At 44.3% G+C, this 141,447-nt stretch overlaps 1 protein-coding gene across 1 annotated transcript; it reads right to left on the reverse strand.

Annotated features, from left to right (window-relative positions):
- Positions 1–419: 419 nt before the first annotated feature.
- Positions 420–87,437, reverse strand: LOC120931500 (cholesterol side-chain cleavage enzyme, mitochondrial). The gene is made up of 9 exons (XM_040343017.1): positions 87,141–87,437; positions 80,260–80,415; positions 40,933–41,132; positions 33,336–33,539; positions 23,970–24,124; positions 6,558–6,724; positions 6,397–6,475; positions 6,117–6,308; positions 420–717 (listed from the first exon to the last, which is right to left on the reverse strand). Exons 1-9 carry the CDS (start codon positions 87,386–87,388, stop codon positions 601–603), a joined length of 1,518 nt encoding a protein of 505 aa, XP_040198951.1. The 5' UTR covers positions 87,389–87,437; the 3' UTR covers positions 420–600.
- Between the last annotated feature and the right edge of the window lie 54,010 nt (positions 87,438–141,447).

The following is a 141,447-nucleotide window of genomic DNA, read 5'->3' on the forward strand; positions in this document are numbered from 1 at the left end:
CCTCCAGCGTTTTGTAGCTTCAGGCTTTAACCATAAAAAACGCTCAGGTGTGAATGGGGTCTAAGCATTATTAAAATTGCTGCTCCTGAAAAACTGTTGTTTTAAAAAAAAAAAAATTGCATTGTTAAATCCATACACTTTTTATGGCAATAACTTGCATATAAGCCTTTAAAATTAGCCTTTTGATTTTCCATGTTTGCATCCTATAGACTTTAATAGGGTTCGCATGTTCGCTCAAACTTTTTGCCTGTTCGCATGTTCTGGGGGGTGTACCGGGGGATGTTCGGCTCATCCCTACTGTGAGTGTTCCACTGTCATTGTCATTTCTTTTAAACAGAAACATGGGATAAAAATGAAATTCATATATAAAATATTTTTATTAACCACATACAATTATCAGAATACAATATTTTTTACACTGTTGTTAAAAAAAAAAAATATGTGCATACTGGTTTTGATAGTCTAGGATTATATACATTTTTGCATCATATGGGTCATATTTCATTGACCACATACATCTCCTGTAGTGGAATATACTGTATGTATCTGTTCCATCATTAGTGGTTATGGCTATCCAGTCTTGATGCATGTTGCAGTATTTCAGTGATCCAGAGGCCGTAGAGTTAAGTGTATTGGTTTGGATGGGAAAAGAATGAGTTTAAAGGTTGTTCCCACCTCAGTCATACGGTTTGTTTCAATCCTAAAGTGCTCAAGAATCTGAAAAATAAGAGAAATAAGTTCACTCACAATCTAAGCAGTGTTAAAAGAGTCATTACTTTTATCCTTTTTAGGGCACTTTAAAGATGTGCTTTGGGTAGTGGGTAGTGGGTCCACTGGTGCCTACTAAGTGTTCTGTCCTTCCTTCCTGTGGCTCCTATTAAAGCACCAGTGAAAGCTCAGGTATTACCTATCACTGCCACACGCCTTGTGCCTCTCTGCCCATGCCAGCAAGTAAGTATACAACTCTGTTTATCTTACTCTCTGCTAATCTCCCTATGTTGCTATTGCTAATTGACCTCAATCTTCCCCTTATAGCTTCTGTTATTGACCGTGCTTCCCATACAGACAATTCCATTAAAAGTAAAGATATAGGCGAGTAGGTTAGCTGCACAAAACACTTGGACCCTGGGCAAAAAAAAATTTGGACCCCCCCCCCCTCCACGATACATACAGTAATTAGCAGCTAGACTCATAATGATTTTTCTGCAGCAGATGAGATCATTGCAATTGGCTGCCAGGGGTTAAAACATATCATTACCACCCATTGACTGCTTCCTAGAGGTTATAGTACATCATTACCGCTCAATAATTAGTTGCTAGAGGTTACAGCACATCAATTCTGCTTGCTGGTTGGTTGCTAGAAGTTACAACACATCATTACCGGTATCTTTCACTGATTGATTTCTAGAGATTACTGCAAATCATTATTGCTCATTGATTGGTTGCTAGAGGTTACTATACATCATTACCTCTGCATGAAATTGTGGGTGTGGCCAAACTGCACTAAGATTGAGGGGTGCCCTACTGTATGTACAGAGTGCAGGGTTGAGGGGAACACTACATACAGAATGCATAGTTAAAAAGGTTTTTACATACAGAGTACATAGTTAAAAGGTGCGCTACGTACGGATTGCAGGGTTGAGCGGTACGCTATGTACAGAGTGCAGTACAGAGTTCTAACCCCCCTACCTTCCTCAAGTACAAGGCTCTCCTCCCACCCACCATTCCAGTCCAGAGCTCTCCTAATACCCCCCCCCCCCATCCCAGTACCGAGTTCCACTCCCCTCTTCCTTCCAAGAATAAGTCTCTCTTCCCACCCCATTCCTGAGTCCAGTACACACTTTTCCTCTGTCACAAATCATACTCACAGAGAGCATGTCCGATGTCCGTGCAGCCTGCATGTTTCTTTTCTGAAGCAGCTTCCCTTGTGCAGATTCCCCGCCCCCCTCCTCTTCTGCTCTCTCAGCGATTGGTGTGTGTACCTGAGAGATCTGAGCTGCCACCGGGAGAGGAGCACTGCCACTTGCAAATACAGAAGGAGCGTTCCTGTATTTACAATTGACAGTAGGCGTGCAACAAGCACCGAAGGCGGATGAACTCTGGCGGGCAACGCGGGGCTCAAGGGGGAGAAACTTACAATGTTTCTGTTTATGGAATATCTAAAAGGTAATAACTCAAGAATAGTGGAAGTGAATAGAGGAGAAAAAGTAAACTCAGTTTTTTATTTTCTTCTTTTTTCTTACCTGCAAAGTTAAGGCATAATGTGCTACTTACCTGCAAACAAAGCCTTTGTCGTCCCCGCTGGAGGCCACATTCATCTTTGCCCATCTTCCTTCTGGGTCTGCAGACCAGCTGTGTGACTTGCCGGAGTCGCAAGACATCACTTCCGCGCAGGCATATGGGAGCCGCCAGTCACGGCACACAGCTTTGAAGAAGCAGCATGGCGGCTGTTCCTTCAGAGCGCATGCGCCGATTACGTCATCAGCGCAGTATAGAGTAAATATCTCCTAAGTGGTGAAAGTTTAGGAGATATTTACAGTGCCTATAGGCAAGCCTTTTTATAGGCTTACCTATAGGTACAAAGAATAGGGGAAAATTTACTTCCTCTTAACCCCTGAGCGGTATTCCCGAGTCAGGCTCTGGGTGGAATTTCAGCACCAACAGCGGTAACCCTGAGCCAGACTCGGGATCGCCTCGCAGTGTCCACAGGCAGAGGTTACTTACCTTGTCCCTGGATCCTGAGATGCCTCCCCGCTGTGTGATCGAGATGTGTCTCCTCGCTTGATTCACACATTTCCCGAGTGCCGCCGAGCTCCGTTCCCTGCGACGTTACGACACGCGAGGGCGGAGATTGGCGACAAATTCAAAAAAGGAAATACACACAATACTTATAGATTACAGTACTGTATGAAATAAATGCACACCCACTTTGTCCCTAGTGGTCTGTCCAGTGTCCTACATGCACTTTATATTATAAATGCTGTTCTTTCTGCCTGGAAACTGGAGATTGTCCATAGCAACCAAAAAGTGTCCCTTTATGTCAAAAGTGGTTTTAGAGCAGCTAGAAAACAGCGATAATAAATTAGAATCACTTGCAGAATTGAGCGATAGCGATTTGTGGGGAAATTCATAATCAAACAATAAAAGTAATGACAGCGACAATTCTGTAACTGAGCAAATTTCAGTGTTTTTGATTTGATTACATTATTGAATCATTTGTATTATAATTACATTATTATTTGTTATAATTATTTATAGTTATTTATTATATTATAATTTATGATTTTGTTTTTCAAACTTTATCATACCCGAGATGTCTACTAGACTCTTGTTTGGACAGATTTAAGTGAGTTATTCCTAAGAATTACAGGCCTACAATGTAAAACGCCAAATTTCCTTGCAAAATAATGGTACCGCTTTCAACACCTAAAATCTGACATAATCATACCGCCAGGGAGGTTAAAGAGGTTCTAAAATGTAAATGTTTTTTACTTAATACATTCCCTACATTAAAGTGGAGTTCCACCCATAAATATAACATTACATCAGTAGTTTTAAAAAAAATTCATTAGTCCTTTAAGAAAACATTTTTTTTTAGATGCCTTCAAAGGCAGAATAGTTAATCTTCCCTCTTCCTGCACCTAGGTGCTTAACCTACACCGCACAGACTCCTGGGAATGTAGTGGGTGTAACTTTCCAGGAGTCTGTGCACTTCCCAGTCTCGAAGAATCATGTGACTTGGACAGTACAGGTGCTGAAACCTGATCTGAAACCTATTACACTGCTTGTGCAGCACTGAGCATGTGCGAGATCTGCAAGGCTGAAATCCAGGAAGTCATGATGCCCACACTTAAGATGGCCCCAGTCAATTTCTATTTTATAAAGTGTCTAAATGCTGTAAAAACCTAAAAAAACGGACCTTAGTTTACAGACTAACTTTACTAGAATACATTAAGCTTGTGTATTACAGGGATATTTATATTTAAAAAGTGAAATTGTGGCCGGAACTCCGCTTTAAGGTAAAAAAAAAGTTTTAGCATTTGCTGTGGATCTCCTTCCCTAAACACTTACCAGAGTCGCTGTGTCTAGCTGCATCTGATCTCTCCTCTATATTGGCTCCTACTGCTGTCAATCAAATCCTGTAAGCGGAGAGCAGGGGCAGGGCCAAGCCACGCTGTGTGTGTCTAGGGATGCACACAGCCTGGCTTTGGAGCATGCCCTCACATTTACACAAATGGCTTGCTATGGGGGCAGACACAGAAGAGGAGCAAAGAGCACCACTGGAGGACCCCAGAAGAGGAGGTTCAGGCCACTCTGTGCAATACTATTTCAGAGAGCAGGTTAGTATAACATAAAAATGGACTGTCCAAGCTCTGTCTCATCAAGGAAGAATACTCCATCTCCCTCTCTACTTTATCTCTCATTAATGCATCATTGAGACCAGAACGCCACATGATACAGAAGACTACTCTTTGGTCCTACTGGGTTTCAGTGTTGCCAACCTACCAGATTGAAATTTACTGGCACGACACCCGAAATTTACTGGCACAGCCACGTTTTTACTGGCATTTCACAAAAGTTACTGAATTAAAATTTTAGGTGCACATTTCAGTATTTAGGCTACAAACAAGTACGCTAGGCAAATAGCAACGTGATTTAAGGTAAATATTTAGGTAAAAAAACATATTTTTGTTATTTTCGATATAATAAGAGCAAATTATTTAGTCACATCACCCCCTGCCTCCATCCCCCTCTGCCACCAACACCCCCTGCCTCCACCCCCCTCTGCCACCAACACCCCCTGCCTTCACCCCCCTCTGTGGTGCCACAATCTCCCCCTGCCTCCAATCTCCCCCAGGCCCCCTGCCTCCAATCACCCCCTGCCTCCATCCCCCTCTGCGGTGCCACCAACAACCCCTTGTCTCCATCCCCACCCTCTGCGATGCCACCACCCCCCTCTGCGGTTCCTCCAATCACCCCCTGCCTCCAATCACCCCCTGCCACTAACACCCCCTGCCTCCAATCTCCCCCAGGCCCCCTGTCTCCAATCACCCCCTGCCGCCATCGTCCCCTGCCTCCACCCCCCTCTGCAGTGCCACCAACAACCCCTGTCTCCATCCCCCCACCCTCTGCGGTGCCACCATCCCCCTCTGCGGTGCCACCAACACCCCGTGCCTCTAATCACCCCCTGCCACTTACACCCCCTTCCTCCAATCTCCCCCTGCCTCCATTGCCCCTGCCTCCATCCCCCTCTGCGGTGCCATCGCAGCCACCATCACCCCCTGCGTCCAATCACCCCCTGCCTCCAATCTCCATGCGCAGTTCCAAGCCGAAACGATATCGGCTTTTTTTACTGGCACATTCCCGCAACTACGAACATTTACGAAACGGGGGAACAAAGTGTCAGTTTTTACGGACTGTCCGTAAAAATACGGACGGTTGGCAACACTGCTGGGTTTCATTACACAACATGGATGCACAAGGGGGGGGACTTGAGAGCACGCAAGGGGGGGCTGCCTGATAGTATACTTGGGGCAGCAGAAAGAAGCTGGATAGGAGGAACGGCTGCATATAGAATAATTAATCTCTCCATTTTCCTCCTAAAGCCTTTGAATGCCTGTGGGAAGGAGAAGAGAATTGAGCATTCTATATGCAGCAACCTCGCGGCTGCTCCTATCCAGGATCACGGAAGCCATACTCACTTTCTCTCTGGTCTGGTGTCTCCTCCAGGTCCCCCTGACCATGTGAGTGGTGCGGGCTCAAGAAAAAGTCCAGCTGCCTTGGGTCCCAGCCCACTGTACCCTATAGCCAGTTCGGACCTGCATGATGCAGTATATATTCTGCTGTATGTTTTATACTCTGCAGTTTTCTTGCGTATACTATATAATCTGTCGTCCCCTCTTCAGCCTCACCAGATAACGGACAGCATTCACAGACACATCTGTACCCTAATGGGCACACTTTGCTGATTCAATGCAAAGCAATAGAGCTCATTTTGATCTATGAATAAAAAGGGAATACTGAGCAGGCATTTCTTCGTGCTGCAAATCATCGCTTTCTTTTTCTGTTATGTTTGTAGCATTCTTGTACTGACCAGAATAATTCTTTATACATACATGAATCAAAAAAAGGTGCATCTCCATTTCTGCTATTCTTCGCCCAAGACATTGTCGAGGTCCAAATCCAAAGCCAAGATTCCGAAAGTGTGTTGATTCTCCCCCCAACCAGCGCTCTGGGAAGAACTTCTCCGGGGAAGGAAATATATCTGGATTTCGACCCATGGCATACAGTCCAACTTGTACCAGGGTCTGAAATTCAAAAGTAAAGCTTTTAAGTAAAATGGTAGCACGTGGAGATAAACTTTTTTAGAGTTTAAGCTGCTTTATTCCTCCTTACCCCACGAGGAATCATGTAGTTTCTGATAACTGTATCACGTTGCGTGTATCGCTGCAATGAGATGGCCACAGGATGCAACCTGCAATAAAAAAATATAAAGGTCAGCAGGTTTGTTTCCATATGTGTGACTCAAAACAAAATGGAAATGCCCTCTGTCTTACCTGAGCGTTTCTTTCAAAGCTGCTTTGAGCAATGGAATTATTTTCAACAATGCATTAAGGTCATTTCCAGCAGCCTTTCTGGCAGCTTTAATTTCTGACCTGAGCTTCTCCTGCACACTAGGGGCACGGGCCAGCTCATACATAGCCCATTGGAGAGTCATTGAGGTCTGTGATGAGATGTAAAAAAAATGCTAAATTATTTACTAACAGTTAGCTCTTTTTAAAATAAGGCAAATCATTTCACTTGTATTTTGAACAGTAGTTGTCAATTTACTAGATATAGGAAGCTTCAAGTGCTGCCCCTAAAATCACCAAAGGGCTGCCAATAATATTAATTGTAGGTAATGCTACGAAAAAACTGTCAGACTGCAGTCATACTAGACTATAGTATATACAGAAACTTTAGACATCAGACAGTAGACATTTAGACATAAGAATACTTTAACCACTTAAGGACCGGAAGGATTTGCCCCCTTAATGACAGGCCATTTTTTTGCGATACGGCACTGCGTCACTTTAATTGACAATTGCGCGGTTGTGCGACATTGCACCCAAACAAAATGTATGTCCTTTTTTTCCCACAAATAGAGCTTTCTTTTCATGGTATTTGATCACCTCTGTGGTTTTTATTTTTTGTGCTATAAACAAAAAAATACTTTGAATTTGACTTTTGAAAAAAAAATATATATATTTTTGACTTTAATAAATATCCCTAATTTTTTTTAAAGAACAAAACAAGAATTTCTTCCTCAGTTTAGGCCGATATATATATATATTTATATACATATTTATAGATATCTATATCTATACATACATATCTGTGACGGTATCGGTATGATATCCCCGTCAACGTTCCCTTCTTCCCATAACGAAAATCACCCCAATATTCCACGAGGAGGGATATCCCTGGAATCGCCCAGAAAGCCACACATGCCAAGCTTACTGCTAGAACAAGACACTTTAATGACACAAAAACTCAGCTTATATGTGGTTACAGCCTGTTAGGAACGCCCCCCTCACACAGTGGGGTTTCCCATACAGATTATAGGAGACAAGTCGGAGCCGACCATGCAGACACGTTTCTTTAGATAAAGACATTAGTGGAGTTAATTAATACACTGAAGCAATCAGAATAATTAACCTACTACTTCTCTAATCATTTAGCCTGATGATACAATACACATCTTTTAAGGGTAAACACAGATCTTCTTCACACAACACAATAGATCAATTAACGTTTAGAATAGTGAGGGGACATTAGCACGTCAATAACCTGTCAGAGGAATGAATCACACATGAAATTCCTTTCTACCTCTACCCATATGGCTAGCAGGGAGCAGTAAACTGAGACATATAGGCAAATGTATCACAATGGCCCCCCTTTTGCTCCCTGCTCCGGAAACCCGGTTGGACCTTCCCTGGTCCAGTAGGGTTGACGGGTTCAGAGCTTTTAGTCCGAGGTTAACTCCCTTGACAACTGCTTCAGACTCAGGTATGTCACCGGGTCGTCAGATCACACGCCGGTCAGTCCAAGTCTGTGTGTGATCTGAAAAGTCACCAGAAGTCAGTGTGAAGACAGCGAATGGGTCTGTGCGCCGCCGTCTAGGTGTCCCGCTATGGGAGGGGGCAGGTTATGGCTCTGAAGTGACAATCACAGGAGATTCATAAAAAGAAAAAGTTATATTTGTTGAAATGCTGTAGCACTGGTGCTCAGAGTTCGGGGGGGAGGGGAATCAGAGCCCCATAAGATCAGCCACCCCCTGCTCCCTCCGCAGCCGCCGGTTCTCCTCTTGGAGCTTCTCCAGCTCCATCTCCAGTTCATGGAGCCTGGGGGGGTCAGCCTGCTGTGACCTCAGGTGGTTGTTCTCCTCCTCCATGCGGCTTATGCATTCCTCCAGCTCTATGTACTCACGGATCAGCTCCTGCTTGCTCATGTCCTGCAGGCTCTCCACGTGGTCCTTCATCATCAAAAGCTTTAAAAGCGCTAAACGGAATCTTCCTTGCATCTGCTGTGCTGTACTCACTGTTCGGAGAAGGTGCGGCTGCTTGTTGGACTGCTGCCAGTTTTAACTGTAGCTCTGTGTCTCTTATTTGTTTAGCCTCCTGTAGTTCTGCATCTCTTATTTGTTTGTCTCTTATTTCTTTAGCCTCCTGTAGCTCCATCACTCTCAGCACCACATCCGGCGTTGGGTTCGGGCCGAACCACGCTAGCTTCTCTCTCATTAGCTTGTTGGTTGGTGACTCCTCCTCCTGAATCACTGGTGTCTCCATCTCTTGTACTGCTGGCGTTGCTGCAATCACGTTCTCCTGGTCTAGCTCCATTAATTCTGCTATGATGACCCGCTTGGTTTTGTTGCTAGCAATCCTTCCACGAACTTCCAGTAGTTCTTTCAGTGTATTTCTTTTAAGCAGGGTGTAGCAGCCTTCCATTCACTGTTCCCAGTGTCTGCTTGGAATCCTGGTGTAAGGGAGAGTAGAAGGGAAGATCCCACTGCTGCCACCAATTTGTGACGGTATCGGTATGATATCCCCGTCAACGTTCCCTTCTTCCCATAACGAAAATCACCCCAATATTCCACGAGGAGGGATATCCCTGGAATCGCCCAGAAAGCCACACATGCCAAGCTTACTGCTAGAACAAGACACTTTAATGACACAAAAACTCAGCTTATATGTGGTTACAGCCTGTTAGGAACGCCCCCCTCACACAGTGGGGTTTCCCATACAGATTATAGGAGACAAGTCGGAGCCGACCATGCAGACACGTTTCTTTAGATAAAGACATCAGTGGAGTTAATTAATACACTGAAGCAATCAGAATAATTAACCTACTACTTCTCTAATCATTTAGCCTGATGATACAATACACATCTTTTAAGGGTAAACACAGATCTTCTTCACACAACACAATAGATCAATTAACGTTTAGAATAGTGAGGGGACATTAGCACGTCAATAACCTGTCAGAGGAATGAATCACACATGAAATTCCTTTCTACCTCTACCCATATGGCTAGCAGGGAGCAGTAAACTGAGACATATAGGCAAATGTATCACAATACCTATCTATCGATATATATATATATCTATATCTATACTGTATATATAGATATATATTTATTTGTTTCTCTTTTTTTTCTTCTACATATTTTTGGTAAAAATAAAAATCGCAAAAAGCATATATTACTATACAAAATAAGGGATAGATTTATTACATTTTTATTATATTTTTTTAACTAGTAATGGTGGCGATCAGCGTTTTTTAGCGAGACTACGACATTGCGGCGGACAGATCAGACGCTTTTGACACTTTTTTGGGGCCATTGACATTCATACAACGATCAAAGCTAAAAAAAACACTGATTACTGTATAAATGTCATTATCAGGGAAGGGATTAACACTAGGGGGCGGTCAAGAGGTTAAATGTGTGTCCTAGGGAGTGTTTCTAACTGTGGGGGTATTGCACTGCCTGAAGGAGGAGACCGTTCGCTGTTCCTAATCAGTAGGAACAACAGATCTGTCTCCTCTCTCTTGACAGAACAGAGATCTGTCTGTTTACATTGACAGACCTCCGTTCTGTCTCTCTCAGGAAGAGCAATTGAGGGTGCCTGGCGGACATCGTGGCTAGGGAGCACAGGCGTCGTCACGCCGCGGGCACCAACCCCCTAGAGTTCTTAAAGCGGCCGTCGTACCATGATGGCGATTCATGCAGGGGACCCAACCTGCCGCAGTACAGCTGTGGCAGCTGGTCCTTAAGCGGTTAAAGATCACTAAAGGAAAACAAATTTTTTGCTGAAATGACTGTTTACAGGGTATAGAGAAATAATAGTTAACCGATTCCTTTTAAAAACGATTAAAAATAGATAAAAATCAATCATATAATGTGCCTCTTAGATGCAAAAACAAAACTAAAACTAGTTTAGTCTTTGCATGTTATTTTATGCCTCTGTGCTGGACAGTGCCATAGAGAGTCATAGCTAGGAAAACGAAACTAAAATCTCCCATGACTTTTTTCATCAGGAGCCAGACAACCAGGAAGTGTCCAGAACAGAGCAGAATTACAGCAACATCAGAGCAAAAACGAGCAATGAGAACATGAAACCAGGACTGCAGTAAGGTAAAGGAAGCTATTTAGCTAAAAAAAAAAAATTCCTTTAGTGACCCTTTAACCACTTAAGGACCGCCTCATGTAAATACACGTCAGCAGAATGGCACGGACAGGCACATGCACGTACCTGTACGTCCTCTGCTTGACGTGGGTCGGGGGTCCGATCGGGACCCCCCCCGGTACATGCGGCGGTCGGTAAGCCTCTGGGAGCGATCCGGGACGACGGCACGGCTATTCGTTTATAGCCGCCCCGTCGCGATCGCTCCCTGGAGCTGAAGAACGGGGAGAGCCGTATGTAAACACGGCTTCCCCGTGCTTCACTGTGGCGGCGCATCGATCGAGTGATCCCTTTTATTAGGGAGACTCGATCGATGATGTCAGTCCTACAGCCACACCCCCCTACAGTTGTAAACACACACAAAGTGAACCCTAAATGTTACAGCGCCCCCTGTGTTTAACTCCCAAACTGCAACTGTAATTTTCACAATAAAGAATGCAATTTAAATGCATTTTTTGCTGTGAAAATGACAATGGTCCCAAAAATGTGTCAAAATTGTCCGAAGTGTCCGCCATAATGTCGCAGTCACGAAAAAAATCGCTGATCGCCGCCATTAGTAGTAAAAAAAATAAAAAAGCAATAAAACTCTCCCCTATTTTGTAAACGCTATAAATTTTGCGCAAACCAACCGATAAACGATTATTGCGATTTTTTTACCAAAAATAGGTAGAAGAATACGTATCGGCCTAAACTGAGGAAAATTTTTTTTTTTTATATATATGTTTTTGGGGGATATTTATTATAGCAAAACGTAAAAAATATTGCATTTTTTTCAAAATTGTCGCTCTATTTTTGTTTATAGCGCAAAAAATTAAAACCGCAGAGGTGATCAAATACCACCAAAAGAAAGCTCTATTTGTGGGGAAAAAAAGGACGCCAATTTTGTTTGGGAGCCACGTCGCACGACCGCGCAATTGTCTGTTAAAGCGACGCAGTCCCGAACTGTAAAAACCCCTTGGGTCTTTAGGCAGCATATTGGTCCGGGGCTTAAGTGGTTAAGTAATACTAATGCTTATTTTTTTCACTTTCTTTCTAAAATAACAAACATGTTATACTTAGCTGCTCTGTGCAATAATTTTGCTCAGAGCAACCCGGATTCTCCTTATCTCGGGTGCCCTGCTTGGCGCTCCTGGCCCTCCCTTCTGCTGAGTACCCTCAAAGCATGTTATAGGGACACCCAAGCCGAGATGCTGTTCTGTGTGTCCACTCAGATATGGAGCCGCAGATTGGCCCTGCCCCTCCGTTTCCTAATTGGCTCCCGCTGCTGCCAAAAGCCAATCAGGAGTGTGGGTCCCCAGAGAGCCAAAGTTCTCGTGGACATTGCTGGATCAAGAGAGAGGGCTCAGGTAAGTATTAGTGGGAGGGGGGGCTGCTGCACACAGAAGACAGATAGAATGCATGAAGTTAAAAATCATTGTGCCATTACATAAGCTTGTAAAATGGAGCAGCGCTAAATCAAAATACACTGATGTACATATGCATATCAAATAACATGAATTCAAATATTGTGAAAAGGTATAAAGGTATTTTAGAAATATAAACATATATACAAGTGAAAATATATTACCATACAACTGCTCATAAATGCCTGGCAGAATCTTCTATGAATTGTAGCCTATTATTGACTAATTTTCCCATTTTTTATTATTTTTTATTCCCATAACAACCTCTCCTGTCATTGGCGCCAAACTTGTTTTTGTTGTTTACAACATAGAAAAGGCCAACTCCCAACAAAATATGATATGGAAAAGATATTTAAAGGTTCTGGAGATATCATTGAAGAGTCTAGAAAGCTCGCTAAAAAAAGAAATAGCCATATTTCATAACGATGTGGGACATTTACCGTATTTATCGGCGTATACGGCAAAATCGTGAGTGCGCGGTATACACCGATACCTGCTGTCCCGCGCCGAGTTTGAATACTGCAACGACATATACCGAGCGCAGTACACTCGGGTATAGTCGGGCAGTCTCGGCTCCTTCCGCGCTCACGTCCTGGACGTACAGGACGTCAGCGCGAGAGTTGCCGAGCCTGCCCGACAATACACGAGTGTACTGCGCTCTGTATATGTTGGCGCAGTATTCAAACTCGGCGCGGGAAACGAGCGGGGAGGACGCCGCAGAAGGACGCCGGACCCGACGAAGAGGACACCCGAAGCCGCAGACGGACGCCGGACCCGACGAGGCCGCCGATGGACGCCGCACAAGACACCAAAACTGTAAGTACAAAAAACTTTTTTCCACAGGAATCCGCTGCAACTTTAGGGGTGCGATATACCCCAATAAATACGGTACTTACGAGAGTGGAAAAAGTTGAAAATAAAGTAGACATACATACAACTACAATAAAGGAGCTAAAAGGAGAAATAAGATCTTTAAGAACAGAACAGCGAGAACAAGCATATAGAATGGAAGAACAAGAAAATAAGAATAGGAGAAAGAACCTGCGAATAAGAGGACTCCCTGAAAATTCCCAGAGAGAAGATCTGGTAGAAATAATGGAGAAAATATTTAACCCACTATTGGGAAATTCAGAAACAAACGCTATAAAAATAGAAGGAGCCTATAGATTAAGGAGACCCATGGGAATCCCAGTAGAAAGTCCACGGGACATAATAGTAAGGTTCGAGAAACTAGAGGAAAAAAATCAAGTATGGAGAAATATGAAGGGGAAGCCCCCATTAAAGTATGAAAAAAACTATTACAAATCTTCCCGGATTTATCGCAAAGACACTTTAGGAAGAAGGTGAACGCTAAAACCTCTGTTGAAAACCCTAAAAGAACATGAGATTCCATATAATTGGGGGTTCCCTGCATGCCTGATTGGTAAGAAAAATGGACATACAGTAAAACTCAGGTTTGTGGAAGAAGTTCAGGAGTTCTGTGGAAAATTGGAAATCCCAGTGCCAGAGGCTTTAAGGGGAAGAAATATGAGACAAGAAGAGGAAACGCAGGACGAGGAACCATGGCACTTGGTCCCCAGGAGGAAGACATAATGTGGGAAAAGTAAAAGTGTTTTTTCTTTTTTTTAAGAGGAGTAACGGGGGCAGGAGGTAGGGAGAATAGAATAGAAATAGATAAAAGGGGTGGGAGACCTAGACTTTCATTAGGATATAGGGGGGAATAATGGGGAAGAAGAAAAATGGTTTGTCCAAAAGAGAAGAAAAGCAGAGAATTTCCGGTCAATCTGCTGTCCCCAGAGTTGTGGGGCGGGAGAGACCCCCGGTGCAAAACGGGGCCTGGGGTTTCTTCATCCCTGTACAAATGGAAGAAGGGAAGAAAAGCGGAAAAGAAAAAAGAATGGATTCGATAAAGGATAGGCAGATTCCTGTTCCTGAGAGGAACTATATCAGGCATAAAATACACCTTGGCAAATGTATACTGTCCCAATTAGCATCCTAAAAAATATTTGCTAGAGATCTTAAAGGAACTAGGTGAATTTAAAAAAGGCTACTTAATATTGGCTGGAGATTTAAACTTTACTCTGGACAGCAAAGTAGATTCCACTTCTGGGGCTGTAGATAAAAAAAGAAGTATTAATAAGAAAAAAAGGAAAACTATTTGAACATCAATTAGTAGACGTCTGGAGGATTCAGCATCCTAGTATAAAAGACTTTACATACCACTCAACGATACACGGAATGTACTCCAGACTGGACTACATACTGATCGAACATAGCGCATTGGAGGTAGTAAAGGAAACATCAATAGAAATAGCCACAATATCAGATCATGCCCCAGTGACAATGAAGTTAAAATTAAAAAGGGAAATCATAGGGAGAGAAGCCTGGAGAATAAACAAAGATATAATTGAAGATCAAGAAGTAGAGAAGATAATAGAAACAGAAATTGACCAGTATTTCCTGACCAATGATGCACCAGAATTGAGTAAAGCAATTATTTGGGAAGCGCACAAGGCCGTTATAAGGGGCCAATTGATAGCTATTGGGGGCCAGAAAAAAAGAAAGAAAGAGAAACTAATATGCGAAAAATCTTAAAATAAATATATGACTTGGAACAAAGACATAAGAGAAATGTTGAAAAGGAAACCCAACGTGCCTTAATACTAAAAAGGGAATCATTGAAAGATCTAATGGAGCAGGAAACAAGAAAGGAGTTCAACAAAATCAGAAAGGACAGATACAAAGGAGGAAACAAGCCTGGAAAATACTTTGCAAAAATGTTAAGGCGCAATAAGTCACTAAACTATATAGAGAAGATAAAGAATGGAAGAGGAGAAATGGTGAATAAAACAGCTGATATTGCAACAGTATTCCAAACATACTATAGTACATTATACGCAATTAGAAAGGAAGATACATATAAGGGGAAAGAGAAGAGGAAAGAAAAAACATAAGAATATTTAAAGAATGCAAAATTACCAAAAATACACGAAGAACGCCTGACAGCTTTGGAAGCAGGGATTACACAGGAAGAAATTATAAGAGCATTAAAAGAACACCTACTGGAAAAAGTCCCGGACCAGATGGGTTCACCATCAAATATTATAAAAAATGTCAGAGCCAACTGATCCCGAGACTATGTGATTACTTTAACCAAATAGGGGAAAAAGAGGAAATGCGACACAAATCTTTATTGGCCCACATCACTATAATACCAAAACCTGTGAAAGATAAGACATTATGTTCTAGTTATAGGCCTATAGCATTACTAAATGTTGACACAAAACTATACGCAAAAATTCTAGCCACTCGACTTAAGGACCTAATGCCAGATTGGGTTGATCCAGACCAGACCAGGTTTATACCCGGAAGAGAAGGTAGGGATAACAGTCTAAAAACTATATTACTACTGCAGGAAAACAAGAGCGTAAAATCCCCAGTCTTACTCCTGTCAATAGATGCAGAGAAAGCATTTGACAGGGTAGACTGGGGATTTATGATGGATACGCTCCAACATCTGGGGATGGGACCTAAAATTAGACACTGGATACAAAATGTGTACAGTAGCCCAATGGCAATGGTCAAGCTTAATGGTAAACTGTCATCTCCCTTTGAAATGTATAATGGGACTAGACAAGGGTGCCCGCTCTCGCCACTTCTATATGTACTAACGCTGGAACCTTTTTTGGCAACTCTGACAAATAATCCAAAAATAGAGGGGGCAAGAATAGGCGAAGAAAAACACAAAATAGCGGCATATGCCGACAATATCTTAATGTTTATAAATAACCCAAGGGTGACCCTGCCAAATATAGCTAAGGAAATAAAAAAGTACGGAGAACTTTCGAACTTCAAAATAAATCCTATAAAAACAGAAATTCTAAATATAGGAGTGGAGAAAAAAGAAGAACTTGCGTTGCAAAAACAATATTCATACACATGGGTGAGAGGAGAGCTAACTTATCTGGGGGTTAAGTTGACATCTACAGTAGATGGTCTGTATCTTGCCAACTTTATCCCTCAAAAGAAACTCTTTGTATTCCTTTTTGTTAAACTCCAGAATGTGACACATAATCTGAGTACAGATCCAAAAAAAAGATAATGCACTTAACCATGACTACATTTCGACACCAATAGGATTTTATCTGCCATTTTCCAGTGATGTCACAAAATTATGGCTAAAAAATAAAATAAAAAAAGTGCCACACCCAGAGGCGTATCTAGTGAAAATAGCGCCTATGGCAAGCACAGAAACTGCGCCCCTGTCAAAACATTTGAAACCCATCTTTCAGATAACCTTAACAAAAAAAACAGCTGACAAAACTAGTGATAATTATCATCCCTTGGGTAGTGACATTTCCTCTTTATGGATAAATCTGGGGTTTATTAGACCCCTGATCCCTCCTCTGACCTCCAAGGCCAGGTAAATGCAGAACCAATACTGGAAGTGATGAAATCTTCATCACTTAAGACCTCAGTTTTCACAGAGGAGAGGAAGAAACTGATGCTCCTCCTTTTTTGTGCGCTGCCAATCCGACCAGATGGAATGGGAGAGCCTGGGAGAACAGGGGAGGGCTGTGGCTGAATGCAGCAAGGAATGCAAAAGGTGCTGAAAAGGAGATCCTGCCTATGCTCGGGAGGAGGGAAGAAGAGACCCTCAGACCCTGGTAAGTGCCTTGCTGCCCAGCCACTCAACAGCGCCCCCTTCATATGGCGCCCATGGCTGCCATACCCTAGATACGCCACTGGCCACACCACTGCTAAGAGGTCCAAGTAGCCCCTTATTCCGATAAAAGTCAGGGGGATAATTTGAAAACCAGCCAACGTATTTCAGGGGTCTAAGAGCATCTTCTTCATCATCTTTTTTCCAGTAAAATAATAAGCACAGCCTTGTCAGAAGCTGGTTGCTGCCAAATAAAATTGTATCTGGACCTTTTTGCAGTGGTGTGGCTCTTCAGTAAAATGTTTTGCTGCATTATACTACAAGACAAGTAGACCTTGTAGATCAGTGTTTCCACACCAGGGTTTTGCCACAAATCAACATTGTGGCGAATGTATACCGCCCAATGTTTCCAGTGGTGTTCTCAATGCATGCTGACAATCAGTATTGTCAGTGTGCATTGATTTCCGATTTGTGAGCCACAACAGCATTTGTCATCTTTGCTCCAGTTTTTTTTTTAATCGACTTTTACGTACGGTACATAAACAGCCTCATTTAGCTCCATGGATTCCAGAAATCTACAATCTCCACACTGCTATGTTGCCATATGCCTGGTGAATCAACTCATTTGAACTTATTTCCTTGAACAACAAAAGCAATATGGGATATATTGGCATAAAATTACATTTTCGTACACATCTCAGACTATGCTTCCTTATTATGCAGCTTGGCCTACTGAAAAGCAGCATGAGCACCAATACTGAAAAAAACACATATTTCTTGGCTTTTTGTTCTCTAGCCTGCTTCCATAGTAACCAAGGAAATACATATTGGGTAAATGCCATTATATTGAAAGAAACTTTTTTTTCAGCTTAAAACCTGAAATTTTAAATTGTAAAATGTCTGTAAAGTAGGAAATCTTGGTGCAGTTATGCCTGAGTTTAGAACAAAAAAAAATTTAATCTGTGATACGTATGACTGCCCATTAATTTTGCATTGTTTTTTTAAAGGAATTTCATCTCTGTATTATTAATTCATTTATTTTGAAATACGATTTTCTTTCCTGCAACTACGGGTTGCAGAAAACAAAATTGCTTGATTACCCACCAAAAAACACTGACTGAGTGCCTTCTTGTGTTATCCCAGTGGGGTCGGTGTGGAGAGCCACCCCTGCCAGCAGAATACAAAGATTATTGCTAGCCGCTAGAGCATACAATTTTCCTTCCAGCAACTATGGTTTGCAGAAAAAAATAAATGCTCGATTTCCCCATCAACACTGACTAATTGAATGCCTCCCACAGAACTATTGTGTTCTCCCAATGGGGGCGTGGAGAGCCATCCCTATCAGGATAATACAGGGACTGCTGGCAATAAGGATTTTTTATTTTATTTTTAATAACTAGCATATTATACTTACCTGCTCTGTGCAATGGTTTTGCAGATAGCAGCCCAGATTCTCCTCTTCTTGGGTCCCCCGCTGACTGTCTGGGCTCATCAACCCCTGCTAAGTGCCCCCACAGAAATCACTTTGCTTTTGTCATTGACACAGAACGGGGCTCAGCCTAGCCCCCCGGCTCCCTCCTCACTGGCTGTGATTGACAACAGTGGAAGACAATGCTGCTGTGTCTGAACCAATGAGGAGGAAGAGAGCAGCACTGAATCTAGATCGGGCTCAGGTAAGTATAAGGGGGGCGAGCTGCACACAGGTTTACTTTACTGCATAGAATGCTTTAAAACCACTTTAATCTTCCATCTTTGACATCTTACTTTTTTTCCTTGGCATTGGTGTGTTTCATCAGGAAATATGTGCGCAATCTGGTTGATTTATTGACCGCTTTCAGACCACCCCACGTACATTTACTGGGGCAGGGCAGCCCGGGTGTGCAAAATCAGGTACCTGTACGTGCTTTTGTGCACACGGTTTAGGGGGGCGCCGCTCCCGCTGTGCTTGGATACAGCAGGAGCCAATCAGCGGGTCTGACAGCTGCGATCCGCCGATAGTTCACAGGAGAGACAGAGCAGCGGTGTGTCAGTGTAAACAAAGCACACTGCTGATCTGTCAGGGAGGAAAAGTGAGAGATCGTGTTTCAGCTGAGCTGAATCACGATCCCTTTTCCACCAGTGAATCCACTCCTCCCCACAGTTAGAAACACCTCCCAGGGAACACATGTAACCCCTTGATTGCCCCCTAGTGTTAACCCCTTCCCTGCCAGTGTCATTTATACAGGGATCAGTGCATTTTTTTTAGAACTGATCACTGTATTGGTGTCACTGGTCCCCAAAGAGTGTCACTTATGCCGCGTACACATGACTGTTTTTCGGGTTGTAAAAAATAACATTTTTAATGGTCTAGAAAAAACGAAATTTTTTCAACCCGATCCTTAAAATGGCCTTACCTACACACGATCGTGAAAAAAAAAGCGCTCTAGCAAAGCGCGGTGACATACAACACGTACGACGGCACTATAAAGGGGAAGTTCCATTCTGATGGCGCCACCCTTTGGGCTGCTTTTGCTGATTTTGCGTTAGTAAAAGACGATTCGCACTTTTCAGTCTGTTACAGCGTGATGAATGTGCTTACTCCATTACAAATGCTAGTTTTACCAGAACGAGCGCTCCCGTCTCATAACTTGCTTCTGAGCATGTGCGGTTTGCCCACACACGACCATTTTTTACGACGTTAAAAACATTGTGAAATATTAGAGCACGTTCGAAATTATTACTAAAAAAAATGATATATGCTTATTGGGTTTTTGTTATACCAAAAATATGTAGAAAAATACATATTGGCCTAAATCAGGGGTCTTCAAACTATGGCCCTTCAGTTGTTCAGGGACTACAATTCCCATCATGCCTAGTCATGTCTGTGAATGTCAGATTTTTACAATGCCTCATGGGAAGTAGTTCCACCACAGCTGGAGGGCCGCAGTTTGAAGATCCATGGCCTAAATTAAAAAAAAATTGTTTTTTTTTATATGTACTATAGCAGAAAGTAAAAAAATAAATTCTTTCAAAAAAAAAAGTTGTTGTTTATAGCACAAAAAAAAAAAAAAAAAAAAAAAGAGGTGATCAAATTCCACCAAAAGAAAGCTCTATTTGTGAAAGAAAAAAAAAGAGACAACTATTTTATTTGAGTACAGCATCACACGACCGCGCAATTGTCAGTTAAAGCGAAGAAGTGCAGTATTGCAATAAATGGCCTGGTCAGGAAGGGGGTAAAACCTTCTGGGGCCGAAGTGGTTGAAGTAGAGGATGTTCACTTCCTATAAAAAAGCGGTGTTCAATTTGAATATCTAGTAAGGTATAGAAGAATTACAACATAGGATTTTACCTTGCACATGACTTGGTTATTGAAGGAAATAGAGCTTTAATTCGCGAAATCAGCTGTTCTACACCCTTATTAACCACTTAAGCCCCGGACCTTTAGGCAGCTAAATGCCCAGGCCAGGTTTTGCGATTCGGCACTGCGTCGCTTTAACAGACAATTGCGCGGTCGTGCGACGTAGCTCCCAAACAAAATTGGAGTCCTTTTTTCCCCAAAAATAGAGCTTTCTTTTGGTGGTATTTGATCACCTCTGCGGTTTTTATTTTTTGCGCTATAAACAAAAATAGAGCGACAATTTTGAAAAAAATGCAATATTTTTTACTTTTTGCTATAATAAATATCCCCCAAAAACATATATAAAACATTTTTTTTTTCCTCAGTTTAGGCCGATACGTATTCTTCTACCTATTTTTGGTAAAAAAAACCCGCAATAAGCGTTTATCGATTGGTTTGCGCAAAATTTATAGCGTTTACAAAATAGGGGATAGTTTTATTGCATTTTTATAAAAAAAAATTTTTTACTACTATTGGCGGCGATCAGCGATTTTTTTCGTGACTGCGACATTATGGCAGACACTTCGGACAATTTTGACACATTTTTGGAACCATTGTCATTTTCACAGCAAAAAAATCATTTAAATTGCATTGTTTATTGTAAAAATGACAGTTGCAGTTTGGGAGTTAACCACAGGGGGCGCTGTAGGAGTTAGGGTTCACCTAGTGTGTGTTTACAACTGTAGGGGGGTGTGGCTGTAGGACTGACGTCATCGATCGAGTCGCCCTTATAAAAAGGATCACTCGATCGATACGCCGCCACAGTGAAGCACGGGGAAGCCGTGTTTACATACGGCTCTCCCCGTTCTTCAGTTCCGGGGAGCGATCGTGACGGAGCGGCTATAAACGAATAGCCGCGCCGTCGTCCCGGATCGCTCCCCGAGGGAATCCGCCCACCGCACGCAGCGGAGGGGGTCCCGATCGGACCCCCCACCCGCTAGAAGGCAAGGACGTATATATACGTCCTTTTGCCTGTACGTGCCATTCTGTGGACGTAAATATTCGTGCGACGGGCGTTAAGGGGTTAACCGTATTCCCACATATTTTATCTAGCAGAAAACACACAGGTGTTAATCAAGCCTAATGCCCCGTACACACGATAGGAATTTCTGATGAAAAAAGTCTGATGGATTTTTTTCATCAGAAATTCCTATCGTGGGTGGGCCCCATAGGATTCTTTGGAAATATAACTCGTTTTATTTTTTTCTGATGGAAAAAATCCTATGGGAAATTCCGATCGTCTGTGTGGAACTCCAACGGAGAAAAAACCCACGCATGCTCATGTAACAGGCGCTCCGCACGCCTGTTCCCTTTACTAATACAGGCGCTTTCAGCGCCGTAATGTGTTCCATGATGGAACGCATACGGCGCCGCTCTGCGTTCAAGCGTGGAACGCAGAAGTGTGCCAATCACGGCGCCCTGTTTGAATTCAGTGCAATGCACTGCAGCTGATCTCCTGCCTATAAAGGCATTCAATGGAGATACAGCTAGTGTTCTATTATTGTCAGCCATAGCTCGGCCTACGGTACAGACATGGATGCCTTTACTCCCCATGCCGGAACAATGCTCCAGCCTCAACTACTACTTTGAATACCATTTACAGATGCTGCAACTTGGAGCCATTGCTGGGGATAACTCCACAGACTGCCATATTGAACATCCTTCACAACAGGATCCCTAGTACCTATACTGAAGTCTGCAAAACGGATAAGTTACATTTCTGTTACTTGTAGTGCTATAGCAATACCTGCTACATATATACCAGCTATACAATTGCTGTTCCGTATCATATCTTCTACTGCTCAACATCTAGAATACTGTTGTGTATAGGACTGTCTGCTAAGCAATATGTTAAAGGCATATCTGTACTCAAATACCCTGAGCTATATTCACCTCTCATGTATAACTAATAGTTATTACTATAGCTCCTAATTACCATATGTACTCTCAAAGTACCTGAGCTATATTACCTCTCATATGCAATTAATACTTGTTACTACAAATACTATATGTACTCTCAAAGTACATGAGCTATATTACCTCTCATATGCAATTAATACTTGTTACTCCAAATACGATATGTACCCTCAAAGTACCTGAGCTATATTGCCTCTCACATGCAATTAATAGTTGTTACTACAAATACAATTTACTACGTGCTTGACAGAAGTATAAAATACTTATAGGCCTTGTCCTAATTGTTGAACATGTTCGCTCTAACTTTTCTATGCTAGGGGTTGATGCTATTTCATAGCATCTCCCCTAGTGGCATAAATACATCTCTACATGTTAAGGTTGATATGATGTAGAGAACCCCCAAACTCCTGTTGCTAGGAGTGACGCCTGGGGTCCCTTACTGATAATCACTTGCATGTAGTGCTGTATTGGGCCTAGTACACACGAGAGGATTTATCCGCGGATAAATCCTCTCGAGGATTTCAGCGGATTTGGATCCGATGGAGTGTACTCACCATAGGATCGAAATCCGTGCCGAAATCCCCTCGCGATGACGTGTTGCGCCGTCGCCGCGATGATGACGCGGCAACGAGCGCAACGCTGTCATATAAGGAATTCCACGCATGGGTCGAATCATTACGACGCATGCGGGGGATCCCTTCGGACGGATTGATCCGGTGAGTCTGTACAGACCAGCGGATCAATCCGTTGGGATCGATTCAAGTGGATAGATTTGTAGACATGTCTACAAATTTTTATCTGCTGGAATCGTGAAATTCCCGCGGATAAATATCCGCAGGAATGTACACACCATAGAATCTATCCGCTGAAACCGATCCGCTGAGATTTTTCAGCGGATGGATTCTATGGTGTGTACGGGGCCTTGGGATATTGTCCTTGAACTATAATTTTAAACGCTAAGCCTTGGTCGCATGTAGAAATGCGCCCATGCTTAGTAGCTTAACGCCTTTCTTTATGTGACACAGAGATGATGTATAGATCCCCCAAACTCCTGTTGCGAGGAGTGACGCCTGGGGCCTAGTACTGAGTTGTCGCATAGAGAATTGCATTGAAATCCTTGGTAACCGCAGTTGTGGTTCACTCCATTTACCAGTGCTGTTACAGCTCAGAATCAAGTCAACGCATGCTCGGAAGCATTGAACTTCATTTTTCTCGGCTCGTCGTAGTGTTTTACGTCACCGCGTTTAGAACGATCGGAATTTAGTCTGAGGGCACCGTACACACGACCGAGTTTCTCAGGAGAATTCAGCCAGAAACTCGATCGGAGCTGGATTCTGCCGAGAAACTCGGTCGTGTGTACACTTTTCAGCGAGGAAGCCGACGAGGAACTCGTCGGGCCAAATAGAGAACATGTTCTCTATTTCCTCGTTGTTCAATGAGGAAAGTCGGCCCGCCGAGATCCTCAGCGGCTTCAACACTGAACTCGACGAGGAACTCGATGTGTTTGGTACGTCGAGTTCCTCGGACGTGTGTACGGGGCCTGACAGTGTGTATGCAATCTACTGATGGAAGACAGCTTGAAAGGAATTCTGACAGAAAATTCCATCAGATTTTAGCATATTCCCATTGTGTGTACAGGGCTTAAGGGTAACTTTACACAATTGCTTGTTACCACTACGTGTGACAATGCACCTTATACACATTGGTGTATTCTTATTCAGGGTAAATGGTACTCCAATGCACCACCACAAACCACCCATTTGCAGTGCAAGGCAACACATGGTAATGCACCGTGTATTGTTGAGTGTGAAATAGATTTGTGATTTACAACAATGCTAAATTGAAGTGAACAATTTTTTCTTCATGACAAGTATTCTACCACTTACCGTATCCACACCTCCAGCCATCAGCTCTGTAATGCTGGCTTTAATGTCCTCTAAGGGTAGCTGATGCTGAAGAAGCAGACTAGAAAGAACTCCAGAATAAGTATTATCTGACCGCTGCCTTAGTGAACTGTATATCCCCTGTATACAGAGATCAGCTGTAGAAAGAGACAGATATGCAAGTTTATTTACATAACTTTCAATATTCTCCATGCAAAGCACTTGCCTACTGCTTTGTACAGTTAAGCCCATTTTTGACTTGTGTTGAAGGACTCTTGCTAGGTCAGAAGCACCTCTCGATGTTTAAAAAGTGTCAGGAAGGTGTGTAGATCAGTGCTTCTAAACTTTTTTCCGTTGTAAATGTTAGTTATCAATAGGAATCCTGAGCCTGGGACAATGCAGACAACCACCTTGATGAAATTAACTTCACATCAGAAGCTCCCCTTGACATCAGAGGTCACCCCTTGACATCAGAGTCCCCATTTAATGTCAGAAGCCACCATCATATTAGTGGCCCCCCTTCACGTCAGGGACCCCCCCCCCCCATCACATTAGACCAGGGGTCTCAAACTCAAATTACCTGAGGGCCACAAGACAAGTTTCCATATCCCATGGGGGGCCGCATGCAAACTTTCAAACTTCAAAAACAGTACTGGTGTCAGCGAACGCATTATTAACCCTGACCACTACACTGCACACTGACCACTACACTACACACTGACCACTCACCATCAAGGTACAGCACATCAGGGCACAGGGCACAGCACATATGAGTGCACAGTGCACATCAGGGTACAAAGCCCAGCACATCAGGGTACAGGACACATCAGAGCACAGCACATAGGGGTACAGCACAACAGGCCACATCAGGGTGCACGGCACATCAGGGCAGGGCATATCAGGACAGGGCACAGTGCAGGACATGGCACATCAGGGCACAGAACATCAGGACAGGGCACATGGCACATCATGGTACAGGGCACATGAAACAGCAAATCAGGGTACAAAGCCCAGCACATCAGGGTACATGGGGCACATCAGGGTATATGGGGCACATCAGGGTACATGGGGCACAATCAGAGCACATCAGGGCACATGGGGCACATGAGAGCATATCAGGGCACAATCAGGGAACATGGGGCACACCAGGGAACATGGGGCACATGAGAGCATATCAGGGCACAATCAGGGAACATGGGGCACACCAGGGAACATGGGGCACATGAGAGCACATCAGGGCACAGCACATCAGGACAGGGCACATGGCACATCAGGGTACAGGGCACATGAAACAGCACATCAGGGTACAAAGCCCAACACATCAGGGTACCCCATGTACCCTGATGTGCTGGGCTTTGTACCCTGATGTGCTGTTTCATGTCCCCTGTAGCCTGATGTGCCATGTGCCCTGATGTGCTGGGCTTTGTACCCTGATGTGCTGTTTCATGTGCCCTGTACCCTGATGTGCCATGTGCCCTGTCCTGATGTGCTGTGCCCTGATGTGCCATGTCCTGTACCCTGATGTGCCATGTGCCCTGTCCTGATGTGCTGTGCCCCATGTGCCCTGGTGTGCCCCATGTTCCCTGGTGTGCCCCATGTTCCCTGATTGTGCCCTGATGTGCTCTCATGTGCCCCATGGCACATCAGGGTACATGGGCCACATCAGGGCACACCATAGCACAATCAGGGCACATGGGGCACATCAGGGCACAATCAGGGAACATGGGGCACATGAGAGCACATCAGGGCACATGGGGCACAGCACATCAGGACAGGGCACATGGCACATCAGGGTACAGGGTACCCTGATGTACAGAGCCCAGCACATCAGGGTACATGAGGCACATGAGGGTACATGGGGCACATGAGGGCACATGGCACATTGGGGCACATGAGGGTACAATCAGGGCACATGAGAGCACATCAGGGCACATAAGAGCACATCAGGGCACAATCAGGGCACACCAGGGTACATGAGAGCACATCAAGGCACAATCAGGGCACATGAGAGCATATCAGGGCACATGGGTGCACATCAGGGCACATGGGAGCACATCAGGGCACATGAGAGCACATCAGGGCACATGAGAGCACATCAGGGCACAATCAGGGCACGGGAAAGCTCATCAGGGCACATGAGAGCACATCAGGACACAATCAGGGCACATGAAAGCACATCAGGGCACATGAGAGCACATTAAGGCACAATCAGGGCACATGAGAGCACATCAGGGCACATGAGAGCACATCAGGGCACATGAGAGCACACCAGGGCACAGGTCAGCATTTACTTGTTGTTTTTTTCAAAGGCAGAGTAGCGCAGGAAGCATCTGTCATAAGTTCACTTGTCTCTCATGTCACGCTGCTACTCCCCGGCAGCCCCCCCTCTCTTCTCGTCCATCTCAGATAATGTCACAAGCAAATGGGGATGGACGAGAAGAGAGGAGGGGCCGCCGGGCAGTAGCAGCGTGACATGAGAGACAAGTAAACTTATGACAGACGCTTCCTGTGCTACTTTTCATGCACCTCAATCTACACTTCCGCGGCACCCGCCCTGCCTGCGGGCCATTTAAAACCGCTCCGCTGGCCGCAAATGGCCCGCAGGCAGGTACTTTGAGACCCCTGCATTAGACTCTCCTCATAACATCACAGTCCCCCACCACCACAGAGATTGGTCTTCCATCTCTGATACAGTGCGAACTGGGTCACCTGCTTGCAGCACCCGAGAGGAGCCCAAATGGCACCCCAGGTGCCGCATTACCCTGGTTAAGAAACACTGGTCTAGACTCTAAGGCCGCGTACACACGGTCGGACAAAACCGATGAGAATGGACCGAGGTTCAGTTTCATTGGTCCAAACCGACGGTGTGTATAGCCCATCGGTCTGTTTTCCTTCGGTCCAAAATTTTAAAACATGCTTCAAAATCGAACCGATGGACCGCTGACCGATCGGTCCAAACGGATGGTTAGTACAGAAAAGCATCGGTTCAAAACCCGCGCATGCTCAGAATCAAGTCGACATATGCTTAGAAGCATTGAACTTCGTTTTATTCAGCACGTCGTGTGTTTGACGTCACCGCGTTCTGACCCGATCGGTTTTTGGAACGATGGTGTGTACGCACATCAGACCATCAGGCCACTTCATCGGTAAACTGATGGAAATGGCCCGTCGGACCATTCTCATCGGTTTGGAACGACCGTGTGTACGTGGCCTAAGCTGTGGTCAGGATTTTTTTTGAGGCATAGGCACTAACTGGCTGTCTATGCATGAGCAGCCAATGGATATCTTAGTTTTCACCCCTGAACAAGGCTTAAACCCTGAAGTATCAGATAAATAGCCAAAAAAAGCTGGATATGGATAGAAGTAAGTAATTTGAGGCAGGAGTGGTGATGTATGTTGCTGGTGGAGGTACAATAAAAAAATTCAATATGTTGCGATAGGTTCAGCATGGGCTAGGACAACTTGCATTGATGGAAAGTACCATGAAGTGAACTGATAGGTAGATTCATTAAGAGTTAGGCCGGCTTATCAGTAGATAAGCCGACCTAACTCAGAATCTACGCCGACTTATGTTTAAGCGTATGCTCAAACAGAGATACGCTTAAACATATCTAAGATAAGACGGCTTGCGCCGTCCTATCTTAGATTGCAATTTTTCGGATGGCCGCTAGGTGGCGCTTCCATTGCGGTCGGCGTAGAATATGTAAATGAGTTGATACGCCGATTCACGAACGTACGCCCGGCCGACGCATCACTTTTATGCCGTTTACGTTAGGCATTATCAGGCCTAAAGTTATTCCATCTATTAGATGGAATAACAATGTTAAAGTATGGCCGCCGTTCCCGCTTCGAGATTCAAAATTTTTACGTTGTTTGTGTAAGTCGTCCGTGAATAGCAATTTACGTAGTTTACGTCCACGTCAAAATCAATAGGCCCGTGCGGCGGACGTTGCCGCAATGCACACTGGGAAATGAAGGTCCCCAGCGCATGCGCAGTAAAAAAAACCCGTCAAAAACGTAAGGTCAAGCCTTATTAACATAAAACACGCCCCCCTTACACACATTTAAATTCGGCGCCCTTACGCCCGCCCTCTTTAGGCTACGCCGCCGTAAGTTAGTAGGCAAGTACATTGTGAATCATGTACTTGCCTCGCTAACTTACGGCGGCGTAGCTTAAATTCCTTAAGCTACACCGCCGCAAAGTTAGGCATAGGTACCTGAATCTACCTATAAATGTTCCATTGGTGTCTTCCCCAGCTGGGAATCCTTTTGAGAACGTTAATAAGCATAATTTGTTTTACTTTGTGTAACTTGCTAATGGTCTTCCTTTACTAAATGTTTAAAAACCCACTGCACACTTTGCTCTTTTTGTCCAGTGGAGATGCAACAGTTTGTAACCTTTAGATCCATTTTAAGAAAATAACTATTTTGTTTCTTCTATTTGTGCTACTCCTTTTCCTCATATGCATATATCAGAAAATATATACTCTAAATATCTATAACCCTGTAAAATCTAATAGAAAATGTGCAAAAAGAGATTATAGTGGCTAAACACAGAAGATTGAAGGCCTCTTGAGCCCCCTTAGGGAAAGAGAGCCTTGACTGATGGGGGCGTGGCCAGGTGCAGGACAAGAGTGGTCACCAAGGATTGGTTGTTTATGGGGGATGGGCTGGGCCTGACCTCAGAAAAAGTATTGCCCCAGGGAATTCTGGGTCTTTCTAGGAACGTGGTTGGAAGAGCTGAACAACTTTCCCGCCCCTTTTTTCCATGGTATGACGCAGCTTGCTGCGGTTTCTTGACCTTGCCAGCATAAAATGGTTGTAATGGGCTATGCCCTTGATGGAAATTGGAAGTAAGCGGCCTGTCCTGCACCTCAGCAGTCAGGATAACTGGAGATACATGTTACGTTGACCGATAAAATAATAACACTCCTCTCTACACAGTGATGAGCTAATTTCTCTGTCACCCTGTTTTCTCCTTCTATCAGCAGGTTTGTTATATGAACTGATTGATTGCCTGTGCTGCCTTTCATGCTCCAGCTCTACTGTACAAGGACTGCATAAGATTAATACCAGGGCAAATTCAGGTATGTACACTGCTTATATTTAAAGCCTAAGTGCAGTACAATAAAAATAAAAATAAATCAGCACAAGGGACATAACACAGTCAGTAAGATGTCCTTTGTGCCGATTCGGCTCCTTTTAGTTGAAATCCTCTTTTGTCCATGCCCCCCACCATCTTAATCTTCGGTGGGGGTTAATACAACTAAGGCTGTCTCAGGCTCATCAAGAGAGCCCAACCATACCTGTCCTTTCCACCCCCCCCCCCCCATCTTCTCCATTCATAGAAGCCGTACTACAGCTTCTATGAATGAAACAGGATCTATAAATGGAGGACAGGTGGATGATTGATAGGTCTTCTCACTCCATTCGTACACACAATACTAAAATCGTATGAAAAAATTCATACGACAAGCTGTCTGATGATTTTTGGATCGTTAGTACGTACTTTCAACAGCTGATTTCGCTTTTTCGGCAGACAAAATTGGATGAACTGACTATAATTTTTGTCGGATGTGAACTCAACATCCGATTTTTGTTATATTTGTAGTGTGTTCGTATGAAAAAAATCGTAAGAGCAAGACTACGCATGCTCAGAAACGAAAGAATACATTCAAAACTATTTAACACATTACGTCACTTCTGACGTTGTATTCCGTCGTACGAAAATGTTCCTATTGTGAGTAACCTGTTCACTTTGGACTTAAGACTAGCATGCCCCAAAAACGGACGTTCAGTCGTCCGAAAATCAGGATTACGAGGATTTAGTGATATCCTTTGTGCTGATTTTTATGTTTTTTTGGCTTGCACTATAAAGATGTATAAATTCATTGGACCGCAATAATCTGTAGCCTTTATCTTTGCCTAGAGTTAAGCTATAATCACTTATTTTACCTTTGTGACTACACTGAAGCAGGATGGTATTAAGGGGGTATTGTAGAGTTTGCTTTAATATGTGCATTCATAGGCCATTTACCCAGTAGAAAGATAATTTTAAGAAAAATTAAGCAATCACTATTCACCGTAATTAGCCGTAATTAATTATCCTCTTATTTTGTCTAATATGTCTTATGATTGTCAGCTCCATTATGTGGTATTTACCCGATTGGGGTATTTCAGGAAAATACTGTATTATGGCCACTAGATGGAGCGGATAATGATAGGAAGTAAGTATATATTAGAAAAAACAGGGAAAATTAGCTAAATTTGTTCAGCATTTATTTTTATTTTTATAAAACAGACCCCTCCACAAAAGCCAGGATACAACTGACTGGATTATTTCAATTAGGCTGTACAATTGCGTCAGTCTTCTTATAAAGTCAGTTAACCACTTTAAGACCGGCATTATTTTTCAAACTTGTTGTTTACATGGTAAAATAATGATTTTTTTTGCTCGAAAATTCCTTAGAACCCCAAACATATCTTTTTTTTCCCCTAACACCCTAGAGAAAAAAATAGCGGTCGTTGCAATACTTTTTGCCACACCGTATTTGCACAGATGTCTTTTTTTAATTAAAAAATAAACAGTAAAGTTAGCCTTTTTTTTTTATATTGTGAAAGATGATGCTACGCCGAGTAAATTGATACCCAACATGTCACGCTTCAAAGTTGCGCCTGTTCGTGGAATGGCGACAAGCTTTTAACCTTAAAAATCTCCATATGCGACATTTCAAATATTCTACAGGTTGCATGTTTTGAGTTACAGAGGAGGTCCAAGGCTAGAATTATTGCTCTTGCTCTACGATCGCTGCGAAACCTCACATGTGTGGTTTGAACACCGTTTTCATATGTGGGCGCTACTCATGAGCTCGGTGGGACGGGGCGCATTTAAATTTTATTTAAATTTTTTCTTATTTATTTTACCTTTTATTTTTATTTTTATACTGTCCTTTTAAAAAATAAAATAAAAAAAAGTGTCACTTGTATTCCTATTCTATCCCTTGTAATAGAAAAAAAGCATGACAGGACCTCCTAAATATGAGATCTGGAGTCAAAAAGACCCCAGATCTCATATTTACACTAAAATGCAATAAAAAAATCAAAAAATGTAAATGTCATTTGAATTTTTTTATATATACAGTATATATATATATATATATATATATATACAGTGAGGAAAATAAGTATTTGAACACCCTGCTATTTTGCAAGTTCTCCCACTTGGAAATCATGGAGGGGTCTGAAATTGTTATCGTAGGTGCATGTCCACTGTGAGAGACATAATCAAAAAAAAAAAATCCAGAAATCACAATGTATGATTTTTTTAACTATTTATTTGTATGATACAGCTGCAAATAAGTATTTGAACACCTGAGAAAATCAATGTTAATATTTGGTACAGTAGCCTTTGTTTGCAATTACAGAGGTCAAACAGTTCTTGTAGTTTTTCACCAGGTTTGCATACACTGGAGGAGGGATTTTGGCCCACTCCTCCACACAGATTTTCTCTAGATCAGTCAGGTTTCTGGGCTGTCGCTGAGAAACACGGAGTTTGAGCTCCCTCCAAAGATTCTCTATTGGGTTTAGGTCTGGAGACTGGCTAGGCCACGCCAGAACCTTGATATGCTTCTTACAGAGCCACTCCTTGGTTATCCTGGCTGTGTGCTTCGGGTCATTGTCATGTTGGAAGACCCAGCCTCGACCCATCTTCAAAGCTCTAACTGAGGGAAGGAGGTTGTTGCCCAAAATCTCGCAATACATGGCCCCGGTCATCCTCTCCTTAATACAGTACAGTCGCCCTGTCCCATGTGCAGAAAAACACCCCCAAAGCATGATGCTACCACCCCCATGCTTCACAGTAGGGATGGTGTTCTTGGGGTGGTACTCATCATTCTTCTTCCTCCAAACACGGTTAGTGGAATTATGACCAAAAAGTTCTATTTTGGTCTCATCTGACCACATGACTTTCTCCCATGACTCCTCTGGATCATCCAAATGGTCATTGGCAAACTTAAGACGGGCCTTGACATGTGCTGGTTTAAGCAGGGGAACCTTCCGTGCCATGCATGATTTCAAACCATGACGTCTTAGTGTATTACCAACAGTAACCTTGGAAACGGTGGTCCCAGCTCTTTTCAGGTCATTGACCAGCTCCTCCCGTGTAGTCCTGGGCTGATTTCTCACCTTTCTTAGGATCATTGAGACCCCACGAGGTGAGATTTTGCATGGAGCCCCAGTCCGAGGGAGATTGACAGTCATATTTAGCTTCTTCCATTTTCTAATGATTGCTCCAACAGTGGACCTTTTTCCCCGTAGCCCTTTCCAGCCTTGTGGAGGTGTACAATTTTGTCTCTAGTGTCTTTGGACAGCTCTTTGGTCTTGGCCATGTTAGTAGTTGGATTCTTACTGATTGTATGGGGTGGACAGGTGTCTTTATGCAGCTAATGACCTCAAACAGGTGCATCTAATTTAGCATAATAAATGGAGTGGAGGTGGACATTTTAAAGGCAGACTAACAGGTCTTTGAGGGTCAGAATTCTAGCTGATAGACAGGTGTTCAAATACTTATTTGCAGCTGTATCATACAAATAAATAGTTAAAAAATCATAAATTGTGATTTCTGGAATTTTTTTTTTTGATTATGTCTCTCACAGTTGACATGCACCTACGATGACAATTTCAGACCCCTCCATGATTTCCAAGTGGGAGAACTTGCAAAATAGCAGGGTGTTCAAATACTTATTTTCCTCACTGTATATATATATATATATATATATTTTGCTTTAAGAGCATTTGGCGGAAGTGAAGTTTTGATGTCGCTTCCTACCTGTAATGGTATGGAGACGGATGGTGGCCTTTTCCACACCTAACAGGGAGAAGTACACGATTGCCTCCATTGCGGCTCTCGTCAGCGGCGGAGAGTGGCAGGGACTGAGAGCACCGGAGAGTGGCGGGAGGGGGGCCCCCCTTTCCGGCCACCGATAAAAGTGATCTTGTGGGGAATCCGCCGCAGAGACCACTTTTATCTGAAAGCGGACTGCCTTCTGAAGAAGAGGATACCGGGGTTTTGGTAGCTAGCTGTTGCCATTATGATATCCCTCTTCAAACAGCCGCTGTATAATGACGGCAGGCGGTCTGTAAGTGGTAAAGACCACCTGATCTCAGCTGACATGATAATTTTTAGAATGTTTAGCTATCTGAACACTGAACATGGGGAGGTGCTAGTAGTCTACTTTAGATGAAAAGCCCCAGGCTGCTTTCCAAAGTGGCCCTCTCGTGACATGCTACTCTATGTACAGGGGTTAGATCATTTATGCATGCAACATGTAAACACTTGATAACACTCTTCTGACACTACTGTACACTTACCATGGTTGAAGATGGCATCCCAGGACTTAACATGGTTCCTCCATGTTGAATGATTTAGGAGTCTGAATACACGGGGAGGGATGTATAGCATGGGGCTGGTCGTGTGAAACATTAGATTTATTGAGTCTATGAACTCCTGAGATTCGGGGTTTATATAATCTTGCAGGAGACCAAGCCTCTGCCCATACAGGACATTACAAACAGCTGTGAAAAGATCAGAATTATAAGTTAGAACATTTATACACATTATAGTTATCATGGGACAATCATATAATATAGAACATCTCATGATGTAAGCCATAGGTGTGCGCAGCCTATTGCATTAGGGTGTGCACCCTAAAGCTCAAAAACGCATGTGCGTATATATATATATATATATATATATATATATATATATATATATATATATATACACACACACACACACACATATATATATATATATGGCCATGGCATATTCATCTCCCTGCCAACACAGTGAAAGAGAAGTGCACAAGCACTTTTCTTATGGCAGAGCCGGTAAGAGGGAAATCTTTCCTATCTTCCCACTGACACACAAAGCGATAATGCTAATGTACATGGGTTAATTAGGCCCCATGCACACGAGAAGCAATTACACCTCTAAACTCACGTTTTCAAAGGCAAAAACCGGCGTTTAAACCGCCCGTTTTTGCCGCGAATTGCGCGGCATTTTGCCGCGATTCGCAGCGTTTTACCACGATTGCGGCTGTCAGGCCTTATCTCAAAGACATTGTAGACCCTCCCAAAGTTTAAAACGCAAAAATAAAACGCTTCTGAACCCAAAATTTTGCGTCTGAAAAAACGGACATAAACCCAACTGCTTTAAAACGCCCAAAAACGTGATTGTGTGCATGGACACATAGGATAACATTAAATGTGTTCAGGGGCAGTTGAAAAAAATGCCCAAATGCCTCTGAACTCGAGTTTAGCAGCGTCTCGTGTGCATGGGGCCTTAGTGTGTGCCCAGGCCAGGGGTGGACTGGGACAAAAATTTGGCCCTGGACTTCATCCAGACCGGCCCACTTAATTTTTGAAAACACACACACAAACACAGTAAACTATACGCAATTTTCGGCGGTAAAAATAGCGGCGTTTTACCGCCGAGGCTAGGGCGCGATCTCTGGAGCAGTCTCAATAGTGAGACTTCAGGGGTCCGTTTAGACCCCTGATATCTCACTAAAGAAACCAAAAGGGGGACGGAGTGTATGGAGGTGGGAGGTATGTACATGAGAGGGGTGCGGAGTGTATAAAGTGGGTGGTATGTACACGAGAGGGGGTGCGGAGTGTATGAAGTGGGTGGTATGTACATGAGAGGGGGTGCGGAGTGTATGGGGTGGGTGGTATGTACATGAGAGGGGGTGCGGAGTGTATGGGGTAGGTGGCATGTACAGGAGAGGGGTGTGGAGTGCATGGGGTGGGTGGTATGTACAGGAGAGGGGTGCGGAGTGAATGGGGTGGGTGGTATGTACAGGAGAGGGGTGCGGAGTGTATGGCGGTGGGTGGTATGTACAGGAGAGGGGTGCGGAGTGTATGGCAGTGGGTGGTATGTACAGGAGAGGGGTGCGGAGTGTATGGCAGTGGGTGGTATGTACAGGAGAGGAGTGCGGAGTGTATGGGGTGGGTGGTATGTACAGGAGAGGGGTGCGGAGTGAATGGGGTGGGTGGTATGTACAGGAGAGGGGTGCGGAGTGAATGGGGTGGGTGGTATGTACAGGAGAGGGGTGCGGAGTGAATGGGGTGGGTGGTATGTACAGGAGAGGGGTGCGGAGTGAATGGGGTGGGTGGTATGTACAGGAGAGGGGTGCGGAGTGTATGGGGTGGGTGGTATGTACAGGAGAGGAGTGCGGAGTGTATGGGGTGGGTGGTATGTACAGGAGAGGGGTGCGGAGTGAATGGGGTGGGTGGTATGTACAGGAGAGGGGTGCGGAGTGAATGGGGTGGGTGGTATGTACAGGAGAGGGGTGCGGAGTGAATGGGGTGGGTGGTATGTACAGGAGAGGGGTGCGGAGTGAATGGAGGTGGGTGGTATGTACAGGAGAGGGTGCGGAGTGTATGGGGTGGGTAGTATCAAATACACCACTGGTCACTGATGCATTGGTGACCAGTGGCAGTCAATTAACCCCTTTTTCCTGCATTAGTGACACCAGTGTCAGTGTTCATCAACCCTTTCATGCTGCACCATATAGGGGTTAATTAACACTGACACTGGTGTCAATAATGCAGCACAAAGGGGTTAATTAACTGCCACTGGTCACCAATGCATCAGTGACCAGTGGCAGTACATTAACCCCCTCCATGCTGCATATTAAAATTACCATTGTAAATTAACCCCCCCCCCCCCCCCCCCAAAGAGTTAATCAAAGTCACTGTGACAACAGTGAAAGGTCTGTAGCCTCTAAAAATGTACTTGCAGTTTTGCATGAGGCTTCACTGGCTCCTCGGGCTTGCAGGTCTTTTGCAGCAGCACTCACCTCTGCTCTTTCATCTCGCCTCCCGGCCTGCCGCTCGGACACTTCTTCTCTCCTACCATCGGCTCCATACAGCGTTCGTGGGGCCTCCTCCGCGGTACCTTCCTCTACCCCTCCACGGCATGCCAGATTCCTCCTCCTGGTGTGTGGGGACTGATTCGCTGAGCACTCCAGCGGTGGGGGCGAAGGCTGGGGGGGGGGCGCGATCTTCGGAGCAGCGGGAATTGTGCTTTGGCTGCTGGAATCTCCTCCCCTTCTTCTCCCCCGGACTGCACAGCGCTGGCCCCGCCTCCTCCTTAACACTCAGCCATGCTCCGACCCCTCTCTCCACTGCCTGGCCGTGGAGTTTACAGGCATGCTAACCCGCACAACACCGGAGCTTAACGCCGCGGCGACATTGTTGTCAGCAGAGGCGGCTCTTCAATTAGGCGATCGCCTTATTTGCCTAATTAGAGAGCCGCCTCTGCCCGCATATTGGCCCCGCCCATCCCCGACATCAGTGCGACGCCCGTGAGTGACAACTGGCCCACTGAGCCATCGGCCCACCGGGAAACTCCCGGTAGTCCCGATGGCCAGTCCAACCCTGGCCCAGGCACACCCAGCACACCCTGTGCGCACGCCTATGATGTAAGCACACAATAGTATACACACTTGTCATTTCCCTGGACAAAGCAGAACTTATAAGAACCCAATAGAAACACTGATGTTGGTTTGCTGTAAAACTGACCGGCCATCATTAAATATTATTCTTTATTGACTGTTCTGTTTCCTGAACTGAAGTGACCTCTATATAACTGCATAGTGAGAACGGCATTTGGAGCCAGTGCAGACGCCGCCAATTCATTTTGTTCCCTAGTCACCAAATAGATCTGAGCAGCAGAGTTAGCAAGAAATATAAGATGCTCAGAGCAGGAACTCTACTGTACACCAAGCATACTGTATAGCTTTTATTGCTAGCTTGTAACCACTTTTCCTCTAGAAGATTTACCCCCTTTCATCACCAGGCCATTTTTTGCTTTTTTGGCACTCCGTTTCTTTAACTGATACTTGCGCTGTCAAAACGCTGCACACAAATTAAATTTAGATCATTTTTTCCCCACAAATAGAGCTTTCTTTTGATGGTATTTGACCACCACTGGGGTTTAACGAAAAATACCCAAAATTTTGAAATACAACCCCCCAAATTATCTACTTTCTGCTCTAAAACTTTATTTTTTATTGGAGATCACATCTCTTCATAAATTTAGGCTAATATGTATTCAACTACATATTTTTGGTATAAAAATCCCAATAAGCGTATGATTGGTTTACATGAACGTTATAACATCTACAAACTATGGTACTTATAACGAAATTCTTTCATAGTAATAATGGTGGCGATCAGTGACTTATAGCGGGTCTGTCTGGCTGAGACTGACACTTAATGAGTAACCAGTGACAATAATGCCTTGTACACACGGTCGGACTTTTGTCCATGCAAAAGTCCACCGTGAGTCCGTTGGAAGTCCGACGGAAAGATAGAGAACAGGTTCTCTATCTAAGGTCCGTCGGACTTCTGACAAAAAAAGTCAGATGGAGGCTACACACGGCCGGACTTTCAGGGAAAAAAAGCCTGTCTGACTTTTTTTCTCAGAAAGTCCGAACGTGTGTACGAGGCATAACACAGTGATCAGTGCTACAAATATGCACTGCCACTGTACCAATAACACTAGGCTGGGCAGGGGTTAATATCTAGGGCGATCAAAGAGTTAAATGTGTGCCTGGTGTGTTTACTGTGAGGTGTTTTTACTATGGGATGTGCCAGTTTTTATTCCCTGCTGGGAAAAAAACTTGCACATTCCCACTCACAGGACAGAGCTCTGTATTGTTTACATTGACAGAGCTCTGTCTTCCTCCTCACTGATCAGTGCGGTCATTGGCTGGCACCCTCTGATCGGCAGTGTGAGGTGACCAGTCGGGTCGCCAGGAGAGCCCGTTGTTCCAGGACATTCGTTTGGGCCTTGACCGCAGGTTATTCTTAGGTTTTTGAATCCCTTGGGAGCAGCCTGAATGTAGTATTGAGCTACATTGCTCATAACCTCAGCTAGTGCTCTCCCATTGCATTCCTTGAATCCCTATGAGCCGAACACCCCCCCCCCCATTCGGTTCGCACCAGAACCTTCGACTGGACCGAACGTTCGCGCAAACTTTAATTTTAATTTAATTTTTTTAATATATTTTATTTTATTTTTTATTAAAGGGCCGATTTTTTTTAGAGGTTTTTTTTCAAAGGGACAATTTTTTTATGGGTTCACAGGGGCCAGGAGGCACCCAGGGCCCCAGACGGCAACCCCCCCTTTTTTATTTATTTTTAAATAAAAAAAATATATTTTTTTAATATATTTTATTTTATTTTTTATTAAAGGGCCAATTTTTTTAGAGGTTTTGGGGTCCCCAGGGGCCCATAGTTCCCCAGGGCCCTGGATGACAACCCCCCTTTTTTTATAAAAAAAATCTTTTTTTATATATTTCTTTATTTCTTTTATTTTGTATATATATATATATTATTATATATATATAATATATTATTATTATTATTATTATTATTATTATTATTATTATTATTAATAAAGGTTTCAGAGGTCCCCAGGGCCCCCGGATGGCAACCCCCCTTTTTGTATAATTTTTTTCATATTATTTTATTTCTTTTTTTTCTTTTTATTTCTTTCTTATATATTTTATTAAAGGGCTCAGAGGTCCCCAGTGCCCCATGTGGCAAACACCCTTTTTTATTTTTTTTATAATTTTTTTTTTTTTTTTTTTTTTTGTTTATATATATATTTTTTTTTTTTATTATTAAAGGGCCCAGAGGTCCCCAGGGCCCTGGATGGCAACCCCCTCCCCCTTTTTTTTATAAATGTTTCTTTTTTATATATATATATATTTTTTATTTTTTATTAAAGGGCCCAGAGGTCCCGGATGGCAACCCCCTTTTTTTGTAATTTATTTTTATAAAAAAAAATTATTAAAGGGCCCAGAGGTCCCCAGGGCCCCAGATGGCAACCCCCTTTTTAAAAAAAAAAATATATATATATTTTATTTATATTTTTTATTTCTTTTTTTTTTTTTATTAAAGGGCTCAGAGGTCCCCAGGGCCCCGGATGGCTACACCCCTTTTTTTTATATATATTTTACTTTATTTTTTTTATTTTTTTTTGTAAAGGGCCCTCCGCTTCTAAATTCGCGGCAGCCCCCCCCCCTGCTTCTCAATTTCAGGTGGCAGCACCCCCCCCCCGGTTCTCTGCTCCAGGGGGCCCATGCCTGAAGCTGTGTAAGTGACCCCATAATTCCTGATCCCTGCCGCCCGTTAAGCCCCTGTGCTGCCCACAAATCAGGCTGAAAATCATCAGCGGCACGCAGCCAGTGACAGTACTGCTTCCCTTCCCAGTGTTTTAAAATGTACAGCACCCCTGGCTTCCCTTTAGAATGTGATTTTATAACATCCCCAGTTTGCTCTTCCCGAGGCTGACTTCTTCATGTCCTGCTCCTCAAGGTATGTCACTGTTTGCTAATCTATATTGTAAATAGAAGTTTTCTGTAGAGTGTGCCCAAAGTCTTTATAATATTTGATGATTCACTGCAGGTCTGGTCAGTGTTTTAAAAAGTTCCTCTATTTTACACATGGCATGGCATGGGGGTTACAGCACCGTATGTCCATTCTGCTTTAGCACCATGGGACCCCATGCCATGCCATGTGTAAAATTGAGGAACTCTTTAAATCACAGACCAGACCTGCAGTCCAGGCTGAGTAAGGCCTCAGAGGACATGGCATTACTGTCTGTATTTAACTGCTTGATGGGCTTATTTTGGGCCTGGCTGGTTCACATGTATGTGTTTTGGCGGCCCACATTTGCGCAGGCACAGCAGCCCATTCATTTGAATGGGCCGCCATGCCTGTGTTTCCTGCAAAGAAAAGCGCATGCCTCATGTAATAGGCTGCGCACACGGCATGCCTATGCCCATCAAGCACTGAAACACAGCACTGTCTGTCCATTCTGCTGTCTGCTGTGACTTATCTGCAGTTCCCGCACTGTCAAACTTGCTGCATTTTTAGACGTTTAGGTCACGCTTTTAAAAACACAGTGCGTTTGTGTGTGTGCAAGAACTGCAGGTAAGTAGCATGGTGCAAAAGCAGAATGGATTTCAAGGCAACTGTATTTTTAAAATGCTGAATGTACCTTCTGCAGGAAACAAAAGCATGGCAGCCCATTCAAATCAATGGGCTGCTGTACCTTCACAAATGAGGACCGCCAAAACATACATGTGAACCAGCCAGGCCCAAAATAAGCTGGAGGGGGGCCCCAAAAAAATGTTTGCCCAGGGCCCAAACCATATTAAAGACGGCCCTGATGTCCCTAGATACAGCCTTGTGTACCCTAAGAAAAAGCCATTCTGTTTCAATGACAAATGATTTTTTGAAAATGAACACAGTGAGGTATAGACACAGTGAGGCATGGGCACAGTGAGGCATGGGCACAGTGAGGCATGGGCACAGTAAGGTATGGGCACAGTAAGGTATGGGCACAGTAAGGTATGGGCACAGTGAGACATGGTCACAGTGAGGCATGGACACAGTGAGGCATGGACACAGTGAGGCAAAGTGAGGCACAGTGGGGCATGCAGATGGACACCCTAGGCTTATACTCGAGTCAATACGTTTTCCCAGTTTTTTGTGGTAAAATTAGGTGCCTCGGCTTATATTCGGGTCAGCTTATACTTATACTTATACTTCCAATTAAGGACATGGCACCGTAGATTACTTTTTTTGCATCCACAGTGCTACCCTGTGGTGACGCTCCTCTTTGAAATATAACTATTCTGTACATATACTTTAACTCTACGGTGGTTTTATTCCCTTGCCTCACAGCTAAACATTTTACCAAGTATACTGTAGCGGTTTCAGAATTACAAGTATAGGTGTAACTATTGGTAGAGGAGGTGGCGCTATTCCACACTTCTATTTTATTAATATGGATAAGTTATGTGACATCTCTGGCCAATGCAATGCTTCAATTGGTATCTACCAATAATAAATATCAACACAGATTATTTAATTTTTTTATACTTACATTCCAGTGCAAATCTAAAGAGCTCATCACTCAAATCAGCTGTCCATTTTCCCCGACCACTCCTCTCCACTTGAGTGTAAGCCCTGCTAACAAAGTCTTTCCCAACACTGTCCAGAAGAGGCAAGAAACGATTCATTCCCGCCACTGACAAGACTTCTCGATTCAGTGTGAGCCGCTGACAGCGCCAATCCTCTCCACTCCTGAAAGTCCATGAGAAGTAGGTTAAAAGGAATTGTGAGTATAAAATGCTCATGCCATTTGTACGGTGCTATGGTAGAGCAAAAAGGCTTTGACTCGCTTGAAAAAACATTTCATCTTTTAAAACATTCTATACAGTCAGGCTGCATACCAAATAAAGAATAGAATATGGCCCTATTTTTTATTAATTTTTTCCTGTGTTTGTGCTTTAATTTTTTTTTTTTTTAATACCTACTGCTGCAGACTCATAACTTAGTAAGATCTTGGATTCTTACTCTTTTAAACAGACAAATGTGATGTTGTTCAGTGCACGTGCCAGATAAACAGCATGATATCATGCGCTCCATTTCACAATAGACCTATATTATGAGTAAGTGAACCCTAGAAAATATCAAAATGTTGGCATGGGGGGAGGGGGGGCAGGGCTCAAGTCCTTCGGGAACGCGTGGGAACAGAGTTCCTGCACTTTTTTAACAGCAGGAACGCAGTTCCCTTTGTAGGACTAGAGCAGCCGAGCCGCCCAAGCCAATCCTTCACTAAGCGGCGATGCCCAGCTCGAGTCACTGTCAGGGGCAGGCGAACCTTAGTAATCCTTTATGTTACTGGCCGCTTCCTGTATATGGATTCATCAGGTGTGCAGGTATTCCGTCACTTCCTCGATGCAATGTCTCCTGGGAGCTTTTGTCATTGTTCCCAGGAGACATTGCGGAGGTCTGCCGCGAGTTATCCCGGGATTTAGAAAGAACTTGCGGTATAGTAATTATGCATATGAGCGTATCATTTCTTTTTTTTTGGTGGGGGAGTGGATCTTGGATGGGAGTTCCCACACTTTTTTTCCCAGGACTTGACCCCTGGGGGGGGGGGGCGATGTCACGGTCTAGCCTGCAGTCTTCCGCTTGTAAAATTCTTACCTCCTTGCTGCAGTGGTTCTGCTAGATCTGTTATTCCATACACATGTTGCTACTGGCTTCTGTGTGTACCTATGGGCGTCGTCTACTCAAATGTAGATTTATACCACTATCCCTTCTTTCCTGGCCTGCCCCCCAGTGTGTGTGTATATATATATATATATATATATATATATATATATATATATATATATATCCATTTTTTTCCCCCTTAAACAATAGTTGCTGGAACTTAACCACGGCCCCACAAAACCCCTCCCCTACACACACCCTCCAAATCACATCAAATAGTGGGTGTGTTCAGTCAAATTTCTTGAAAACCGTAGGAGGGTCTTAAAGGGGCATCAATCACCAGGATTGCAATACATACAGAGTGCAGAGCTGTAAACGCAGAAACCAGACTTCTGTGTTTACAAGTGATCGTGGTGAGCAGGCACCAAAGGGTCTGAGCCAGAGGTGGTGGAAATGAGTTCCACCAAGTCCCCCCTGAAAAAAAGCCCTGTATATATCTATATACACACATACATACAGACACACACTGTAAAAAGTCTACACACCCCTGTTAAAAATGTCAGGTTTCTGTGATGCAAAAAAAATGGTGACAAGGATAAATCATTTCAGAATTTCCACCTTTAATGTGACCTTTAACTGTACAACTCAATAGAACAAACTGAAATCTTTTAGGTGGAGAGAAGTAAAAATAAAAAATGGTTGCATAAGTGTGCACAACCATAAACTAATACTTTGTTGTGTTGAAGCACCTTTTGATTTTATTACAGCACTCAGTCTTTTTGGGTATGAGTCTATCAGCATGACGCCTCTTGACTTGGCAATATTTGCCCGCTCTTTGCAAAACATTCCAAATCCGTCAGATTTCAAGGGCATCTCCTGTGCACAGCCCTCTTTAGATCTACACACAGATTTTCAATCAGATTCAGGTCTGGGCTCTGGCTGGGCCATTCCAAAACTTTAATCTTCTTCTGGTGAAGCCATTCCTTTGTTGATTTGGATGTATGCTTTGGGTCATTGTCATTCTGAAAGATGAAGTTCCTCTTCACGTTCATCTTTCTAGCAGAAGCCTGAAGGTTTTGTGCCAATATTGACTGGTATTTGGAATAGTTCATAATTCCCTCTACCTTGACTAAGGCCTCTGTTCCAGCTGAAGAAAAACAGCCCCAAAGCATGATGCTGCCACCACCATGCTTCACACAAATGTGAATATATATATATATATATATATATATATATATATATATATACATACATACACACATACATACACAAATACATACAGTTGTGCTCATAAGTTTACATACCCTGGCAGAATTTATGATTTCTTGGCTATTTTTCAGAGAATTTGAATGATAACACAAAACCTTTTCTTTCACTGATGGTTAGTGTTAGGCTGAAGGCATTTATTATCAACCAACTGTGTTTATTTTTTTAAAATCAGAATCACAACAGAAACTACCCAAATGACCCTAATCAAAAGTTTACATACCCTGGTGATTTTGGCCTGATAACATGTACACAGTTGACACAAAGGGGCTTGAATGGCTATTAAAAGGTAACCAGCCTCACCTGTGATCTGTTTGCTTGTAATTCGTGTGTGTGTATAAAAGGTCAATGAGTTTCCGGACTCCTGACAGACCCTTGCATCTTTAATCCAGTGCTGCACTGATGTTTCTGGATTCTGAGTAATGGGGAAGCAAAAGAAGTGTCAAAGGATCTGTGGGAAAAGGTAGTTGAACTGTATAAAACAGGAAAGGGATATAAAAAGATATCCAAGGAATTGAGAATGCCAATCAGCAGTGTTCAAACTCTAATCAAAAAGTGGAAAATGAGGGGTTCTGTTGAAACCAAACTACGGTCAGGTAGACCAACTAAAATTTCAGCCACAACTACCAGTAAAATTGTTTGGGATGCAAAGAAAAACCCACAAATAACTTCAGGTGAAATACAGGACGCTGTGAAAACATATGGTGTGTTTTTTTCAAGATGTTTTTCAAAATTAGCGGTCTTTTTTTGTTTATAAACGCAAAAAATAAAAACTGCAGTAGTGATCAAATACCACCAAAAAAAAGCTCTATTTGTGTGTGCATGTGTGTTTGGGTACAACATCGCAATTGTCAGTTAAAGCAGTGGTCATCAACCCTGACCTCAGGGCCCACTAACAGGCCAGGTTTTATGTATTATGTATTACCTTGGGGAGATGCAGACTAGAAAACTGCAATCACTGAGCAGCAAATTATATCACCTGTGATGTATTTCAGTTATCTTGCAAACCTGATAATAAATAACAGATAAATAAATAACTTTAAAACAGAAGTCCCAAAGTTCAATAAATAGCTGTAGCAGCGCTGCTTTCAGACCAACGTCTGAAACACTTCTATATGTCCAAATCCATATAGGAAATCAGATGACAGTGCAAGTGGATGAATAAAGAGAAAGATCCTTAATTAGTGCTCCTTTCACCAGAGGGGGCGTTCACCACGTGGGGGGAATATGACTCCCCTTATGGGGATGCACTCACCACAAATATGGAAATATAAAGCCTTGGATAGATATCTCTGTATGTCTCCTGGATGCTGCACTCTCCACCAGCCAATGTGTATTATGTCCAATCAAACCATCGTCACATATAATGAAAGGAACTCATATAGTGTGATATTGCTTTTTAAAACACAGGTTTATTGAGCCCCCAAACACATCCCCCAATACAATATGCGTACTATAATGTTAAAAGTGACAAGCAAATAAGTAAAGTGCCAGTACTGTGCCTGTATCCCTCCTGGCCGAACAGTGCAGCTATTGTAAAAAGCCTCCTCTCCTGTTCCTGGTCCTGGGGGCCGTACAGTCTGTTTGGTCACTGGATTAGCGTCACGCCCTGACGCGTTTCGTCATTGGATGACTGCTTCAGAGGGCGTGACTAGGCTAATCCATGACCAATTATTTATGTTCGCCCGTGGAGCGCAAGAAATGCGCTCATTGGCCGGATCCGGTCACGTGAGCGCGTCATGCCGCGCATGCGCACCCACGGCCGGATCGAAAGAAATGCGCTCATTGGCCGGATCCGGTCACGTGAGCGCGTCATGCCGCGCATGCGCACCCACGGCCGGATCGAATGTGGTAGGCGTAGGGAGGAAGACCCAACTGAGTCACACAGGCGCAATAGCGTCCGTGAGGTCACTGCCACATGACTGGCAGAGACACTTCCGCGTTCCAAAGGTGAGAACCTTCTTGGAACGCACGCTTCCTCTCAATTGGCCGGTACCAGTCACGTGTAAGCACAAGGCAATACACAGACAATGGTCCGTCACTATGCCTATTGTAACCTGGTGGGAGAAACAATAAATGCCGGTAATATCAGTATTTAAAACCCCAGCAACAAGGCGGATACATCTATACCCAAGCACACATGCTGGTTATATTATACTGTACCAGCAAATACAAAATGAAAAATAAATAAAAATATACATAATTAAAACACATATTAAAATCAGTGCTCTACTAGAAAATGCATATTAGAGAGTACATAATACAACCAACTCTGCAATTTTTAAAAAAAGATAAATAAGGTGATTTAAAATTATTAGTGAACAATTCCAAATACCCATAATCTAATATATGACCGAAAGGATGCGTGTCCCCAAGGTGATTGGTCTGCATATAAGTAAATAATCATAGCCCTGGTTTAGATTGTATTACAAACATTTAAACTAATTGGCCCAGCAATACACCGTGCAATCACCAACTATTACCGGTTGTATGCAATGTGCCAAATGGCTATATTTTAAATATGCATATAAAATGAATGTAAATTGATAAAATCGCATGACGAATGCATCCTTAATATTGCAGAGATGGTTTGATTTTATATATAAACAAACTCATATGTGTGAGTAAGGAAAAAAACCTTATGAATGGATAAGGAAAAAACCTTATATGATCCATACAAGGTTAAAAAATAATAATAATATATATAATTATATCTGTATATATAAAAACACGCATGAAAAACACAATTAAAACACACTTAAAGCGGGGGTTCACCCTTTTTTTTTTTTTTACCTTTAAATCAGGCATTGTAGCGCGAGCTACAGTATGCCTGTCCCAAATTTTTTCCCCCCATACTCACCTTGTAGTCGTCCATCGAAGATACCGGGGAATGGGCGTGCCTCTGGAGACGGAGGATGATTGACGGCCGGCTCTGGCGCGTCACGCTTCTCCGGAAATAGCCGAAATAGGCTTGGTCTTCACGACGCGTGCGCATAGCCTGTGCGCAGGCGCCGTGAAGAGCCGAGACCTACTCCGGCTGTCTTCGGGGAGAGTGACGTGCCAGGGCCGGCCGTCAATCATCCTCCCTCTCCATAGGCACGCCCATTCCCCGCGGGAGCCGAAATCTACGATGGACGACTACAAGGTGAGTAGGGGGTTAAAAAAATCGGGACAGGCATACTGTAGCTCGCGCTACAATGCCTGTCTCGATGGTAAAATCATGGGATTGTGGGTGAACTACCGCTTTAAAAGGGTAAGAATAAGCCAGATAAAATTAGGTATCACTAATAAAACAATTAATATCCAGTTCAATGTTAAGGCCTTTAGGGGTTAAAACGTCAGTAATAAAAATCCATCGGGTTTCGCGTTTGGAAAGTTCGCGTACCCTATGGGAGCCTCTCCAGTTTTTTTCAAGGTGCTCCACTCCCCAAAACTGTAACTCAGAAGGATCCTGATTGTGTTTTAATTTGAAGTGCCATGACACATTATGGTCTTAAAAGCCCGAACGGATATTGTTAATGTGTTCTAAAATACGTACTTTCAGCTTCCTTTTAGTGCGACCAATGTAAAGAAGGTCGCATGGGCACTTCAAGGCATATACCACGTAATCTGTATTGCAAGTCATAAATTGTTCAATTTTGAATTCTTGACTGTTGGATGGAGATGTAAATCTGTCTATTCCCCTTGATGGTCTTGTTACAGATTGGCATGCTTTGCACTTTCTGCATGCATAAAAGCCAGTTTGGTCCCAGAATGTTGTTGGTCTAACGGGGGGGTCAAGTACTTTTTTGACTATCCGGTCCCCGTAGTTACTTGCTTTCCAGTAGATGAATTGTGGAGCAGGGGGGAGCACAGGCCCCAATTTCTTGTCCAACTTCAAAATATGCCAATGTTTAGTAAAAATCGCCTCCACTTCTTTGTACTGTGTATGGTATTGTGATATGAACCCCCATTCCTTATTGTTTGTGCCCACATTTTCAGGGATGGGTTTTGTTTGTAAACAAGCCATTCTCGGAATAGCCTTTATTTCTTCTACTAATTTCTCCATAGCCAGCGGGTTGTAACCCCTGGCTTCGAACCTATCGGTGAGGATTTTTGATTGTACGAGAAAGTTAGATTCCTCAGAACAGTTTCTTCTTACTCTCATAATCTGACCCTTGGGGATGTTGCGAATCCATGAGGGATGATGTCCGCTTGTAATGGGCAGGTAACTGTTTCTGTCGGTTGGCTTAAAGTAGACTTTAGTTTCTAACTTCATATTTTGGCGATATATAGTGACATCCAAGAAGTTGATCTCCGTCTCGCTCGATTCGGAGGTCAATTTAATATTATTCGTATTGTTATTTAAAACCGTTAAAAATTCTTCCAGAGAGTTTGTGGATCCAGTCCAGATAAAAAATAGGTCATCTATAAAAAGTTTGTAAAATAGTAGCTCTGCTCTTTTATCATTAAAAATCACTTTATCTTCCCATTCCCGCCATAAAAAGATTGGCAATGCTTGGTGCGAATCTTGCTCCCATGGCTACGCCTCTTTTTTGGGAATAAAATTTGCTATCATACCAGAAATAGTTATGCGATAAGCAAAAATTTAATGCGTGGCCTAGGAATACTTTCTGGTTATGTGGTAAGTCATCTCTTCTACTTAATGCCCAATTAAGGGCTAGAACCGCATGGTCGTGCTGAATAATTGAATATAAAGATGACACATCAGCTGTAACTAGTAGAATGGGTTGATCGGCTGTCAGTACAATATCTTCGAGACAAATCAAGAGATCCTTTGTATCCTTAAGATATGATTTGGTCATTCTGACACTTCTCTGCAAAAATGTGTCTAAGTATTGTCCTAGTCTCGACGAGATCGAGTCAATACTATTGACTATTGGTCTTGCCGGGGGGTTCATGGGATCCTTATGGATTTTCGGCAAGGTATATATGGTCGGTACCTTGCTGCTAGCAGGTATTAAATAATTGCGTTCTTTTGTAGTTAATACACCCGATCTTGAGCCGATTCTGATCACTATCTCCAATTGTGCTTTATACGCAACAGATGGATCTTGATTCAATAGTGCATATGTATTTTCATCTGCTAACATTTCGGTGATTTGGTTATGGTAAAATTATTTTGTTAAGATTACCACTCCTCCTCCTTTATCAGCTGGTCTGATGATAATATCATTGCGTTCTTCCAACATTTCGATCCCTTCTTTGATGTGTTTGAAGTTCACATTTTTTAAGGGCTTCAAACCATCCAAGTCTTGCAACACTAAGCTTTTGAACACCTCCACTTGATGGTTTGGATTGTTAAGCGGGTTGAACAGGGATTTGTTCTTTAAACCACTGTTCTGTACAGCTCCTATTTCAGGTGGTCTGTTGCTTGTGTGCGCACTGTTCCCCACAAAATATTTTTTGATATTGAGCTTCCGAATATATTTATGGATGTCTATAAAGACATCAAACTTATTCACAGGCCTCTTCATTCCACATTTTAAACCTAGATTAAGGATATTGATTTCTTTATGTGTCAATTCCACTGGACTTAAATTAAAAATCCCCCCTATTCTTGTTGCCTTCTTCTTTTTCTGAGCCCTCCTTCCGGCCCTGCATCCTCTGGATCTTCGTACCTTTGGTGAGCTACTTGATCTCTCTCCCATTGGTTGGGTGGTGGCGGACCCCTCGGATTTTGGTCTCTGTACTGGGGTATGGGATACTGTTGGGGTTTCCCCCTGCGTGGTGGGTATCCCCTCCCCCTCCTTGGTGCTCTCCCTCCTCCCCGCCCTAAAAAAGGGCCTGTTAGTGGGTCCTGAGGACAGGGTTGATGACCACTGAGTTATAGGACCGCAGTGCTGTATCGCAAACAATGGCCTGGTTATTAAGGGGGTAAATCCTTCCGGGGCTGAAATGGTTAAATAGGAGTCAGAACACACCTGCTATCATTTAAAGTGCCTTGGATTAACCCCAAATAAGTTCAGCTGTTCTAGTAGGTCTTTCCTGGCATTCTAGAGCAAACGCCATGGTCCACAGACAGCTTCCAAAGCATCAGAGGGATCTCATTGTTAAAAGGTATCAGTCAGGAGAAGGGTACAAAATAATTTCTAAGGCACTAGAAATACCATGGAACACAGTAAAGACAGTCATCATGAAGTGGAGAACATATGGCACAACAGTGGCATTCCCAATCCCAAGAACTGGACGTCCCTCCAAAATGTATGAAAAGACAAGAAGAAAACTGGTCAGGGAGGCAGCAACATTAAAGGAGCTGCAGGAATATCTGAATTCTCCCAAAGGCATGTGGGGAAATGTGTTAGGGTCTGATGAAACCAAGGTTGAACCTTTTGGCCAGAATTTCAAAAGATATGTTTGGCGCAAAAACACTGCACATCGCTAAAAGAACACCATACCCACAGTGAAGCATGGTGGTGGCAGCATCATTCTTTGGTGCTGTTTTTCTTTAGCTGGAACAGGGGTCTTAGTTAAGGTAGAGGGAATTATGAACAGTTCCAAATACCAGTCCACATTGGTACAAAACCTCCTGCTAGAAAGCTGAACATGGAGAGGAACTTCATCTTTCAACATGACAACCACCGAAAGCATACATCCACAACATCAACAGAGCAATGGCTTCACCAGAAAAATGTAAGATTTGGATCGGCCCAGCAGAGCCCAGACCTGAATCTGATTGAAAATCTGTGGGGTGATCTGAAGAGGGCTGTGCACAGGAGATGCCAGATTTGGAGTGTTTTTGTAAAGAAGAAAAGAAGAGTGAGCAAATATTGCCAAGTTATACGGATAGACTCAAACCCAAAAAGACTGAGTGCTGTAATAAAATCAAAAGGTGGTTCAACAAAGTATTAGTTTAGGGGTGTGCACGCTTATGCAAAGATATTATTATTATTTTTTTTACTTCCCTTCACCTAAAGATTTCAGTTTTTAGGTCACATTACCAAAACCTAAGTAGTGTATTTAGGTTTTGTGCTGCCCTAGGCCTGACTAAACTCATGCACCCCCAATTTAAATATGACCCACCCCTTCCTGCCAAGGCCACACCCCTTGCTGTTTAAGACCCGCCCTGACATTTTCTAAAGGGGACACTAGCTCTGAGGGCCTGGGGGGGGCAATGCATTCCCTTAACTTGCATAGATTTCCTCTCACTTCCTAGTTTGGCTATGGTGCAGGAAGTGAAGGAAAATCTCCACAGTGGGACAGGGATGGTAAAAAATAAACTGACAGGGGCTGTAACCCCCCCTTACTCTATCCAAAATTTTAAAAAAAAAAAGTGTTGCCTATAGTTCTACTTTAAGGACAACATTTCTGATAATTTTATGGAGAGGACTAAGAAGATATAACCATGCCAATGCTGCAGCAGAAACATAGCACAGTGAGGAAGGTTTGTGGGCCCCCCACAGTTGTGGAATGCCGGCCGCCCGCATACCGGAAGCAGTGCGGCTGCTTTATGGGGGCGCTAGAATAATTTGCCTAACAGTGTAGTGCAAGCCGGCGGGACTTTTTTCGTACTGCCCCCCTGCAAAGTGCTGCCCTAGGCTTGGGCCTTGTTGGCATAGGCCAGGATACAGTATTGGATATATATATATATATATATATATATATATATATATATATATATATATATATATAAATATATTTAGCTATCTATATAGATAGATATATATACAGTGTATATATATATAACTATCTATATATCTATATAGATATATAGATATATATTGCAGCCCTGGGTTGCCTGAGCAACTTCCTAGTTTCTCTGTGCTCCTGGTTTGCCTTGTATTCTATGTCTGACTGCCCGTATACTGATCTACCATTTTTGCATGCCTGCCCCCGCTCTGACTTTGGCTTGTTTCCTGGATCCTCGTCTGTCTCCTGTTATCTGTACTTTGCACACGCAAGTGGTCTCCACATTGTCAGCCAGGCATGCCTGAGGGCCACGACCTGGTTCAAGTTTGCTTCAAGTCCATCCCCACTATTGGGGGCCCGGGTTAAGAGGCAGACTGAAGCTTACACTCTGCAACCTGGGGGCCCCTGCGTGGGCTTTCTACAAGGGCTCACTACCATAGAAACCTGACGACAGGTGAGGGCACAGGTATAAGAGAGGATGAAAGAAGAAGTAGAGGCAGCTTGGAAGTAGGTAAGTGTACTTGTTTATGTTTTAGGTCAGGGCTTGTCTAATTTGCTTTGAATCTAGGAGCCAGCTACGAAAAGTTAGGAGTGGTTTTTGCACACGTTTAAAAAATCATATTTTTAGGCATAAAGATTACAAAAAACCCACAAACATTATGGCCCAGATTCTCAAAGGACTTACGACGGCGTAGCGCCTTTTTCCCCCGTCGTAAGTCCGAATGAGAGCCGTCGTATCTATGCGGCTGATTCTTAGAATCGGCTAAGATACGAGCGGCGTAAGTCTCTTACACCGTTGTATCTTAGGGTGCATATTTACACTGGCCGCTAGGTGGCGCTTCCGTAGATTACCGCGTTATATATGCTAATGAGCTAGATACGCCGATTCATGAACGTACGTGCGCCCAGCATAGCAAGATACGTAGTTTACGTAAGACATACGCCGGCGTAAAGTTACCCCTCATAAAGCAGGGGTAAGTCATGTTAGGTATGGGCGTCGGAAACGTACGAACAGCGTCGTGTTTTACGTTGTTTGCGTAAGTCATCTGTTAATGGGGCTGGACGTAAGTTACGTTCACGTCGACTAGACATTGAGCGGGCGTAATTTAATTTGAAAATTCTACGTCATACTAAGCATGCGCGTGTATGCGCCGTTCGAAAAAAGCGTCATTTACGCGGGGTCATGATTAGTTTACATAAAACACGCCCCCCTGTTCCTCATTTGATTTAGGCGCGCTTACGCCGGCACTCTTACGCTACGCCGCCGTAACTTTAGACGCAAGTGCTTTGTGAATACAGCACTTGCCTCTCTAAGTTGCGGCGGCGTAGCGTAACTACGATACGCTACGCCCGCTTAGATTTACGCCGCCCTACGAGAATCTGGGCTAATATATTTTCTGAAAGCAGACACCCTGGAAAATTCAATTGTACCAGCTTTTTTGTGTTTCACAATAGTACCGCAAAGGTCTAGGAAACACAATTTTTCAGTAAAAAACACATTGAGGTCGAGTTCACACCTATGCGAATTAGTTGCGGCATAAACCGCATCCAATTCGCATAACATTATAAAATACATTGATTTTAATGAGGCTGGTTCACATATGTAAAATGCATTTGCACTGTGCATTGCCGAAAAAACGTGTGCCTTTCCATTATCTTCTATGGGCACACATCTGATTCGCAGATGTGTTCATTTCTCTTCAGGATTTCTCTCATTCACCTCAATACACTTCTCCCCTCTCCCAGGTCTCCAAATTCGCAGCTAAAACAGAGATGATCTGCTTAACAGTTCTCTTATCTCTATGCAGAGATAAGAGAGCTGAAATTTGCACCACACAAGTGTGAATTAAGCCGGCTAAAAGTACATTTTATTGGCACAAAAATTCAATAAATTACCAAATTTTTGGGTAAAATATAAAAGTAAATAGATACCCAACATGTCAAACCTTAAATTTGCATGCGCCCGTGAAATGGCGACAAACTTCAGTACCTTATATTTTCCATGGCCAATGTTTTAAAGTGATTGTAAACTCCACTTGGTGATTTTTAAACTCTAGTCCTCTTTAACCACTTCAGCCTCAGAGCACTTTTTACTATTTGGCACTGCGTCGCTTTAACTAGTAATTGCGAGGTGATGCAATTCTGTACCTAAACGTCCTTTTTTCCCCACAAATAGAGCTTTCTTTTGTGTTATTTGATCACCTCTGCGGTTTTTATTTTTTGCACTATACACAAAAAAGAGCGACAATTTTGAAAACAAAACTATTATTTTTTTACTTTTTGTTATAATAAATATCCCCCAATTTTTTTAAAAAAAAACACATTTCTTCATCAGTTTAGGCCAATATATATTCTTCAAAATTTTTGAAAAAAAAACAAACAAACAAAAAAATGCAATAAGTGTATATTGTTTGGTTTGCGCAAAAGTTATAGGGGCAGATCCACATACATCTGCGCCGGGCGCAGCGTATCTAAGATACACTACGCTGTAAGCCCCCCTTGGAACAGGCTGGGGATCAGACAAAAGATGAATGGTCTGACGTATCTGACCAGTTCTCCAGGCAACCTTGCAATCAAGAGATTAGAGCTGAGGGTGAAACCCCCCAAAAAAATGTATTTGTCCCGGACTTTGTGGGCCATCAAGGGGACGTTGGCTCAGCACACACCCTGAGAGAGACTGCAGATCCCTGGGCGGTAACCAAGGTCTCCAACGCAACAGAAAATCAACTAAATGAATTATCCCCTGACCCCCCTACAGGTACTCAAAATCCAAGGGTGTGCTTGGCAAAGGTGTCAAAGCAAGGACTGCTTTTGACCCAAAGGTTAACCCAGTGGTGAAATGACATTTGCAAAATTAATCAAGCTCTACCAGCTGGCAGGTCTGATGGAAGTAGCTACAAAGCATTGGTGATATCAGCTTGGATAGCCAATACCCCCCTAACTGTAGAAAGTGCTGAATCGCCAGATCCACGGACGAGTACTTAGATGAAAATACTTACACAGGAAAGAGGGCAGCCAGAATGTAACAAAAGTTATCGGAAACTTGCCACTGGACACCCCAGTGGGCTGACCCACCACCTTCAGAATTAAGGCGAAGAACCAGAACAAGCACCCCTTGGAAATTACTGCCTCCAGTAACTTATTGACAACAAAAGTATGATTTATTGCTGAAGCCAAGAAACTACATATGAAAATTTCTGACGAGAAAGTGATGAGGCCTGTGTGCAGGCCTGAAAATTCCTCCAGCAGGGGCTGTCGGAAGACCGAGGATTTAAAATTCCAACACAGCCCCTGACAAAGAAACATAACGTGGCTCAGACATATTGAAGCAGAAGGCTTGAGAAGACAGGTGGACTAAGGGGATACCAACCTTGCCGGCAGGAATGTAGGAAGAGCAGGAGCTGGGGGTGCGCCGACACCCCACCTTTGATTGTTCGAGTTTCGATCACCTCCATCCTGTCTTGCAACCGTAACAGAGCATATTAAGCCCACATGAAACAGAGTTAAAAAATAATTCCCAGACCATGTTCCATACTGGTGGATGGAAGTAGCTGGAATGGAATTGAAAACAATCCAAAGCGTTCTGCCTTTCCGGCTGTGGCCGGGAAAGGAAAACCCCTGTGACGAAGCTCCACTGTGTGCTTAAGTATAGACCAACTCCTTAATGACGGAGTGCTACCACCACGTGGGGTTGAAATTATGAATGTGAATTAGTTGCTTCCGAAAAGTGCGGCAGTCCCAAACCCAATGAAAACGTAAACTAGAGAAAGTGACAACAGACAGACAACCAGAGAACAACAACATCCCTCTGTGCCTACCTAAGTATGAGGAAATAAGCAGCAATGACAAGACCACAGCGCATTAATGAACCTGGCGACGACCCCCACCCTAGTGTATGTAGTAAGTGAGCCTGAGTAACCTGCAGTGCAAAGACAGGTAATTAAAACTAAATACTCAGGGCTAACGTACCCACAGACCATGGTTGGTAGTCGTACAGGTGTAATGAAATGAACGTGCATGGTATGACGTATGGTATCCGGGTCAGAAGTCGCCAACGCACGTTTCGCCGTGGGGCTTCTTCAGGACGAAGACGAGGAATACATGGGTGACAAAGAACAGAAAATTATATGACAGATGGTCCTTCAACGGATGCATCCATAGGGCACATACGGCAAAAACAGGGGGAGGTCAAGATCATTAAAGAACTTGAACAAAAGTTTCCACGGACCGAGATCTTGAAATGACCAAAAGGTCAGAGCATAAATCGCAGACTTGAAAACGAGCGCCACAGGAGGGATTGCACATCAATTATGCTAACATACGTGGTCCTGGGCCCACTGGCACAACAGGTATCAGCAACAAGGTGTTACACCTTGTACACCCTGGGACACAGACACTATCTACTGTCCAGCTGCATGATCTCTATACAGCCCACAACATTGTTGTCCATTGTGGGTACTGTTTAACAAGGCCCCACTTGTTAGGGCTATTTGTGCTCGCTGTTGCTGATACCTGTTGTCCCAGTGGGCCCAGGACCACGTATGTTAGCATAATTGATGTGCAATCCCTCCTGTGGCGCTCGCTTTCAAGTCTGCGATTTATGCTCTGACCTTTTGGTAATTTCAAGATCTCGGTCCATGGAAACTTTTGTTCAAGTTCTTTAATGATCTTGACCTCCCCCTGTTTTTGCCGTATATGCCCTATGGACAACCTCAGTTGAGTATGGAAGTATGCTACGAAGGCCAACAAATAGCGGACATCAAGGTTGTTGTCTGGGACTGAAAAACCTGAAAGGATTTCCAGCCCAAGGTGTAAGCCTTCTTGGTGTTGATTGACAATGATGCACCGACTTAGGCTGCCGCATCAAGCCAATGGGAGTTTAATCCAACATCAAAAGAGAAGCCTGCGGGGATGGTGTGGCACATGCGTCGGCATGCGGGACCTGCAGGAAAAATGACTGGAAATTGAGCCGGGATATCGCATCAGCCGCAACATTGTCCACCCCACTGATGAACTTGCATTGAATATGAAATTGATGTTGCAGGGATAACCAAATTAACCTACGTATGAACGACATGATGATCAAGGACTGCGACCTACCCTTGGTGATAATCTCCATGGCCGCCTGATTGTCCGTGGAGAAAACCACTGTCTGCCCTGACCATAAACTGCCCCATACCCAAGCCGCAGCCACTATGGGGAAAATCTCGAATAAGGCAGATGAATCCGTGAACCCTGGGATAGCCAACATGTCCTCCGGCCAAGGCCCTGCCAACCAGTGGGAGCCAAAAATGGCAGGATAACCCACAGTGGCTGCCACGTCAGTTCCAACCTGGGGAGAGGAACTGGACTCTCCAGGAATGAACATGGCGATCCCATTCCAACACCGGAGGAACTCTTTCCACATGCAAAGGTCAGCCAATGCCGCAGCGTCCAGCTTGACTCGCGAGTCCGAATCCGGGGCTGATGGTAACAAGGCTAACAACCTGAATATGATGGATCTTCCCTGCGGAATGATTTGCATGGCGAAATTCAACATGCCCAGGAGAGACAACAACTCGACCCTGGTACAGACCTGAGAGACTGAAAAGGAATGAATGCACTCTCTGATCCTGGTAAGTTTGTCATCCGGAAGCCTGGCCTGCATGGCTTCAGCGTCCAAAATAATCCCCAAAAAAGTGAGTGCCGATGCCGGGCCCTCCAACTTCTTTGTTGCCAGTGGCACACTGAGATTCCCGAAAAAACAGCCAGCAACTTCTGAAAATCTATGGGGACTCGCTGGGGACTCTCAATGAGGAGGAAGTCATCCAGGTAATGAATGACCTCATAACAACGCTCCACATGGACAAGAATCCACTCAAGATCTTGGGCAAAAACATTGAATAACTATGGACAACCCCCCCTCTCTCCCTTGTCCCCCCACAAATGATAACCCATGCCAGTAAGCAAACCCTCCCTGTTACCAAAATAATTGACATAGTGCTCCAGCAATTCCCCCCCCTAATACCTGCACCGTTTGAAACGAGGTGAACCAAGGGCCTGCCACGGTCCACCGGGCGGAGCCGAGCGAGGAGGCGGTTGTCCCCGAAAAAGGCAGAGCGTAGCCGAACCTGCCGCGGCCGCAACGAAGAGCCGATGCCGCCAAGAGCCATCACTTTCTCGTGGAGTCGAGCCGGTGCGTCGCCTGGGAATGACATCACGCCACGTTACGTCACCGCAACAACACCAACAAACAAAGGTCCGACCATGGAAGTAAGAAGGAGGAGGGCGGATTTAAATACCCCGGACTCCTCCTACAAACTCAGGCCTTCACATTTGTAGGAGGAGTCTGTGGGGTATATATCCCTCCTCTGCTGTCTGAGCCTGCATCAGCTCGTCTTCATGGTGAGCTGACACATGTCATTTCCAGGTTCACAGACCATCGCGTCACTTCAGTTTTTTCGTTAGCAGAGCGGCAGCGTGGTCAGCTGCAGGGGTCTCGTGCCGGTTCCCCTCTTCCAAACCTTGCGGTTCTGGAGGTGCGGGCAGAGGGCATTAACAGGGGGCCCACATCGGATGCAAGCAATAATGTCTGTTAGCTGCAGGGAGGATAGATGTGTTTTTTTCAGATGGAGCTTTGCGGCTGTCTCAAACACTCTGTTCATCACTATACAAATAGTTGCGGCAGACAAATATTAGAGGATTGGTTTTCGACTGCTTGGGTTATCTCCTTAAAGCGGTGGTTCACCCTTAAAAAATAGTTTCTACCATTAAATCCAGCATACTAGCGTGAGCTACAGTATGCCTTTATTTATTTTTTTGTGCCGTACTCACAGTTTAATCCCGTAGTGAAGTTTCAGACCCCCAGGGGGGAATGGGCGTTCCTATGCAGAGGGAAGATGATTGACGGCCGGCTATGGCGCGTCACGCTTCCCAAAAATAGCCGGAGTAGGTCTCGGGGACCTCGCCTCCTCTCTCTGTCATAGTGCGTGCTGTCATAACGGGTGCGTGCTGTCATAGCGGGTGCTGTCATATCGGTTATGTCATAGCATGTTCTGTCATAGCATGTCGGTACCATCCAGTTACGGCATACACCAGTAGCCGTTTCATCTTTGTTTAATTACATGTCTCATCGTACCTTTCATTCAGGTTTCTTGTGGGTTTAGTTAAAGGGGAAACAACACCTAAGGTAGACATTGATGGGCAGACTTTCAGGCCAAGGAAGTATAATAAAAAATAAAAAATAAAAAATATAGTTTAATAGCATATTAAATTACAAACAATAATAGAACAATATAATTTACAACAAATGACCACTGTATGTACAATCCTCAGAAGTCGCCAACGCACGTTTCGCCGTGGGGCTTCTTCAGGACGAAGACGAGGAATACATGGGTGACAAAGAACAGAAAATTATATGACAGATGGTCCTTCAACGGATGCATCCATAGGGCATATAGGGCAAAAACAGGGGGAGGTCAAGATCATTAAAGAACTTGAACAAAAGTTTCCACGGACCGAGATCTTGAAATGACCAAAAGGTCAGAGCATAAATCGCAGACTTGAAAACGAGCACCACAGGAGGGATTGCACATCAATTATGCTAACATACGTGGTCCTGGGCCCACTGGGACAACAGGTATCAGCAACAGCGAGCACAAATAGCCCTAACAAGTGGGGCCTTGTTAAACAGTACCCACAATGGACTGTATAGAGATCATGCAGCTGGACAGTAGATAGTGTCTGTGTCCCAGGGTGTACAAGGTGTAACACCTTGTTGCTGATACCTGTTGTGCCAGTGGTCTCATGGCACCATCAAAACATATCTTGCCAGGGTTCAGCACCATCTGTCCTTGCAGGATCCAAATTGGCCTTCCATTTTTTCTGCCAATGCCATCAAGGCTGCTTTGAGGGGCATCCGGTGGAGTTGTCCTCTGTCTACAGTCTGTAGACTCCCAGTCACAGGACATATTTTCCGGAGTATGTCTGGTTTGCTGGATGGGCTGCCTTTCGGGAGGCTCCTCAGTGTGGTGCTCAAAGCTGCCATTTACCTAGCTTTTTTTGGGTTCCTTAAGCCAGGTGAGTTTTCCCGTTACGGCCCTGGTTTTCCGGATACTCACGGTCGGCCAGCTGGTCAGACATCCAAACCATTACAATTTACATCTGTCAGCTTGCAAAGCTCAGTAGTTCTGGGCTGGCACAGATGTTTTGTACTTTAAGACCGGCGGTGCATGGTGCCCTGTGACGGTGTTGGATCAGCTCATGGTGCTGATCGGCGACAAACTCAGGGATGCTTCCTTTCCCCGGTGGCTCCCCTCACAGTGGCGCAGTTCTCTAAGCACTGCCGCACATTGTGGTCCAACTTCGGTTTGAACCCAGCAAGCCTGTCGGGTCACTCATTTAGGATTGGGGCGGCCTCTGCGGCTTCAAGACAGGGTATCCCGGCTCATGTCATCAGGAAGTTGGGGAGGTGAAATTCGACTTGTTTCGCCAGTTATATTCCGTATCCTCAGGTTGAGATGGCTCGTGCCTTCATGCATCTGACTGATTGATGTTTTGTTTACTGCAAATAAATCTATTTCTACTTACCCTAGTGTCCTCTTTTTTGGCCCCTTTTAGGTGTACTGACCACGTGACCTTTGGCACACTCCAGGTCTTGCTCATATGTTGGGGAAGGGATGGATGTGTTTAAATGATCTGTGTCCTCTCAGGAAATCAAGGGTGCTGGCAATGCACAAGGCAATTAGTAGAAAAGAAAGTATGGACAGCCGCACTCCAAAAAACCTTAATGGTTGTCTTTATTTTAAAAAGGATAAATGCACTACAAATCACAGCGAAAAATACAGGGATGAGCAGCTGACGCGTTTCGCACTAAGTGCTTAGTCATAGCTCATATGTTACTTTCCCCGTTCATTACTCATATCTCACGCAGAGACTCCGAGTACAAATGTGAAGGCTGGCCGTAAGCTGGCTGGCCTGAGTTTGTAGGAGGAGTCAGGGGTATTTAAACCTGCCCTCCTCCTCCTCACTCCCACGGCCGGACCTTTGTTGTTTCCCACCCTCCCGGCCCTTTTTAATTTGGTTTTCTTTTATTATCTCTTGTTTGGGTATGCCCCCTTTTAGGCGTACTGACCACGTGACCTTTGGCACACTCCAGGTCTTGCTCATATGTTACTTTCAACGTTCATTACTCATATCTCACGCAGAGACTCCGTACAGCCTTCTTACATGCGTGTAAAGGTAGACGTCCCAATACGTTTGACAATATAGTGTACGTCTCCCATTACAGGTTTCCCTTAAAGTGCATGGATAGCCAAAACTTTTTTTTAGCTTTGGATAAAAAGGATGTAGCACCCTTAGACTCCCAGAGGCTTTGAGGGGACCTCCAGTGGGGCTAGTATTTACCCCATTGCCAAGTCCATGACTAAGGCCCCTTTCACACTTATACAACTTGTCTCACGATTTTGTACTGCAAAATCGTATGACAAGTCATTCTCCATGATTTTCAATGAACACCATTCATACTGGCACGACTTTAAGTCGTGCTGACTTCAAAGTAGTCCCTGCACTACTTTGGTCCAACTTCCATGCGAGTTTATGTCCATAGACCTCAATGTTAAACCCTCAAGTAGCATGCAAATCGTACCTGAATAATATAGACACGATTTCAGTACAACTTTGTAAGTACAAGCAGCTTTTTAACCCTTGTCCCACCTAATCCTTTCAGCATAGTAGCCCCTCTCAAGCACATTTTTCCACCAAACATTCACTTAATGGTTATTCCCTCAGGAACAATGTGCTCCAAACAGGTAAAAAAAAAGAGACGTCCTCGATAATGAGCAAATCATTCTATGTATCCGTGAGTGTCCAGGTATTTATGATTGTGTGACCCAAACTACAAAGACAAGATAAACTACAAAGACAAGATAAACTACAAAGACAATATCCCACTGACCACCAATGAAGGGGACATTCTTCCCACTGACCACCAATGAAAGAAGCATTCTTCTCACTGACCACCAATGTAAGGAGCATTCTTCCCACTGACCACCAATGTAAGGAGCATTCTTCTCACTGACCCCCAATGTAAGGAGCATTCTTCCCACTGACCACCAATGTAAGGAGCATTCTTCCCACTGATCACCAATGGATAGGGGGCATTAATTAGTGCCCACATCATGGGATTGTGGCCGGCGGAACAACCATAAAATAAAAAAAAAAAAAAAAAAATGGTCAACTGAAAGTACTGTAGCTGGCAGCTTGGGCGGGAAAAACGTGACTTTCAAAGGATGAGTCATGTTGCTGGGCAAAATAGGCTTCTGAGTCACGTGTTTCCCGGGTTTTTAGCAGGTGTTTGAACTCACGTGTTTCCCGGGCTTTCTGCATGTGTTTGAATTCACATGTTTCCCGGGCTTTGTACACGTGCGGGGGGCTATATAAAGCCCACTGCTCGGAAGGTTTTTCAGTCAGGGCCTATACGGCATAGTGTGCTTCCCCTCCCTCCCTCCCTGTCGCAGCACCTTATGTGGTATGTCACCCTTAAAATCAAGGGGGGACTTTGTATTTATTAGTTATGGTATTCGCTCGAGTTCTATGACTGAGCGAGATCTTAAGAGATGATTAAAGTTTGGAAAATGTTATATTAAGAATTTAAATAATATTAAAAATGTTACTATTAGAATTTTAGTAATATTAAATGGAATATTTATGATTATATAGATTTATTTATACCAATAACGGTGCCGCGGCCATTTCTATTACCAATAAAAAAAAATAAAAAAAAATTGAAATGAATTATTTATTTATTCAATAAAGTTATTTAAATTATTTTGGTCTATGTTTTATTCAAATCATTAGAAGTTAAGTTGTCTGGTTCGGCCTACACTCCCATGTAAGGGACATTCTTCTCACTGATCACCAATGTAAGGGACATTCTTCTCACTGATCACCAATGTAAGGAGGATTCTTCCCACTGACCACCAATGTTAGGAGCATTCTTCTCATTGACCACCAATGTAAGGTGGCATTCTTCTCACTGACCACCAATGTAAGGAGCATTCTTCCCACTGACACCAATGTAAGGAGCATTTTTCCCACTGACCACCAATGTAAGGAGCATTCTTCTCATTCTTTATTATAGAGGACCCTAAATTGACCCCTATCTTCACGATTGGCAATGATGGGATGTACCCAATATCGAGGTCTTCTCCACCTCCGCTTCTCCTCCTCTTCTTCCTCGTGCACTGCTACTGCTGCAGCAGCAATGACAACTGAGGTGCCAGTAAAAGGAATTGCCTCCCACCATGTATGTTTTCATTGGTTAATGCCAAAGTTGTGGCAAAGTTGAAGTTGTACTGATCCCAAATCGCGGCCGCAAAATCGCGGCAAAATTGCACGACTTTGAAGTTGTTTAAGTGTCAAAGGGGCCTAAATGGTGGGGTAATGAGTGACACTGGGTGTCAGCCATTTTAAGGGTTTTTAAAGATTATATACATCCAGTAACTTACAGGGAGAAAGGGGTAGGAGCAGAGGCGTCCCTAGGGGGGGGCCAGAGGGGGCCCTGACCCCCCCAACATCATGCTGTGCCCCACCATGTGCCCCCCCCAAAAAAATTTTTTTTTTTTTTTTTGTGCAATTTTTGTATTTTGCTCCCCGAGAGGGAGAGCGGCCCCAGTCAGCTCTGCGAGGGATTCCGCCCCCTCCCTCTGCTCGCCGACACTGCATAATGCGAGCGCTCACACAACCAGATATTCTAGCCTGGACCGTATTTAAGTGTGTGCACTGCAGACTGCAGTACACTGTAATCACTGAACTACATTATCTCCATCCCTTCTCTCCCCCTCATCTGTCTCCCTCCCCCTCTCCTGTTCTTTCAAAACATTCACAATTTACTTTCACTTTCAGTTAGACAGATAATATATGGTGCAAATTTCTTTCCTGCATCCACAGATTGCAGGAAAGAAACTTGCATGATTCCCCCATCAACAGACAATGGTGACAGGGGAATATCCCTCCTGCCCAGCACTTATATTCTCCCGACAAACAGTGATTATCACCAGTGACTATACAGCAACCACTAGTGATAATCATAAGAGAATCTGCTCATTAATGGTTCAAATCTCAGCCAGTTTCTGCTGAACCAGCTGAGATTTAAACTGTCTATAGCTGGTCTTAGCTCTTAGGCAGCCCATACATTGATTAGCACTGTGGAGTGTCGGCTTCCTGGCGTGATCGGGCATGTGGGATTTCAAACACACCCGAGCCCATCTCTATTGGTTGTAGACAGTTGAGCTCCCTGCAGGTTGCTTAGCAGCAGTGGACCCTTCTCTGACATGCTGATCGGGATGCAATCCAGGTGATGCTCTTAGTCAAATTCTAGTCATAAATATCAGTGATTTTATTGATCAAAGCCCACACTTTACAGGCATAGAGCCCACATGGCTGCTGATCATACGGTTGATTATATTTATGTGGTTGTACTCTTGATGCTAATAAATACTGTGTTTATTAGATCTGACTGGGAGCATCACCTGGATCACATGCTGATCAGCATGTCAACACAGAGAAGGTTATACAGCATTACTGCTGCTAGGTGACCAGCTGGGGGCTCGGCTCTCTATAACCAATAGTGCCAGCCTTCCCCTGCATGCACCCATAATGTCACCAGCACTAGGTCCTAATAGACTGCCGCCGCTGCCAAGGAGACAGACGCCAGACCAGCGCTGTAAATAGCAGGGACAGGACAGCTGGGGATCCCCCACTGTGGCAGAACACCAGGGCCCGGTGGCAAGACAACCTTTGCAACCCTGATAGTTCTCCCACTGCTTTGGACCCTTATATTTTCTTGGTGTGCTGGTGACATATATCTCTTGTTTTCTGCCACCCTGGGGGGCCCCAGTATAGTAGGAAGGGAGCTCACTGCAGAACATGTGAAAGGGCCCATAGTGGGATCGTAGTAAAGGGCCCCAGGATATATATATATATATATATATATATATATAATTGCATTTTATAGTTGGCCCCCCTACTTTTGTCCCTGTCCCCCCATGTGCCCCCCCTAAATATGAAAGCTGGAGACGCCACTGGGTAGGAGCTTCAGATACCCACACCAAAAACGTACAGACTCCAGATTCACTTCCAGCTTATACAGTGCAAAGGGACTTTAAGCCAAAACCAGCATCACTGTAGGTGCAGAGCGTTAACTGGTTGGGGGTCTCTCCTCTGAAAGCAGGCAGGAGTAAATGATCAAGGTGGAGTTATGGCAAACCAGAGAAGAGCAGCAAAAACTTGGCACTGACCAGATTCAGCCAGGCAGTACTAAATCTAATAGACAGTCCTGTATAGGGTTGCTACATAAGGGAAGGGTTAGGAACCCTCTCAGATGATTGTTTTACTGACTGCATTCCCTCAGGGAGATTTCCATTCACTTCCTGTTGCATAAATGCAACAGGAAGTAAGAGGAACTCCCCTTTTAGACAGTTGTCCCAATTGGAAGAATTCCCATCACCTTCTGTTCTGGTGACAACTGTAAAATGTTGGATTTCCCATCACTTGTTGCCTTAGTGACAGTAGTTATCAGGACAGATCTACCTAGCAGGAACACAGGCGGCAATTTAAATGTCAAACCCTTTCCCACTTTGTCCAAACAAAAAATAAATGTTTGGCTATACAAAAAAACGTACACATCTGTATTAGAAAACGAAGTAGGAGAAAATCATGGAAATATAGAATATGTATTTATTCAAAACATTATTTTTTAAGGTCATCAAAACAATGGGGTAGATTCAGAGAGCCATTACGCCGTCGTATCCATAGATACGCAGCGTAATTGCTAAGTAGCGCCGGCGTATCTACTTTCTGTATTCAGAAAGCTAGATACGCCGACTGTAGCCTAAGATACGACTGGCATAAGTGTCAGTGTGAAAGTAGCCTTAAATGTGCAGTTTTACTGTATTGGGGGGGGGGGGGCTAAAAAACAGTCAGTATCTGGTGTGACCACCGTTTGCCTCACGTCTCCTTTAGAGTGGATCAAGTTGTTGATTGTGGCCTATGGAATGTTGGTCAATTCCCCTTTAATGGCTGTGCGAAGTTTCTGTATATTGACAGGAACTGGAATACGCTGATCCAGAGCATCCCAAACATGCTCAATGGTTGACGTGTCTGGAGTATGATGGCCATGCAAGAACTGGGATGTTTTAAGCTTTCTCTTATGCCGTCGTATCTTAGGGTGCAATCTGCCGCTGCCCGCTAGGTGGCGAACCCGTAGTTGTCAGCGTAGAGTATGCAAATTGCATACTTACGCCGATTCACAAACATACGTGCGGCCGGCGCTTGTTTTTTACGTCGTTTGCGTACGTCGTTTTCGCCGTAAGGCTACTCCTGCTAATAGGAGGCGCAGCCAATGGTAAGTATAGACGTCGTTCCCGCGTCACGATTTTTCAAATTTTTATTTTTAAGTCGTTCGTGAATGGCGCTGGACGGCATTTACGTTCACGTCGAAGCCAATGACGTCCTTGCGACGTCATTTACCGCAATGCACGTCGGGAAATTTTCCAGACGGAGCATGCGCAGTACGTTTGGCGCGGGAACGCGCCTAATTTAAATGATCCACGCCCCCTACGGGATCATTTGAATTACGCGCGCTTACGCCGACCCCTTTTACGCTGCCGTAACTTTACATGCAAGTGCTTTGTGAATCAAGCACTTGCCTGTAAAACTTGCGGCCGCGTAACGTAAATGTCATACGTTACGCCACCGCAGTGTTGCGCGCCCCTACCTGAATCTACCCCACTGTGTAGACCATTTTTAATTCAGAAAACCGAACCCAATTCCCAGGTATTGCTTGTTCTGCTAATTGAATTTGAAAAGACCAGAAGAGCAAGTCTTTCATTATCAGCTGCTTTTGCTTGATGGAAAACAAGCAGTTATGAAATAAAGGGGAAGAGCAACACCTAGTGGTGATTTCTGGAGTTGCACTTTAGTGATTACATGAGCACAGTCCAAGAATAAACCACTTTGTACATGGAAGTAAAAAACAGCATTGAGCTTTGAGCAGACAGCCATATGCCGCGTACACACGATCGTTTTCGGGTTGTAAAAAATTACATTTTTAATGGTCTCGAAAAAACAATTTTTTTTTCAACCCGATCGTTAAAACGGCCTTGCCAACACACGATCGTGAAAAAAAAATGCTCTAGCAAAGCACGGTGACGTACAGTACAACACGTACGACGCCACTATAAAGGGGAAGTTCCATTCGGATGGCGCCACCCTTTGGGCTGCTTTTGCTGATTTTGTGTTAGTAAAAGACGATTTGCGCTTTTCAGTCTGTTACAGCGTGATGAATGTGCTTACTCCATTACGAATGGTATTTATACCAGAATGAGCGATCCCGTCTCATAACTTGCTTCTGATCATGCGCTGTTTTTTCACGTCGTTAAAGCCAACACACGACCATTTTTACGATGTTAAAGACGACAACGTTAAAAACGTCGTGAAAAAATAAGAGCATGTTCTAAATTTTTAATGGCCATTTTTTACATCGTGAAAAAAAGCTCTGGAGCCCACACACAATCGTTTTTAATGACATTAAAAAAAAAAACTAAATTTTTTACAAACCGAAAAACAGTCGTGTGTACGCGGCAATATTGAGGGGAATTTATCAAAACTGGAGCAGACAGAATCCAGAGCAGCTGTGCATAGCTACTAATCAGCTTCAATCTTACATTCCTAAGGCCCCTTTCACACTGGGGCGGGAGCCGCGGTGGCGGTATAGCGTCACTAAAAATAGCGGCGCTATACTGTCGGATTAGCCGCAGGATTCAGCCACTAGCGGTGCGGTATTAACCCCCGCTAGCGCCCGATAAAGGGTTAATAATGCCTGCAATGCGCCTCTGCAGAGGCGCATTGCGGGCGGTATTGCCGCGGTTTACCATTGTTTTAAGAGGGAAGGAGCGGTGAAGGAGCAGTATACCGCTCCAAAGATGCTGCTGACAGGAGATTTTTTTCTCTCCTGCCAGCGCATCGCCTCAGTGTGAAAGCCCTCCGGCTTTCACATTGAGGTTGCTGGGCAGGAGTTTTTCAGGCGGTATAGCAGCGCTATTTTTAGCGCTGTACCGCCTGAAAACTCCTCAGTGTGAAAGGGGTCTAAAGCTTAAAGTACACTGAGCAAAATTATAAACGCAACACTTTTGTGTTTGCTCATATTTATCATGAGCTGAATGCAAAGATCTACGACTTTTTGTATGTACAAAAAAGGTTTATTTCTCTCAAATATTGTTCACAAATCTGTCTCAATCTGTGTTAGGCTGGGTTCACACTAGTGCGCTGTGCAATATCGCATGTGATTCGCACCGCAGTGCAGCGCAAATCACATGCAATGTCCGTGCAATGAGATTTCAGCCATACAGATAGTATGGCTGATATAGCACCTCATTCGGACCAAACACGCACATGACCCTTTTTTTGGTCGCACCTATGCAAGTCAGTTCGCAGAGCTGAAATGGGGGTGTCGTTAATGTTGTATGACACTCCCCAGCAGTTCACATATGGCAGTATGAACTGCCGTGCGAGTCGGGTGTGATACAGGAACTCGCAGCGGATTCGCAGGGTTCTCGCATCACACTAGTGTGAACCCGGCCTGAGTGAGATCTTCTCCTTTGCAGAGATAATCCATCCACATCATAGATGTGGCATATCCAGATGCTGATTAGTAAGGATGAGCTCAGGCGTGTTCGCACACCCCACGTTCAGAGCCCGCCAGGAAGTCGGCACTTCCACATTGTCCCGACGTGCGGCTGCAGAGATCGGGAAATGTCTCACTGCCTGTGATTAGCGCAGTGCCAACTTCCTGGCGGGCTCTGCACGTGGGGTGTGCGAATATGCCGGTGCTCATCCTTATGCCGCATACACACGATCGTTTATCGGCATGAAAAAAAACGTTTTTAAAAATGTAATTTAAAATGATCGTGTGTGGGCTTCACATCATTTTTCGGCTTCTGAAAAACGACCAAAAAAAAAATTCGAACATGCTGCATTTTTTAACGTTGTTTTTAAAAATGTTGTTTTTCGGGTTGTGAAAAATGATCGTGTGTGGGCTAAAACAACGTTTTAAACCCGCACATGCCCAGAAGCAAGTTATGAGACCGGAGCGCTCGTTCTGGTAAAACTTCCGTTCATAATGGAGTAAGCACATTCATCACGCTGTAACAGACAAAAAAGCGCGAATCGTCTTTTACTAACAAGTAACCAGCTAAAAGCAGCCCAAAGGCGAATAGAACTTCCCTTTTAGAGTGCTGTCATACGTGTTGTACGTCACCGCGCTTTGTTCATCATTTTTAAAAAACGATGGTGTGTGGGCAACATCCAAGCATGATTGGAAAAACGTCGTTTTTTGGACATGCTGAAAAACGTCGGGTTTTTTTCATGCCGAAAAACGACTGTGTGTACGCGGCATTACTGATTAGACAGCATGATTTTTGCACAGGTGTGTCTTAGGCTGGCCACAATAAAAGGCCACTCTAATGTCTCGTACACACGATCCGATTATCGGATGATAAAAAATCGCTTTCGGATTGATCGTTCGATAATCTGATTGTTTAGCACACAGCTTTCGACAGCCTATCACGACAGTCCGTCCACCAAAATCCAAAGGGACAAAACTTTGCTCGGAGGACAGCCCATCGTACGACAATCGTTTAATCAGTACAGTATGTGTCCACTAAAAATCGATAGACGAACACCAAGCATGATCGGAAACACGAAAATAAACCAGAAGGACACAGGGGTCACACGTATTTGACATCATTTCAGATACGTAGCTACGCACACCGGAAGGTTTTTCCAGAATCAGTTTACAAAAATCATACTTTTAGTAGAGCACATTTTGCACTGTTGTATTCGATATTTAGTTTTATGCAACAAAATGCGAATGATATGTATGATAATCAAATCGTGTGTACGAGGCATTAGGCTACTTTCACACTGGGGAGGTTGAGGCGTCGGCGTTGCCTCACTGTGGAGACGATTGGGAGAGAGAGACCATGTGATGCCTAGCCCGGCTAGTCATTGCTAAACCCGGAAGGACTTTACATCTGCAGAAATGATTGGTTCATGGGTTGGGAACACAAGTCCAGTCCATCATGTGACTGGCTCGTGTCCAATCATGAGTGTCATCAAAGAAATCGTGACTGATTGGTTGGCCATTGATGTTGGCTTTGTATGTTTTCCATATATATAAGTGCAATATGGGGGAGCAGGTAGATGTAGAAGTCCTATTTGGAACAAAATGCGTTGGGCCAGGTACACCGCTCCCCATATTGACCCCCCTTTTTTTTATTGAACTGTGATCACTTTTATACTGTATGTTGGTTTTTATTAATTAAAACCTACCCTTTTGACCTCCACCATCGGAGCCCCTATTTTTTCGTTCTTTTCATGTTTTGTGGATGAAAGCTTTTTGAGTCTCTCCAGTTGGTCCCTATAACCCTTGAAAGGGGTCTTACTTACCAGAACCGAGATGTCTTGTGGATTCCTATCGATGTCCTAGCCACTCATATGGTTGGGATATTAGCATTGGATCAACCTTCAGCTAAGGAAAATTTGGGCCCATTGTTTTTTTTCCCCTGGTTGACACCATCAGGATACCAGTGAGACGTACTCTACACTCTTCAGGATTTCCACTTACAGTTTGGTCCACCAGCCGGTTGGGATACCACTTGCTCGATCGATCTGTTATCGGGTCCAACCAGAGGCGTCCCTAGGGGGGGGCCAGAGGGGGCCCTGACCCCCCCAACATCATGCTGTGCCCCACCATGTGCCCCCCCCAAAAAAAAATTTTTTTTTTTTTTTTTTGTGCAATTTTTGTATTTTGCTCCCCGAGAGGGAGAGCGTCCCCAGTAAGCTCTGCTGGGAATTCCTCCCCCTCCCTGTGCTCGCCGACACTGCATAATGTGAGCGCTCAAACAACCAGATATTCTAGCCTGGACCGTGTTTAAGTGTGTGCACTGCAGACTGCAGTACACTGTAATCACTGAACTACATTATCTCCATCCCTTCTCTCTCCCCCCATCTGTCTCCCTCCCCCTCTCCTGTTCTTTCAAAACATTCACAATTTACTTTCACTTTCAGTTAGGCAGATAATATACGGTGCAAATTTCTTTCCTGCATCCACAGATTGCAAGAAAGAAACGTGCATGATTCCCCCATCAACAGACAGTGGTGACAGGGGAATATCCCTCCTGCCCAGCAATTGTATTCTCCCGACAAACAGTGATTATCACTAGTGGCTATACAGCAACCACTAGTGATAATTATAAGAGAATCTGCTCATTAATGGTTCAAATCTCAGCCAGTTCCTGCTGAACCAGCTGAGATTTAAACTGTCTATGGCTGGTCTTAGCTCTTAGGCAGCCCATACATTGATTAGCACTGTGGAGTGTCGGCTTCCTGGCTTGATCGGGCATGTGGGATTTCAAACACACCCGAGCCCATCTCTATTGGTTGTAGACAGTTGAGCTCCCTGCAGGTTGCTTAGCAGCAGTGGACCCTTCTCTGACATGCTGATCGGGATGCAATCCAGGTGATGCTCCCAGACAAATCCTAGTCATAAATATCAGTGATTTTATTGATCAAAGCCCACACTTTACAGGCATAGAGCCCACATGGCTGCGGAACATACGTTTGATTATATTTATGTGGTTGTACTCTTGATGCTAATAAATACTGTGTTTATTAGATCTGACTGGGAGCATCACCTGGATCACATGCCGATCAGCATGTCAACAGAGAAGGTTATACAGCATTACTGCTGCTAGGTGACCAGCTGGGGGCTCGGCTCTCTATAACCAATAGGGTCAGCCTTCCCCTGCATGCACCCATAATGTCACCAGCACTAGGTCCTAATGGACTGCCGCCACTGCCAAGGAGACAGACGCCAGACCAGCTCTGTAAATAGCAGGGACAGGACAGCTGGGGAACCCTAGAGTGGCAGAACACCAGGGCCCGGTGGCAAGACAACCTTTGCAACCCTGATAGTTCTCCCACTGCTTTGGACCCTTATATTTTCTTGGTGTGCTGGTGACATATATCTCTTGTTTTCTGCCACCCTGGGGGGCCCCAGTATAGTAGGAAGGGAGCTCACTGCAGAACATGTGAAAGGGCCCATAGTGGGATCGTAGTAAAGGGCCCCAGGATATATATATATATATATATATATATATATATATAATTGCATTTTATAGTTGGCCCCCCTACTTTTGTCCCTGTCCCCCCATGTGCCCCCCCTAAATATGAAAGCTGGAGACGCCACTGGGTCCAACAGTTCTGGTATGCATATTTTATCCATACCTTTGGCTTGAAGAATTGTCTCTGGGATGGTCTTATGCCATCTCTACTGTGTTATGTACATCCACTTATGATGGACACTTTCATTACATTGGATTTTTTGTGTGACTTGATCATCATTTCACGTGTGGACTGATTATAATTTGTTTTACTATCACATCCAGTTGGGTGTATACTGTTAAGTCATTTTTGTGGCGCTATTTGGCCGCTATCGGGGCGCTTTTAACCCCAGTTGATAAAGGGTTAAAATTGCCCGCAAAGCGCTGCTGCAGCGGCGCTTTGCTGGCGGTGCTGCCTATTGATTTCAATGGGCAGGGGCGCTTTAGGAGCTTTAGGAGAGCCTCAAAGATGTGGCTAGAAGGTCCTGCCAGCACACCACTCAAGTGTGAAAGCCTTCAGGCTTTCACACTAGAGTGAAAAGAGGCTCTTTCAGCTAGGGCACTTTCCAGGCGCTATTTGTAGCGCTATAGTGCCTGAAAAGCGCCTCAGTGTGAAAGTAGCCTTAAATGTGCAGTTTTACTGTATTGGGGGGGGGGGGGGGGGCTAAAAACCAGTCAGTATCTGGTGTGACCACCATTTGCCTCACGTCTCCTTTAGAGTGGATCAAGTTGTTGATTGTGGCCTATGGAATGTTGGTCAATTCCCCTTTAATGGCTGTGCGAAGTTTCTGTATATTGACAGGAACTGGAATACTGTACGCTGATCCAGAGCATCCCAAACATGCTCAATGGTTGACGTGTCTGGAGTATGCTGGCCATGCAAGAACTGGGATGTTTTAAGCTTTCAGGAATTGTGTACAGATCCTTGCAACATGGGGCCGTGTATTATCATGCTGCAACTTGAGGTGATGGTCGTGGATGAATGGCACAAAAATTGGCCTCAGGATCTTGTCACGGTATCTCTGTGCTTCCATCAATAAAATGCACCTGCAGCCTTCTCCCTCCGCCACCTCACCAGATTTGCGTTACAAGGCATCATCTAAATACAGATGCAGGGACTTTTTTTTCTGCTTCCCCCGGCTCCTAGGTGGCCTAAGATATATTCCCTGGGCCCCATCAGTTCATTTAGAGGGGCCCAGTGGTGTCACTATGGGGGTGTGGATCGTGGTAACACCGGGGACGCTGCTACACACTGACAGAGTTGCAGTAGAGCGGTGCAAGTGTTATTTCACTTCCCTGTTAGGTGGAGTGATCTCCACCCGACAGGAGCTTCCTAGTCCCGGCTGGTGTGACTTCACGTTTCAGAGGCGGGGAGTGTGGGATTCAAGACAAGATGCTGCTGATAAGACCTGTCGCCAGAGCTCAGTGCACTGCAAGCAGGGCCGCCATCAGGAATTATGGGGCCCCTTACACAGCTTCAGGCATGGGCCCCCTGGAGCAGAGAGCCGGGGGGGGGGGGGGTGCTGCCACCTGAAATTGAGAAGCGGGGGGGGGGGGGCCCTTTACAAAAAAAGAAGAAATAAAGAAAAATATATATAAAAAAGGGGGGTAGCCATCCAGGGCCTTCTGGGCCCTTTAATAAAAAGAAAAAAAATATATAGATTTTTAAAAAGGAGGGTTGCCATCTGGGGCCCTAGGGACCTCTGGGCCCTATATATATATTATTATTATTTTTTATAAAAAGAAATTACAAAAAAAAGGGGGTTGCCATCTGGGACCTCTGGGCCCTTTAATAATAAAAAAATAACTATGGGCCCTTTAATAAAAAATAAATAAAAACAAATCTATATAAAAAAATAAATAAACATTTATTAAAAAAAGGGGGAGTTTCCATCCTGGGCCCTTTAAATATATATATATATATATATATATATATATAAGCAAAAAATAAAAATAAAAATAAACATTTATAAAAAAAAAAAAAAAAAGCAGGTTTGCCACATTGGGCCCTGGGGACCTCTGAGCCCTTTAATAAAAATGTATATATATATATATATACACACACACACACACACACATATACATATATAAAAGGAATAAAATAATATAAAAAAAAAAAAATTATTAAAAAAAAGGGAGGTTGCCATCCGGGGCCCTTTAATAATAATCATAATAATAATAATATGTATATAAAAATAAAATAAATATATATATATAAAAAAAAATTATAAAAAAAAGGGGGTTGTCATCCGGACCCCTAAAAAAAACAAAAAAAAAACAATTATTATTATTTTTTCAAAGGGGGTTGCCATCCGGGCCCCTTACAGGTGTACTGCCTGTACCCCCCTGATGGCGACCCTGACTGCAAGTGAGTGATCACATAACTCATTAACAGAACAATGCCTTAACTAACACCTTGTCTTAGATGTGTGAAGTGGTTAATGATTTGGGGGAGGGGAGGGGTACACTCAATACACTCAATGTATTAGTGACCAGTGGCTATTAACCCCTTTGTGCTGCATTAATGACAGTGGCACCATCAGTGTTAATTAACCCCCTTTATTAGAGGCATAGCTTGAAGCTTGTGGGCCAGATGCACAAGTTGACCTGGCTGGGCCCACCCCCCATTAGCACCCACCACTTCCACCGTGCATGTAGATACACCCACCTTATGCCAGCCAAGATACTCAAAGTGGCTTAAGAGTTTTGAGTTTAAAGAGTTCTTCCTTGAATCAGAGGACAGGGACCCCTGACAGGTCACTTGGCAGAACTCCGTTCCCATCCCAGCACTGTATACTAAGGTGACCAGATTTTTTAAATGAAATCTGGGGACATATTTTTTCTTTACTAGTAATGGCAACAATCAGCGACTCTCTGCTCATCGCCGCCGCCTCACAGCCTCTCAAGTCTTACTCTTCGGGCCCCGGCTACTACTGGATGGGGAGCGGAGGAAGATCACTCCGCCAGGGAAGGCAAGGAGATAGGCAGGTGGCTTGCCAGGATTTGAGCCAAGGCAGAAGAACATGTGAGTGAAGCTGAACGGGTATGCGCACGAAACTGAAGAAATATTCCCTCCGCTCCGACCAGCACATGATCATCAGAAAGGGGCACAGATAATGGAAAAAATACAACCCCCCCAATGCTAGTAGGCACGGCGGAGCGGGGGGGTGTAATTCAAATTTTTTTATTTTAATTCTGCACTGACTGTCTTTGAAATTGCCCCTGCCCCTTATTAAATCCAATCTGGGGACAAAACCAGGGACATACTTGGTCTGGGGACAGTGTCCTCAATCAGGGGACTGTCCCCTGAAACAGGGGATGTCTGGTCACCCTACTGTATACAGCTCCTCCCCCCACACTGCACAGGGTTGAAATCACATTCCTCTATACACAGTCTGTCAGCCTTCACAAGGTGTATCTGGCTTTTATGTTGCCATTCTGACATGTAAAATTCTCTGGCTGGAACGACAGTGTAGTTGCAGTAGGCAGATACACCCTGTCTAGATTGTGGCTGACTGGCTGTGTTGTAAAGGAATGTGATTGCAGCCCTGCGGAGGAGGAGCAGTATAGAGTGCAGTAATGGGAAAGGAGCTCAGGAGCCAGGCATAGCATCCAGGGTAGAGGGGTGATCAGGGGGCTTTGGGGGGGGGGGGTGCAACTTAGATCTAGGGGGGGGGGGAAGCCTTATAACACAACATCTGGAGCCTGTAGCTCCACAGGGGAAACGCGGAACTTGCATTTGAGATGCCATTTATTTGATTGACACCTCAAATCGCGGTGCGGGTCTCCGCTATTGTCGCACGATAAAACGTGCTGCAATCGTGGCAACCCGCATTGCTGGACGCATGTCGCCCAAAAATAGTTCAAGGTCATCAATTGGCTGGGGAGATGCGGGGGTTGGTGGATTTGTAACATATTCAGGGTGTAACATGTTACAAAAGGTGAACTAAGCCTTTAACCCCCCCAGAACACCCAGCCACTGCTTTAAGGCATAGTTCACACTGGCATTGAAAGCAGGCTGTTTTAACGCCCCTCAAACACCTATGCAAATGATACTATAGACAGCACACACAGTGCTGCTCACATTATCAAAACATGAAACGTTAGCATTGTTTTGCTTCAACATGTCGAGATTGAAAGGAGTTAAAGCGCGGCCCACCTATTAGGGTGCCTCCCCCCATTCATGCATCCGGCCGCCTAATCTACACACAAAGCACCGAACGCATGGATTCCAATGGGTGGGTGTTTTTTTTAAAGCACATGATTAGAGCCAGAGACTTAAAAAAAAAGGGTGGGCTCTGGGCGCAGAGCTGACCTATTCATGAGCTAAGGTTGGAGGCAGACTTTTCTAGGTGAGGCTTCCCTAGATATAATTCACCTGGTGGCTTGGATCATGCTGTAATCTGTCACGACTAAGCGTGCCTTGTGGCTGTGCCCGTGGGTAGCTGACCCTGCCTCCAAGCAGGCATGGTGCAGGATTCCCTTTGAGGGTTTGTCCTTCTTTGGGAACAAATTGGACAGTGCCATCACCTGTGCCACAGGGGGCAAATCGGGGTTCCTTCCCCAGGATCGCCGTCTGCTAAACCAGAAGAGAACACAGTCCAGGCAAGGTTCAGATTGAGCAAGGGATGCTCACTGCTATAGGCCTGGTCGTGAGTTCGGGAAGACCTGGAAGAAAAAACAGCCTTCAGACCAGAAGTTTTCAAAAGGGGCATCTTTTGAAAATGCCCCTAAGTCTTTATGATATTGTGCCTGCCCAGACAGAACAGCATCCTTGCCTCTCTTGGAAGAGAAAAGGCAAATTCTTCTGTCCTATGCAGACTCTCTTGTGGCTCAGGGCGCTGCATTTCCAGTTCCAGCAGACGAAAGGTTTCAAGGGGTCTACTCGCCCCTCTTCATGGTGTTGATGAAAACCGGTTCCTGGAGGTCAGTTATAGACCTAACCCACTTGAATTATTTTATCAAGAAGGAGAAGTTCAAGATGGAGACACTACTCGCGATCAGTCAAGCAATCCAACCAGGCGATTGGCTTGTGTCTATAGACCTGAAGGACGCCTACTTCCATGTTCCGATTAGCGTCAAAATTCCAGAAATACCTTCAGTTTGCTGTCGATCAAATCCATCTGCAGTTCATCTGTCTCCCCTTCGGGCTTACGACATCGCCTTGTGTGTTTTCAAAACTACTGTTGGCTGTCGTGGCTTTGATCAGGGCCAGAGGTATCCGTCTGTATCACTATCTAGACGTCCACAAGTGATTGCGAAAAGGCACAATGAAAATGACGGCATGCAATGTGGATCAAACGTGGCCAGAAATCCCTCCACCGCACACAGAGTGGCCTCTCACCTCACTGATTCGACCTATAATAGGTCACATGGCATGTAACTCTTTCCCAGTATAACTACTTAGAACATCCAATCGATCAGCATACCAAAGGTGTTGATCAAGGTCCTGAGCTTTGTCTCAAAGATGGCACTCAGACACGAGTGCTTACAGACAGCATAGAATACAATTGCAACAGCAATTGCAACAGCGATGGCTGTGGCTGACGTTTGTCGTGACTCCTCCCCCTCACGAGGGGGAGAAGTCACAACAGACGTCACCCACAGCCATCGCTGTTGCAATTGTATTCTATGCTGTCTGTAAGCACTCGCGTCTGAGTGCCTTGATCGACACCTTTGGTATGCTGATCGATTGGATATTCTAAGTAGTTATACTGGGAATGAGTTTTATATGAATTTACCTTGAGCGCTGGCTTGCAACCATTATTTACTGTTACATATTTTTCAGCGCTGAATTATTTTTCCTATTCACCATCTAGACGACCTGCTGTTGTAATCTGGGGACAGAGAGCAGTTGCTAATCCACAGATCTCAGGTCATCTCCACTCTACTCGAGTTTGGTTGGCTTCTGAATCTGGAAAAGAGTCATCTGGATTCTACGCAGTCCCTGGTATTCCTCAGGGCACACTTCAACACTATCAAGAGCACCATCTCGTTATCACTTGAAAAATCCCAGTGATCCGGGACAGAGTTCGGCTTGCAATGTTGTCCTCTTATCTCCGAGCCTCTCAATGCCTAAAGATCATAGGCTCCATGGTGGCAACAACACTCATGGTAAAGTGGGCTCAGTGGAAAATGTGACCCTTCCAGAAGGGCTTCCTCCAGCAGGGGAACCCAGGGCTTCGGTATCACTCTATTCGAATAACCTCATCCATGCGGTAGAGCCTTCCTTGGTGGCTACAACTCCTCAATTGTCACTCCATCGCACCTGTGTCCCCATCACTATAGATGCCAGCAACAGGGGCTGGGGCACTCTTTGCCTGACAGAAGTAGCCCAAGGCATATGGAATTTTCCCTCTCACAGGATAGTCTCCAATGTTCTGGAACTCCGTGCAGCATTCTGCGCTCTGCAGGTTTTTCACCACTTAACAGCAGGAGCTTCAGTCCTCCTAGGACTCGACAACAACAGTACGCAGTCGCATACATCAAGAGACAGGGGCTACTCGCAGTCTCTTCCTGTTGAAGGAAGTAGAGACCATCATGATCTGGGCCCAGAAAAACCTGGCCAGCTGTCTATCTCCCTGAAGTCCAGAAAGTTCAGGCAGATATTCTGTCAAGAGTTTCCTGGACAACGAGTGGACTCCCAAAAAATGTTGCCTTCTTGGTGTCTATAACATCGGGCAAGAGGGTCTCTGGCCGATGAATCAGCTCTCTGGAATGCAAGGAGCCATTTCTATCCTTTTTTTTTTTTTTTCCTTATCGGGTAGTTTTAATTCCTATGTTGGGTTCAAACCCCAAAGTGGCATCTGTGTTTCATGACAATCAGGAGATTGCTCTTCCAACGTTCAGATCTACCAAGGATTCCAGTGTTCATCACTTAGATGTTGGAAAAGCTCTGCGTCAGTATCTTGAAGCTACAGCTTCTTTCCGTCAGACCGACCACCTGTACGTTCTTATTCATGGGAAGATTAAGGGAATGCATGCCTCTTCCAGACCTATCGCAGCATGAATTGTTCAGGCAATTCAGTGGGCTTACAAAGCCAAGGGCTTGGCGCCTCCAGAAGTGGTGACTGCTCACTCAACTAGAAGGGTGTCTTCATCATGGGCAGTGTCACGTCACGTTTTTCCAGAAGTTATTTGCAAGGTGGCCTCGTGGTCTTCAGTTAACACGTTCATGCCACAATACTGCGTAGTCAGCCTTGTTATCTTCTGTTAAATTTGGTTTACGTATCTTGTTTGATTGTGCCAATTAAACCTTTTTCTTTTGTCCAGCACTCAGCACACCTGGGTGTGTATGGCTAGTTATTTCCCACACGTAGACTGTCATGGAGTCTGTCAGGAAAATGGATATAAAATACTTACCATAATTTTCCTTTCCTGATGGACTCCATGGCAGCAGAAATTTCCTCCCAGTGGCTGGAGTAGGCTAAATTATGGAACATGGCCTCTGGCCCAGAGCAAAGATTTATGGGAGAAGGGTCCTATGAGGTATGAGGGGGCGGGATTAACCCACACATAGGCTGCCATGGAGTCCAAAAGGAAAGAAAATTACGGTAAGTATTTGATATAAATTTTCAGTTTTATGTCTCCAAATGAAAAAAATCCCATATATATATATATATATATATTTTTTTTTTACATGTATTTTGCAGCATCCAGTGCCTATCACATGACCTCCCTTCTGAGTTTAATTGCAGCCAGTGGGCGTGGTTGCGAAAGGCTAGTGACATCACTTCCAGGAAGTGACCTGTTCCTGTGTAGCCAATGGGCGTATACAGGATGGGAGGAGCTCATCATAGGTTCCTGCCCAGTGTTCTCTTATTAACCACTTTACGTCCAGAGGCCGTCATATGACGGCCTGGGCTTTGTGGGGCTATATCTGAATGATGCCTGCAGCTACAGGCATCATTCAGATATCAGCATTTTCAGCCAGCGATTCCCTACACCATAAAAATGATCATAGTAGCTGTTTCACTGCTTGATCAGCTCTTGGGTGCTGCCATTTCTTGTAAGGGAAACTGGTGTTCTGTCAAAAGAGCCAACCCATCAAAATCTTCAATTACGTCACTTTCGGTGACTCTCCAGCAGCAGTAATTTCAGATATCAATGGCTGTTTTCACAGAACCCTGGCAGCATATACACTACGATACACGATATAATGAGTGGACATTGTTAGTCTGCCCGCTAGCAACCAACAACATGGCTGCCTCCAAGGCGGCGACAACTTTTTTACTCCTTAGCCAGTGTTCTGCCAACTCTTCATGTACCGTAGTGTATACACGGCTGGTGTTGGCTCTTTTGATAGAACACCAGCAGTGAAGCTTTGCAGCTTCACAGCTGGTTACCTACTGTGCATGCATAAAGCGTGCTGTGCTTTGTGAATGGCCCAGTAGCGGTGGAAGGAGGAGGGGGCCAAATTTCCGAGTGACTTTGCCGCGGTGAAGTCACCCGGAAGTGGGAGTGGGTACCTGTCAAAAACAGGTACCTGCTCCCCCGCCAAAAAAAGGTGCCAAATGTGGCAGCGGAGGGGAGGAGGAAGTAAACAAGCAGAGCTTACCCTTTTGGGTGGAGCTCTGCTTTAAGAAATAAGAAAGAACCATTCACACAGGAGGGCTGGGAGCTCCAGTTTACATATACAGTATAGCTGTGCAGGGCTTTGAATCAAAAGTACCACAGCAGAAATGAGCTTGACCCCGGGGGAGCTGTCAGGGTAGCTGGACATGTAAGTGTAACGCATGACAAGCTGATGCTGCGTCCACCTAGGTAAGTATGATTCAAAAAAATAAAAATTCCCATACATCTTTTAATAGTTTTTTTGTCATCTCAGCTGTTATCAAGCAAGACAAAGTGTACTGACTCAGTGAAAGTTCCCTCTAACAGGTAATCTTCAAATTTCTACATTTATTACAATATAAAATAAGGGAATCAAGCATGTACAATTGAGAAAAATATACAGTATATGGTTTCTGGAACTCTGGATCACATACACATACACCTTGATATCCACAATGAAGAATGTGCATGCCAATTAAATAAGCTACTAGCAGAGAGTCAGAATCATATAATTCACCTTTACTACAGCCTTCTATTAAAACTTCATATTATAAACTTACTTGAGCAGAACTCCATATTTCTTGTTGCGATAATCACGATATTCAAACCATGGCTGGATCCTCAGTCGCTCTGGATGCATCCCCTCCACCTGGAATAACGTAGCAGCATCTTCTGGCCACTGAATATAAACACTATCATATGTTCCCAGTTTCTCCCTGTGTGAACAAGAGAACTGCCATTACTATTCTATGCATATTCATATTAATCCATTAATGAAATATAGCAGTAACAGGGGTACTGGGGGGGTCGATTCACTAAGAGCTAAATACCGACAACTAAAATGCGGTAAATTGCAGCATGCAGTAAATCACTTATGAAATGTCAATTTAGCGTTAAATACCGAATGCGGTATTTGTTCGATTCAGCTGTAATTACCTGCAGTAATTTGCCGCTATGAGCTGGTTGCTAAGGAGCGGGCTGTTTTTTGACAAAAAGCTGATTGCTGAGGAGCGAGCCGGCTGCCCCGTCCTTAACAACGGATGACTCATGACAGCTCAATGTAAAAAAATTATAATAAAAAAAACTGCGTGGGGTCCCCAACATCCATACCAGACCCTTTTCCGAGCATGCAGCATGGCAGGTAAGGAAAGAGAGGGACAAGCGAGCGCCCCCCCTTCTGAACCATACCAGACCACATGCCCTCAGCATGGGGGGGGTGGGTGCCTTGGGGCAGGAGGGCTCTGCCCCCCATTCCAAAGCACCTTGTCCCCATGTTAATGGGGACAAGGGTCTCATCTCCACAACAGTGGTTGGTGGTTGTGGGGGGCGGGGGTCTACAGTCAGGAGGCTTTACTGGTCCGTGATGTCACAAGGGGCGAAGCCACCTGGTGGCGTAGCCAGGTGGCCCACCCCTTACCTATATAAGAAACTACAGGCGGAGCCTGTAGTGGGCAGCCAGCCTTCATCGATGGCGGGAGCGTCTGTTTTTTTTTCTGTCTGGCGGGCAGCGTGATTGACAAAGGATTTACATCAGGGGACACTATTTTTTTATTTAAGGAATTAAAAAAAAACTGTGTGTGTTTTTATTGTTTTGTGACACTTTTTTGGTGAATGAGTGGGAATACTATGTACCCGATACTCATTCACGTGGGGGGGCGGGATCTGGGGGGCCCCTTCTTAAAGGGGGCCCGATTGTGGGGATGAGGCATTTGTCACAATCAACATGGGGACAAGGTGCTTTTGGGTGGGGGAGGCAGAGCCCCCCCCCCCTATGGGGAGTGGCTGCCTAATTTGCCTAAAAACTGTGCTTTTTTCTGGTGGAATGTTAGCAGAGTGGCAACAAAGTTTGCTGCTGGCCATATAAACCGGGCTGGCGATAGGCCTCATAGTTCTGGGTAAGGATGAGCTCTGGCGTGTTCGAATAGAACATGTGCAGAGCCCGCCAGGAAGTGTGCACGGCTCTGTGCTAATCACAGCCAGGGAGACATTGTCCCGATACTCAGCTGCAGGGATCGTGAAATGTCTCCCTGGCTGTCATTAGCGCAGCGCCGTGCACACTTCCTGGCGGGCTCTGCACGTGTTCTATGCGAACACACCAGAGCTCATCCTTAGTTCTGAGCAGCTGCACTGCAGGCTGAGAGAGTGAAAAGGTGAATGGTCCGCACCCCGTCTCAGCCTCTCCCTGGCCTTCAGACTGGATGATTCTTGGTGCAGTCGCACTCAGAGCTGTGAAGAAGAGGAGCAAGGCATGTAGCCTGACTACAGCACTCACTGTGCTGCACTAATGCTGTGGAAACAGCAGGTGGAGTAAAGTTGTACAGCCAATTGGGAATGGTAAATTATTGATTTGCATTTGGCAATGCTGCAGGATGGGACCTGTCTTTGTCTAATAATGCTGCTTCTGCTTGAATGTGGCTCTGTGTCTGTCTCTTAGCTGAGGCTGTCTCTTAAATTGATTGGGCTGTCCCTTAGCTGGGACTGTCTCTTAGCTGGATTGGGCTGTCTCTTAGCTGGATGGGACTATATCTTAGCTGGGACTGTATTGTAGCTGGATTGGGCTGTCCCTTAGCTGGGACTGTGTCTTAGCTGGATTGGGCCGTCTCTTAGCTGGGACTATTTTGAAGCTGGATTGGGCTGTCTCTTAGCTGGATTGGGCTGTCTCTTTGCTGGATTGGGCTGTCCCTCAGCTGGGACTGTCTCTTAGCTGGATTGGACTGTCTTTTAGCTGAGACTATCTTAGCTGCATCGGGCTGTCTCTTAGATGGATTGGACTGTCCCTCATCTGGGACTGTCTCTTAGCTGAATTGGGCTCTTAGTTGGATTGGGCTGTCTCTTATCTGGATTGGGCTGTCTCTTATCTGGATTGGGTTGTCTCTTATCTGGATTGGGTTGTCTCTTATCTGGATTGAGTAGTCTCTTATCTGGATTGGGCTGTCTTTTGGCTGGATTGGGTTGTCTTTTGGCTGGATTGGGCTGTCGTTTGGCTGGATTGGGCTGTCACTTAGCTGGATTGGACTGTCTCTTAGCTCGGGATGTTTCTTAGCTGGTTTGGAATTTTTCTTAGCTGAAACTGTCTTAGCTGGATGGGGTTGTCTTGTAGCTGGATTGGGTTGTCTCATAGCTAGATTGGGTTGTCTCATAGCTAGATTGGGTTGTCTCATAGCTGGATTGGGCTGTCTCTTTGCTGGATATATGGGGGCATGTCTCTTTGCTGGATATATGGGGGCATGTCTCTTTGCTGGATATATGGGGGCATGTCTCTTTGCTGGATATATGGGGGCATGTCTCTTTGCTGGATATATGGGGGCACGTCTCTTTGCTGGATATATGGGGGCACGTCTCTTTGCTGGATATATGGGGGCATGTCTCTTTGCTGGATATATGCGGCACGTCTCTTTGCTGGATATATGGGGCACGTCTCTTTGCTGGATATATGGGGCACGTCTCCTTGCTGGATATATTGGGTATGTCTCCTTGCTGGGCGTGAGTGGGGCCTCATGTCTAAGTTTTGCTAAGGCCTCACAAAGCCTAGAGCTGCCTCTGCACAGAGAATACCAGGGATACAAGGAAGGGGGGAACCAGGACTGAGGTTGAGAACAAATGTAAGGCAGTGGGGTGCAGGGTACATGATGGAAGACAAGAGCAAGATAAATATCAGCAGCCTCTGACTTAGCACAGCAAAGCAAACAAAACACTGACATAAGGCGTATCAGTAGAAGGGGGGGTTTAATTACCCTCCCCGCAGTGAGCATCAAGTAGAGACTGATTACTAGAACCTGCGGGCTGCTGGGAGACACCTGCTAGTGGCCACTGTAAGCACAGCTTTCCGCTCTGGGAAGCACAGTGCCACCAGCAGGTGACACTAGTTTTAGCTTATGGCTCGGTAACCAGCGCGGCCTCAAGCCGGGTTAGGCTTCCGAAGGCCACTTCTGGTAGTTAGAGGTCCAGTTAAATGTCAGATTAGAAACTACTAGGGAGGGACTAAGGCACAGAGTAGATAGGCTGACTCTGAGTTCTGTGGTGTGTACAAAATCCTGATGGCAAGAAACATCTAAAATGTCTGAAAAATGTTTAGTGGGCATATTTGATACTAAAAAACTCTCTCCACTGGGCAAACCATTTAAAACAGCTGAAATGCAGTTAAAGCGGAGCTCCACCCTAAAGTGGAACTCCCGCTGATCGGAATTGTCCCCCCCACCGGTGTCACATTTGACACCTTTCAGGGGGAGGGGGGTGCAGATACCTGTCTAAAGACAGGTATTTGCACCCACTTCCGGCCACATAGTCTCGGGCAGACTGCGGGCATGACGTCACCCCCCCCCCCCCCCCGTTGTGTTCTGGGAACACTCGGTTCCCAGTACACAGCGAGAGCCAATCGGCAGGCGAAGCGCAACTCGTCGAGGATGGCAAGGGGGGGCAGCAGAGTGACAAGCGATCGCTCGTCCTCTGCTGCGGACGGCGCTGGACTCCAGGACAGGTAAGTGTCCTAATATTAAAAGTCAGCAGCTGCAGTATTTGTAGCTGCTGGCTTTTAATATTTTTTTTTACCTGGCAAAGGGTTTTTAAATTCATGAAATATTCCAATAACATATACATTAAATATTTTCCCAATTGCATTGGTATAATTTTAAGGGCATTCCCGAGTTGCCTTTATTCAGCTATGCATGATCACAAATCAATTATTTTTTTATAATGTACAGTAAACATTGTAATATAGATATTTTGTAAATATAATGAGGACATAGATACACTATGATTTATATATGAGATTTTAGAATGTATTGCTATATTATTAATGAATTGCAATGGCTTGATTCTAAACTAAGAACCTTACTGTAATTAAATAATAAGAAGGAAAAACACACTAACTAGGTTTATTTATAATTGTTTTCACTCAAGATTTACACAACCTTTACCCAGAATTGACACATTTTTTTCCAGCTGAATCCAAGTAAAATAATGTGTAAACCCTGGGAGAAAAAATAAATAAAAAAGAGACCCCCAAAATTACCTGAAATGTAAAAATGTATTTTATTCCATTCTAATGCCGCGTACACACGATCATTTTTCGGCATTAAAAAAAACGAAGTTTTTCCAACTTCATCATTAAAACGACGTTGCCCACACACCATCGTTTTTAAAAAATGCTCTAGCAAAGCGCGGTGACGTACAACACGTACGACGGCACTATAAAGGGGAAGTTCCATGCGGATGACGCCACCCTTGGGGCTGCTTTAGCGGATTCCGTGCTAGTAAAAGACGATTCGCGCTTTTCTGTCTGTTACAGTGTGATGAATGTGCTTACTCCATTATGAACGGTAGTTTTAGCAGAACGAGCGCTCCCGTCTCATAACTTGCTTCTGAGCATGTGCGGGTTTTTAACGTTGTTTTAGCCCACACAAGATCATTTTTTACAACCCGAAAAACGACATTGTTTAAAACGTCGTTACAGAATGCAGCATGCTCGGAAAAAAAATTGTCGTTTTTAAGAACCCGAAAAATGATGTGAAGCCCACACACGATCATTTTAAAAGACATTTTTTTAAAACAACGTTTTTTTCATGCCGGAAAATGATCGTGTGTACGCGGCATAAGATCTCTAATCTTGTTAGTAAAGGGGCATATACACTTAGAAAAAAGTCTGTTGCAGCTATGGGGATGTGTGTCTAACATCAGTGAATATGAACGTGCATACTCTAAGCCAAATATGCACATGCATTGCACATAAATGCATGTAAGCATTTCAATAAGGCATCTCTACTTCATTGACCAAGATTGTTGGCCTTATGACTTGTATGTGACCTAATAATAATAAGAAATATTATATATAGTGTGTGTGTGTGTGTGTATATATATATATATATATATATATATATATATATATATATAGGCACATGATGGTATGGTCAAGCTCCATTCACACCTTGGCGACAAAACGCCCGACGCTCGTGCCGCTGGAGGGGAGAATTGCCATTGATGTCTATGAGATGGTTCACATCTCATAAACGCCGTCCGCCTGCCGCCTGAAAACAAGTCCCGGACCCTTTTTTTCAGGCGGCATTGGTGTTCGGCCATAGACATCAATGGCAAATCTTTGTGAAAAAAAAAAAAGTAACATAATCGCGGAAAAATACGCTGCGTATGCGGCGTTACAATGTGAATGGGGGCTCAGTGCTATACAGCAGTAGTGTTGTTTTTACCAGAGCTCCCAACTTTTTTTAAAACACTTTTTATTGAATTTTCGTGTGAAAGAAAAAATTTACGAAATAAAGCCTCTGGGCATCCCCCCGACTTAAACAACACACATTGTAACAGTCCTATATGTTCTAATACATCTATTGTAACAACTATAAACTTAGACTGCTCGTGCCATCAAATTGGAGGGATATTGGGAAGGATAATGGATCATATACTTCAGGTAAGCACTTCAATGAGAGGTGCTGGGGCAAACGCATCCAGGTGTACATTTGAATACCAGCAAAATTAGGTCTTCACCGCTACAAGACATTTAGTTAAAGTAAACAAACAAAAGGATCTAGATCTTACTGTGTTGCGTTCGTGATGTCTCATTCTAACTACATGTGCCAAAATGTGTCAAACTTGGCTGGGCAGCATTTGATGAGATAGGCCGCTTTGTACAATGGCACCGCTGATTTGACCAAACGATTTCCATGAATTCAAAGTGGGTACCTCTGGTTGTTTCCATTTTATGAGTAAAGCCTTTCTAGCATAACATAATAGGAGTCCTATTAGAGTTCTGGTTGCTCGGCGGCAGGCCAGGGAGCCCACAAGACCCAGCAAGCAGATCGACACTTTCAGGGGAACAAGCTCTCAACTTTTTGAGATGGGAACAAAGGACACCTATTATGTGTCACCCACCCTTAAAGGAGAAATATACAAAATAAATATTAGTTAAACCCACAAGTGCTTTTTTACCACTACTATTCCCAAATGCAGTAACTAGATGAGCACTGGGAAACACTTTTTAAAAGATAAAAAGTGCATTTTATATACAACTATAGAGATCAGACCAAAACGTGGGACAAATGAGGAGCAAAGAGGGACGGAGGGACTTCCAAATCAGGGACAGTCCCTTAAAATCAGGGACAGTCCCTTAAAATCAGGGACAGTTGGGAGCTATGATGTTGAGATACTTTGTTAAGCATATTGGTGTAGTAAGGTCCTCTTGCTACCCCCTTCAAAGTATGCCTTCTAGCTTGCTTACTAGTATCCTAATCCACAATCTTACTTTTTATCCATATATATTTTAGCCAAACATGCCCTACTATTTACATTGTACCTGCATCTGTACACTGCTTATAAGCTATCTTCAACCTGCAGAAGATTTATACAGAATATTACTTCTTATACAAATGTCACAACCAAAAGCCACAACACCCCCCCCCCCCCCCCCCCCAAGAAAAGAAAATGTCTGTCCTGCCTGTAGATTGGTCCAAATCGCTTGAAATTCTCTTCCATATGATGGTGAATGTTGTGAAAGCCGTCCTTTCTAAAGAAGTGGTATAAGCCAGTCCATCCATTCCTCCAGTCACCCGGCAGTTGGTCAAAGGGCAGGGGACTTGTTCCACTTTGGTTATGGATCACTGAAGAGCTCTCACTTAACACCGAGTGGTAGTTGAGCATCCCAGAGGTAGAGGGAAGAAGGCACAGTCTTCGATAGAACATCATGATGTCTGTCGGTCAGAGGGCACAGGAGCCTCTCTTATAGAGCTGTATAAAACATGAAGGACACAACGAGGGGAGTTAAGGGACATGGCCATGAGCAGAGGAAGATTTCAGGGCTACAGCTGTACACAGAGCAGGGGGGGAGCTGTCTCTATGAGCGATAGCATACTAAGATTTAAAAAAAAAATTGTTTAAAGCCAACTATACAACGTTTAAAGGAGATAAATCCATTTCAGTTTTTTTGCTTATGTCTTTTAATTTTTGCTTAAAATTAATTCCAAAGCATCTGTCAGCTTTCTCTGTGCTAGGTAAAAGCAATTTTAAAGTAATAGACACTGAAGATAGTAACTCCCACGTCTTCCTTACATCTGTATACAACTGTATTAGCTATATATGAAACATTAGCAGCTGTTCTCTTAGAAAATATGGTGTAATATTTGTATGGTGATTTAATAGACAATTCTAGCCAAAAAGTACTTTGCAGTTATGGAAATAAATAGGAAAGATTCAAACCTCTGTCAGGTTTTAAAATCCATCTGGATCCCTGTTGAACAAATTTCCCCATTTTGACTGACACCTATCACCCGAACAAGAAGGCACAAACAACAATAACTTCAATATGTTTCAGAAAATTCCTTTTATATGTTTTTACTGCTGTTTGGGTCCCCTGTAAAGTTTCCAGTCAAATACTTTTTATTGAATTTAACGTTTTTAGAGTTGTAGGGTTTCTCTTAATTTCCTCTTCTGTCTAACACCTATCAAATAGTCAGGTAGTGGAGTGTTTTTTTGTTTTTTTCTAGCTTCCTGTTTTGTCTGACAACTGTACCATTATTGTGAAATCTACCAAACAGGGATCCACACACAAATAAAAAGTTGATAGATAGCTGGATTCAGGTAGGGTTACGCCGTCAGTAGATACACCGTCGTAACTCTGAATCTACGCCGGCGTAAATTTAAGCGTATTCTGGAAACCAAATATGCTTAAATTAGGCTAAGATACAAGCGGCGCAAGTCTCCTACGCCATCGTATCTCAGGGTGCAATTTTTCCGCTGGCCGCTAGGTGGCACTTCCGTTGATTTCGGCGTAGAATATGTAAATGACTAGATACGCCGATTCACGAACGTACGTGCGCCCGTCGCAGTAAAGATACGCAGTTTCCGTAAGAGGTACGCCGGTGTAAAGATAAAGCTACCCCCTAGGTGGCGTAGCCAATGTTAAGTATGGCCGTCGTTCCCGCGTCGAAATTTGAAAATTTTACGTCATTTGCGTAAGTCGTCCGTGAATGGGGCTGGACGTAATTTATGGCTTCCAAGTGTCACCCACACTGTCCCACTGGGTCCCTGACTTGGCTCTTCAGCTAACTTGCTGAATCCTCCGTAAACATCACCCACACTGCTGGGTCCCTAGCTTGACTCTGTCGAAGCTTTCCCAACTTCTTCACCATCCCCAGCTAGTGAAAAGGGCTTCTCTGTAACTTCTTCAGTCTCCACAGATCCTGATAACAGGAGAGATTGTCCCTTTCTGGCGGCTGCGTCCCCTTTGCCTCTGACTCTGGTTCTAGCTTGCCTCTGACGTCGGGAGTGGTCGTCTCTGACGGCAACTTTTTTCCTTCACACGTGGCAACTACTCGGTTCTCAGGCCGGCAGAACCCCTTGCAACGATCTGGCTGAGCCTCTACACATGTGGAATTCAGGCTTCAGACCTAACCCTCAGCTACTGACACACATATGGGTAGATTCAGGTAGGGGCGCGCAAAACTTAGGGCGGCGTAGCCTAGCGTTTTTACACTACGCCGCCTTAAGTAAGAGAGGAAAGTACATATTCTCAAAGCACTTACCTCCTTACTTAGTGTAATCGCGGCGGGCGTAAGGGTGCCTAATTCAAATTGGTTGGAGGGGGCGTCTTGTATGGAAATGAGGCTTGACCTCACGTATTTTGCTACTGCGCATGCACCGGGCGCCTACATTTCCCAGTGCGCATTGCGGCTAAGTACGCCGACGTAAACGACGTAAATCCCGATTCGCTAACAACTTACGCAAACGACGTAAAAAATTCGAACCTCGCGGCGGGAAAGGCGGCCATACTTTAACATTGTTATTCCACCTCATAGGTGGAATAACTTTAGGCCGCCTAAGGCCTTACGGAAACAACGTAATTCGACTGCGGCGGGCTGGCGTACGTTCGGGAATCGGCGTACAAGCTCATTTACATAATCTACGCCGGCAGCAATGGAAGCGCGACCTATCGGCCATCCGAAAAATTGCAAGCTAAGATAGAACGGCGCAAGCCGTCCTATTTTAGCTTTGTTTAAGCGTATCTCTGTTTGAGCATACGCTTAAACATGCGGCGGCGTAGATTCGGAGTTAGGTCGGCTTATCTACTGATAAGCCGGCCTAACTCTTTCTATCTAATACAGTCCCCAGGCCTAAGCCTGGGGCTGAAAGAACACCAATCACCTGACTCTTTCCCCTTAAATACACTATCCCAGCATGCAAAGTAGCAAATCTGATTGGCTGAGAAAATGTATCTATTCATAGCCTAAACTTAGTGTGATCTTGTTGTTCTAATACCAACTAGGTGGCAGTAATGCCACCTAGTGACAGAAGAGAGAGGTGCCCCAAACTAGCAATTAGCCAGGCTAGTTACCACCTAGCAAACTAAATTTGTCAGCATCCCTGCCTAAGACCAGGGTGCTACATAACATTCCACACTTGGTCCAAACCTAAAATTTTAAAAATTGTGTGCAGCAGTTTGGCTCTAGAGTTTGTTTACATCATAATGTGTGTCGGGTCACATTGCGGGAAAGTGGTTGTAAACTCTTACATATAACCATTGAAGTAACTGGCCTCAGCTGATACACAGAAATAAACAAAAAAACATCCTCCTACATAAGTTGTACAAGTTTATCTGCAGTCATCTCTTCTCTACATCTGTTCAAAGTACAGACTTTATAAAGCTTGTCTGATCTGTCAGAGAAAATGGGGTGGAGAGCTGAAATTATATACTGCAGAGCTCAGTGAGGAGAGCTCTGAGAGTTGATTGAACAGCAATTTCACACAGCACACAGGAGGCTGTCAATCAGCTGGAGCTTCCTCGCCTGTCACCATTTTTCTCTTGGCGTCATAAAAACTTGTCACAAGTGACTCATGCTGATAGCAAATGAAGGCAGCAGCAGGCAGAAATTACACTGCTACTAATTTAGACAAGTACACACTATAGGTGGATGTGCTCTGTTCATATTTCATGTCTGAGGTTTATTTTTATTTTTTACTGTATATGTATTTTGGGTTGCAATTACGAGTAAATGGCAACACACCACAAGGCACATGTTCATCATGTTGGGACAACACAGGTTTTCACATGTGCTGTGAACGAGCCCTTAACGTGGAACTTAACTGCCCTTTATGTATTTTTTCTCCCTTTTACCTGTATTGCTGGGTTATCTTCAAAACACATACTCATCCCCATAGCAAGTCCAGCGTTGCCCTGCTGGGATCTACTGTTCGGGTGACATACCATATTTTTCGCTCCATTAGATGCACCTGACCATAAAACGCACCTAGGTTTTAGAGGAGGAAAACAAGAAAATAAATATTCTGAACCAAATGATGTACTAAAATATTTACCCAGGAAATGCAGCCTGACCTGTGCCAATGAAATGTAGCCTTACCAGTCCCATAAAATGCAGCCTGACCTGTGCCAATGAAATGCAGCCTTACCAGTCCCATAAAATGCAGCCTAACCTGTGCTAAAGAAATGCAGCCTTACCAGTCCCATAAATGCTGCCTTACCTGTGCCAAAGAAATTAAGCCTTACCAGACCTATAAATACAGCCTTACCAGTCTCATAAGCAGCAGCTTTACCAGTGCTAATGAAATTCAGCCTTACCTGTGCCAAAGAAATGCAGCCTTACCAGTCCCATAAATGTAGCCTTACCAGTCCCATAAATGCAGCCTTACCAGTGCCAAAGAAATGCAGCCTTACCAGTGCCAAAGAAATGCAGCCTTACCAGTGCCAAAGAAATGCAGCCTTACCTGACCTCATCACATCCGCCTGACAGAAGACAGAGCAGCCCGAGCGGCCACCGCGCCCATACTCTATTCGGCCACTCAAGCTGCTCTGTCTTCTGTCTGAGTGACAGGCCCGGCCGGGAGATCACAACATGGCGGGGGGGGGCAGTGCCTGGTCAATATTCGCTTCATAAGACGCAGAGACCTTTTTCCCCATATTTTTTGGGGGGAAAATTGCATCTTACGGAGCGAAAAAATATGGTAGTTTGGGTCCCGCGCCTTGGCCCTCTTTAGCTGATTGCCTCGTCTGGGTTCAGACAGCCAGCTTGCCTCTGGCAGCTCTGTATGCATGGTAGTATAGCCTCATGGAAAATCTGACGTGAGTATTCCAGGAGGCTAGGGGATGAAGGACGCATAAGTGTGGCCTATGCCAAAATGGTGGCATGGGATGTTGCTGGAGGCAAAGGAAAAATAAATGGCTTTTCATGTCATGTAATTATTGCCTTCAAGCTATACACCAGACGAATAAAGACATAGAAAAATACATATATGGAAGCTCTTTAACTGACCAAAGGGTTTGTATTACTTTCTATCTAGTTTTGAGAAGAAGCTTTGCCATGCAGCACAACTCTGGCTGACAGGGCTAAATACCTCTTTTTGTCCACGGCAGTTAAAACCCAATTGAACCCTAAAAAATACAACTCTGCCAACACTGCAGTTAAAACCCAATTGAACCCTAAAAAATACAACTCTGCCAATAGCTTCCTTGTGCAATATAATAATAAGTGAGCAGAGTTTTACAGATTATTTAGGTGTTAAAACCACTCACGCCCATATGAAATACCTGTGCCCCACTGTCATGTAGCATAGCTGGGCCACTGCGCCCTTTGTGTAAGCAGTGACCCTCTCTGCTGCAGTCCGAAATGCTGTGAGTCAAAACTCATGTTCTCTGCTGAGTGGAGGAATCTCGCGCTGACTCTCTGGGGGCTCACTGTGGTTCAGTTGGGCTTAAGGCCAGGTTCACATTGGTGCGACACGACTGTTGTACGACTGTCATCCTACTTTGCCCTGCGACATCGGCCCTACTTCGGTCCTACAGGATACAATTTTGCTCTGACTGTAGTATAGTCCGACTTGTCCCTTGACATTAATTCCTTTTCATGCTGCTGTAATCACCAAGTTGGATGGTTAGGACAAGGATCTGACATGGATCCGACTTCATTGATATTAAATGGACTGAAAATGGACCAAAGTCGGACTAAAGTAGTGCAGGAACCTTTTCAAAAGTTGGACTGACTTGTGTCCGACCATGTGACACACGTCACACGTCATGTGACATGTGATCCCAAAGTCGAAGCATATGTAGTACCAGTGTGAACCAGGCCTTAGGCCACACTTACGAGTTTCTTCCCCAGCCTGTGACTTGACTATGAAAGGAGATGTAGGCAGGTTGATGTGCTCACTTCTGTTACTCTGCTGTCTCCTTCAATTAGCATGTACCTTGTTAGCACATGTGTGCAACAGCCCAGCTGACTGGCTTCTTGTGCTGCCAATCCCTCACCCAGTCTGAGCCCAGGGACTGCAAGAGGCCGGGACGTCACTCCTGGGCATGCTCGCAGGAGCCGATGGTCGCGGTGAGGACCCTATAGAAACGGCACAATTGTGCCCTCTCTTTAGTGCGCATGTGCCGATGACGTCAGCGCAAGCGTATATAGTAAATATCTCCTAAACCGTGCAGGTGCAGGAGCCTTTTTCAGTGCAGACCGCGGCTGCCCCTGATATGTGTGAACTGGCTCCATTGAGAGACGGTCACAATCTCCTGTCATGCAAATATGATGCGGGGAAAGCCGCATCCAATTCAAATTAGTGTGAACTCAACCTGAGACCCACTCCAACATTACCACTTAAATATTCTTTATTTATAACTCCTATAAGGAACAGATATTGGTTATGGCAACTGCTTCTAATGTGTCACCTAGTGAATATACTGTATCTCCATAATATCACCAGTGAAATGTTTCTTTCTCTAGCTTGTACCAAAGTAACTATGTACAATATATACCACACCTCTGGCACATGGATCTAGATCTGAACACACAGACAGCACTGAGGACTTCTAACAGTCCAGATCCCTGTGCCAAAGGCACCCTCCAACACGATAATCCCACAACAATTTTTTCAGGCAGCCCTGATGAAGATGGAGTCTTTAGTCCCCTAAAATGCGTTGGCCAGTGGCGTCTCCAGCTTTCATATTTAGGGGGGGCACATGGGGGGACAGGGACAAAAGTAGGGGGCCAACTATAAAATGCAATTATATATATATATATATATATATATATATATATATATATATATATATATATATATATATCCTGGGGCCCTTTACTACGATCCCACTATGGGCCCTTTCACATGTTCTGCAGTGAGCTTCCTTCCTACTATACTGGGGCCCCCCAGGGTGGCAGAAAACAAGAGATATATGTCACCAGCACACCAAGAAAATATAAGGGTCCAAAGCAGTGGGAGAACTTTCAGGGTTGCAAAGGTTGTCTTGCCACAGGGCCCTGGTGTTCTGCCACAGTGGGGGATCCCCAGCTGTCCTGTCCCTGCTATTTACAGCGCTGGTCTGGCATCTGTCTCCTTGGCAGCGGCGGCAGTCTATTAGGACCTAGTGCTGGTGACATTATGGGTGCATGCAGGGGAAGGCTGGCACTATTGGTTATAGAGAGCCGAGCCCCCAGCTGGTCACCTAGCAGCAGTAATGCTGTATAACCTTCTCTGTTGACATGCTGATCGGCATGTGATACAGGTGATGCTCCCAGTCAGATCTAATAAACACAGTATTTATTAGCATCAGGAGTACAACCACATAAATATAATCAACCGTATGATCAGCAGCCATGTGGGCTCTATGCCTGTAAAGTGTGGGCTTTGATCAATAAAATCTCTGATATTTATGACTAGGATTTGACTAAGAGCATCACCTGGATTGCATCCCGATCAGCATGTCAGAGAAGGGTCCACTGCTGCTAAGCAACCTGCAGGGAGCTCAACTGTCTACAACCAATAGAGATGGGCTCGGGTGTGTTTAAAAGCCCACATGCCTGATCCCACCAGGAAGCCGACACTCCACAGTGCTAATCAATGTATGGGCTGCCTAAGAGCTAAGACCAGCCATAGACAGTTTAAATCTCAGCTGGTTCAGCAGAAACTGGCTGAGATTTGAACCATTAATGAACAGATTCTCTTATAATTATCACTAGTGGTTGCTGTATAGCCACTGGTGATAATCACTGTTTGTCGGGAGAATATAATTGCTGGGCAGGAGGGATATTCCCGTCACCACTGTCTGTTGATGGGGGAATCATGCAAGTTTCTTTCCTGCAATCTGTGGATGTAGGAAAGAAATTTGCACCGTATATTATCTGCCTAACTGAAAGTGAAAGTAAATTGTGAATGTTTTGAAAGAACAGGAGAGGGGGAGGGAGACAGATGGGAGGGGGAGAGAAGGGATGGTATCTCCATCCCTTCTCTCCCCCCCATCTCCCACCCATGTAGTTCAGTGATTACAGTGTACTGCAGTCTGCAATGCACACACTTAAACACGGCCCAGGCTAGAATATCTGGTTGTGTGAGCGCTCGCATTATGCGGTGTCGGCGAGCACAGGGAGGGGGGAGAAATTCCCCTGCAGAGCTGACTGGGGACGCTCTCCCTCTCGGGGAGCAAAATACAAAAATTGCAACAAAAAAAAAACAGCATAATGTTGGGGGGGGGGGGGTCAGGGCCCCCTCTGGCCCCCCCCTAGGGACGCCTCTGGCGTTGGCCTCTTTTTATTGCTGAAACTTCAAATAAAAAATGAATTACTTACCTCTTTGATCACCAGGCACTAATTTATCCTCATTTCTTCTACAGTGCATATTTTTTTAGCACTGATCACTGTGTTATTGTCACTGGTCCCCAACATGTGTCAAAAGTGTCAGTTAGGTGTCCAATCTGTCCGCTGCAATATTGCAGTCCAGCTATAAGTCGCTGAACGCCGCCATTACTAGTTAAAAAAAATCCCATAGTCTCTAGGCTAAAAAAAGCTCTATTTGTGGGGGGGGGGGGAGGGCATACATTTTATTTGTGTACAGCATCGCATGACCGTGCAATTGTTAGTTAAAATAACGCAGTGCCATATCACAAAAAATGGCCTGGTCATGAAGTGACCTGAAGTCCTGGAGCTGAAGTGGTTAAGCACACTGCATTACGTGCAGGTCACATTGGGGTGGATTCAGTAAGCAATTGCGTCTGCGTATCCATAGATACGCAGCGTAATTGCTTAGTTGCGCCGGCGTAATGACGATACGCCGACTGCAGCCTAAGATATGACTGGCATAAGGCTCTTATGCCGTCGTATCGTAGGCTGCATTCTTACGATGGCCGCTAGGTGGCGTTCCCGTAGTGGTCAGCTTAGAGTATGCAAATTGCATACTCACGCCGATTCACAACCGTACACACGCCCGGCGTTCGCATTTTACGTCGTTTGCGTAAGGCTGCTCATGCTATTAGCAGGGGCAGCCAATGCTAAGTATACCTGTCGTTCCTGCGTCGCGATTTTTGAAAATTACGTTGTTTGCGTAAGTGAATCGTGAATGGCGCTGGACGCCATTTACGTTCACGTTAAAGCAAATGACGTCCTTGCAACGTCATTTACCGCAATGCACGTCGGGAAAGTTTCCCGACGGAGCATGCGCACTACGTTCGGCGCGGGAACGCGCCTAATTTAAATGATCCGCGCCCCCTACGGGATCATTTAAATTACGCGCGCTTACGCCGGCCAGTTTTACGGAGCGCACACACAAATTACGGAGCTACTGCTTCGTGAATGAAGCGTAGCGCACGTAATTTACGGAGGCGTAGCGTAAAAACGGTACGCTGCGCCTCCGTAAGAGGGCGCAAATGTACCTGAATCTAGGCCATTATTGATAAGAAATTGATTCATCCTTTAAAACTTTTTTTCTCACTTATTAAAGTTAATCTGGTGCCAAAGCCTTTAAACTTCCTAACATCTGTTAATTCCTTTTTTTTATTTCTGATACATGTATATGATAAATATTTGTTTTACATTTCCCTATAAGGAAGTTTTGTAAGGAATTACATCATCAAATGGATCTTACAGTTAAAGAGATACATTTTTTGGTCAAATTATTTCAGGATTAGAGGGCAGAATGCCAACTAACACAGAATTAACATTTTTGTAAGAGCATATGTGCCTTTGTATATTATTTGAAGTAGGAACAAAGATTCCTTTTAGGGCCCCATGGCATCTGAATCAGGAAGTTTCAGTTTAGCTCAAAAACAACCATTTATATTACAAAATCTATTATCCAGCTCTTATTTTTTTAGTATTGGTTTGCATGCAATTGCCACAACAGACACATTCATTTTGACAGATTAGTAAATTAGGTGCTTTGTGACCCCAGGTCATCATCCTGCGTATATATGTCCTTCATAGGAAAACACATGTCTGTGGTGGGGATACCTCACACGTGTAGCGCTACCCCCTCAGGAGCCGCTGGTTGTTTTGGGAGCGGCGTATTAAGTTACCTTTAATCGTTGTCTAGGGGTGATGGTAGTGAGTAGGGCAGTAAACGAATGTCCAATCAGCGAATAAGGTTTTCTAAATGCTTTATTTCTCGGCCCAACACGACCAACATCAACATGAGGTAGACCGAAAAGGTTGATGAAGTAAGAGAACCTTGCAGTATCAGGCCTGGATAAGAGGAAAGCAATCCTGCTCTCAGTAGTAGTAGTTACAGTTTGTCGCCACTACAGCCAGAGTGGGTGAAGTGCCTCCGGACAGACTCCTGCCACGAGCCTGGCAGCCGGAGCATCACTTTAAGGTTGTTGGGAGGAACAGCTCTGATTGAATTAAGATGCCAGTTGAGGCCTCTGCCACAGACTCAATGCTGACAATGTGAACGCAGAATCTTCCTAACATGTCACGTTAGGGTCACCGTCTGACAGTTTCAGCTTACCTGTCAGTAACCGGTCACCAGATCAAGTCTCTCAGACAACCTGCCTCTGGGTTCTCTTTGAGCCGATCCCCCATCGAACGGCACACAGCCTGGGATCTCCTCAGTAGAAGGGGGACCCAGTCAGTCACTGGGGCCTCTTTGTGGCATCAGTTGCTCTAAGCCAGGAGGGCCCAGAGCATGGAACTCCGCGTAGCGCGCGACCCCAGGCCAGGTAGGCCATAGTGGTGGGGCCCGCGATGTGCGCACACCCTAAAGGTGGGTGCTGCATCCGGAATCAGGAACCCGCGAAAAAGAACCAAGAACAACGGCCTCCGCCACAGAAATACTCCTCCCCAGCATGCCCTGCGAGGGAAAGCCCCTCTAATTGGCCGCCTGGACCTCTCTGGTGCCACCTGCCGCCCAGGGATGGTACCACATCCCTAGAATGCAGTCTGACCCACAGAACAATCCAGATTTGGCGACAGACAAAATTAACATAATTCGGAATGAGAGCAAATTATCTCTCTCATTCCCCACTAACTTTAGCGTAGTGCCTTTACTGAAAGTAAGGGGACGCTACACACACATAGGTCTTTTGTGCTGAAAATTACTTTTTGAGCATTGGGTATTCTGTTGCATGTGCAAGGGCTGGAGATCCAGATCATTGCAGTCTTGAGTAATAGTAAATGTAGCCAAGGTTTGCTACTGTAGTTATCATTAACCACTTCCTATCCGGCCATCGACTATTGACATCCACAAGGTGGCTCTACAATGCCAGGACTATCTGTGTCCTTTGTAGAGTGTGCACCTAAAGCTACGTAAAGCTGGTGTTTCTCATATTTATGCCTAGAGGCAGGGATCTGCTCATATTAATACCACAGGCAGGGGATCATTCTGAAAGTACTTTCATGTGGTGTACTGTCTGTGTCCTCTGCACAGTGTGCACCAAGCTACGTAAAGCTGGTGTTTCTCATATTAGAGGCAGGGATCTGCTCATATTAATACCACAGGCAGGGATCAGCAGGTATTGTCAGTATTTGTGCAGCTACATCTCCCTGCAGGCCATTAGTATGTCTGAAAGGACGACAAGGAGAGGCAGAGAGTCACGAGCCAATAAAAGAGAGCAAGCAGGCTCTGCGTCTAGAGGCAACAGTGCTGGTCGTTGACACGGTGCATCCTCATCAGCTTGTGGCCGTGGGACAGGCTCGTCCTTTTTTTCGGCAGCTGGCCGCGTTGAGTCGCAACATGCCGAAGACTTGGTAGAGTGGATGACCAAGCCGTCCTCATCCTCTCACCCAGGCTCAGGGTACTTTGTCTGGCAAAGAAGCTGCCAACGTGGCCTCTTCCCTCTGCTCAATGGCATCAGTCACTCCTTCCCTAGCCCTACCATGTCCTCCTGAGGAGTACCCCGAACTGTTTGACCACAGTGTTGGGTACATACTGCAGGAGGATGCGCAGCGTTTTGAAGGCTCCGATGATGGTACACAGCTAGAGGAAGGCAGTAACGTGAGCCCTAGAGGGAGGGGGTGCCCAAGAAGGACAGCAATCTGGCAGTCATGTTCCCCCAGCTGCAGCATACTGCCAGGTTTTCTACAGTGATGAGGAGGGAGGGGATGATAAGGTCACTGACTCCACATGGGTGCCTGATAGGAGAGAGGAGGAGGAGGAGGCACATCTCCAACGAGGCAGGATACCCTCCAGGGGCCAGCTTAAGGGCAGCACACCGACTGCATCACAACGCAGAGCTCCGCATGTGCAGGGCGCAACTGTCTCTCAGCGTTATTCCAAAAGTTTGGGTGTGGGCCTTGTTTGAGACGAGTGCATCAGATCGTACCACTGCTATTTGCAACATATGTCTCAAGCGTATCTTGAGTGGCCAAAACATCACCCGCTTGGGCAACACATGCTTGACCAGACATATGACGACCTGCCATGCAGTTCGTTGGCAAGCGTACCTCAAAGACCCACACCATAGAACAAAGCGGACCTCTCCTTGCTCCTCATCAGCTGGGATCTCCAACCCCACTATACCCTCAGTCCTCTCTGAAGCCTGCACTGATAGGAATGAAGGTGTAGAATTAGGTGTGTCACAGCCAAGTACTTGCGGGCAATCTACTATCGGTACACCAACGTCAGATTGTACCAGGCAAATTTCCTTGCCCCAGCTGCTGTAGCGCCAAAAGAAGTTCTCTCCCAGCCATCCACATGCCCAGCGGTTGAATGCTAGCTTACAGTGTTGTGGTAACACCAACACCTAGGCCCAAGTTTCTGCAGAGTATATACGGCAGGCCCCTACTTTCAAACATCCAACTTACAAACGACTCCTACTTGCAAACAGAAGGAGACAACAGGAAGTGAGAGGAAATCTACTCCTAGGAAGGGAAATTTTCTTCTTCTGTAAGAGGTGTCTCCTGTCCATTGATGCTCTATCACCAATCCAACCCAAATTTTCAAAAAATCATTTGTCATTGGGACAAAGTGAGGTGCAATCTTCTGAACAGATGCGCACAGACAGCAAAACAAATGTTACAGGGGTGATAACCCTTCTCTGTTTTCCCGAAAAGCTTAAAAATAGATTTTTTGGCTGGAGCTACATTTAAAAAAAATACCAGTTTAAAATTACAAACAGATTCTACTTGACAACAAACCGGTCGCGGTCTTGTTTGCACTGCCTGTATACTGCTGCTCAAAGTATATAGGGCCAAAGGGGCTGGTAATGACCTGGGGGGAGGGGGGGGGACCCATGCTATTTTTCTCAATGATTTTAATCCAAATTGCAGGGACCAGACATTAAAGCTGCAAGCAGTTTTAAATGACTTTTTTCTTATAGTAATGTCATTTTGTGCAGGGACAGTTCTAAACACGTGCCACTTCACAGGCATACTATAGACACCCAGCAGGTACAATATTTAAAGGAATTTTTCAATTTTTTTTCACTTTAAGCATCATTAAAATCACTGTTCCCGAAAAAACGTTAGTTTTTAAAACTTTCTTTTGCATTGATACATGTTCCCTGGGGCAAGACCCGGGTCCCCAAACCCGTTTTAGGACAATAACTTGCAACTTAGCCTTTAAAATTAGCACTTTTGTATTTGAACGTTCAGGTCCCATAGACTTCAATGAGGTTCTAAAGTTCGCCCCCTTCAAGAAGCAGTGCGGCGGGTGACCGTGCCTGTGGGCCCCTCAAACTCGATGTTCGCCATCGGCCCGCGATCATGTCACGGAACTGCAGAACAGGGGGATGCCTGTGTAAACAAGACATTTCCCTGTTCTGTCTTGTGACAGGACACTGATCTTCTGCTCCCTGTCATCGGGAGCAGTGATCAGTGTCGTGTCACAGGTAGCCCAGCCCACACCCAGTTAGAATCACTCCCTTGGACATACTTAGCCCCTTCTTTGCCCCCTAGTGGTTAACTCCTTGCTTGCCAATGTCATTTACACAATAATCAGTGCATTTTTATAGCACTGATTGCTGTATGAATGACAATGGTCCCAAAATAGCATCAAAGATGTCCAATGTGTCCGCCATAATGTCGCAGTCACATTGGAAATCGCAGATCGCCACCATAACTAATAAATAAAATGAATAATAAAAATGCCATAAAACTATTTTGTAGACACTAACTTTTGCGCAAACCAATCAATATACTCTTATTGCGTTTCTTTTTTTTTTTTTTTACCAAAAATATGTAGAAGAATACCTATCAGCCTAAACTGAGGAAAAAAATATTTTTATATATTTTTGGGGATATTTATTAAAGCAAAAAGTAAAAAATATTGCTTTGTTTTCAAAATTGTCGCTCTTTTTTTGTTTATAGCGCAAAAAAAAAACCACAGAGGTGATCAAATATCACCAAAAGAAAGCTCTATTTGTAGGGAAAAAAGACATCAATTTTGTTTTGGGTGCAACGTTGCACGACCGCGCAATTGTTAGTTAAATCGACGCAGTGCCGAATCGCAAAAAATTGCCCGGTCATTGGGCAGCCACATCCTCAGGGGCTGAAGTGGCTAGAGTGTCAGAAGAGCTGGAGAGTTTACAGGGTCATGGCTGCACAGAAGAACATGCAGCAACCCCCGAGGGGGCAGTGCTACACTTCTAATCTCTTTAGTGGAGGCTGCCAAGATTTTATAAAGAGCAACAATTTTGAAAAAAAAACTATATTTTTTACTTTTTGCTATAATAAATATCCCCCCAAAAAAAATATATATATATATATATTAAAAAAAATGTTCCTCAGTTTAGGCCTATACGTAAAAAAAGCGCAATAAGCATTTATTGATCTGTTTGCGCAAAAGTTATAGCATTTTTTATTAATATTTTTTTTTTTACTAGTAATGGCGGCGATCAGTGATTTTTATCGTGACTGTGACATTATGGCGGACACATCGGACACTTTTGACCCATTTTTGGGATCAATGTCATTTTTACAGCGATCGGTGCTATAAAAATGCACTGATTACTGTGAAAATGACACGGGCAGTGAAGGGGTTAACCACTAGGTGGCGCTGTAGTAAGTGTGCCCTAGTGGGTGCTTCTTCCTGTAGGGGGGATGGGCTGCCTGTGTGTGACAAGACAGTGATCACTGCTTCCGATTACAGGAAGCTGTGATCACTGTCATTGTCACTAGGCAGAGCGGGGAGATGCTTGTTTACATCAGCATCTCCCCATTCTTCCTCACCATGAGACGATCGCTGGTATCCCCGTGGCGATTGAGTCAGCGGGACACGCAGTCGGGCTCACGGTGGCACGCGTGCATCCACAATGCCGCTTCCTTAAAGGGGACATACAGGTACATCCTTTTGCCCAGGACTGCCATGCTGTCGATGTATAAGTGCGTGCGGCGGTCGGCAAGCAGTTAATGCACCAAATTCAAAAATAAATACAACAGGTACATGAATCTGTCTCCTGCACTGACATTTGTAGTGTGGAGGCACGTTGGAATTCTTATGCCCCGTACACACGACCGGGTTTTGGCCGGGAATCCCGGCCGTGTGTATGCTTCCTCGCAGTTTTTACGACGGGAAAACTGCCAAACCAGCCGGACAAAAAAAAGAGAACCAGCTCTTTTTCCCCGGACTTTTTCCCATCAGAAAACCCAGCCGCGTGTAGCAGAAAACTGACATTTTTAGCAGTTTTCCTGTAGGAAAAAACTCATGCCGCGTACACACGGTCGTTTTTTGTGATGAAAAAAAACGACATTTTTAAAAACGTCATTTAAAATGACCGTGTGTGGGGAAAACGTTGTTTTATGTCTTCTGAAAAACGACAAAAAAAAAATTCGAACATGCTTCAATTTTTTATGTCGTTTTTCAAAACGTCGTTTTTTGTGTCATTTAAAATGATAGTGTGTGGGTAAAACGGCGTTTAAAACTACGTTTTTAAACCCGCGCATGCTCAGAAGCAAGTTATGACGCAAGCTTGAATGGAACAGAGTGCCGTCGTACGTGCTGAACGTAACCGCGCTTTGCTAGAGCATTTTGAAAAAACGATGGTGTGTAGGCAACGTCGTTTTTTAAAATGAAGTTTGAAAAACGTAGTTTTGTTTCATGATAAAAAACATTGTTTTATTTCATCACAAAAAACGACCGTGTGTACGCGGCATAAGATGGAGCATAAACATGGTCGAGATTCCAGAGGAAAAGCTCCCATCTGAGTTTTCCTGATGGGAAAACCGATCGTCTGTACGGGGGAAAAGCAGGTTCTCGGTTTTCCCCTCTGGATTTCTGACAGACCTTTTCCCATCGGGAATCCCGGTCATGTGTACCAGGTATTTAGAGTGTCTTAGGCCTCGTACACACGACCGTTTTTCCTCGACAAAATCCATCAAGAAACTTGGTGGCAGAGCTTTTTTGCAGAGGAAAACGGTCGTGTGTATGTTTTTCGTCGAGAAAACTGTCGTGGATCTCGACGAGAAAAAAAGGGAACAAGTTCTCTTTTTCCCTTGTCAGGAGTCTCAATTTTCTCGTCGTGTTCCTCGTCGGGCTGGTTTACGATGAGAAAAACGTTTGTGTGTATGCTAAGAAACCCTGCGCATGCTCAGAATAAAGTATGAGACGGGAGCGCACCTTCGGTAAAAGTAGCGTTTGTAATGGAGATAGCACATTCGTCACGCTGTAACAGACTGAAAAGCGCAAATCGTCTCTCACCATACTTTTACTTAACACGCAGTAACACGAGATTAGCGAAAGCAGCCCCAAGGGTGACGCCAATGGAATAGAACTTCCCCTTTATAGTGCCGTCGTACGCGTTGTACGTCACCATGTTTGAGAATGACGACATTTTGTCTTGACAGTGTGTATGCAAGGAAAGCTTGACAAGATTCTCGACAAGCCTGACAAGGAACTCGCCGAGGAAAACGATGTTTCTTTTACGACGAGTTACTCGGTCGTGTGTACGAGACCTCAGGCACTCTCTAAATTCCCATGTATTTCTATTACTAGGTAGTATGTTTATTAATTGAGTAAATATAGGGGATTTGGAGATTTTGCTTCCTTGCTTTTTGACTCTCAGTGTAGAGCTAAGTACCTGACCCTGACAAAATCTGGAAGTAATGCAGTCTGCATTTTTTTCCTTTCCCAGAGACAGTCATGATTAAAATATTATTCTTGGAAGTTTTTCTGCCTGCCAGTTTCCCAGATACGTACAATGAAACTCTCTGTAATTCCCCTTAATAAAATAAAAAAGAGAGCAACATTCTTTGTAACAAACCATCACATTTTGTTTGTAGATCCTAAATTAGAACAAAATAATGATTTCCTTTTAAAGTCGTTTTTGTTACCAGGGCAGAATTCATTTTAGGCACAAGGGCAAAGTTGGTTAAAGAGGAACTGGAATCTGAAGGCTGTGCCAAAAAAATACTGGTAGAGGACAAAGGTCTAGTCTCTATTATTGATTGTGGTCTCCCTGCAGCTGATCTTTCCTTTATTATTGTCTTACCATACCTTGTTCTGCACTGTGTGAGGAGACAGCCATCTTGGTAGACAGGGCCATCTTAATAGCATCTTGGGCCCCTGGGCAAAGTAATACTATGGGGCCCCTACAAGCTTGCCCCAATTAACGCACCTACTCTCAAGAATGAAAGTACAATATTTCTACTTTACAGCGTGTCACTTGCTACTGTCCCCTGCCACCAGATTCAGCGTGTCACTTGCCACTGGTCCCTTGTCACCAGATTCAGCATGTCATTTCCCACCGTCACCTGTCTCCAGATTCAGCGTGTCACTTGCCACGTCACTTGCCACCTGATTCAGCGTGTCAATTGTCACCGGTCCCTTGTCACCAGATTCAGCATGTCACTTGCCACCGTCACCTGTCACCAGATTCAGCATGTCACTTGCCACCGTCACCTGTCACCAGATTCAGCATGTCGCTTACCATCCATCCCCTGCCACCAGATTCAGCGTGTCACTTGCCACCTGTCCCCTGCCACCATATTCAGCGTGTCACTTGCCACTGCCTCCTGTCGCCAGATTCAGAATGTCACTTACCATCCATCCCCTACCACCAGATTCAGCGTGTCACTTGCCATCCGTCTCCTGCCACTATATTCAGAGTGTTACTTGCCACCCGTCCCCTGTCACCAGATTCAGCGTGTCAATTGCCACCCATCCCCTGCCACCAGATTCAGCATGTCACTTGCCATTGTCACCTGTCACCAGATTCAGCGTGTCACTTGCCACCTGTCCCCTGTCACCAGATTCAGCGTGTCACTTACCATCCATCCTGGCTTGCATGGCTTCCTCCAGTCCTGGCTGGTGGGTGCTCCTGGGGTAAAGTCCACAGTAATGTTAATGTACTGCAGCCACCAGCCTCCAGCGGCGCATCCTTTAAAATAACAAACATGTTATACTTACCTCCACTGTGCAGTTCGTTTTGATTGGCCCCAATCCACTTCTTCTGGGGTCCCTCGGCAGCTGTCTCTGGTCCTCCCCGCAAGTACTGACCACAGTCATGCGAGAGCTCGCATGGTGATGAGTAATTGCGGGCGCGCTCCCATGATACAGCGAGCGGCCATAGCCGCTCACTGTATCACTCGGCGCCGCCCCTCGGCGCGCAGCGTCATTGGATGTGATTGACAGCAGCACCAGCCAATGGGTGCGCTGCTCTCAATCCATCCACTCTAGCCAATCAGCGGCCAGGCTGAGCAGCGAAGAGGATCTCGGGACCGTGCAGGACTTTCGAGGGGTCAGGTAAGTATAACGGGGGCTCGTTAAAGTTTTTTTTACTTTACAACTCCTTTAAGCAGCCAGATGAAGGGCAGCTGGTCTCTTAAGCTGAACACACAGAGAGGTAAGCAGACAGACATGAAACATTACTGAAGACCCATGACATAGACCATGGGTGCTCAACCTGTGACCCTCCAGCTGCTGCAGAACTAAAAGTCCCATCATGCCTCTGCCTATGGGAGTCATGCTGGTAACTGTCAGCCTTGCAATGCTTCATGGGACTTGTAGTTCCACAACATCTGGAGGGCCACAGGTTGACCACCCATGACATAGACCAACACAAAGTGGCACATAACTGTGAAGTTGGAGGAAAATAATAAATGGTTTTCCAAATGTTTTTATAAATAAATATGTGTAAAATGTGGGGTGCATATGTATTCAGCCCCCCCTGAGTACAATACTTTGTAGAACCACCTTTTGCTGCAATTACAGCTGCTAGTCTTTTTGGGAATGTCTCTACCAGCTTTGCACATCTAGAAAGTGACATTTTTGCCCATTCTTCTTTTCAAAATAGCTCAAGCTCTGTCAGATTGGATGGAGAGCATCTGTGAACAGCAATTCTCAAGCCTTGCCACAGATTCTCAATTGGATTTAGCTCTGGAATTCGACTGGCCCATTCTAATACATGTGTAGCACTACCCCCGGAGGAGCTGCTGGTTGTTTTGGGTGGCACATTTACCTCGTGGCTCTTTGGAATTCCTAGGGGGGGAAAGTGTGGTGTCCCAGTACAGGTATTTGCTGTAGGCCCTGTCAGATTGAGGCCCTCGGCTTGTGGGGTCTCCCCTGCAGGGACTCAGCTAATTATGATGTGATTTATACTGTTATGGTTGATAATACGTTTATTAGGTGTGTATAGCTTTAAGGGGTTTAGCCAGCCATCTCATGTTCAGTCAGAGTGTATTAACATCTCATGTTCATGTGTATTAGAGTCGGGAGGACTAAATGCTAGACAATACCTTATTGTGTTGTGTTATACTACAGGTCAGTCTCTATGATCCATAGCTCTCAACCAATAGGCTTCAGTCTGAGCAGGCCCTTATAAGGGATTGTACTTCCTGTTTAAGCCAGTCTAGACTACACACAGTTCCTGGCAGAGCCAACACAGTCAGAGAAGCAGTGCAGGCCTGAAGCCTCCAGGAGAAAATACAGCAAAGAGTGGAGTATCCCTAAACATTACAGAACCAGTACTTCAGCTCATTTATCGGATCAATCCGTTATTCCGGCGAAAAGCCTCAAGTCTACAGACACTTCAGTAAGTGTATCTATTTTTCAGCCTAGTTAAGCATAGGCCCTGAATTACTATTCCGGCTTTTGCAGCCGAGTATATACAGTATATGATCAACTAAGCTCAAGCATTATCAGCTGTGTGATCCAGAGACTGCCTGCAGAATATTTTGACACTCTGTTTAAACAATGTGAAGATTTTGACACCTGCCTTCATGCCAGTAAAGCCTTCGTTGTTTTAATCCCTGTTGTGGACTGTGTTATTACCATCCTAACTAGCGGGGATACGGAGGCCCCCGGAGCTGTAGTTTCCCGGGGTATTCCAAGACTACAGTGGCGTCACGTGACAGAGAGGGTTAATACCATCTGGCCCTCACTAAGGGTTAATACCACCTGACCCTGGGCTCCTAGCCCCAAGAACCAAGTAGCTAACCATCAAGCGTATGTGTGTGGCCGTGGGGCTCACCCTCCACGGTCACCACATCGTTTTCTGGCGTCACGAACAGGATACGGGTGTACGCCTTAACCATTCAGCCACTAAAGCAAGTCCTCCCCCCCCCAGAATCTGAACTGTGTCATTGAAAGTAATTTACTCAGCGAGGCGCATATACAAGTGGTGGGGGAGGTGAAGGAAAGACTGTTAGCTGCCATTATTAAGTGGAGAAAGTCTGTACCTGAAGGGGTTAAATTGTTTCCAGCATTTCCCGTGCGTGGGAGCGGTCGCAGCTCCGCCCAGTCAAGCCCCGGCGGTGACGCCTCTTCAGTGTGCAAGCCGGAACTAGAAAATCCACTCTGTGTTGCACGGGGGAAACAATTGCTGACCGGACCAAAAAAAAAAAAAAAAGAAGTTGCCGGGCGCAGCCATAGCAACGTGTCCGGCAATAAAAGACAGCGCACTCAAAGACAGCGCACTAAAAGACGTCGCACTCAAAGACAGCGCACTCAACGACAGCGCACTCAACGACATCGCACTCAACGACATCGCACTCAAAGACAGCGCTCTCAAAGACAGCGCACTCAAAGTTTCTTAAAGTGACAGCGCACTCAAACAAGGCTACAACATGTCAGCCCCAAGATCACCAGATGCAGGTGATATACCAGATCCTCTTGCGGCTCCTGCGCAAGCTACCCCTCCGGGATCACCTCCAGTACGACGTCATGACAGTGGGGCCCCCCCCATTCTACCTGGGGAAGCCTGTGTTGCCTAACTACAGAGGGGATCCCTTTTCCCTCAAGGATTTCCAGGAGAGCTTCCAAAGCATTTTCTCTCTCTACTCTCTCCCCCCTAACCAACAGGTGCTGTTGCTCATGGGACAGTTGCAGGGACCTGCACGTGAGGAAGTCCGTACCTGGCCCACTTCTGAGAAGACTACAGTAGATCAGATCTTCGAGGGATTACATCAGGTATTTGAGTCCCACTCACCCTCAGAGGTCCGCCTCAGGCTGTACGAGAGGCGACAAAAGCCGGGGGAAACACTAAGGGCATATGCAGTAGCCTTGCAGAATGCCCTGGAGGCAGTCCAGAAACTGGACAATATCACCCCTGACCAGGGTAACAAACTATTGATGGATAGATTCATAGAAGGGGTCCAAAATAAATGGGACAAGGCGCAATTAAAGATGTTAGCTGTACAGAACCCCAATATGTCCTTTTCTGCCTTTAAGCGCCTAGCCCTTCAAGTTATAGAGCAGGGGGCAAGCCCCGAGGAGCATCCTGACCCTAAAACGGAACCCATGGGTGCGGCGGCGTGCCCTGCACCACTGTTACCACCAGCCCCCGCACCCGTGGCTGTCACTCTGGCCTCCACTACAATTACTGAGATTCAAGAGGTTAGACAAGACATTGCCCAGCTTACCCAAGTGGTAAAGGAGTTGGCTAATCACACCACTCGGGTACTTAGAGAGCCTCCAGAGACTAAGAGACCTACTCTTGCCCCTCCTCACCTTCTAGTAGGCCTTACTGTGATTTCTGTGACAAACCCGGTCATTGGAAGATGCAATGCTGGGCTTTAAACGGGCGTCCCCTGAGGTCGAGGACCGGCCCTCAGGAAAACGAATCACAGGTCCAGCAGAAGAGCCAATATACTCAGGACAGTCCTTATACATTGCATCCTGCCCCTATGTAAATGTTACCATAGATGGTGTCCAACTGCAGGCCCTGATTGATACAGGCTCGCAGGTGTCTACCATCTCTAAGGTCCTATTCTATAGGTACTGGAATGTCGATTCATTGTGTGAACCAGATGATATGGATTTTAGTGTCCTGGCAGGGGACGGGAAACCAATTCCCAGACATGGGTACTGGGAGCCCACTATTCAGCTGAGAGGTCACACACTTAGAGGTCAAGGTATAATTGTCACTAATGTCACGGTACCAGGGGCCACAGAGTTTATATTGGGGATGAATATAATGAGACATTGCTTCAGTGATATTTTGGATGCCTTGCATGCCTCTCTCCCCCACATGTCTTCCTCAGGTCAGAGGACTGCGCAACACCATCTCAAAATTCTGAAAGCAGAACAGAAGTTCGCGAACCGGAGAGGAGAAATCGGTAAAGTTCGGATCCAAGACATGAGGCCCGTGACCCTGCAGCCGAACACAGAGACAATTTTGTGGTGTCGGGCGCGCCCTGGTGTAAGGAATCAGGACTAACAGGCCTTACTGGAGCCCATACAATCTGAAGATTTTCCTTTGGTCCGAGCTGCAAGGAGCCTAGTGACGGTGGTGAATGGACGGGTCCCAGTCCGCCTAGTTAATTTGTCCGGCGTAGCCACCACCCTACCAAAGTACACTCCAGTGGCCCAACTTGTTTTCTTGGACTCCAGTGACATACTCTCTTCACGGAAGGCGGCCCAACAGCTGAGTGCCCAAACCATGTCAGGGGCTACCGAAAATTCTCCAGAACCTTGGTGGCGCCAACTGCAAATAGGAGGACCTCTCACCCCACCAGAACAAGTCGAAGGGGTCATCGAGGTGGTGAAGGAGTGCCAGAGTGCCTTCAGCAAACACCCAACCGATTTTGGAAAAACCTCCATGATTAAGCATCGAATCCTGACCGGCGATAAACCCCCCATCAAGGAAAGGCATCGGCCTGTGGCACCAGGCATGTACCAAACCGTCAAGAAACTGTTAACCGACATGAAGGAGGCAGATGTAATACAAGAGAGCCAGAGTCCCTGGGCAGCACCCATGGTGTTAGTTAAGAAGAAGGATGGGACCATCCGTTTCTGTGTTGATTACAGGAAATTGAACGACATCACCCATAAAGACGCATACCCTCTCCCCCGGATTGAGGAGTCACTCACCGCGCTGGGTTCTGCGGCCTACTTCTCTACATTGGATCTGACCAGCGGATACTGGCAGGTGCCCATGGCCGTCGAAGACAGGGAGAAAACAGCCTTTGTCACCCCCATGGGTCTTTTCGAATTTAAAAGTATGCCCTTTGGGCTGTGCAATGCCCCAGCTACCTTTCAACGGCTGATGGAGAGATGTCTGGGACACCTTAACTTCCAGAGTGTCCTACTCTACCTGGATGACGTGATTGTGTATTCCAAATCCTATCAGGAACATTTGACTCACCTGTCCGACGTCTTCCAAGTACTGATCCAGCATGGTCTGAAAGTCAAACCCTCCAAGTGCCACCTACTCAAGCCACAAGTACATTACCTGGGCCACGTCGTCAGTGCCGAAGGGGTCCAACCTGATCCAGCTAAAGTCGAAGTTGTCAAGAATTGGCCTATCCCACGCACCGTTAAGGATATTCGGAGCTTCTTAGGATTTTCAGGATATTACCGCCGCTTTATTCCTCATTTTGCACAAATTGCCGAGCCATTGACCTCTCTCCTGCGAGGCACGGCGAAGGGGAACTATAATGGCAAGCTGCCTGTGGAATGGGCCAAAGAGCAAGAGGTGGCCTTCCAGGCTCTAAAACATCTATTGACAGAGCCTCCTATCCTGGCCTATCCGGATTATACTCAGCCTTTCCGACTGTATACAGATGCCAGCTTTGAAGGACTCGGGGCAGTGTTGTCCCAGATGCAGGGAAAACAAGAGAGGGTGATAGCTTACGCCAGCCGGAATCTGCGAGGGGCTGAGAAGAATGATTCTAACTACAGTTCCTTCAAGTTAGAGCTCCTGGCCCTTGTGTGGGCAGTCACCGAAAAATTTAAGGACTATTTGTCAGCCACCTCATTCACGGTCTACACCGATAACAACCCCCTGGCTCACCTGAACACCGCTAAACTAGGTGCCCTTGAGCAAAGATGGGCCTCCAGACTAGCCAACTATGACTTCTCTATCAAGTACCGAAGTGGCAAGTCTAATATTAATGCGGATGTGCTATCACGCATGGCTCCTGGCGAAGATCCCCCAGTGGAGGACAAGTGGGAAGATGTGGAGATGCCTCCCTTCTATCAAAGATTCGTGAATCAGGATGTGGTCGTCACCCGCGAGGGGAGTGAATCTGGGTCTAAAGCAATCCAGGAAGACCTGTATACCTGGAGGACCCTACAGGAAGAAAGTCAGACTATGGGAGATCTGCAGGAGTATTTATTGACCAGGAGAGTACCTCCCCGGTTACGACGGGGCCAGAATGACTACGAATTGAAGCGATTGTGGCGTCAGAGGAAAAGACTCTTTGTGCACAAAGGAATGGTGTACAGGAACTTCTTGGACCCAGTGTCGGGTGAAAGGCTACACCAAATTCTGATCCCTCGGAGAGATGCTGCCATGGTATTGAATGCCTACCACGACCAGTCAGGACACTTTGGGGTCCATAAAACAGAAGCCACCATCCGACGCCGGTTCTACTGGATTGGAATGAGGAGCGACGTTGAAAAGTGGTGCAGTGAGTGTGCAGTCTGCAATATCACCAAGAATGGTCGCAAGAATGCGCGAGCACCTCTCCATTCCATTCAGAGCGAGAGGCCCAACCAATTGGTCGCCTTGGATCATGTCAAGCTGTCACCTACCCGGTCCGGGTATTCATATGCTCTCACCATGGTGGATCACTATTCCAAGTGGGTAGTGGTTGTACCAGTCAAAGACTTAACAGCCAAGACAACAGCCCAGATGTTCTACACCCATTGGGTACAGATACTTTGATGTCCTGAAACTCCCTTGTCCGACCGAGGTCCGGCCTTTGAGGCCCAACTGTTTCAAGAATTGTGCCAGTTCCATGCTTGTAAGAAACTCAGGACCACTGCCTATCATCCGCAAGGGAATGGACTCTGTGAGAGAATCAACCAGGTGTTTATCCACATGCTGAGAGCGGCTTCTGTATCCCGACCTGAAGAGTGGCCTCAACTAATGCCCGAACTGTTGGAAATCTACAACAATACCATCCACTGTTCCACTGGTTACACTCCATTTTACCTCATGATGGGCCGACACGGCCAACTGCCTAAAGACAGGGTCTTTGGACTTCAAGCACCTTTCAACCACTCCCCCCAAGCCTCTTCGGAGTGGGTCTCGGAACATCAGAAAAGGATTCAGGAAGCGAGAGAGATAGTCAACAAAAAGATGGGCGAGGCACACTATAGGCAGCAACAGGACTACAACCGCCATGCCTCTGCCCAGCCGTTGCAAGTTGGTGATAAAGTCTGGCTGAAGAAGCATCCTTGAACCCATAAGTTGGACTCCCTTTGGGAAACTGAACCATACACAGTGATTTCCATCCCTTATCCGGACTCTGATGTCTACTCAGTTCAAAAAGCCGGATATGCACCACAAGTTGTCCACCGGAACCGGATCAAGCTGTGTCACAAAGGGAACCTGCCTGTGTTGGTGCCTCCTTCTGCACCACCAAGTCTTCCACCTCCAGTTCAACCAGCACAAGAGCAGCCCACCAAGCCAGTTGAGCCTGAGAGGCCACTCCTGATGTTCGAAGATGATCCTCTCTTCCCTTCTGACCAAAACGTCTTCTTTGGTTATGTGCCAATCAGTTCCATTCCATCAACCTCAGTCTTGGCACCAGAAGCTCCAGAGTTTACTCCAGCCATCCGCTCACCTGCTGCAGTCCCATCAGAACCTTCTAATGTGGGAGAAAGCTCCATAAGTCAAGAGCCATCACAGGCCCCCATTGTCCAAGATGAAGGTGCAGCTGTCAGTCCAGAAGAAGCAAGTGTTCAAGGAGAAAACAGTGCTCCAGAAAACTCAGAAATGGTGTTGCGTAGATCCGCCAGATCTAATTTCGGATATCCCCCAGCAAGATATAGGGATTAATCTATTAATTGTGTACTTAAGGCATAGAATAAAAATGCCTAGCAAATATTAAAGTGTGTTCTGGGGAGAAGAGCTAATAGCCTAAGGGCCCCAGTAGCCAAGGCATTGGGTAGAAAGCCTCCGGCAGCCCAATCCAAAACCTGCTCAGTCTTAAAAGTGTGATCTAACAATAATATACTGTTCAAAACTGAGTGATAACGTTTAACAGATATGTATTCTGTCTGGGACCCAGATAACCACTTACCCTGCACAAAATAATGATCTCACTTTATCTAATAAGCCTGCAAGGGACATTTATGTGTATAATGCCTCAGGACTTATCATATGGTCCTGTTCGTATATGTTTATTTTTTCCCAAAGAACCTGGAACGGACATTGGTGTACAAATGCCTCGGGACTTCTAGTGGCCCCAAGGTCACCTCGTTTCCTCAATCCGTCAGTGCCTTAATCGTCGAGGACGACTTCTGTTTAGTGGTGGGGTTTGTGGTGTCCCAGTACAGGTATTTGCTGTAGGCCCTGTCAGATTGAGGCCCTCGGCTTGTGGGGTCTCCCCTGCAGGGACTCAGCTAATTATGATGTGATTTATACTGTTATGGTTGATAATACGTTTATTAGGTGTGTATAGCTTTAAGGGGTTTAGCCAGCCATCTCATGTTCAGTCAGAGTGTATTACCATCTCATGTTCATGTGTATTAGAGTCGGGAGGACTAAATGCTAGACAATACCTTATTGTGTTGTGTTATACTACAGGTCAGTCTCTATGATCCATAGCTCTCAACCAATAGGCTTCAGTCTGAGCAGGCCCTTATAAGGGATTGTACTTCCTGTTTAAGCCAGTCTAGACTACACACAGTTCCTGGCAGAGCCAACACAGTCAGAGAAGCAGTGCAGGCCTGAAGCCTCCAGGAGAAAATACAGCAAAGAGTGGAGTATCCCTAAACATTACAGAACCAGTACTTCAGCTCATTTATCGGATCAATCCGTTATTCCGGCGAAAAGCCTCAAGTCTACAGACACTTCAGTAAGTGTATCTATTTTTCAGCCTAGTTAAGCATAGGCCCTGAATTACTATTCCGGCTTTTGCAGCCGAGTATATACAGTATATGATCAACTAAGCTCAAGCATTATCAGCTGTGTGATCCAGAGACTGCCTGCAGAATATTTTGACACTCTGTTTAAACGATGTGAAGATTTTGACACCTGCCTTCATGCCAGTAAAGCCTTCGTTGTTTTAATCCCTGTTGTGGACTGTGTTATTACCATCCTAACTAGCGGGGATACGGAGGCCCCCGGAGCTGAAGTTTCCCGGGGTATTCCAAGACTACAGTGGCGTCACGTGACAGAGAGGGTTAATACCATCTGGCCCTCACTAAGGGTTAATACCACCTGACCCTGGGCTCCTAGCCCCAAGAACCAAGTAGCTAACCATCAAGCGTATGTGTGTGGCCGTGGGGCTCACCCTCCACGGTCACCACAAAAGTGCATTTAGTAGAAGAAAAAGGAATGTCCGCAACAGGTGCTCTTTGCTGTGCTCTTTATTACCCAGCCGGGTAAAAACAATAAAACTTGTGGTGAGGAAAGTAAAGTTGAAGGAAGAAAGAAGAATAGCCAATTCAGGCGTAGTGATAGGGAAACAGTCCTGCTCCACTTCTCTGCGCCACTCCTGCTTGAGTGGAATTGGCGTACCCGGACAGGCCTCTCTCACTGACCTGGCAGCTGGAGTATCACTCAAACCTTTTTAGAATAAAGTCTCTGCCACAGACCCTCCTTGAATGAACTTCAGGGAGACACCTCTGCCACAGGCCCTCTCTGACTGCAGTTACGGAGGTAATCCTCCTTAGATGAATTACGCCTGGATCTCCTTCTTAATGTCGCCCAGGTACCGACTGACATGTGATCAATCCTTCAGTGTCAGGCTACCTTGATCCCCGGTGGTTTGTCAAGGCCCTTTTGGATCGCCAGCCTCTCAATGGCACTCTTCAGATGGACTCCCCACCGAACAGCAATACCGCTTGGGATCCTCAAAGGTGGGAACCCAGTCGCTCACTGGGTACCCGTCACTGCTCAGATGCTCCGGGCCAACGTGGCCCCGGAACCAGGAACACTGCGTGGCACACACACCCCGGCCAGGTAGGCCATAACGCTGTGATGTGGCCACCCTAAAGGTGGGTGCCACACTGGACGAAGGAGAACCAGAACCCATGGCGTCTGCCCCATAAATACCCTCCCCCAGCATGCACAGCGAGGCTCAACCCTCCTGATTGGCTGCTGGGGAAGAGCACCCAAACCTTGACTCCACTGCTGCCATCTACTGCACAGGGGTGGGAAGGACACCCCAGCACAACAGAATGAGCCCACAGCCAAGCTGAGACAGAGATCCTGTTTTAAGCATAACAATTTGGATCAGAGTTTAACTACACTCTGATCTCCCTCTAAATTTAAATAGCACCAGTACTTAAAGTAACCAGGCGCTACACATGCATATTCTTTGATCTAAACCATTTCATTGTAGCTCTGGCTGTATGTTTAGGGTCGTTGTCCTAGGTGAACCTCTGCCCCAGACTCTAACAGGTTTTCTTTTAAGATTGCCCTGTATTTGGCTCCATCCATCTTTCCGTCAACTCTGACCAGCTCCCCTGTCCCTGCTGAAGAAAAGCATCTTATCCGACTAGCACCTTCTTCCACATGTTTGCTGTGTCCCCCACATGGCTTCTCGCAAACGCGACTTCTTGGCTTTCTTTCAACAATGACTTTCTTCTTGCCACTCTTCCAAAATGACCAGATTTGTGGAGTGCACGACTTATAGTTTCTCCCACCTGAGCTGTGGATCTCTGCAGCTCCTCCAGAGTTACCATTGGCCTCTTGGCTGCTTTTCTGATTAATGCTCACCTGTCCGTTTATGTGGACGGCCATGTCTTGGTAGGTTTGCAGTTGTGCCATATGCTTTCCATTTTCAGATGATGGATTGAACAGTGCTCCGTGAGATGGTCAAAGCTTGAGATATTTTTTATAACCTAACCCTGCTCTAAACTTCTCCACAACTTTATCCCTGACCTGTCTGGTGTGTTCCTTGGCCTTCATGTTGCTATTTGTTCACTAGGGTTCTCTAACAAACCTCGGAGGGCTTCCCAAAACAGCTGTATTTATATCAGATTAAATTACACACAGGCGGACTCTATTTACTAATTAGGCGACTTCTGAAGGCACTTGGTTCCACCAGATTTTAGTTAGCGGTATCAGAGTAAAGGGGACTGAATACAAATGCATGCCACACTTTTCACATATATGAAACATTTATCATTTTCCTTCCACTTCACAATTATGGGCCACTTTGTGTTGATCTATCACATAAAGTCCCAATAAAATACATTTACCTTTTTTGGTTGTAACATGACAAAATGTGGAAAATGTCAAGGGGTATGAATATTTTTCAAGGCGCTGTATTCTCTGTTATGACAACTTACTGTTTTTATATGCCTGCATCTGGGTTCTGGCTGCTATGTTGTGTATATTGATCTCGCTTATTCTGATTGCCAATTTTCAATTTTCAATATTGATAATAATAAAAATAAATGAAAGTAAAAAATCCCATTACCGAGGGCAAAGGCTTTTTTCAGCATCGGTGGATAGCACCATTCCTTCAAAGCCCCCAGTATGTGCCCTATGAATTATATTGAGCCTAGGTTCACACTGCTGCGAATTCAAAATCGCGGTAAAATGCGCGATTTTACCGCGATTTCGCGGCTGCGATTTTGCCGCGATTTTGGCCGCAATTTAATGTAAATCGCGGCCCGAAATCGCAAAAAGTAGTACAGGAACTACTTTTTGAAATCGCAGATGCGGCGTCGCACTGATTAGGACAGTGCCATTGCCGACAATTGCCGCCGATTTGAGATGCGATTTGACATGTCAAATCGCATCTCAAATCGTTCCAAATCGTACCCAGTGTGAACCAGGGCTTCAAGCCTTCGTAATGTTGTCTCTAGCCTCTCTGTCTGGCATAAAACCCACCTGTTCTGGTGCAATCAACTTATGTAAATTCGGTGCATTCGATTTTGCAAAAAAAAAATTAAATCGGTCTATAGTTGGTACAGTCTACTGGGTCTTTGTTTGATTTGGGAACAACTGTAACACAGGCCATCAAGGACTTGCCAGGGATGCCCTGTGGGTCTGGTAGATGATTATATGTGCTCAGAAGGTGTGGTATCAAATGTTTAGCAAAAGTCTTATGCCGCGTACACATTGTCGGAATTTCCGACAACAAATGTTTGATGGAAGCTTTTTGTCGGAAATTCCAACCGTGTGAAGGCTCCATCGGACATTTGCTGTCGGAATTTCCGACAACAAAAATTTGAGAACTTGTTCTCAAATTTTCCGACAACAAAATCCGTTCTTGTAAATTCCGATCGTGTGTGGACAATTCTGAGGCACAAAATTCCACACATGCTCTGAATCAAGTACGAGATGGAAGCGCTCAGTCTGGTTAAACTAGCGTTCGTAATGGAGCTAGCACATTCGTTGCGCTGTTACGGACTGAAAAGCACAAGGCTGAAAAGCGCGAATCGTCTCTCACCAAACTTCTACTAACACGACTGGTATTGAACTTCCCCTTATAGTGCCGTAATACGTCTTGTACGTCATGGCGTTCTTGGCGTTCAGAATTTCCAACAACATTTGTGCGACAATGTTTGAGCCAATATCTGTCGGGAAAAAAATCCAAGGTTTTGTTGTCGGAATTTCCGATCGTGTGTACGCGGCATTATAGTAGTGGGCTGTAAAGCCATCGGGTTCAGATAATTACACTTTAACCTGTTACAGAGAATGACAATGAGAATCTGAGAGGGGCTAGGGGTAACAGGAACTGGCCTTCTCCCTCCCCCAAACACTTTATACGCATTGTCCCCACTTTTTTCTATAGAGTCCCCAATGCTTTGGTTTGGAACCACCAGATCGTTCAGCTTAAGCTGTATGCTGGTAAAGAGTCAATTGACATACTGCCAAACATATGTGTTTTTGGGAGGCAGTTTATAAATAGACAGTTACAGCTACATATATATATGAAAATTGCAAGTAATAGCCAAAATGTCTTTCCCCTGGTACCCCAGCCCTGACTCTGACTATCTGTGACCCTGCAATGCTCCTCCTCTTGGCTCCCTAACATCAATTAAACACATTACTGGAATTCCATTCTGTGTGCGACCTCCTTCAGCACATCCCTCCCTACTAATCATTGCCTAAACTCTTTTCTTACATAAAAGCCTGAGAAACAAGGTCACTTCATCTGTATGCATGCAGAAAGCCAAGATAAAAAAATACATTGCTAAAACTAAACACACATGCAGAGCAGCATTAATGTATAATCTTACACTGTATTATTTTATGTAGCTGTGCATAAAGTATCCTTGCTTGTATAGCATCTCTATGTACCTACATTGTGTATTCCAACAGAGTTTTTTGTTAGGGCAAATAGTTATGTGTACAGTGCTGTAGCCCATAACTGATTACAATTATTTTTTCACTACTTCACTGTTCAGCTATTAAAGTTATGGAAGTCTGATAAAGCAAATACAGTACCCTGTGTGGTAAGGGCAAGTCTGCCAGACAGAGACCATAGCTCCTAACTGTCCCTCATTCGGGAAAAAAAGGGACAGATTCTCGTACATTTGCGGCGGCGCAACGTAACCCGTTTACGTTACACTGCCGCAAGTTTTCAGTGTAAGTGCCTGATCCACAAAGCACTTACCTGTAAACTTGCGGCGGTGTATCGTAAACACGTCCGGCGCAAGCCCGCCCAATTCAAATGGGGCGTCTACCATTTAAATTAGGCGCGCTCCCGCGCCGGACGTACTGCGCATGCTCAGTTTAGAAATTCCCGCCGTGCTTTGCGCGATGTGACGTCATTTTTTAGAACGGCGACGTGCGTAGCGTCCATTCGTATTCCCGGACGTCTTACGCCAAAAAAAAAAAAATTTTAATTCGACCCGGGAACGACGGCCATACTTTAACATGGCTCGACTAAAGTTAAGCCATGTTAAAGCAGGTGTAAATTTGCGACGGGAAAAAATTACTAGCGACGACGTTACGACGGGAAAAACAGTCGTGGATCGCCGTAACTGCTAATTTGCATACCCGACGCTGGAATACGACGCAAACTCCCCCCAGCGGCGGCCGAAGTATTGCATCCTAAGATCCGACGGTGTCGGATCTTAGTCAATTACACCTGTCGGATCTTAGGGCTATCTATGCGGAACTGATTCTATGAATCAGCCGCATAGATAGGACAGGAGATACGACGGTGTATCAGGAGATACGCCGTCGTATCTCCTCTGTGAATCTGGCCCAAAGTCCCTCTTTACTCCTCATTTGTGGTTTTTTTTTTTTTTTTTTTCAACATGGCAGGCAAAATGGAAAAAACCTGAGAGGCCACAACATTTACTATGTTAGTACAGCAATCTCCCCCACTGTGCTATTTTGTTCTGACAGGGGGACTGTCCCCCTACCAAAACACATCGGTCAGCGCTCACAGCCATTGACTGTAGGCACTGAATGGATGCCGATCAGCTGCTGATTTTCCATCATGCTCATTTTACAGAAGCTGGTCCTGAAATTGGCTTCTGTTTGAAAAACGGCTATACACACGGGCCGAAAGTCAGATGGTTTCTACTGTAACAGCAGATTTTGGACGGTATTCAGCCCGTGTGTACAGGGCTTTACATGCTGTCATTGTATTCTGACAGTAGGGTTTCCCCCTTGCCATCAGAATATTGGATTAATTTCAATGGATTAGTAGATCGACTTCTGATCAAACACACACAAAGTGGCCACATGGATCAAAATTCGACCAGTCCCTGCTGAATTGGCTGCAATTCGATCCATATATAGCCAGCTTTAGGGACATTACATGGTAAGCTCCTTGAGGGCAGGGACTGATGGGAATGCACAATACATTTTCATTGGAATGAATGCAGTGCCGATCCTGACCTCCCTGGGGCCCTAAGCAAAATGACATGTCACATTAAAGTTGAGAAGCGGGGGGGCTGCCAAAAATGACATGTCACTGTCGACGGGGGTGTTCTGCTGTCGGAAATTACATCTTACATTAAACTGAGAAGCGGGGGGTGCTGACTTCTTACCTCTTCTCCCATGCAGCCAGCAAGTTGTGAAGCAGGGTGAGGGGATGAAAATGACTTCTCACCAGGCGGGGCCTCTAGTAATTTGGGGGGCCATCCGCAGCTTTGTGGGGCCCTAAGCTGCTTGCATAGTGAGCCTATAGGGCAGATCGGCCCTGAATGAATGAATGCTCAAGTGCTGAACGAGTCTCACATTTACATTTAGGTGCATCAAGCACATTTTCTGTTTAAAAGCTCCTATCCTGAACATGGTGATGGGTTTTTTTTTCAGCCTGTAAACGTGTAATAGACACTTAAGCTAACATAGAGGTGATTTACAGGCTGAAAAGCCCAGTGTACACGAGGCACTAGGCTTTAGAGTAGGGATGAACACACCCCAGTTCGGTTTGCAGCAGGACATGCGAACAGGCAAAAAATGTGTTCGAAAACGCGAACACCGTCAAAGTCTATGGGACACGAACATGAAAAATCAAATTGCTAATTTTAAAGGTTAATATGCAAGTTATTGTCACAAAAAGTGTTTGGGGACCTGGGTCCGGCGCACCGGCGCCGAATAGAGCCGAGCCGACCCGAGCTTCTTTCGGGAAGTCGTGACGCGCTGTGTGCGCCGTCGTTTAGCATGTCAATCAATTGGCATGTCAATAGGAACGCCCACTCCTGCGGGATTCCCTACCCGGAAGCCGCGATGAATTCCACGGCTAAACGCTATCTACGGGGGAAAAAAAAAAAAGGTCAGTGTCATTTTATATGCAGAACTGGGCTGAATCTAGTGTTAGAAATTTTTTATAGGGTGAACCTCCACTTTAAGTTAATACTCCAAACTGGTAGCAGTAGATTTTTCGGTAGAAGTACCCCAGTTAACATGGATCCTTAAAGTACCTATATTGTTGGATCATAGATACTCACTGCGGTGGTAGAATTAGTATTTGGTGCAATGCAATCCAGTCACAGATACAGTAACGATCTGAGTAATGAGGTCTCCATGCCATGTCCATTCAGCAGCAGTTGCTCATAAGCTCAGCTTCACAAAATTACATTTACCACCACTAGATGGCAGCAGAGCGTGACGTCACAGACACTCCCGCCCGCGATCCCAGCATTGGCCAGCAGTGTGCTGTCATGATGGACATCACAGTGGACTAATGAATGCGATTTGCGGCCGGGACGTGATGACGCATCACGTCATGCACGGCTGACCCCTTCAAAACGGAAGTCAAAGCGCGCCAATCGTGACGTCACGCACAGGCGCGCTTTGACTCCCGTTTTGAAGGGGCCAGCCGTGCATGACGTGACGCGTCATCACGTCCCGGCCGCGAATCGCATTCATTGGTCCACTGTGATGTCCATCATGACAGCACACTGGCCAATGCTGGGATCGCGAGCGGGAGTCTCTGTGACATCGCGCTCTGCTGCCATCTAGTGGCGGTAAATGTAATTTCGGTAACGCCGCCCAAGTAATGGGAACGGCGTTGCCGAGAGGGGAAGAGTAATCAGGTAGATTACTAGTTACCCTCAAAAGGGGCATTGATAGGTAACGGGGTTTATTTAAACGCCGTTACTTACAACTAGTGTTGCTCACGAATATTCGTATTGCGAATATTCGGCTCGAATATGGCATATTCGAGTATTCGCGAATATCTCGAATTTCGCGGCCAATATTCGCTATTCCGAATATAAAAAATTGCGAAATTTCGCTATTTATTGCGAACATTTTGCGATTTTTTTTTTTTTTTTCTGATTGGCTCTGATGCAAAAGAAGGGCGGAGAAAGTATTCTCGAATATTCGGAAATCGAATATTCGGAATATTTTATCAAAAAAAAAATGTTGTGAAATATTTTGACAACTGTGGTAGGAGAACTCTGATTGGCTCTGATGCAAAAGAAGGGCGGAGAAAGTATTCGCGAATATTCGGAAATCGAATATTGGTGATATTTTACCGAAATTTCGCTAATGCGAATGCGAAATTGATTGTGAGATTTTGACAACTCTGATTGGCTCTGATGCAAAAAAAGGGTGGAGAAAGTATTCGCGAATATTCGATTTCCGAATATTCGCAAATACTTTCTCCACCCTTCTTTTGCATCAGAGCCAATCAGAGTTCTCCTACCACAGTTGTCAAAATATTTCACAACATTTTTTTTTTTGATAAAATATTCCGAATATTCGATTTCCGAATATTCGAGAATACTTTCTCCGCCCTTCTTTTGCATCAGAGCCAAAAAAAAAAAAAAAAATCGCAAAATGTTCGCAATAAATTCTCATTAGCGAAATTTCGCAATTTTTTTTTTTTTTAAATATCACGAATATTCGATTTTAGCGAATATTTCACGAATATTCGGCTATATATTCGTGATATATCGCGAAATCGAATATGGCGTATTCCGCTCAACACTACTTACAACACTGCATATAATACACTTCACACTGAAAATAAGACATACTGTATAAAATGAAATTTAGCAGGGATGGTGGAAACCCCTCATATAGATATGTGCTATACAGATTAACTTCAAGTGCAACAACTTTTTAGTTGGAAGGTTCCCACACTTGTAGCACTTTTGAATTTTTCTTTTTTAGATTGTTACACTTAATTTTATATGTTTTAGTTACTATTATAATGTGAATTTTTGCACTTGAAGGTAATTTTCCCCAGCCCTTGCTAAGTACATGTCTTTATGGACCTTGCTATGTGCACTGGTGCGCAGTCATGTTGAAACAGAAAGGGGGCATCCCCAAACTGTTTACACAAAGTTGGGAGCATGAAATTGTCCAAAATGTCTTGGTATGCTGACGTCTGAAGAGTTCCCTTCACTGGAACTAAGGGGCCATGATAGAACACCTTTGGGATGAATTAGAGCAGAGGCTGTGAGCCAGGCCTTCTTGTCCAACATCAGTGCCTAACCTCACAAATGTGCTTCTGGAAGAATGGTCAAACATTCCCATAGACACTCCTATACCTTGTGGACAAATGAAAGAGGTGAGGGGTTCCGCGCAACCTAGCACGCGGACATGGTGAAAGTGCTAAGTATAAATAAATAAATAAATAAATAGGTATAAATACTGATCAGTGATAACACAAACACGAGCAAATGACAGCTCAATCCAATCCAGTGCGAGAGTGAAAATATCCAAACATCAAAATAACAATATTACATATATAATGTATATAAAGTATAATATGCAGTGAATATATAAAAAAATATATAAATATATAAATATATATAGTGAAGTCTATAGCCGTGAAAAAGTGTCCCTTCATAGGATGAAAAATAAATGAATAAATATATCAATCTGGTGATCCAGTGCTAGTAGTGATTCTTCAAATAAGCATAGGTTGCCAGAAAGGATGTAGCTGATGTGATCACCAAAAAATCCAATAATAAGTGTTGATAGATGGGTGTAATAATCCCTCCCTGAGCTCCCGGGACTCTTACCTCCACACAGATAATAAAGTGCATCCACTATAAGTATCTCGACCAGACCTCCGTATGTATGTTCCACTAGTCCTCCTTAGATATCCATGGCTGGGTCCTCTTATCCATCCAAACAGTCAGTGTGCCCAGGAGAGGAGACAGGGGAAACACAAAAACAAAGGAGGGGACTCCAATCGTGAAGTAGTAAGCACAAGCTGGTATTTATTAAAGAGGAAAGAGCTGCGCTTACATGTATTCTAAAAATATACAGCAAGGAACTTTTAAAAAACGAGCGGCGTTTCAGGCGCCTGTATACGTCACTCCAGGTGTACGTCCTCCCGTCCAATCCCTACGCGTTACGACACGTGTCACGTGTCTTCATCTGGGGAATCTGATTGGCGGTTGTGGTATTGTTTATGTATCCGAGCGACCGGAAGTAATGGCGTGGCCATTTTATTGGAGTCCAAAGCCTAACACATAGACTGCCCATTCATTACTATGCATAGCAGAAGGCGTCACTCAATATGACGCTGCGGCTTACAATAACTAAATTGTGGGATCTCGTCTACTAGTAATGATAGAGTAGTGGATCATATTAATCCCAAAGGGAGGGAGTATAAAGCGCGTACGTATAAAAATATAATATATATAGTGATATATATATATAATAAAAATATTATGGTGTAAAGAGATAGCAATGTTAATATCGGTCAGTTGGCAAATACGCCATACTAACCTCAAGTTGAGACCAGCAAGACCGTCATCCAGCTGGTCAAGCCATGATGGTATTTTCAATATGTGTCTACAATTACGCCAATAATAAAAATAGGCATCTTGCATAGATGTATGTCAGAAAACATACATATGCCATATAATCAGATAATCAATACAATATTAAATACGATATGAATATACAGGCGGGGAGCAAGTAGAGAATATACAACTTTATAAACGTCTCTACATGGTAAAATAAATATATATATATATACACAGCACAGTGTCACATACATATATAAATAAAATTGATTATTTAAAATAATATAAAAATATAGAAATATAATTAAAAATATTATGTAAAATGTAATAAAAGAAGTGTATATATTATAGGGAGGTCGCACACCTAGTTTGTCGCATGATAATCAACATCTATGCATCTTGTAACATCAATGTGAATGGTCATAGTGGTGAATATGAATAAAAGTATTAAAATAAAACACTACAAAATACTATACAAAATATGTAATCAAAAATTACTTAAGAAGCAGTTGAGGTCAAATTCAACATTCATTCCTCCAGGTACTAATGTTCGCATACGATGTATCCATTTGGATTCTTTTTGGCTGATTGTGCGAATCTTGTGGCTCCCTCTCCATGAGGGGTTGTATTTCTCAACCCCCCAAAATTGGAGTTGGGTAGTGTCTCTATTATGGACCTGGTCAAAATGTCTAGAGACACTATGTTTAGGGTAGCCATTAATAATATTGTCTATATGTTCGCCAATCCGTACCTTGAGGGCCCTTTTTGTCCTCCCAACATATTGGAGGTTGCAACTACATTGCAACACATACACGACACCCTCAGTATGACACCCAATAAAGTCCCTAATCACATGATTTTCTCCTGTGTTTGTCGCTAGAAATTCCGTACGTTTCTTTTGGAATCTCTGTGCTTTACGACATGCCTTACAGTTCTTGCAAGGGTAAAAGCCTTTTCCCGAGAAAAACGTGTATCCTGGTTTCGGTGGTGGTTCAACTACCGTTTGAACAATCATGTTTCTCAGAGTAGGTGCTCTCTTATAGACTATCCTCGGTTTCTCTGGAAGTATACATCCTAGATCTTTATCTCCTTTCAAAATGTGCCAGTGTTTTCTTATTAATTTGGCTACATCTTTGTACTGAGAATTATAGTCGAGGATGAGCACCGGTGCGGCTTGTTGTGAAATACTTTTGGGTTTATTATGTAACATCTCATTCCTATCGAGTTTCCTCACCAACTCTATTTGGTCACTGATCCATGATTTTTCATATCCTTTATCCTTAAATCTAGAACCAATGATACCCGCTTGTAGTACAAAATCACTCTCTTTCGTGCAGTTCCTTCTCAATCTGACAAGCTGTCCCCTGGGGATATTAAAAAGCCACGGTTTAAAATGACAACTGTCCAGTGAGAGATAACTGTTAGTATCCACGTTTTTAAAAAAATTCTTAGTGATTAACTTATCATTTTCTATACTGATGTTCAAATCTAGAAAATCTACAGATTTCTCATCGATCTTCCACACCAGGGTGATGTTCTTGTTGTTTCTATTGAGTCCTTCCAGGAAGTTCTCCAGACTCTCCCTACTCCCGTTCCACAGGATAATCAGGTCGTCTATATACCTTTTATAAAGAGATAATTCCACTGGGGTATTCTCATAGATAGCCGATTCTTCCCATAGTGCCATGAAGGCATTTGCCACACTAGGTGCAAATTTAGCACCCATGGCAATGCCAATTGCCTGATTATAATAGTTATTGTCATACCAGAAGTAGTTAGACTTGAGGCAGAAATCAAGGCATTTGATGAGAAACTTTCTCTGTTTACAGATAAGACTACTAAAATTTCGTAAAAGCCACTTGGTGGCAAAGCAGGCGTCATGGTGTTGTACAATGGTGTACAGGGATGTAACATCTGCCGTGGCCAGTAGTGTTCTTCCTTCACAAACTGGCACTGTACCCAATAATTGTAATATATGCTTTGTATCCTTCAAGTAAGCAGGTGTCGCTTGGACGGCAGGTTGGATAAAATGGTCAATATACTGACCCATCCTTGACGTTAAGGAGTCAATCCCATTGACTATGGGCCTCCCTGGTGGGTCTTCACGGGATTTGTGTATCTTAGGAATGGTATAAATTACTGGTATCCGACACATTTCTGGCAATAGAAATGTGGCTTCTTTCTTATTTAGGATCTCCTTTTTCTTTCCCAGATCTATAAGTAATCTCAATTCTTTTTTATATTTAGATGTGGGATTACCCAAAAGCTTCACATAAGTATTGCCATCTTGTAGTTGTCTATTCAACTCACTCTGATACTGTTCTTTTGATTGTATTACGACTGCTCCGCCCTTATCCGCAGGACGGATCACAATATCGCTTCTTTCTGTGAGTAGTTTGATACCTTTCCTTATATGTATCGGATCATTTCTTTTCTTTAGTTTCAGAGACTCCAGGTCTTGTAAAACTAGCTTCTTAAAAACATCAATATATTGATTGTTAGAGACCTGTGGGTTGTATACAGAATTGTTTCTTAAGGTGCTATGCAGTGGTCCAGTCACTGTAGTGGATGGTGCATTGCCCGATGTAAAAGGGTTATTGAGAATTGCTTTCTTAATAGTGAGTTTCCTCACATATTTCTGTATTCCGATGTACGTTTCAAATTTGTTGAGGTTTTTTGTAGGGGCATGTTTAAGTCCCTTATCCAGAACTGCCAACTCTTCTGCAGTAATGGATTTCCCACTAAGATTGACCACATTACTGCCGACTACTCTCTTTTTCGCTTGGAATCGCGTTCCCGCTCGATGGCCTCTCTTTGTGCGGGACTGAGTCGGTCTTCCTGAGTTCTTCTCGGTGGTGAGCGATAGGGTTCTGGTTGCCGTCGGGGAGAGGGATCTCTCCTCTCCCGATCTAAAAAAGACCTCTGTGCATTATAATCATAATAGCCCTGATATTGACGCTGATCCTGATATGGCTCCTGATAGTGTCTAATCGGTTCAAATCTATTCTGTGTATGCACAGGGGTTCTATCATATCCTCCATGATATTCGTACTGTTGCGGTGGTGCTCTATATTCTCTTTGGTTGGTCTGATAGTTTGGACCACTTTGCCCATTATTGTATGGTTTCTTATATGGTTTTTTATAGGCTTTTTTGCCAGTTTTCTTTGGTGTACGCTGCCCCTGATTACCAGTATATGGTTGTTCATAGTAGGGTCTTGTATACTGTGATGGTTCTGGATATGTCCTGTTGCTTTCAGGGTAGCTAGCCCTTTCTTCCAGTCGCGATTCGGCCCTATTGGCCATAGGTGTTGGTTCCAATATTCTGACCTCCCTTTCTGGTGTAGAGTAGGCCGAATTCGGTTGTGCTTGCTCGACCTTTTGTTGCCATTTGAAAACTAGATCGGACTTATAGTCACCAACATCACGCTGATACTTTTTCATTTTCCATTGCTGCACTTCAAGATCCTTAGCAGTAAGGTCTTTGTTTAGAAGTAATGTTAATTTCTTGAGGTCCTCGGATTCCTTATGTGGTTCAATTTTAGATTTTAATTCCTCTATTTGTTTATCTAAAATTCGTAATTTCCGCTGTTTTCGCTTCAATAGGAACTTTAAGCCTTCAACACTTCTATTATTAAAAAATTCAAACCACTCATCCATAGACTCTTTATCAATCAGGCCGTCATTTGGGGGAAGTTCCCACCTGAGCCTTCTAGGTACAATATTTTCCCTAATGTAACGGTCAAAGGTGTTTATGTCCCACCACAGACTCACTTTCTTTTCCATGTGATGGCCCAGCTTTCTAACTAAGCTTTCAAGGTCCATATTACGTGATTTGTTAAGTGGGTTAAAAATATCATCGAGGTTCACATTTCTATTATCCATAAATGAAAAAACATCCATAATGGCAGCACAAGTAAAATTTGTAAATAAACAGTGAATAAAGTGACAGTGCTTATGCGCTACTATAGATACTCAATAAATAAACCCTAAACAAAATGTATCAATAAGTTGCTGCAAAACCTAAAGTGTTTACAATACACAAATATATAAATGAAAGAGGTGAGGGGTTCCGCGCAACCTAGCACGCGGACATGGTGAAAGTGCTAAGTATAAATAAATAAATAAATAAATAGGTATAAATACTGATCAGTGATAACACAAACACGAGCAAATGACAGCTCAATCCAATCCAGTGCGAGAGTGAAAATATCCAAACATCAAAATAACAATATTACATATATAATGTATATAAAGTATAATATGCAGTGAATATATAAAAAAATATATAAATATATAAATATATATAGTGAAGTCTATAGCCGTGAAAAAGTGTCCCTTCATAGGATGAAAAATAAATGAATAAATATATCAGTCTGGTGATCCAGTGCTAGTAGTGATTCTTCAAATAAGCATAGGTTGCCAGAAAGGATGTAGCTGATGTGATCACCAAAAAATCCAATAATAAGTGTTGATAGATGGGTGTAATAATCCCTCCCTGAGCTCCCGGGACTCTTACCTCCACACAGATAATAAAGTGCATCCACTATAAGTATCTCGACCAGACCTCCGTATGTATGTTCCACTAGTCCTCCTTAGATATCCATGGCTGGGTCCTCTTATCCATCCAAACAGTCAGTGTGCCCAGGAGAGGAGACAGGGGAAACACAAAAACAAAGGAGGGGACTCCAATCGTGAAGTAGTAAGCACAAGCTGGTATTTATTAAAGAGGAAAGAGCTGCGCTTACATGTATTCTAAAAATATACAGCAAGGAACTTTTAAAAAACGAGCGGCGTTTCAGGCGCCTGTATACGTCACTCCAGGTGTACGTCCTCCCGTCCAATCCCTACGCGTTACGACACGTGTCACGTGTCTTCATCTGGGGAATCTGATTGGCGGTTGTGGTATTGTTTATGTATCCGAGCGACCGGAAGTAATGGCGTGGCCATTTTATTGGAGTCCAAAGCCTAACACATAGACTGCCCATTCATTACTATGCATAGCAGAAGGCGTCACTCAATATGACGCTGCGGCTTACAATAACTAAATTGTGGGATCTCGTCTACTAGTAATGATAGAGTAGTGGATCATATTAATCCCAAAGGGAGGGAGTATAAAGCGCGTACGTATAAAAATATAATATATATAGTGATATATATATATAATAAAAATATTATGGTGTAAAGAGATAGCAATGTTAATATCGGTCAGTTGGCAAATACGCCATACTAACCTCAAGTTGAGACCAGCAAGACTGTCATCCAGCTGGTCAAGCCATGATGGTATTTTCAATATGTGTCTACAATTACGCCAATAATAAAAATAGGCATCTTGCATAGATGTATGTCAGAAAACATACATATGCCATATAATCAGATAATCAATACAATATTAAATACGATATGAATATACAGGCGGGGAGCAAGTAGAGAATATACAACTTTATAAACGTCTCTACATGGTAAAATAAATATATATATATATACACAGCACAGTGTCACATACATATATAAATAAAATTGATTATTTAAAATAATATAAAAATATAGAAATATAATTAAAAATATTATGTAAAATGTAATAAAAGAAGTGTATATATTATAGGGAGGTCGCACACCTAGTTTGTCGCATGATAATCAACATCTATGCATCTTGTAACATCAATGTGAATGGTCATAGTGGTGAATATGAATAAAAGTATTAAAATAAAACACTACAAAATACTATACAAAATATGTAATCAAAAATTACTTAAGAAGCAGTTGAGGTCAAATTCAACATTCATTCCTCCTGGTACTAATGTTCGCATACGATGTATCCATTTGGATTCTTTTTGGCTGATTGTGCGAATCTTGTGGCTCCCTCTCCATGAGGGGTTGTATTTCTCAACCCCCCAAAATTGGAGTTGGGTAGTGTCTCTATTATGGACCTGGTCAAAATGTCTAGAGACACTATGTTTAGGGTAGCCATTAATAATATTGTCTATATGTTCGCCAATCCGTACCTTGAGGGCCCTTTTTGTCCTCCCAACATATTGGAGGTTGCAACTACATTGCAACACATACACGACACCCTCAGTATGACACCCAATAAAGTCCCTAATCACATGATTTTCTCCTGTGTTTGTCGCTAGAAATTCCGTACGTTTCTTTTGGAATCTCTGTGCTTTACGACATGCCTTACAGTTCTTGCAAGGGTAAAGCCTTTTCCCGAGAAAAACGTGTATCCTGGTTTCGGTGGTGGTTCAACTACCGTTTGAACAATCATGTTTCTCAGAGTAGGTGCTCTCTTATAGACTATCCTCGGTTTCTCTGGAAGTATACATCCTAGATCTTTATCTCCTTTCAAAATGTGCCAGTGTTTTCTTATTAATTTGGCTACATCTTTGTACTGAGAATTATAGTCGAGGATGAGCACCGGTGCGGCTTGTTGTGAAATACTTTTGGGTTTATTATGTAACATCTCATTCCTATCGAGTTTCCTCACCAACTCTATTTGGTCACTGATCCATGATTTTTCATATCCTTTATCCTTAAATCTAGAACCAATGATACCCGCTTGTAGTACAAAATCACTCTCTTTCGTGCAGTTCCTTGACCAGCTGGATGACGGTCTTGCTGGTCTCAACTTGAGGTTAGTATGGCGTATTTGCCAACTGACCGATATTAACATTGCTATCTCTTTACACCATAATATTTTTATTATATATATATATCACTATATATATTATATTTTTATACGTACGCGCTTTATACTCCCTCCCTTTGGGATTAATATGATCCACTACTCTATCATTACTAGTAGACGAGATCCCACAATTTAGTTATTGTAAGCCGCAGCGTCATATTGAGTGACGCCTTCTGCTATGCATAGTAATGAATGGGCAGTCTATGTGTTAGGCTTTGGACTCCAATAAAATGGCCACGCCATTACTTCCGGTCGCTCGGATACATAAACAATACCACAACCGCCAATCAGATTCCCCAGATGAAGACACGTGACACGTGTCGTAACGCGTAGGGATTGGACGGGAGGACGTACACCTGGAGTGACGTATACAGGCGCCTGAAACGCCGCTCGTTTTTTAAAAGTTCCTTGCTGTATATTTTTAGAATACATGTAAGCGCAGCTCTTTCCTCTTTAATAAATACCAGCTTGTGCTTACTACTTCACGATTGGAGTCCCCTCCTTTGTTTTTGTGTTTCCCCTGTCTCCTCTCCTGGGCACACTGACTGTTTGGATGGATAAGAGGACCCAGCCATGGATATCTAAGGAGGACTAGTGGAACATACATACGGAGGTCTGGTCGAGATACTTATAGTGGATGCACTTTATTATCTGTGTGGAGGTAAGAGTCCCGGGAGCTCAGGGAGGGATTATTACACCCATCTATCAACACTTATTATTGGATTTTTTGGTGATCACATCAGCTACATCCTTTCTGGCAACCTATGCTTATTTGAAGAATCACTACTAGCACTGGATCACCAGATTGATATATTTATTCATTTATTTTTCATCCTATGAAGGGACACTTTTTCACGGCTATAGACTTCACTATATATATTTATATATTTATATATTTTTTTATATATTCACTGCATATTATACTTTATATACATTATATATGTAATATTGTTATTTTGATGTTTGGATATTTTCACTCTCGCACTGGATTGGATTGAGCTGTCATTTGCTCGTGTTTGTGTTATCACTGATCAGTATTTATACCTATTTATTTATTTATTTATTTATACTTAGCACTTTCACCATGTCCGCGTGCTAGGTTGCGCGGAACCCCTCACCTCTTTCATTTATATATTTGTGTATTGTAAACACTTTAGGTTTTGCAGCAACTTATTGATACATTTTGTTTAGGGTTTATTTATTGAGTATCTATAGTAGCGCATAAGCACTGTCACTTTATTCACTGTTTATTTACAAATTTTACTTGTGCTGCCATTATGGATGTTTTTTCATTTATGGATAATAGAAATGTGAACCTCGATGATATTTTTAACCCACTTAACAAATCACGTAATATGGACCTTGAAAGCTTAGTTAGAAAGCTGGGCCATCACATGGAAAAGAAAGTGAGTCTGTGGTGGGACATAAACACCTTTGACCGTTACATTAGGGAAAATATTGTACCTAGAAGGCTCAGGTGGGAACTTCCCCCAAATGACGGCCTGATTGATAAAGAGTCTATGGATGAGTGGTTTGAATTTTTTAATAATAGAAGTGTTGAAGGCTTAAAGTTCCTATTGAAGCGAAAACAGCGGAAATTACGAATTTTAGATAAACAAATAGAGGAATTAAAATCTAAAATTGAACCACATAAGGAATCCGAGGACCTCAAGAAATTAACATTACTTCTAAACAAAGACCTTACTGCTAAGGATCTTGAAGTGCAGCAACGGAAAATGAAAAAGTATCAGCGTGATGTTGGTGACTATAAGTCCGATCTAGTTTTCAAATGGCAACAAAAGGTCGAGCAAGCACAACCGAATTCGGCCTACTCTACACCAGAAAGGGAGGTCAGAATATTGGAACCAACACCTATGGCCAATAGGGCCGAATCGCGACTGGAAGAAAGGGCTAGCTACCCTGAAAGCAACAGGACATATCCAGAACCATCACAGTATACAAGACCCTACTATGAACAACCATATACTGGTAATCAGGGGCAGCGTACACCAAAGAAAACTGGCAAAAAAGCCTATAAAAAACCATATAAGAAACCATACAATAATGGGCAAAGTGGTCCAAACTATCAGACCAACCAAAGAGAATATAGAGCACCACCGCAACAGTACGAATATCATGGAGGATATGATAGAACCCCTGTGCATACACAGAATAGATTTGAACCGATTAGACACTATCAGGAGCCATATCAGGATCAGCGTCAATATCAGGGCTATTATGATTATAATGCACAGAGGTCTTTTTTAGATCGGGAGAGGAGAGATCCCTCTCCCCGACGGCAACCAGAACCCTATCGCTCACCACCGAGAAGAACTCAGGAAGACCGACTCAGTCCCGCACAAAGAGAGGCCATCGAGCGGGAACGCGATTCCAAGCGAAAAAGAGAGTAGTCGGCAGTAATGTGGTCAATCTTAGTGGGAAATCCATTACTGCAGAAGAGTTGGCAGTTCTGGATAAGGGACTTAAACATGCCCCTACAAAAAACCTCAACAAATTTGAAACGTACATCGGAATACAGAAATATGTGAGGAAACTCACTATTAAGAAAGCAATTCTCAATAACCCTTTTACATCGGGCAATGCACCATCCACTACAGTGACTGGACCACTGCATAGCACCTTAAGAAACAATTCTGTATACAACCCACAGGTCTCTAACAATCAATATATTGATGTTTTTAAGAAGCTAGTTTTACAAGACCTGGAGTCTCTGAAACTAAAGAAAAGAAATGATCCGATACATATAAGGAAAGGTATCAAACTACTCACAGAAAGAAGCGATATTGTGATCCGTCCTGCGGATAAGGGCGGAGCAGTCGTAATACAATCAAAAGAACAGTATCAGAGTGAGTTGAATAGACAACTACAAGATGGCAATACTTATGTGAAGCTTTTGGGTAATCCCACATCTAAATATAAAAAAGAATTGAGATTACTTATAGATCTGGGAAAGAAAAAGGAGATCCTAAATAAGAAAGAAGCCACATTTCTATTGCCAGAAATGTGTCGGATACCAGTAATTTATACCATTCCTAAGATACACAAATCCCGTGAAGACCCACCAGGGAGGCCCATAGTCAATGGGATTGACTCCTTAACGTCAAGGATGGGTCAGTATATTGACCATTTTATCCAACCTGCCGTCCAAGCGACACCTGCTTACTTGAAGGATACGAAGCATATATTACAATTATTGGGTACAGTGCCAGTTTGTGAAGGAAGAACACTACTGGCCACGGCAGATGTTACATCCCTGTACACCATTGTACAACACCATGACGCCTGCTTTGCCACCAAGTGGCTTTTACGAAATTTTAGTAGTCTTATCTGTAAACAGAGAAAGTTTCTCATCAAATGCCTTGATTTCTGCCTCAAGTCTAACTACTTCTGGTATGACAATAACTATTATAATCAGGCAATTGGCATTGCCATGGGTGCTAAATTTGCACCTAGTGTGGCAAATGCCTTCATGGCACTATGGGAAGAATCGGCTATCTATGAGAATACCCCAGTGGAATTATCTCTTTATAAAAGGTATATAGACGACCTGATTATCCTGTGGAACGGGAGTAGGGAGAGTCTGGAGAACTTCCTGGAAGGACTCAATAGAAACGACAAGAACATCACCCTGGTGTGGAAGATCGATGAGAAATCTGTAGATTTTCTAGATTTGAACATCAGTATAGAAAATGATAAGTTAATCACTAAGAATTTTTTTAAAAACGTGGATACTAACAGTTATCTCTCACTGGACAGTTGTCATTTTAAACCGTGGCTTTTTAATATCCCCAGGGGACAGCTTGTCAGATTGAGAAGGAACTGCACGAAAGAGAGTGATTTTGTACTACAAGCGGGTATCATTGGTTCTAGATTTAAGGATAAAGGATATGAAAAATCATGGATCAGTGACCAAATAGAGTTGGTGAGGAAACTCGATAGGAATGAGATGTTACATAATAAACCCAAAAGTATTTCACAACAAGCCGCACCGGTGCTCATCCTCGACTATAATTCTCAGTACAAAGATGTAGCCAAATTAATAAGAAAACACTGGCACATTTTGAAAGGAGATAAAGATCTAGGATGTATACTTCCAGAGAAACCGAGGATAGTCTATAAGAGAGCACCTACTCTGAGAAACATGATTGTTCAAACGGTAGTTGAACCACCACCGAAACCAGGATACACGTTTTTCTCGGGAAAAGGCTTTTACCCTTGCAAGAACTGTAAGGCATGTCGTAAAGCACAGAGATTCCAAAAGAAACGTACGGAATTTCTAGCGACAAACACAGGAGAAAATCATGTGATTAGGGACTTTATTGGGTGTCATACTGAGGGTGTCGTGTATGTGTTGCAATGTAGTTGCAACCTCCAATATGTTGGGAGGACAAAAAGGGCCCTCAAGGTACGGATTGGCGAACATATAGACAATATTATTAATGGCTACCCTAAACATAGTGTCTCTAGACATTTTGACCAGGTCCATAATAGAGACACTACCCAACTCCAATTTTGGGGGGTTGAGAAATACAACCCCTCATGGAGAGGGAGCCACAAGATTCGCACAATCAGCCAAAAAGAATCCAAATGGATACATCGTATGCGAACATTAGTACCAGGAGGAATGAATGTTGAATTTGACCTCAACTGCTTCTTAAGTAATTTTTGATTACATATTTTGTATAGTATTTTGTAGTGTTTTATTTTAATACTTTTATTCATATTCACCACTATGACCATTCACATTGATGTTACAAGATGCATAGATGTTGATTATCATGCGACAAACTAGGTGTGCGACCTCCCTATAATATATACACTTCTTTTATTACATTTTACATAATATTTTTAATTATATTTCTATATTTTTATATTATTTTAAATAATCAATTTTATTTATATATGTATGTGACACTGTGCTGTGTATATATATATATATTTATTTTACCATGTAGAGACGTTTATAAAGTTGTATATTCTCTACTTGCTCCCCGCCTGTATATTCATATCGTATTTAATATTGTATTGATTATCTGATTATATGGCATATGTATGTTTTCTGACATACATCTATGCAAGATGCCTATTTTTATTATTGGCGTAATTGTAGACACATATTGAAAATACCATCATGGCTTGACCAGCTGGATGACAGTCTTGCTGGTCTCAACTTGAGGTTAGTATGGCGTATTTGCCAACTGACCGATATTAACATTGCTATCTCTTTACACCATAATATTTTTATTATATATATATATCACTATATATATTATATTTTTATACGTACGCGCTTTATACTCCCTCCCTTTGGGATTAATATGATCCACTACTCTATCATTACTAGTAGACGAGATCCCACAATTTAGTTATTGTAAGCCGCAGCGTCATATTGAGTGACGCCTTCTGCTATGCATAGTAATGAATGGGCAGTCTATGTGTTAGGCTTTGGACTCCAATAAAATGGCCACGCCATTACTTCCGGTCGCTCGGATACATAAACAATACCACAACCGCCAATCAGATTCCCCAGATGAAGACACGTGACACGTGTCGTAACGCGTAGGGATTGGACGGGAGGACGTACACCTGGAGTGACGTATACAGGCGCCTGAAACGCCGCTCGTTTTTTAAAAGTTCCTTGCTGTATATTTTTAGAATACATGTAAGCGCAGCTCTTTCCTCTTTAATAAATACCAGCTTGTGCTTACTACTTCACGATTGGAGTCCCCTCCTTTGTTTTTGTGTTTCCCCTGTCTCCTCTCCTGGGCACACTGACTGTTTGGATGGATAAGAGGACCCAGCCATGGATATCTAAGGAGGACTAGTGGAACATACATACGGAGGTCTGGTCGAGATACTTATAGTGGATGCACTTTATTATCTGTGTGGAGGTAAGAGTCCCGGGAGCTCAGGGAGGGATTATTACACCCATCTATCAACACTTATTATTGGATTTTTTGGTGATCACATCAGCTACATCCTTTCTGGCAACCTATGCTTATTTGAAGAATCACTACTAGCACTGGATCACCAGATTGATATATTTATTCATTTATTTTTCATCCTATGAAGGGACACTTTTTCACGGCTATAGACTTCACTATATATATTTATATATTTATATATTTTTTTATATATTCACTGCATATTATACTTTATATACATTATATATGTAATATTGTTATTTTGATGTTTGGATATTTTCACTCTCGCACTGGATTGGATTGAGCTGTCATTTGCTCGTGTTTGTGTTATCACTGATCAGTATTTATACCTATTTATTTATTTATTTATTTATACTTAGCACTTTCACCATGTCCGCGTGCTAGGTTGCGCGGAACCCCTCACCTCTTTCATTTATATATTTGTGTATTGTAAACACTTTAGGTTTTGCAGCAACTTATTGATACATTTTGTTTAGGGTTTATTTATTGAGTATCTATAGTAGCGCATAAGCACTGTCACTTTATACCTTGTGGACAGCCTTCCCAGAAGAGTTGAAGCTGTTGTAGATGCAAAAGGTTGGCCAACTCAATATTGAACCCTACGGACTAAGACTGGGATGCCATTAGAGTTCATGAGAGTGTAAAGGTAGGTGTCCCAATACTTTTGACAATATAGGATATATAAATATATATACACACACACACACACACACACACACGTGTGTTTGAGCTTTGGTTGCACACCCTAATGCAAGAGGCTGTGCACGCCTATTCTGTCAGCCTTGCAATGCTTCTTGGGACTTGTAGTTTCGCAACAGCTTAAGGCCTGCCAGTTTGAGACCCCTGTTTAAGTTCAGTGAGCTCAAAGGCAGCTTTATTGTTTAGCGGAAAGAAAGATCTACACTTTTGCATAAATAACAATGTGATTTCATAGTAATCACATTTCCTTTTACTTTATGTGAAGTATGAGCCTTAAAGTGCAGACATCCCAACCTGCAAAAACGAATTTCAGGGAGATGGCAAACTCCTTTCAGGGAGTGTCCCCCCCCCCCCCAAACAATTTAACACAACTAGAGGATGATCAAATTAAATGGAATCAGTATACAGAGCTTTACTTCTAGGAGATATTAAAGGAACATTCTAACCACCATGACCACTACAGTGATTTGAAGTGGTCATGGTGGTAGGAGTCAGTATGTGTAGTGTTTCTGCTTGAAAAATGTAGGGGGGCTGAGAGAGGGGGTGTTGAGAGATGGGAGGGCTGAGAGAGGGAGTGCTGAGAGAAGTGGGGTGCTGAGATGGGGGGCTGAGAGAGGGGGGGGCTGAGAGAGGGGGGAGCTGAGAGAGGGGAGGGCTGAGAGAGGGGGTTCTGAGAGACGGGGTTGCTGAGAGAGGGGAGTGCTGAGAGAGAGGGGAGTGCTGAGAGAGAGGGGAGTGCTGAGAGAGAGAGAGGAGTGCTGAGAGAGAGGGGAGTGCTGAGAGAGAGGGGGTGCTGAGAGAGAGGGGAGTGCTGAGAGAGAGAGAGGAGTGCTGAGAGAGAGGGGAGTGCTGAGAGAGAGGGGAGTGCTGAGAGAGAGAGAGGAGTGCTGAGAGAGAGGGGAGTGCTGAGAGAGAGGGGGTGCTGAGAGAGAGGGGGTGCTGAGAGAGGAGAGGGCTGAGAGAGGGGGTGCTGAGAGAGGTAGGTGCTGAAAGAGGGGTGCTGAGAGATGGGGGTTTGAGAGAGGGGGGTTTTTGAGAGAGGGGAGGGCTGAAAGAGGGGAGGGCTGAAAGAGGGGAGGGCTGAGAGAGAGGGGGCTGAGAGAGGGGAGGGCTGAGAGAGAGGGGGGAGTGAGGGGGGAGATGAGAGAGATTCCTAGCCCTGTCTCCAATCTGCAGTCCCTCCTCTGTCCCATTGTAGTGTACCAGAGTCTATCTGCAGCCTGCAGGCCTGTGTGTGTATGATGATGATAATGGTACAGTACCTTCCATTCCATGCCAGTCTGCCTTCTTGTGAACATATACTTTGATCCTTAAATCCATTCAGCTGCTCCCGGCCATCCTCTGTGCCCCAAGTCAGCCTGTTCTCGCTCCGGGCTTCACGTGACGCTAGAGACCCGAGGAAGTTGGAGAAATCCATGTTGCTCTGGAAGCGCGGGGTACGGTACGCTGCGCCCACCCCACTGCTTCTTGCCTCTTCGGGGGCGGGGTCAAGGAGGAGGAGGAGGCGTGCTGGTGGAGCTCTTCTTTCAAGTCCCAGGCTCTCTCAAGCTCGCCCGTCTATCTGCCCTTGGCTTACTGATTACTGCCGTGTGTGGTAAAGGATGCCCTGCCGGCTGCCACCTGCACCCCAGAAGGGATGCGGTGCTGATTGTTGCCATAATGCCACCAGCCCCGCACCTATTTGCCCCTGCTAGGTGGCCATCACACTGGGGACAGTACAGCAGCGCCCCTTTAAACTTTGCACCCGGCCACAGGGTGGTAGCCCCACCTGTCTCCCCCCACGCTATGCCACTGGTCACATAGCCACCAGGCAGGGGAGGGGTAGAGGACGAGGCACAGCCACTGACCATCTCCAGGTGCCTCTCTCCTCTCAATGCCTGGAGAGTAAGTAAGCCTTTGGCCCTGGATCAGGCCTGCAGCCGGGACATTGCTGCAGCTGAAATGCGGGAGACTCCCGCACTTTGCGGGAGACTTGAGATGTCTGAAAGTGGATGTAAACCCACTCTCATCCTTTCTAAACTACTGCCATAGTGGTTATCTATAAGGATATACATGCCTCCTGCATGTATCCTTACCTGTCAAATGTCTCCCCTCTGTCTGTTATCAGACCCGAAAAACTGTAGATTCTGTGGACAGGTCTGTTGTCTGGAGCTTGGTGGGTGAAGTCGTGATGTCAGTAGACTCCCCGCCCACTGTTATGGATGATCACCTCTACACTCCCCTTGGCCAAGCATCAATATATATTACCCGGAACTTCTGCTGATCTTGTGGATTATGCCCCATGATCATTAACATCCAGAAAAATGAGGAGGGAGCAGGGGGTGGGGTCAAGCCACACTCTGTGTGTTTATGGACTCACACAGCCTAGTTCAGGAGCGTCCCTACACAAGTTCCCCCACAGCACCCAGCTGTTTTTCTGAGGAATAAAGTGCTGTTGTACTCTGTTTCCAAGTTGATGTCGTCTGTGCATCCATCTCATGAAAAACTGTAAACACTCCGCACTCACCAGACATGATGGTGGACTCCCTTACCATCAAGTAAGGGGAGTCTGCTGAGCTTGTAGGTATTTATTTGGGGAACTATCCCACTGTGATAACCTCTGGTGACCTACAAGCTCAGCAGACTTTCCTTACTATGAGGCCCCGTACACACGTCCGAGAAACTCGACGGCCAAAACACATCGTTTTGCTCGTCGAGTTCCTTGTGAAGCCGCCGAGGATCTCGGCGAGCCAAGTTTCCCTATTGACTAACGGGGAAATAGAGAACATGTTCTCTATTTGGCTCGACGAGTTCCTCGTCGGTTTCCTCGGCCAAAAGTGTACACACGACCGGTTTCCTCGGCAGAATACGGCTCCCATCGAGTTTTTGGCTGAATTCTCGTGTGTACGGGGCCTAAGATAAGGGAGTCCATCATATCTAGTGAGTGTGGAGTGTTTGCATTTTTTCACAAGATGGATGCACAGACATCAACTTGGAAACGGAGCACAACAGCACTTTACTGTACAGAAAAAATACTTTGTTTTGCAGTTAGCACTCTATGCCATATATTTGTCACTTTAAACCATTAATTGATTATTCCTAATATTTTCTAGCACACGATACAATATCGGTTCATGTTTTAGCTATTATGTAACAATATTGTTATAGTAATATTTTCACAGTATACAACATTATAGCAGTGGTACTTTATATCAGTCTAAGGTGGAGCAAGCGCTGTCTGTATTTCATGGTAAAAAAAGGTTGATGTTTTTTCAGCAGAGCCGAAGAAAAGGCGTCTAACCTTCAAAGACACACGGAAAACAACTGAAGCATACTGGGTAGAGGACAGGGCTGGCTTGTAATTTTTCTGTTTGCCAGTATTCAGACTTTCTGTAGACCACAGTATGACCCAATAGTATCTGAATTCCTGTAACCCTCACTGAATGAGAGAAAAAAAAAAAGTGTTCTGATGTTAGCTCTCTTCAGATTCCTCAGAATATTCTAATATTTTTGACTTGTCTTGTTGCAACTTTTGCTTGCTTTGCTTCCTCTGTAGAGTTTATATAAAAGCAGAATATTTCTTTGCAGCAAAATTCTCTGCAAACGGTATATTTCATAGTGTAATATTGAATTATTAAGGAGAAGGAAAAGGCAAGAACTATACTTACATTAAAAATATAATACAAATACCCATAGGACTAGAATAGGTGTACCAAAATTACGTCAAACGGGATGCAACGTCACCACGC

This window comes from Rana temporaria, chromosome 3, assembly GCF_905171775.1.
Source record: "Rana temporaria chromosome 3, aRanTem1.1, whole genome shotgun sequence".
Taxonomy (NCBI): Eukaryota; Metazoa; Chordata; class Amphibia; order Anura; family Ranidae; genus Rana; species Rana temporaria.

Excerpts from the sequence above, each read along its gene's own strand:
- LOC120931500 (XM_040343017.1), bottom strand. The coding sequence starts at position 87,388 with ATGATGTTCTATCGAAGACTGTGCCTTCTTCCCTCTACCTCTGGGATG. Across the intron at positions 41,133-80,259 it reads AAATATGGAGTTCTGCTCAA|GAGTGGAGAGGATTGGCGCT; the intron begins GTAAGTTTATAA and ends ATGGACTTTCAG. Across the intron at positions 6,725-23,969 it reads TGGCTGGAGGTGTGGATACG|ACCTCAATGACTCTCCAATG; the intron begins GTAAGTGGTAGA and ends ATCTCATCACAG.